This window comes from Trichosurus vulpecula, chromosome 8, assembly GCF_011100635.1.
Source record: "Trichosurus vulpecula isolate mTriVul1 chromosome 8, mTriVul1.pri, whole genome shotgun sequence".
Lineage (NCBI taxonomy): Eukaryota > Metazoa > Chordata > Mammalia > Diprotodontia > Phalangeridae > Trichosurus > Trichosurus vulpecula.
The window spans coordinates 74,076,793-74,213,653 of record NC_050580.1 but is presented as its reverse complement, the minus strand read 5'-3'; the positions used below and the strand labels follow the sequence as shown (position 1 = coordinate 74,213,653).

The 136,861-nt window shown below is 37.4% G+C and overlaps 1 protein-coding gene across 1 annotated transcript; it reads left to right on the top strand.

The window, feature by feature from the left end:
• The first annotated feature begins 16,210 nt into the window (after positions 1 to 16,210).
• Positions 16,211 to 129,197, top strand: ERCC6 (ERCC excision repair 6, chromatin remodeling factor). The gene is made up of 21 exons (XM_036736842.1): positions 16,211 to 16,329; positions 18,570 to 19,008; positions 28,787 to 28,907; positions 32,111 to 32,219; positions 44,858 to 45,578; positions 76,355 to 76,483; positions 80,748 to 80,906; positions 86,647 to 86,782; positions 98,865 to 99,035; positions 100,044 to 100,220; positions 102,644 to 102,760; positions 104,866 to 104,961; positions 109,716 to 109,934; positions 110,413 to 110,523; positions 110,672 to 110,791; positions 111,321 to 111,415; positions 122,057 to 122,202; positions 122,298 to 123,014; positions 124,887 to 125,091; positions 127,036 to 127,111; positions 128,145 to 129,197. The coding sequence occupies exons 2-21, from the start codon at positions 18,584 to 18,586 to the stop codon at positions 128,565 to 128,567; spliced, it is 4,473 nt and encodes a 1,490-aa protein (XP_036592737.1). The 5' UTR covers positions 16,211 to 16,329; positions 18,570 to 18,583; the 3' UTR covers positions 128,568 to 129,197.
• Positions 129,198 to 136,861: the final 7,664 nt, after the last annotated feature.

Genomic DNA, 136,861 nt, shown 5'->3' with positions numbered 1-136,861 from the left:
TGATTTGCAGCATTTGCCAGTCTCTGAGGTATAAGTGTTCACACTGAAAATGTTCCAGCACAGCCCTTCGGTCTGCCTGAAATTGTAGGCTAGCAGGAGCCCAGGGTAGACACTCCAAAGTTGAACAGGTTAAAGCCCCCAGGATGTGGTTTCTGGTCCAAGAGGCAAGGCTCCTGCTGAAGGTGTCATGAAGATGGAGGAGAAGTAGGGATGAGTTATGATTAAAATATCAATTATTCTTTTTTCCATCATGGTGAATATCATTAATACTAAAACGGAACTAGAAATGAACCAAATTTTCATAATCAATTGTCCACTAAATTTAATTGATTTATTGGTACTTATTGAACATGGTAAGACTTGGACCTGCTACAGATATTATAATCCATCTACCTTCTGGGATCCTAACTTTTAGAGCAAGAAAGATCCTTAGAGATAAACTAATCTAACCTTTGGATCCTGTCAATGGGAAAATGGAGGTCCAAGGATTATATAGATCATAGATTTGGAAGGGTCATTAGAGGTCCTCTAGTTAAGCACCCTTATTTTACAGATAAGGAAACTTTGACCCCATAATGTTAATGGGATAGGATGATCTTCCCTGTCCATTAATAGGCCTATGTGACCTGCTTTGAGCTCTGGCCCAGCTCATAGCTATGATACATCCTGTGAGTCACAGAGTGCATTGGAGGAGGAGTTTGCTTAGGGGAGGCTTGCTTGCAGGAAGGCTTCTACACCTTCTGGTACTAAGTTGATTAGGCACTGAATCATGAAGGTTGTGATGCTGTCTGGCTCTGAGAAATGTACATATACTCTGAGTTGGTGTTTTGCTTTGGGGATTCGCTTATGAGAAAGACTTTGTGATTCCCTGGTCAAGACTCTGAGTATGTTCAGACCCCCTGATTGCTCAGATGTAAAGCCTCTCTCGATCCAGTGGTGTATGTAAAGTGTATAGCAATGCTTTGATCAGGCATTCAGAGCCCTGTCTGTTGGTCTTTTTGCTAATTTCTCTGCTTGTATTTTCTCTGTTCGTATTTTCTCTGCTTGTGTTTTCTCTGATGTTCAGGCAGCTGACTTTTCCCCTTAACTAGTGAATGTAATTAAAGAAGATTGTTGACCCCTTTAAAGTTGCTTTCCTTTAAAAGCAGATTAAAGAACCTGTGCTAGCAGGCCATCCTGGGTATGCTAGGGTGCTTCCATCACAGACCCAAGGAAGTTAAATGATTAGCCCAAGGCTCATACAGATAGTGTCAATGAATTAAGAGGTTTGCCTGTTGTCACACCAAACCTAGAACAAGTGACTCCAAATTCAACATTCATCCTACTGTACTTCAGCTGCCTCTATGCAGGTATACATTTATTTATTGATTTATTCATTCAGCAAACATTTATTGAGCAGCTAATGAAATGGAGAAATCAGGCATGAGAAACAGTCTGAGGAAAAGCATGAGTGTGGAGAATATAAAAGAGACTCATGGCTTTGTTTAGAGCAAATCTAATGGAAAACATAAAACCAATGACATGGCAAATTATAGAAAACTGTAGAGTTTCTCTAACTCAAAGGTTTTTAACTTGAAATCAGTGAACTTTTTTTTTAACATTTCCATAAGTGTATTTCAATTTCATTGTTTTCTTTCACAATCCTATGTATTTTATTTTATGCATTTAAAAATATTCTTCTGAGATAGACTCCCTGGGGTTTGACATTCTGCCAGGAAGCGCTTCTTAAACTGTAGGTTGTGACCCCATGGGGTTGCGAAAATTTGGCAACAGTAAAAAGTTTCTGAACTTGCAATGACCAAAAATTAATTAAAAATCAGATGTGTAATGAATCTGAGGTGTTTCTGGCAGTGCTTGTCTGTGTTGCTTTGGGCAACTTCATTGTAGCCTTGGTTCTGAACACAAAGCATGCACCCTTTGCACTGAATGTGCCCTCAGGCCACACAACACCAAAAAATGAATCAGAAAAGAGGTCACAAGTGGAAAAAATTTAAGAAGCCTTATGCCAGAGGGGTCCATAAAGTAAAAAAGGTGAAGAACCCCTGGTCTAACTAGTCTCTAACTAGTTGACACAGCTAGTTAGTGGTGGTGCCAGGATTCTTCAGAGACGGTTGGGGTAGGGGTTGAGAACTTGTTCAGAGAGGTCTATGTGATCATCTTCAGGTATGTGAAAGGTTGTCCTGTGGAAGAGGCAACAAGATTTATCCTTGTCCTCCCAGCAGAAATGGGAAGACGCTACAAGGGGACAAATCTAGAGTCAGTGGAACTGAGTGCAAAATCTGACTTAATAACTGTGTGACTTTAAGTGAGTCAATTCATATTTTGGGGTTTAGTTTCATCTGTAAAATGAGGTGCTTACAGGATGTTGGCCTTTTAGAATTGGAAGGGATCCTTCATTTTCAGTTGTGTATCTGACTCCTCATAGCCCCTTTTGAAGTTTTCTTGGCAGAGATGCTGAAGTGGTTTGCCATTTCCCTTTCCACTTCATTTTACAGATGAGGGAAATGAGGCAAACAGGGTTAAGTGATTTGTCCAGGGTCACACAGCTAATAAGTGTCTGAGGCTAGATTTGAACTTGAGAAGATGAGTCTTCCTGACTCCAGGTGCTGCACTCTGGGCACTATGGCATCTTCTAGCTGCCCTAGAAGTGATCTAGATTGGACGCTTATTCTAGTCCAACTCATACTCCAAAAGAATCACCATGATAAGTGGTCATCCAGCCTCTATTTGAAGTGCTCTAATGAAGGAGGCTGACCTTTCTTCTGTGGCCAAACAGAACTAGCCTAATGCTTTTCACACAACAGCCTTTCAAATTCTTGAATACAGCTATTAGGTCCCCTCTGAGTCTTTTCTTTTCTGGGTTATAATATCCATTTTCTTCAACCAATCCTTCTATGGCATAGACCCCAAGGCTCTTCTTCATCCTGTGGCCCCCGCTATGCCTTATGCTCTCTAGTTTAAAAGTGACCTTAAATTGGTGTTCTCTGTTCTCTCTTATTTCTTTGGGCTCCAGGTTGGCCTTGTAAATGTTTGTTTCTTTTCTATGTAAGCAGTTATATAGTTGTAAAAGAAGAATTTCAGAACAGTAACAAGTATCTTCTTCAAGGCCCTCACACATTTACTGGGGAACTTCATGGAAAATACTATGTGTATCGTGCTGTGACAGACTTTGATGGGAGAATTACAGAGAAACACTACATGGTTTTTATTAGGCCCAATTTCTTTTGATGCTCTTTTGAGATTCTGGGCAAAATTTGGTCCCAGAATTGCTCATTCATTTGTAGAGGAGGACGTGTCTATACTCCCCAACTAGAACCAAAGGCAGGGGGGGAAGTCAGTTAATGCTGCCTCAAGGTCCAAGTGGACATTTGTCTTATTTTCAAATGACATAAAACTGGGAGGGATAGTTCGATGGCAGAGCCCAAAGTCAAGAAGATCTCCACAGGCTAGAATGGTGTGCAAAAACAAATATGATGAAATATAATATATGTATAATATATATATATGTATACATATATAAATGCAAATGCTGACAATTGGGTTCAAAAAATCAACTACACAAGTCCAGGATGAGAAAGGCCTGGTTACACATTTCTCATGAAAGAGACTTTGGGTTTTTGGCTCAAGATGAGCTAACAGTAACATGGGCTTCCAAAAAGGCGACTAATATCCACTATGTTCAGAATGAGAAAGCTGTTTTTTCTGCTGGTGAGATTACTAGCCTGATGGTCAGACTACATCTGGACTACTGCATCCAGTTCTAAGCACCAATTTCTAAGGATGCAGTTGTAAACTAGAGAGTGTTTAGAAGTGACCAAAATAAGGTAGAGCCCTCAAGGGCATGCCATATAAGAATTGGCTGAATGAATTGGGTATAATTAGTGTGAGGAAGAGAAGAGTTGGGGCATTGGGCAAGTTGTGATGTGATAACTGTCTCCAAACACTTAAAAGGTTCTCATATTAAGGAGGTTGATTAGACTTGTTCTGCTTGATCCCAGAGGGGAGAACTAGGAGCAGATGGAAATATCCCCAGTGGTTAGTGCAGTGCCTGACGCATAGTGGTTGAGATGCACTGTAGGTCTTTGACCCATAAATAGCCTTCAGGGCATCATAAAAGTGCTTTGAATTGTTACTATCAGTGTAAAACTGAATTTCATCTACCTTCTTACAGAGCCAAAAATCTTTCATCTCTCTAAGCTTTGCTTACACTTTACGTTTAATGGAGTTAAATAATGCTTTCTTAGAGTTGCATGAACTTTCCTGCTGGAGTTCTTATTTTTCATTTAGCAGCTTCTGAATTTCCCCATCATTTTTGTCAAACCAATCTTGATTTCTGCAAGTGTCCTGACCCAGATGAGTAAATGTGTGCCAAATTTTTGGAAGCTTCCCACTTCTTTTTTTTTTTTTTAAAAATTATTTTTTATTTTTAATTTACAACATTCAGTTACACAAGTTTTTGAGCTCCAAATTTATTTGAGCTCCAATTCCCCCTCCTTCTTCTCCATCCTCCCCCCCCAAGACGGCATATAATCCGATATAGGTTCTACATATACCTTCACATTAAACTTATTTTCACAATAGTCAAGTTGTAAAGAAGAATTATAACCAGTGGAATGAAACATGAGAAAGGAGAAACAAAATCAAAAAAGAAAAAAAAAAGGAAAAAAAGAGAGAGCAAATGGTTTGCCTCAATTTGCATTCAGACTCCATAATTCTTTCTCTGGATGTGGACAGCTTTTTTCCATCATGAGTCTTTTGGAGCTGTCTTAGAACCTTGCATTGTTGAGAAGAACCAAATCTATCAAAGTTAGTCATCACAGATACTGTGTGTCTGTAATAATGTATAATGTTCTCCTGGTTCTTCTCCCATCACTCAGCATCAGATCATATAAGTCTTTCCAGGTTATTACAAAGTCCACCTGCTCCTCATTTCTTATAGCACAGTAGTATTCCATTAGATTCATACACCACAACTTGTTCAGCCATTCCCCAATTGATGGCATCCCCTTGATTTCCAATGCTTTGCTACCACAAAAAGAGCTATTATAAATATTTTTGTACATATGGGTCCTTTTCCCACTTGTATGATCTCTTTGGGATACAGCCCTAGAAGTGGTATTGCTGGGTCAAAGAGTATGCATATTTTTATAGCCCTTTGGGCATAGTTCCAAATTGCTCTCCAGAATGGTTGGATCAGTTCACAACTCTACCAACAATGCAATAGTGTTCCAATTTTCCAACATCTTCTCCAGCATTTATCATTTTCCTGTTTTGCCATGCCCACTTCTTTTCTGCTCCACTGTTGCCAAGCATGTGTTGGCTCAGCTTTCCCTCCAAGTTAGCAACAGACTGTTCACATAGAGAAGCTTTCAATCTGTTGAGGTTAAGTCTTCTGGTAATGCTCTTGCCTTGGGGCTGCCTTTGTTGAATGCTAATGTTTAGTTTGGAGAGAATAAGTTTATGATCAGTCCAGCACTCTGCATCATACATCGCTTTTGTCACTCTCACATTCTATTTGTCTCTTCTCCTTACAATAACATAGTTTATTAAATGCCAATGTTTGCTGTGAGGATGCATCCAGAGAATTTTATTGTGTTTAGGTAAATAAAAGTGTTGATGATGAGACGCTGATGAGAAGCTCATGAGACGCACAAGTCTTTAGTAGTAAGTGACCATTGCTATTGTTGTTTCTGACGCCATTTCTCCCAAGGACTCCCTGCTACGTCTGATAGTCTGCGCCTGCTCTGACATTAAAGTTGCCCAAAGTTACAAGCTTGTCCTATTTTGGCGCATTGAGGATGAGGGTTGCCACATCTTTGTAAAATTTTTCTTTGACCTCATCATGGTTCATGATGTTGGGAGCATATCCACTTATCGTGGTGACATGGCGCTTTCCTGCAAGTGGCAATTGCATTGTCATGAGCCTGTTGTTCACTCCATACAAACTTGTTGATTAGATTAATTTTGATGGTGAAACCTACACCAACTTCCCAGCACTCCCCAACAGTGCAGCCACTCCAGAAAAACACGTATCCAGCTCTTGACTTCAGTAAGCTGACCTTCATTTGCCAGCCTTGTTTCCACTCAGGGCTGCTATATGGATATGATACCTGCCGAATTCTCTCACAACAAGAGATGTTCATCTTTCAGGTCTACTGGATTTCTTGTCCATAAGTGTGCACATATTCCATGAAAAGGTGAGTAGAATCATCTTTGCAAAAGGTTTTTATATATTTTTTTGTCTTTTGACCTCAGGGTGGGATTCCTGCCTGCCTCGGTAAGCAGTTCATGGTTAGGGTAGGTTGAAACAGATGAAAAGCAGGACTTTGAGGTAGGTAAAAATGGTAAAATGGTATGGGTGATGTCTTTTGACTCATGCATAAGTTGGATTTAAATGAGGTAGAGTTGCATGAAGTCATTGGCCTCACTCTCTTTTCCAGAGTCATTGAAGTCCAGTGACAAGACAAAAGTCAAAACAATGGTGATTGCCCAGGATGCAGTGGATGACCTTGTCATCTTTGTTGTCTAACCAAGCTCTAAGAGTTACATAGCATCTGCTTATGGTTTGTTGGAATAAATTGCTCACATCTGCCCATTCTGCCAGAGGAATCTTCATGTGAGGTTAGATGTCCCTTTAACTCACCAATGGGTATGAGGCTTGTTGGTTACCCTCAACTGGTTTAGCCCATCTGCTGAAATGGTTTACCAGCATGTGGCCACTGTGCATGCTCCAGGCTTCTTGGAGCCACAGGTGAGAGTTGGGTGGACACCAAAGGTGGAAGGTAGCCCTCACACCAGAGGTACTAGTCTTCCTTGAACACTCATACACTCCACTAGATAGTAGTTGTTCTAAAAAAGATCTGGGGGCTTTTGTGGCTTGTACAAAATCATGAATCAAAAGGGTGAGATGGCAGCCGGAAAGCTAATGCAACCTTAGGCTACAGTTAAAAAAAAATAAACATAGTTCCCCAAGACTTGGGAAGTGATAGTTTCACTGAAGTAACTCTGCTTTACTTATTTGACATCTGCAGTGTCAAATTTAGCTCCAGTACACTGATAAAATGGAGAGTGCCTAAAAGACACCAACCAGAATGTCATGGGGACAACAAAGCTCTTTTAATGACTCCAAATTTCCGTTAGAAACCAAGACCCATTGTTTCAATGCTGACATTCCATTGGTATTGTGCATGGGTGGCAAGACATGGAATCCAACAGTCTCTGAAGAACTAAAAAAATGAGTGACAAAGAATCGTTGGCATTCCATGCCAACCAAGGAATATTTAGCTTGGAGAAAAGAAAACTCAGGGGATGGAGGTACTTGAGAGCTACTTCAGTATTTGAAGGGCTTTCATGTGATAAGAGAGCTGACTCATTCTGTTTGGTCTCAGAAAGTAGAACTAGGAAAATGGGTGCAAGAGTCAGAGAAGAGGATTTCAGCTTAATGTAGGCAAAAACTTCCTACCTTATAAGAAAAGAATGGGCTGCCTTAAGAGGTAGGAAGTTCCCCATCCCTGAAAGTTTTTAATTCAACTAATAAGCAGTACCTGGCACAGTGACATATATTATAACCCATCCATGCCTATTCATCATACATGACTTTTGTCCCTGGTCTCCCATAAATTTACCACAGTTATCCACCCAATATCCCAGAGACCTCCCTTGATTTCTCCTGACATTGTAAGGGAGCACACCAGCTGCCCTTCTGTTATCTCTTGACATGTGACCAACTGTTGCAACAATTCGGCTAGCAGCTGTTGTGGGGGTGAAAAACCAACACGAGCCCAACAGCAAGAATGCTGCCAGCACAGGTTCTTTTGATCTGCTTTACTAAGGAAAGTAATATTAAGGCGTTAACATTCAACATACAAATATCATTCACTTAGTTCAGGGGAAAAAGCCAGCACCCTGAACTTCAGAGCAAATACAAACAAATTACAAAAATATATTATAAACAGACCAAATGCAATTCATAGTTACCAAGAAACCAACATCCAAGTTCAGGAGCTGTGGTGCTCATAACAAAGGCTGGTGCAGAGTCACTTGCCACTCCTCCTGTGGCTCAGAGCTCCAAGCAAATAGCTTTGTTCTCTCTTTCTGTACACTCTTTAGCCATCATCAGATGTTATCTGAGCGACCAGAACTTAGGCTCTTACTATTGGCTCTAGTCTTAGCAACTCCCCTTGGTACCCTGAGGGCTTCACACCCACATAGGCTTAGCACCTAGTAATTAGGGGTTTGGGCCTGGGGCTTTGCACCTCGTAAGGCTCAATCAAAGAGACTTAATTAATTTATCATTCTAAAACAGTAAAAAAGTCCCAACTTAATTGATATTACACCAACCCATATATTTAATTGATAATGTCCTTTGCCCCTGTTCTTCTTTGAAGCTCTTCTTTGGTTATAAGTTGTAGCTTGCTCACACCCAATATGCTCCATACTTTGTGCCATTCAGGAATCTCCAATATAATGTTGGCATTACAAGAATGGGTCTTTCTTTCCATGAGAAACTTGAAAATCTTAAAAGAACTCTGCAATTTTCTTTCCTTTTTAAAAAGAAAAGCAGACTACCTATTTTTTTTTTGAGGGATTCAGCAGTCTTGTTGTACAGATTACTCTCTCCATGGGTTTCAGAGTAGGTCTGGGGGAAGCACATATAGGTCAGAAGTGGGGTGGGAGTGTATAATCTTTCCATACATCATGGGACTGATTCCTCATTACCTTTCTGTGGATACTAAGTGCCAGCCTCCTTTCTTTTTCCTCTTCAACTCTGGGCCCAGCTTGTTGTACACATGTTTTGCCTGTCCCAGGTATACACATAAGTTCTTTAGATTTTCAATCCAAACGACATGATCTGGGCAACAGGCTTTCTCTATCCACTTTGTCTTTCCTGTGTAGATGAAGAGTGAGGCCAAGGTCTTTTGAAGGCTAACGGATGTCTTCCAGAAAGCTCTGTAGAGTTCCAGGGCTTGATTGAATGAATACAAGCTTATTTACAAATCTATAGAGAATTTCCCTTCCATGTGGACTCTGCCCTGCACCTCTGTAACCAAGGTGATAAAACCTTCAATAAACCTTTGATAAAATGCTTCTTCCTGCTTTATGCCTGGCCTGATGTTTATGTCATTGAACAGGGTTATTTCTGCTGTTATGTTCTTCAAGGAATCTCCAATGCCTTTGATGTACAGGTGGGAAACACTTTGTTGAAAAGAGACTTTCAGATGGTTTTTTGCTCTACTGAATCAAGTGATAAAGAATTGGAAAGCACTTTATACCAAGTAAAAAATGAAATAGAATCCATTTTAACATACAGGTAAATACTTGTAATTGATGTGAGAATTTTCCCTGAATTAGTTCTCTGTGCACAGTCAGAGCATTGATTTGTCAAGGCAAAGATCAAAAGAAGAAGAAAGAAAAAAAGATAAGGCATGAAATTTAAAATAATTCAATCCTGAACTATTTAAATCAGTAACCAACAATAAGAAGTGGGAAAATGGACATCAGCAATGACATCAACACTGATTACAATAATTTTATACAGAAATTTAACCACTAGAAATATATTGTCACAAAAAAACATCAAAGACCATAGAGCCCAAAAAGCCCCTTAGTTAGCAAACATTTGACTTACTTGCTAAGTAGAGAGAAACGATGGACAAAGGCAACATTGGTTCAGGATATAAAATTATTTGTAATTTCTTACAAAGAAGGATTGTGGATAATTATGAGCAAAATCACCTCATAAAGCAGAGAAAGACAATGGAGGATAAAGCCGGTTAATTTGTTTAAATTTTTAAAAAAAGATTAGCTGCTTTTTCCCCAACCTGGGTTAGTTCACCCCTCCTTAGTCAAACTGGTGTCTTTCTCCTAATTCTCTCCCCAGCCCACCCCACAGAGGATCACCATATTAATGCTGAACTTAATGTGGACCCCAAGCAGTTTAGCTCACTGGAGCTCAGAACTCCAGGGCTCAAGAGATCTAGTGTCTGCCTCTCAGCATCAGGGATCACAGGTGCGCACCACCATGCCTGTTGATAAGACCATTTAAATAAATCTTGGTAAGAGATCCAACTAAGTAAAGTCATCTCAAGGGTACTCAGGGATAAAAATAGAAAGAAGACACCAAGTAGAAGAAAAATGAAAAAGATCCAAAATGAATATGATAATGAATATTCATAATGAATATTTTTACTCTGATGGAACTACAACACTTAGATGCTAGAATCACAATCCTTGTTGTGCTTTTGATGGAGGAAGGAATGGTTGCAAGCAACAAAGTTGGGAAAAGCAGACAGGCTGGACCAAGTGTATAAAAAGATAGCCATGTTGGAAGAGACACAATTGTGAGGACATTGAGGAATCAATATGCAAGGTATATGAAGGAGAAGATACCAAAGACATGGAAAGACTCTCAGGCATTATTAATAACAAAAAAGTAAGCTGAGATATCAACAATCAGTGACGTATATTACATGCTTTCTTACCCACCTATATAAAATATTTATGTCCTCTCTACATGAACAGAGGGCATCCTCAGTGAGGGAATTAGCAGATGACAATTCATCAGTCAACAAGTATTTAATAAGCACTTACTATGGGCTAGGCACTGGGGGATACAAAGAAAGGCAAAAACATAATCTTTGCCTTCAAGGAGCTTACATTCTAATGGAGGAGACAACATTCAAACAATAATATACGTACACGATCAATACAGTGTAGAGGGAAAGTAATCCTGGAGGAAAGGCACCTGCAAGGGGGGAGGAGGAACTCATGGGGAAGGACTGGGAAAAGTCTCCTGAAGAAGGTGGGATTTGAGCTGAATCTTGAAGGAAGAGGGGAGATGGTGGTGAGGAGGTAGAGAATTCCAGGCATGAGGCAGCCAGAGAAAAGTCACTGAATCAGGAGGTGGGGCACTGTGAGAGAAGAGCAGCAAGTAAAGCCAGGATGGTTGGATGGATCCTTGAGGAGGGGAATAAAATGTTCGAGGATCAAAAAGGTAGGAAGGACCAGGTTGTGCAGGGCTTTAAATGACAAATAGGGAATTTTATATTTAGTCCTGGTGAGTAATAGTTTATTGAGGGGGGTAATGACATGGTCAGACCTATGCTTTAGGAAAATCACTTGGGCAGCTGAGAGGAGGACAAATAAAAGTGTGTGAAGACTTGGGGCAGGAAGACTAACCAGAAAACTATTGCTGTGGTCCGGATGTAAGGTGATGAGACCCTGTGCCAAGTAATGGGTTTCCCCCCATAATGTGGGTGGGATAGACTGAGAGAAAATAAATGTTTGTTAGTTGAAAAAGGTAATTTAAAATGAGCTTTTAAAAAAGAAGGGAGGGTGAGCAGGAAAGATAATGAGTTCTGTTTTGAACATGTTGAGTTTGAGATGCCTATAGGATGGCTACTTTGAGATGCCTATGGGACAGCCAGTTTGAGATGTCCCCAACGCAGGAGAATTGGGCCGAGGAGAGAGTACAGATCTGAGAATCATATAAATAGAAATGATGATTGAATTGATGAGGTCGCCTATCAAGAGAGTATAGAGGAGGAAAGAAGAGGAGTGGCCAGGCATGGAGGGGAAGAATCGGGAAATCAGTGTCCTGAAGACCGAGAGAGGAGAGGATTTCCAGAAGAGGGTGATCGACAGTGTCCAAAGTTGCCCAGATGTTAAAAAGAATAAGGTAGGAGAAAAGGCCATTGTTTGTCAAGAGATCTTTGTACTTTCTCCCCTCTCTAGGATACTGCTGTATGTTTTTTCCCCATAATCCAGGTATATTTGGGAACCTGGCCTCTCTGGGCTCCCTCTTAAAACCTCTGACCTCTGAGAGACATTGTGGAGGAGAATCTTTAAAATGACTGATGCCTTTGACTAAAACTAGGGGAAAGGGTAGAGGGGGGGAAGGAGGGAAAAAGAAAGAGCTCTGGGAGAGGAATCAGGGACAATTGGGAGAGGGAAGGAGAGATTTGGGGGAAAGAGGCAGGGAGTGTGGCAGAGTGGAGTGAGGTCAGCAGCCTTGGGCTCTGCCAACTTATTGGCTACCTCAGTTTCCTCATCCGTAAAGTGAAAGGATTAGAATAGATGATCTCTAGGTGCTTTACAGGTCTAATCAGGTTCCGTGAACAAAGGGGGAGCATTTTGGGGGAGGGTAGTGCAAGAGTAAACTACAGGAAGTGATGGGTAGCCAGGGTGGAGGCATCTATAGGGCAGGACCAGTTTGTATGTAAATGGTTGGAGGATAGGGAGGGGTGTTAGTGTTGGGTGATGCTTGATCCTCAATGGAGGCAAGCTTGGAGTGGATGGAGGTGGTGGTTACAGGAGTGGGAGATGGAGCCCTAGGAAAAAGTTGGATTAAATGCTGTGTTTTGGAGGGTTCCTATAAACACCCCTCTCATCTCCCAGTCATTCTTCCCACTTGGCTTAGAATCCCAGAAATGACATATTAGCTTCTCTGACAAGAGCTAGTTTTTTTTTCTCTTTTTTTTTTTTTTTGCAGGTTGGGAGGATTTTGAGGAGCATGCCATACCTCACTTCATGTCTCAGCTTCACTCCTGCACCAAGGAAGAAGTTCTGAGCTGAAAGCCATCTGAGAAGGAACAGGCATTGTGCTTGAAGGCCCTCTAGTCCTGCTTTCTCCTCACCACTTTCTTCCCCTCGGTGAGAGAGAGATGAAGAATGAAACCTTTCGGATTTGAATTCTGTTCACCTTGGGGAGGGGAGCAGACGTTGCAAAGACAGATGTTTCTTGGCTCTAGTCCTCATTCTTGCTCTCCTTGGGGAGCTAATATATGGGACACACTGGAGATCCTTTCATCTTAGAATGATCTGGGTAGGAGGCAGATGTGATGGGTGCTAGGTTGGTACTGGGAAACACCTGAAATGGCCCAATGACCTTCCTTCATTCTTTCCATTCCTAGAGCTCTAGCGGTCAGGACCCTAGCTATGTGATGAAAGCACTGAACATTACTCCTTCTACCGCCTTGGCAAGGAGAGTGAGTGGATTGAGGTTGAAGGTCTAGAGCTCCAAAAGTGGCTTCCCAGGGAATAAAGAGGTGTTTACTAACCCTAGCTATAGGCCTTGGGCCCCTTTAGGAATAGCTCAGCCACATCTTAGATCTGGTTGAAGGGGTGAGATATTATATCTCATTATTTTAATCAAAGAGTCAAATTGAGGCTGAGGAATACCTGCTCTTTGAGCATAGCAAGGCACACTCTTCCTTGACCAGTATCTGGCAATACAACCCGGAAATGGACTCTCCTCCCACGGATGACGTAAAGAAGCAGAGACTCTTGTCAAAGGAGCTGCTAGGTCCAATGATGATGCATAGTGACCACATGCTCCTGGGCCTGGCTGAGAAATCCTGCCTCCAACAGGACAGCTATATCTGGGACGAAGGAAGGGGCTACTCCCATCAGGGGAGCCTGAACCAGCTGTTCTCCTGTGTTACCCTCAAGTATCATTATATTGTAGCTTTCCTGAGATTTGGGTTATAGATGGCTCTCTGATCTGCATGTCGCAAGGGAGTGGCATGGTTCGTACATATTGTGTGCTGCTACAGGAACTTCATCTTTAACTGACCATGCTCCTCTCATCAGAACAATGACCACAACCTACCAAAGGGCAGAGAGCCTGCTCTACAAAATGACCCTAATTTACCTCTTTATAGTTGGCATCTTCTTGATGACCTTTATTATTTTATTCTGTGGTACACAGCAGGGCTGTCCAACCTTAGGTTTTTATTGAAACAATAAACAATATATTTTGATTTACCATTTTAGTGAGAGTTCTGTGGTAGCTGAGCTTCATTTACTAAAGCATTTATGTAAATTTCTATGCTTGTAGGCAGGCCGCATAAATCACACTGTGGGCCACATATATTTTGGACAGACCTAATATACAGCATACCTCACTCCTTTGGTGGCAGCTCGTAGGTGGGCAGTAACCTTGGGGTCCTTGCCATGACTACCTTCTGTTCCTGGGACTAAAAGTTGACCCCCTGTCCACAGCATGACAACATTAGGAGAAAGATGAAGTTCTCTGCTTCTACAAAAAAAAGTGTTGCTATAATGGGACTTACATGAACTGACAGGGTAGAAATAGGGGACCATGAATTTGGAATTCTCAGTATACTGTCAGAGGGGGCTGATCCGTGGGCTAGTTTTGCTGAACTGCTTTTTCTCTCTTTCAGAGTTCTTTGTTGCAAGTTTTGACTTGCTGGTCAGAGTTGGTGAGAGTGATGTACTCAGAAATGAAGGTAATATGAAAACAAAAGAGCAGTGAAAACAATAAAGGCAAATGGATCATCTACAGATATTTTTGTATACATTAAAAGAGCAAGAGAGATCATTGGTGACTTTGAAGAGAACAGTTTCAGTCAAATGATGAGGTCAGAAGCCAGACTGCTGAGGATTGAAAGAAGTTATAAGGCTCTGAGTATATAGATGCTTTCTCAAATTTAGCTGAGAAGGGAAGACAAGATATAGGATGACAGCTGCCAGGAGGGTTGGATCAATCCAAGGTTTTTTAAAGTACAGAAATTACATGGATGTGTTTGTAGGCAGCAGAAAAGGAGCTAATAGAGAGGGAGAGATTGAAGATGAGAGAGAGAGTGACAGAGGGAGAGACAGAGAGAGAGGAGAGGGAGAGAGGGGGGAGAGAGATGAAAGAGAGTGAGAGAGAGAGAGAGAGAGAGAAAGAGAATGATACAGACAACAATCTACAGATTTTCTCAAGCAATAGTCACTTGGGCAGCCAATAAGCATTTATTAAATACTATGCTCAGCGTTGGGGGGTAAAAAAAAGGCCTGCTCTTGAGGAGCTCATGTTCTTATTAGAGGGACAATACATAAATAACTATGTACATACAGATTTTATAAGATGAGAAGGTGATCTCAGAAGCTCTGAGGAGGTAAGTGGCATAGTGGATAGAGTTCAAGGCCTGGAGTTAGAAGGATCTGAGTTCAAATTTGACCTCGGACACTTACTAGCTGTGTGACCCTAAGCAAATCACTTAGCCGTTTGCCTCAGTTTCCTCAGCTGTAAAATAAGCTGGAGAAGGAAATGGTAAACTACTCCAGTATCTACGCCAAGAAAACCACAGACATGACTGACACAATTGAACAATCTCAGAAGGGCAGGCACTAGAAACATTGAAAGGACCTTAGGGGGCCATTCAGCTCAACTCCAATGAGGCAAGGAAGGCTCTGGAGGAAATTTCGTGTAGTGAAGTGTAACTTCTCAGGAAAAGACACATTTCCTACAGAACACTGTCAGACAGGAGGGTATTTATCTTCAGGTCTGAATGGGACAAGATGACCTCTAAAGGTCTGTGATTGTGGTGCAGTACATAAAGCTCTGAATATGAAGTCAGGAAAGATCTGAGTTCAAATCCAGCCTCCTATAGATACTTATTAGCTGTGAGACCCTGGGCAAATCACTTAACTGCTCTCTGCCTCAATTTCCTCATCTGTGAAATAGGGATAGCACCTATCTTCTAAGCCTCAGTGAGGATCACTGAGGTGGCACAATGGATGGTTCTGGAATTGGGAAGGCTGGAATTAAAGTGTGATTTCAGACCTTTACCCAGATGCGTGATCCTGGGCAAGTTAATTTACCTCTATTTGTCTCAGTTTCCTCAACCATAAAACGGGGATGATTTTAGAACCTCCCTCCCAGATTTGTTGTGAGGATCAAATGAGATAATAGTTGTAAAGCTTTGCACAAGGTGTCTAGCAGGTGTCTAATAAATAATTTTTAAAGAGATTGGCAAACCTAAAATCGCTATATATATATAAATTATAGTTATTTTGTTATGGTTTGTTAATAATAGCTAGTACTTATTTAGCACCTACGATGCGCCAGGCACTGTGCTAAATGCTTTACCAATATTATTTCATTCAGTCCTCACAACAACTCGGCAGGTGGGTGTTATTAATATCCCAGTTTACAGATGAGGAAACTGGGGCAGACAAGAGTGAATGGCTCAGGGTCACACAACAGACAAGTGTCTAAGGCTGCATTTGAACTCGTGTCCCCTGGCCCAGCGCTCCTATCCATTTGTCACGTTATTAATATTCTATGTCCCACCCCCGGGTGCGCGTCGTCACACACCCACGTGAAAATGAGTCAGTAACTTGCCAGGTGCTACCAGGTGCCACCGCGCATGCGTCGTCAGGAGAGGCTGATGCGCTTCCTTGCCACGGCACCCACGCATGCGCAGTAGTCCTTCCCCCGGCGTCCAGCGCTCTTCCTGAGGCACAGCTGCGAGCGGCGGCGACGGCGGCGACGGCGGCGACGGCGGCAGCGGCTCCTTCATCCGGGTCTCCGGGGCTCCCGTGAGTGTTCGCGCGGTCCAGAACTCCCCTCCCCCCGCAGCCCCACTCCTCCCGCGCCCTCCCCGTCTCCGCGCTGACCCAAGTGTGGGCTGTCGTCTTTGCCCGGGCAAGACCCCGGGAAGCCTGGACCGGCCGCAAACCTTTGTCCACCGCTGCCCCGGGCCCGGGCCCGAGGTTGCAGCGCCGGGGCGAGATTCCGGGCCTGCCGCCGCTGCCGGAGCCGGGCGCGGTCACTGACCCCCCAGTGGAAGCGACCCCGCGGGAGGGGGGCGGGGTTGGGGAGCCTCCACTCGAGGGTCGAGGCCAGCACCCCCGAAGCCCCCGGGCTTGGTGACCCTGCGGTGCCCGGGGCAGCCCTCTCAGGTCTGCACGAGTGGACACCAGCGTTGGTGGAGGGGCTCTTCCCCACCTGGAGACCCCGACGGCGATGAACTCGCCGGCCCGGGTGCCTTCTTCCCCGGCCTCCCCTCCCCCATCACCTGCTCTGAGTTTGTGGCTGTAAACATTTCGGACCAGCAGAGTTTGGTGGGTGGATGAAGTAAGACTCGGCTAATGAACGGCCGCCGAGCGGTTCGTGGGGTGCCTCCCTTCGGTGAAAGGGGCAGCTAGGACTCGGGGGGAGGTTCACCTCTGCCCAGCCCCCTGGCGCCCCTTCCCTGAATGATGTTTTTAAGTGCCCTAAATAAACTGCCTGCAATTACGAAGGATACCGGCCGTGTCGAAGTGCGCTTGTCAAACTCCGAAAGGCGAGCTGGCAGAACTTGGTGAAGCCCCCCGGGGCGCCCCCAGTGCGGGGCCAGGCCGCAGGGGCGCCCCGGTCCTGGAGTCACCGGAAACGTGCTTTTCCAGCGTTCCCACGAGCTTGTTGTGAGCGCACTAAGATGCAAACCTAGGAAATGGCATTTTGGATGGAGCTGCGCTTTTATGGATTAACTTCCCAGCCCACCCTCTGCCCTGCCCTTCAATAGGGATGACAGCGGTGCGATTGGCTTCGTCTTCAAACCCATTCATCTCAGGATCTTGTAGTTAGTTGCCAGGAATGATGTATGTTGAGGACTTTATAAATGGAAGGTGGTATTATTAGTGGAAGCTTGATTGAAAGGCGGGGCTTATGCAAATTAAAAGTAGGATACTTTCCGTGTGTCCAGGCTCACTTTATATTCCAGTTGTTCATCAGTAAAATGAGGTGATTAGGCTACATTATCCCCAAGAATCTTCCGCTTCTGTAATTTTATGAATTTATCATTTTCCGTGTATAAGGGAATTTGATAGTTTTGCTGCATTACTCAACTTTATTATTTCATAAAAATCACGTACTGACGATGGTGATAGACTTTTTTATCTATATTTTACGTTAAGCCGTCTCTGATAAGATTTCCCGACATTAGTTATTGAAATGGTATTGGTACTACAGCTTTGGAGAGCGCTTGAAATGAACCACTCTCAAATTCTCATGGTTCCTATCTTATTCCTCTTTTGTTTGTAGGATACAGCTTCTCTCATGGAGCTCCCTGTTTTTGCGGACATTGTCTTTTATGATCCTCATAACATGCTGTAAGGTAGTTGGGCCAGTATTATCATTGCTTCATTTTATAGATGAAAATAACCCAAGACATACAGAAGTCAAACAACTTGTCCAGGGGCCAACAAGCAGTAATTGGTAGAGTTAAGACTAGAACCCAGGTCTTTTGAATCCTCTTCTATGATGCTGCTTTTATATGCTGTTGCCTCTTCTGGCACTGTCTTCCCTCCCCCACCCCCCCACGTCTCTAATCAGTGGATGATCGGCATGGAGAGTCTTAGTGTTAGAACACTACTAGACTTTTTTCCCCTTTTTGGATTTAGATGTTGATTTTTAAAATCTAGAATGTTGCTTATCACACAGCACATAGTGAAGATGTAATTCGAGTGATTCAGATTGACCGCTTCTTTCTTGGTCAACTGAATGGGCTTGTAATTAAGAGTACAAACCATAACATAACTTAGTATTTTAGATAACCAGCTTTCAAAACTAGGTATCAGCTTTACCTGTGTTATTGTTGTATTCGTTTCAAGATCATAGCCCAATAAAGTTTTTAAAGAAAATCCATATGTATTTAAAATCCTGACTTTATAAAAGGGTAAATTACACAATTATTATTTGACCTTTCAGAAAAGTTGGTTTCTGCTTTCAATAACAAGAAAGATAAGATGTTCAAGTTTTGTTGGAACACAGATTTAGCTGACATTTCTTTTTTCAGATATTCTGCAGAGGATGCCAAACGAGACTACTCAACGCTTGGGTCAAACTGAAGAGAAAAATTATTTAAATGGCCAGTTTTTCAGCAATGCTGAAGAAACAGCCTTCGGTCCAGAAGATGGTGCAACTCTTGATAAAATGGAAGAAAATTTCACCTCTTCTGCTTGTGATGATAGGCCATCCACTTCTTCAGTGGCTGGTGTGTTTGAAGTCCCAAGGAAAGGACAGCCATTGTTGCATATAAACAGACAGCAAATTCAGTCTGTGGAGCACAGCGCTCAAGCAATTGAACTCAAAGGTTTGGGAGTTGATGTCTATGACCAAGACGTATTAGAGCAAGGAGTGCTTCGACAGGTAGATAATGCAATTAATGAAGCTAACAGGGCAGCTCAGCTAGCTGAAGCAGAAAAAGAATACCATTCAGTTTTAGATGATCTCCGGTAAGTGAATACAGTCTTTGACTCAGAGTTTGTGTTTAAGAAATGTGCGAAAAAATTTAAAGCCATAGAGTTTTAGAAGTTGGAGAAGGTTCAAGAATGTATTATTTAAAGTAGAATGTATTGTTTACTTTTAAGGTTTATTGAACTTTACCCTGAACAAGTTAAGTTGATGACAGATTAATTTTCTGCTGAACTTCTTATTTGTTTTCTGTGTTAAATATTTATTGGTCAATTAATAGGATCATAGACTCTGGCGGAAAGGGTCTTAGATCACTAGTCCAGTTTTGCAAGTGAGGAGACAACCCTAGCTCTTACCCTTAGTATGTAACTGAGCGGGGATTTGAACTTGGTGCCTTGTCTTGACATCAGATGTAATCCTCTTTGTACTTCCTTGCACTGCCTCTCAATAACCATCCTTGTCTTCATTTCCCTTCTGCATTGGCTGTTTCAGCTTTTTATCGGCATTATTGGTTTTTTTTAATTGGAGGAAAAGCACTTTGTACTTTCGAAGTTTAAGCTGGGGAAAATATCAGTGCATTCTGCCATCAGGTAGACCACAGGGTGTAGTGGAAAGCTTGCTGGATATGGAGCTAGAGGACCAACATCAGGAATTCTCATTTTGCCCTCGATCAGGGTGCCCTTGTGTAAGGAAATCCACTTAACTTCTCTGGTCCTGATTTTCTACTCTGGAAATTTAGGGGGTTGGACTATATGCTCTTGCAGGAATGATTTGGCTTTAAATCTATGACTTACTGATTATTTTTTCTTTGTATTGAAGTTGAGTAATTTAATAAGTTCATATATGTGCTAATGAGGTAGCTTATTTGTACCTAGCTGTCTGCCTGTTGTTTCCACTCTTAGACAGTGAACTCCATGAGAGAAGGGACTGGTTTTTTTCCCTTTGTATTTCCAGCAGTTAGCACAGAACTTAGCATATAGTAAGCACTTAATAAATGCTTGTTGACTGACTTGACTGATAGAATTAGCATCCTTGAATTTTAGAGTGGGAAGGGTCCTTAAAAAACATGGTCAAATCCCCTGGCTTTAAAGGCGAGGCACCTGAGGCCAGAAGGTCTAGAGTTGCCCAGTTAGTTAGTGGTTAGTTAGCAAGTTAGTGGTAAAGATAAGAAGAGACTAAAACCTGGGCTCTCGACTCTCTTTACACCCCCAGTTCCTTAAGCTCATAATCATTCTCATATAAGGAGAATTCAAAACAGGACAATTTTTTTTTCTATCTGATAAATTATTGGATTGTTTTAGTTTAAATGCATTTTCCATTTTAAATTCCATTTAAAATAAATGTATTTCAGTAAAAATACTTCCAACTTTTAGACTCTGTTATCCTAAGAGATAATTTCTCTTTCAGATGTTTTTTGAAAAATCTTTAGACAGGATATAAACACACGAAATTGTATAGGTGTCAGGTGGATAGAATTTTAATCTGCATTGTGAAAATTGAAACTTGTATTTTAGAAATAATGCTATGATGGCGGTTGACCATATATAGGGCAGCAAAATTCTTTCTCTTAAGGAGATTTAATAAAATTTATTTTTGTTATTGAAGAAAGTTATTAAAGTTTAATAGTTTAAAAACTGTCCAAGGACTTTATGACAATGTGTATGTATGTATGAATCATAAGGTCAAGCAATACCATAAAAACCCCTCAGTGCATATACTTGTTTGAACTGTTTTTGTTAATCATATGAAATGGCCTCATAATTTTAGCCCAGCATTCTCAGTGTCAGTAGCAGTTAAAGCAAATTCAATTTTCATCTCATAGCAAATGTGGATTTCAGTTCTGCTAGGTAAAGGACAGTGTTAGCTTTCTTATTTTATGATGACCATTTTGTCAGAGGCTCTGAAATAAGAGTATATTACATATAAGCATATATGTGTGTATATCTATATCTATATATATCTATATATATATTTATATATGGTTCAGCAGTTTGATCAATTACGATTAAATGCTATTTATACATTCTTTTTGTCATATCTATAACCTATACCATTAAAGTGTAAAAATATACAAGATCTTTGTAAAGGCTATTTATAAATTAAATTTTTTTTTGCTTTTTGAACAAAATTATGTGTAAAAAACTGGAAGTATAATGTCAAATGTGGTTTTAAAGTAATGAGTTGCTAATTAGTCACTTACAGAAATCAGCCTCACTACTTTAAAAATTACTCCTCAGATAAATTAAATCATTTAATCCTGGCTGGGCATGATGCTATGTACCTGTGACTGAAGCTGGTGGATCACTTGAGTTAGGGAGTTCTGAGCTGCATTAGGACTAAAGCTGATAGGGTGTGGGTACTAAGTCTGGCCCTAATATGATGAGCCCCTCAAATCAGGGTGCTATTAAGTTGCTTAAGTTGGGGCAAACTGGTCGTTTTCATTTTGGGATCTCTTTTAGGAGGTGACTGGTGGATTCTTTTGATTTCTATTTTACCCTCTGGATCTAAGATATCAGGGCAGTTTTCCTATATAATTTCTTGAAATATGCTTTCTGGGTTCTTTTTTTTGATCATAGATTTCAGCTAGTCCAATAATTCTTAAATTATCTCTTCAAGATCTATTTCCAGGTTAGTTGTTTTTCCAATGAACTATTTCACATTTTCTCCTATTTTTGTATTGTTTTGATTTTGTTTTATTATTTCTTGATGTGTTCTGGAGTCATTAACTTCCATTTGCCCAATTCTTGTTTTTAAGGAATTATTTTGTTCAGTGAGATTTTGTACCTATTTTTCCAATTCTGGTTTTAAGATGTTATTTTCTTCAATATTTTTTGTGCCTTTTTAAAAAACCAACTTGTTAATTCTGTTTTCATAATTTTTTTGCATCACTCTCATTTCTTTTCCCAGTTTTCCCTTTGCCACCTATCTCTTTCTTTACCTCTTCCAGGAATTCTTGTTGAGTTTGTGTTCAGTTAACATTTTTGAGGCTTTGGTTGTAGGGGTTTTTCACATTATGTTTAAGTTCTTTTTTTTTTTTTTAATTTTTTTTCAGCCTATTTCTTGACTTTGAACTTTATGTTAAAGTTGGGCTCTGTTCACTTGGGAGTGGAGGCACTGTCCCAAGCTTCAGGCTTTTTTATGCTGCTGTTTTCATAGCAAATTTTGGGAGTCTGCAATTTTTTGTGCTTCTGGGGTGGTGCTCTCCTTGTCTTTGTTCTGGACTTCACCCAGTAAGGGCTCCTGCTTTCGTGCAGGCACAGGTGCTGGTGCTTCTCTTTGCCTTGGAAGTATGACCAGGCTTCCTGCTCCCTTGTGACCAACCCCCCAGTGCTCTTCTCTGATCTGGAACTACGACCCAGATCTGCAGATGGCCAATAGATTTGCCAGTCAGTGCCAGCTGCACCCAGTAGTCAGCAAAGGGTCCTGTGTAATCTCTTTTTCACTAGTTGTCTGACCCCCTTACCTAAGAGCTCTCATTTTATTCAGCTCTTACAGCCCTCATTTGCATTTTTGTCATAAAGGCTTGGATTTTTAATGAATAATTGCATGGACTTGTAGAGCACAGAGTATTGCAGAATAATAAAGGACATGAATTATGAGATAATGCTTAATGTGAAGATATGAGTTTGACTCTTCCATTAGAAACTTTTCAGCTGTGGGATCTTGGGCAAGTCACTTAAGCGCTTAGCGTCAGTTTCATCATCTGTAAAATAAGAATAATCGTAGTTAAGTTGTTGGGAGGATCAAATAAGATAATGTGAGAGAGGTTCTCAAAAAGGAAGTTTCGATTGTACTTTCACAAATAATTCACATTATGGAGACATTTAGAGTCTTTGTATACAGGGAACTCTCTGAACTGTTATTTGAAAAGGATGTTTACAAATGGAAGTGTGAACATGGGAAGTGATAATCCGGAAGAATTTCTTGGACCTGTCTTAGGAAGGTTAATGCCCAGGAAGATCTGAAGCTTATAAGAAAATTTTAAACACCACAAAAATGGCTGTTTTGGGTTCCTTTGAAACAAGAACAGGGACAGAATGGGACCCATTCCTTGGGGCAGATGGTGTGCATTATTAACAGGATAAAGAATCAAGTCCAGTGACTCTTAATTATTTTATATCTCCTATGCCAAGATGAATGATAATTAGACTGCAAGGAAGTAAAACTTAAGATTGGTGAGGAGATAAGAGACCACCCAGCTGTTCGAAATGAGTTTAAGTCTCCCAGCTTGTATGAATTCTATCCCAAGGTACTGAGGTAATTTGTAGGTTAGATTTCTAGAGAAAGTGAAGCATAAGAGACATTTCCAGAGCTTGATATCTTGTTTTTTAAAGAGGGGAAGAGGTAGGTTCTGTAAAGAAATACTACCAGTGACTTTATTCTTAATTCCCAACAAAATTCTGGAACAAATTAGTAAGCATATGGTTTGTGAACACTTAGTAAGAAAAGCTGTGGGCTGTAGGAGCCAGGCTGGATGCATTAAAAACAAGTTACACAAAACTATCCTTTCATTTTGAGGGGAACATTACTAGCCTGATAGAGAGGAAAGTGGCTTTGGTTGTTGTTTAGTCATGTCTGACTCTTTGTGACCCTATTTGAGGTTTTCTTAGCAAAGACACTGGAAGGCTTTGCCATTTCCTACTCCAGCTCATTTTACATGTGAGGAAACTGAGGCAAATAGGGCTAAGTGATTTCCCCGGGGTCACCCAGCTAGTGAGTGTGTCTAGAAGTGGTAGATAGTTCAGTAAGGCATTCAAGTTTCTCTTGATATCCTTGTGGATGAGATAGAAAAATTTGGGTTTGGGCTAGATGAGTAAGGTGGATTCATAGTTGGTTAAACAACTGTATCCAGAATGTGCTAATTAATCATTTGTTACAAATGTGAAGGAGACCCTTTGTGGCATGCTGCAGAGCTCAATTCTTTGCCCTGTTAAATTCTTTTTTTTTTCTCTTACAAATGATTTGTATATCATGCTTATCAAATTTATAGGTGTTCCTAAACTGGGAGAGAGAGTTAATTTGTTTTATGACAAAACCAGGATCTAAAAGATCTTGTTAGATTGGAATGATGGTCCAAATATAATTATATAACATAAATATCAGATCCTCCTCAGGCGTATCTTATCTTCACTTATGTTCAAAAATCAATTTTGCAAATATTAAGAAGATTGGGAACTTCTTGGGGAATTTTAGTTGACTCCAAGCTCTTTATGAGTCATTAGTATAATTGACTAAAAAACAAACAAAAACCCAATCCTAATGTGATTGATAGCAGTATATTGACCAGAATAAGGGAAGCCAATAGTCCTTTTTTATTCTCTGCTCAGATCATGTCTCAGAAGATTCCAGGTCCACATTTTGTGTAGTCAGTTCATGTATTTTAACACCTTGCTATAGTGATTAGCTATTCTTAAGACTAGGGACAATATAGTAGCCCCTAAGGTCCATGTGGTTCCCTCCTCTGCTGCTTTAAGATTAGAAGTTTCTAGTAGCCAAAAAGTTGGAGGAGTATAACCACAATTGTTTGGAGCCATCAGTTAGGAAAGTTCCTAACATTTATACAGAAGTTTGGTTCTCTGATTTAATTTATAATGTATATCTATCTCTAGTTAATTCCTGGCAAGTTTGTAATTGAGACAAAGTTCAGGTTACTGGAAACATTTGGGTAAAGAAGCAGTAGAATATATCATAATGTCTTTTGATGGTGTCCTAGCAAGAGAAGCTGGGAAAATAGCAGACCTTTTCTTGCAACTAGTCTTGCTCTTTGAGGAAGTAGTGGTATTAGTTCTAAGTCTTCTTCTCTGAGGTCCCTGTTGGCCTGAAGGCCCTTCTTGGCATCTCCCTTCTCTCATATTGCTGAGGCTTTGTGTTGGTAAGCAAAATGGGCTCCTTAGCACTTAGTTTAACAAGCGCCCTTGAAGAGTTTGGCTTTTGTTTGCTTTGAGTAATTCAGTGTATTTTACTGAGTCTTACCAAGTGCTAAGCCCCAGGCTCTAACCCCTATTAGGTGTTAAACATACCTAGTGGGTGTGGATTGGTAACTAAGGTTGGGCCCAAGGTGGGGCTAACTCAGGGGAGGGCCTAGTTGACAAATGAGTTTGAGTGATAGGTTTGGGACATTAGAGGGTTTGTATGCTGAATTAAAGTAAGCTTGTCAACCCCTTCACCTTGCTTTCCTTAGTTAAGCAGATCAAAAGAACCTGTGCTGTTGGCAGCTTTCTTGGTGCTGGCTGTGGGTGGATCTTACACCCCCACAGAAGCTGCTAGCCAGATTGTTGAAACAGGATTACTTTCTTTCTACTTCTTTTAGCTGTCCCTGGGCTGCTGATTCTTCCTGGGTCAACTCTGAGTGTACTCACACTTTCTCTGTTGCCAGCCCCTCAAATACTGTCCTTTGCTAAATGCTGAAATCCTGAAGTATGTCCAGAAGAAAGCCACCAGTGGGGTGGATTTTTGTCATCTGGGGAAACAGCTGAATGAAGTGGGGGTAATTAGCTTGGAAAAGGTTAGATCTTAGGGAGACATAACTGTTTTAAGTTTCTGTGTAAAAGAAAGGGAAAACTTTACAAGAAAAATGAAATGAGCCACTGCCTAGGTGATATTGAGGTTGGTAAGTCAGTTAGCGTTGGTCATTCACTGTGATTATTTCGAGGCTGACTGGCTACTTATCAGAAATGTTAAAGTAGGCATTCATGTATTGAGGAGGTTTGTTGTAGTGGATGACCTTAAAGGTTCTTTCTAGTGCTTAGATTCTGAGTCTAAGTAAGAGCTAATAGCTTTTTAATACATCCGTTACAAATATTTAACAAGGATACAAACATAGCAAATTACATGAATCTGCATCATGAAAATTAAAATGTTATTTCCATTTATTTTAGAAATAATATTAGATGGCTATTTGTTATACATTGGTCAATGAATTTCTCTTCTCAAGGTGGAATAACAAAAATTTGAGGAAGCAATTAGTAAAATTGAGGGGATATTTCAAGTTTCTTTTTACTCATTTTTATTCAGATATTCTAGAGGAACAATAATAAAATCAGAGTTCTGTGATTTCCTTGGTAAGGGAATTCTTTCCACCAGTACAGGGCCCATATGTTGCTTACTAGGAAAGGATTAGGGAGTTATTTGAGGCTGAGAATACAGGCAGCTTGCTCATGGTCACACGTTTAGCAAAAATTGTGAGAGGCAGGATTTGACTCCAAGTGCGGCACTCTTTATTGGTTGTGCCTGTCAAACTCAAATAGAAACAGGGCCCTTGGGCAGCAGGTGACTTAGAAAACCACAAATTAACATTGCCTGTGTTCTGTTGTATTTTTATTTATTTCACTTAACATTTCGTAATTACATTTAAATCTGGTTTGGGCTACAAGTGAGTTTGACACCTCTGACTACACCATGCTGCCTCTGTTGTGCTACATTTAACCAGATGTAATACTAAAATAGTTGTTTTGCAGCAAGAGATAAAGAAATTCCATTTAAAATTACTTAGACTTTGTAAAATATTTGGGAATCCATCTGCCAAGACAAGCCCAGGAACTGTATGAACACAATTACAAAAAACTTTTTACATAAAGTCAGATCTAAATAATTGGAACAATATCAGTTGTTCATGGGTAGGCTGAACTAATATAATAAAAATGAAAATTCTGCTAAATTAATTTACTTATTTAGTGCCATACCAATCAAACTACCAAAAATTATTTTAACAAAAATCGTCTGGAGGAACAAAAGGTCCAGAATATCAAGGGAATTAATGAAGAGAAATGCAAGGAAAGGTGGCCTAGCCATACCAGATCTTAAATTGTATTATAAAGTAGCAATCATCAAAACTACTTGGTACTGGCTAAGAAATAGAGTGATGGATCAGTGGAATAGGTTAGGTACACAAGAGACAGTAGTCAATGACTATAGTAATCTACTGTTTGATAAACCCAGCTTCTGGGATAAGAGCTCACTATGTAACAAAAACTGCTGGGAAAACTGAAAAATAGTATGGCAGAAACTAGGCATAGACAAACACCATACACTGTATACCAAGATAAAGTCTAGATGGATGCACTATTTAGATATAAAGGCTGATACTATAAGCAATTTGGGAGAGCAAGAAGTAGTTTACCTGTCAGATTTATGGAGAACGGAAGGATTTATGACCAAACAAGATCTTGAGAACATTATGAAATGCAAAATGGATAATTTTGATTACATTAAATTGAAGTTTTTGCATAAACAGAGCCAATGCAACTAAGATTAGAAGGGAAGCAGAAAGCTGGGAAATAATTTTTACAACCAGCATCTCTGATAAAGGCCTCATTTCTAAAATATATGGAGAACTGAGTCAGATTTATAAGAATACCAGTCATTCCCCCATTGATAATTGGTCAAAGGATATGAAGAGGCAATTTTCAGAGGAAGAAATTAAAGCTACTTATAGTTATATGAAAAGTGCTCTAAATCACTATTGATTAGAGAAATGCGAATCAAAACAACTCTGAGGTGCTACATTACACCTATCAGATTGGCTAACATGACAAAACAGGAAAATGATAAATGTCGGAGAAGATGTGGGAAAATTGGAACATTGTTGGTGAAGTTGTGAACTGATCCAGCCATTCTGGACAGCAGTTTGGCTGTCCAGTTTGGAACTATGCCCAAAGGGCTATAAAACTGTGCATACCCTTTGACCCAGCAATACTACTTCTAGGTCTGTATCCCAAAGACATCATACAAATGGGAAGAGGACCCACGTGTACAAAAATATATGGCAGATTTTTTTGTGGTGGCCAAGAATTGGAAATTGAGGGGATGCCCATCAATTCAGGTGTGCCTGAATAAGTTGTTGTGGTATATGAATGTAATGGAATACTATTGTTCCATAAAAAATGATGACCATGCAGACTTCAGAAAAACCTGGAAAGACTTGCATAAACTGATGCTGAGTGAAGTGAGCAGAGCGAGGAGAACCTTGTGCACAGTAACAGCAACTCTGTATGATGACTAACTTTGATAGACTTGGCTTTTCTCAACAATTCAAGGATCTAAGGCAATTCTGAAAGGCTTATGACGGAAAATGCTATCTACATCTGGAAAAAGAACTATGGAGTCTGAATGCAGATTGAAGCATACTATTCGCTCTTTTTTTTCTTTGTTTCTTCTGTCTTGTGGTTTTTTTCCCCTTTTGTTCTGTTTCTTTGTTCACAACATGAGTAATGTGAAAATATGTTTAATATGAATGTATATGTAGAACCTGTATCAGACTTCAGTTTGAGGAGGGAGGGGAGAAGAGGGAGAAAATTTAGAATTCAAAATCTTAGGGAAGTGTGGAGTGTTGAAAACTAAAAATAAATTAAAAATCATCTCAAAAAAATACAAGTTCATTCTGTCCTAAAAAAAAAATAGTCGTTTTGGGCAGAAGAAAAATAAACAATTTTTTTTTCAGATAATAAATAGTGGTCATTTAAAAATTCAGAGAAAATTTCCAAATTTGGTAGTCTTCCACGATGAGTATTTAATACTTATGCTTGCTTTCTTTAGTGTTAATGGACAATTCTTTTATATGATAGCTTACAAATGGTAATGACTTAATGTTTTTTTAATGTGGGCTGTATTTAAAATAGGCATTGAGATAAAAATTACTAGGTTTGGGTCTGCGGTAATTCTTTCAATTATTTTTGTAGCTAACAGTAAGAATTCTAGCTTATTTATTTGTATCTACTTAATGTGCTATGGATTGTTATTAGTTCTTGACCTCTTCCTATTATTAAAACTGAAAAATACCTGCCTTAGAGTAGAAAATAATTTTTTTTTCTTATTTTTCAGGTCATGTACAACATCTCTAAAGCAAATTGATGCAATTATTGAGCATCTTAGTCCTCAAGCTCTCAACAACAAAGACATCAACAGAAAACTAGATTCTGTAAAGAGACAGAAATGTAACAAGGTGATTGGAGAAAAGTGTTCAGTGTTTTCTAGCATTAAAAATGATAGCATGTGGAGTGAATTGTTCATTTACAGAGCATTGTACAAAGTATATACGTATCTCAAAGGAAGTCAGTTTGTAGTTAGCGTAAAATTTTTTAAGTTCTGATATTTTAACTATCTCATCCATAACATTGCATTAATATGTTGGACATATACAGAAAACACAGAAATTTCTTCACTGAATTTATTTATACCATTTTGAGGTTTGTGTAGAATGAATAACCTGAGTTTAACCACTTACTTTTACTTGTATATTCTCTCTGACTCACCCATTTTCACATTCACATTCACCTTCCCCTGCACTCACTCAATTCGATGCAAACACTTTTGTCTCTTGCCTTCTTATGTCCTGTTTTCATGTCTTGTGTGTGAGCCATAGCATTCCTAGTTTCCTTCAAGACTTAATAGAACCTCTACCTTCTACATGAGGTCTTTTCTGATTCTCTACCATAGCTCCTCCCCTTTTCCTCCATTACCTTCTTTGTATTTTGTATCAAGTTATGTATCTATTTGTTTGTCTTCCCCCATAGAATGTAGATTCCTTGAGGGAAGGACTCTTTCACTTTATTCTATCTCTAGTGTCTAGCACAGTGGCTGGTACATAGTAAGTGCTTAATAAATACTTATTAATTCATGTGATGTGAAACACCTTTAGGTTTTCTGTTAGCTGTGCCTTCATAAAAATTCACTGCAGCATTTAGATCTAACTAAGCCTTTTTGTCATTTCAGTTCTTCCTTTATACTGAAAGGGGCTAATAGACATCATTGTTCTCAAAACAGATTTATTATTAGTGAATTAGATTCTTCTAATCTTTCGTTTTTGTTCTGTCAATGCAGACATAGACCTAGCATAACTTACCTGCCTCCCCACTTTCTGTCACTTAGAATTGGTCTTATTAATATGTCTCTCAGTTTTTATCACTCACCCAGCTTTCTTTTGATTTACTGTGGTGGCTAGAATATCTAGACACAATGGGCTATGAGGTTCTCAGAAGGTATTGTGGGATGAGGAGATGGGAAGGAATGGGGATTACAGAAATCAGAGAGATGGCTATTTGTCAGCTTACACAGCCAGTGTATGAAGAATCATATAGGGGTCAGAGATGATGGAGATGCTGACCATTTTGTTTTGGAGGAGATAGTGCAGCAATTAGAAATGATCAAGTGTATACTGGTTTAGATGTCTAGGTGGTCAACTAGGTAGGTGAAGGGAGACATACTAACTGGTCTGGGGGAGCGAGACAACTTCGTTCAGAGAGGAAGAGTCAGGATTAGAAGTATCGTTTGTGATAGTTGAAGTTAAGTAGCTGCATCAGGTGGTTTTAAAGGCAAACAAATGAAGGTAGAATGGGTCCCAACATCATTAGGTGTGAATAGTCCCTGAGAGAGGTAGAAGGAAAAAAAATATTGTTAGGTGAGAGAGTAGGAAGGGTGGGGGTACTTATCCCTGAACCAATTATTTCAGTAAGTGACAGTACAGCAGAATTATGAAAATTTTTTTACCCTTTATGAGTATAATTTACTGCTATTTCTCTGCTAAAATGGGTGGGGGGAGTTTTGTAGGCATGTTGGCCTGGAGCTACTTGCCATTCTTAGAAACCTTTTTTAGTCTTTAAAATTCTCACCTCTGCTTTCTAAAGAACAGTGATTCAAACAGAGTTATAGAATTTATTCAACTTAGTATCCTTGTATTTTTTCCTTTCAACAGTTTCTCTGTTTAGAATAACAAAATTGGGAGGGGGAGGAGGGGGGGAAGGAAGAGGAAAGGAAAGGAGAGAGAGAGGGAGGGAAGAGAGAGAGATAGTATAATCTAGAGAGGAAAATTATAAGTGATTGAAAGGTAATTAGATTCAGGATTGTCTTTCTTTTCAAGTTTTATTTAAGCTTATATCCCAAAGGTTCGGGGTAGGAAGACCCAAGAAATTATTTCATCCCTAGCTCTCTGCCTCTGTTAGCTCTTTACAGGGTTGGAGGTATATTGTGGGGCAACAGCCTTGTATTCTCAGTCTAGGGGAAGATAAATGGAGAGATGGGATAAAAAGGGAGATGTTAGGGAGAAGACTGTACTTTATTACTTCAAGTATTGGTTATTTATATTGATATGGGTACTCCATCCACCAATGCTGATTGCAGCCCTTCCTTCGATGATCTTTATGTATTGCTAAAAGATTCATCACCCAGCGGGACCACTAGTTGATAAATCTTGTGGTCCCCACATGACTGCTGTAAGATTCTGTGGTTAGTTCAGTACTTGAATTATCTCCAGGCTGATAGGACCTCCCAGAGCTTGGTCTTCACTGGCATAGTCTTTCTTTGAGAACCTGGAACTACCTCTATAGGAATCACTGAAATGGAATTTGAGTGGAGAGGGTGGAATGTTCTGTAGAAAAGAAATATATTTCTTGATATTTTTCTCAAAATATGAGAAAAATACAAGTAGAAATATAGTAGATAATCAAAGTTAGCTAAGCATTTTTACTATTTGAATGTTTCTATAGCATATCTTTTTATCCCTGTTTTAGTGAAAATCTCTCAAAAAGGTTTATTTACTCAATAGTGAAATAAGATAGAACTTGATAATTCGAATTCTAAGTTCCAGCTGGATAGATTTGTAATTCTGAAAAATGAAAAGTTGTGGTAGGGGACTTGTAACATAATGGTTTTGCAGATAGGGAAGTGAGCATAGCTTTAAGTAGAGAATATTTGTCTTTTATGTATCAAACTGTGCTTATGTATGTCTTATATAAATACTCCATTGTTAGATTACAACTACACATTTCATCATGTTAATCATTTACCACTGTCATACCAGTGTCTTAGAATAAGTGTGGATATGACACTTGAGAAGTAGAGGCTGGTAATGTGAAACTGTAGTTTTCAAGTCTGTTCTGTGCCAAGCTTGCTGAAGCTTCATATTGCCATATTTTACACATCAATTTGATGATTATAGCATGGGAATGATAGGATTGCATAAAAGTATTTTGAATATCAGTAGTTGATAAGACAATTAGTACTAATCTGAGGTTGAAAATATATGTGCATAAGGTTCTTCTTTTTCACTTTGACTTAGGTTTCAAAGTTTTATAGATAATAATACTAACCTTCTGAACTTAAAAGAAATTTCCGTAGTACTTTTTCTGAATTGGATATTTGTTATTCAAGGAAAAACAACTAAAGAAGATTAAAGCCAAACAAAAACGTCTTCAAGCCATCCTTGCTGGAACAGAGAGAAATATTGAAGCACATCTTGTGGATTTAGAAGAGGATGAAGGTGAGAAAACAAAAGTCTGTTTCTATGTGTTGTTATCATTTGTCTTCCTGCCTTTGTCATAGAAGGATAGTCAGGATAATTGAGTGGGAGAATCGGGGTTTTTGTCAGTGTGATTGAGTGATACAGTTATCATTAGATGTTTTGAGACTTGGTGAAGTTCATATGAGATAGACTAGTAAAGGCTCAAGTCATTACTTAAACACTTAGAGCATGGAGAGCGGATAGAAAGGAAGAGGGGTACAGAGAAGGGATGCAGCCAGGTCTCATGCACTGGAGGGGGAGATAACTCAATTGATTCTTGGCCACTTTGTGTGGCCTCTGGTGAGGAGAGATGTATTACTGTGCCTTGAGTCTAATGTAGTTTGATGATTGACCTTGGACTAGGCAAATCCAGGCTATGCCAAAGTTTCTGAAGCCTTTGTTATCTCATGTCCAACCTGATGATGTACCCTGGGTTTTATGGGGAACAGGTGAGGGTTTTGTTCAGCTATTTCTTAGCGAAACATGACTAGCCTAGTCCTTGGAAAGCTGGATCATTGTTAGAGATCTTCTAGTCCAACCACCTTACTTTGTAAATGAAGACACAGAGTCCTAGAGAGGCACGTCAATGTATTTGCTAGGGTCACACAGATAAAGTACTCAAGTTTCCTTTCACACTGCACCATGCCTGGTTTTCCCTTTCTGATGATAGGAAAGGGAGGCACCAGCAATTGATTAGGGGAAGCCTCTGATGTCCAGACATGGAACAGATACTTGCAGTAATTTCCAGAGAAAGACAAGAAGAGGGAGAATATCTAAAGCAGAAGCAGTTTGCTTTAAGGGAAGCTTGATTAAAAAAAAAAAAGAACTTTGGGGAAAACCCTATTGTCGAAATTAATTTAGAAAAATTCTCTAAACCTGTGAAGTCACATATATCTATTAAATTACACAGTTTTTAAAAGAGGGAAAGTAAGATTCTTGCTTAGTGCATTAGAAGCTGTGGATACACACTAATTATTGTGTTTAATAAAATAGTAATCTTAACACTTCACAAATAGTTTAATGAAGGTGACTTAATGTCTTAATTGAATTGTATAGTGTAAGCATAGCATCATCAACCCATACTTGGAATACTCTCTAATGATTTTATGGGAAGTAGGCCATACTCAACAAATGTCAGGTTTTATAAAAAAATGTATAACCACATATAAATTTTACTGTTATCTTAATTTTACATTTTATCATTATTAGCCCTTATTTATCTTGGAACTACGTAACTTTGCAATAATTTTTTTCTGATTTTAGTAGCCACTGTCATTTCCTATTTGAAATAGAAATTTACGATTCACAGCATTTGAAATCTCTGAGAGGAAATTGTTTTTATGGGTCTTTTGTTATTTAATCTATAATTTGGCAAAAATAATTGTTGATGTTTTCAAATAACACTTTAAAGAAGAGTTGGTTTAGTAGGTAGAAAAGTGTTTATTAAATATGCTCTTTTAAAACTCGAGATATCGCTCCATCAGGATCCTGTCCTATGCTTTCTTCTGTTTCGATATACTTTATTTCTAATTCTAAAATTTATGTGTTTTTATTTGTTCCTATAAGGTTCCAAAATGTGAGATTTTAAAAATTAATTGTATCATAAACATTTTATGGTTGTTTATTTTGGAATAGGTAGTGACTAAAATCTAAGTTTAAGGATGATTTTATTTTGATATGCTAATATTTTATTTTGATATACTAATAATTAGAACCATAATTAAGGCCCTGAATTTATATTAAATATAGAGATGCAACATAGTTAATATGAGAAAGATCTGTGGTTTTTCAGCTTAGGATATTCCTGGGGTATTAGCTCCGCCAATGTAGACTGCAACCTTGCTCAAACAGTAGATAAAAATCTTAGTTAGATGACTGAGGCACGTAGAGGTTGGGGGAGGGGAGAGGAAAGGTACCAGGGCAGGGAGTGGTGGTTGGGTTTGAGAGGGGGAGCACTTGCTGGAAAGAGAAGTCCAAAGAGTCGGAGATGGGGGTGAGGCTAGAGAAGAATGAAGGAGTGAACATGGCTGGCCAGTGCCCTTCTTTAAAATAGAAATTCCAGAAGGAACTGGCCAATCAGAAGAAGGGGCTGCAAAGGCAGAGGAATCTTCCATCTTGAGAAGGCTGCCAGAGCACGGTGGTAATGGTGTCCTTCAGGATGAGAAGGCTGTAATAGAATAGCAAGCAGTAGAAAACTTACTTAAAGAACCTTCATTGCTCATGGTGAATTGTTAATGGATGATTTTTATGGTGGTCTTAGATACTGAGCTAGAAGTGAATTCAGACACCATGTAGTTCAACATCTTCATTTATAGTTGATGAAACTTGATTTTTAGGGAGATTAAGTAGATCATGGTTAGATCACTAGTAAGTTTCACAAGAAATTACTGAACCTATCTCCTTTGACTCTCCAGTGGTGAAAGGAATGTCCATATTGATGAGATTATAGGTGCATCCAAATGTCTAAAGAGGCATAGAAGCCAACTGGCTATTGCTTAGGTCACAATTGACTCTATAGTTGGGGTGAAGGCCCTAGTCGTAGCTAAAGCAGCAGTGGGCTAAGATCGTCTTTGGTCATAAGGAACAACCTGGTTTCAAGCATATGTAGTTCAGCTAGGACTGTTTTTCATTCTGTTCTTCTTAGGTGATGTAGAATCCCTTTTGACATAAGCCCTTCTTAGTTAGAATTATTTGGTGTGCATTTAATAAATTTTTGCTTTAAAATTAGAAAGTAGACAAAGAAAAGGAGGTAATCTTTCTATGATTTTCAGTTTTCTTAGACCAAAATGGCTCAAATTTTTCAACTGCTAAATATCAGTGACCCACAAAGTATTTCTTGGTAGTCCATGCTAGATAAGACATTAGAGAGTTTTGAAGGCAAAAGAAATGTAGTCTTAATTACATATTCTATAAAGAGGAAGAATAAACTATCACCATCAACCTGCCTTATTTGAAAGGATGCATTTTGGTTATTCAATTTTTTTTTAGTTAAATTTTGAAAATTATTCCAAAAATTTCAGAGGTGTTGCTAGAGATTATGATGTTCTGGATAAGAAACAGAAAATCTTAGAAGCTAGAGGCAATTAGATTATGGAAGAAGTAGGTGGATTTTGGAAAGGAACTATTGGTTAATTATATAGTATCTAAAAATGGGAATTTGGGTTTCTGGACTGACTCAAAGTATAGGCACGATTGCCTCTTGGCCAGGGATGAGGTGTATTTTAAAAGGTTTCTAAAAGTGTGTAACAATAATGCTGCTTACAGCTGCTGTGGAGGCATAAGGCCAATAACACCAGCACAGTTTCTTTGATCTGCTTTTCTAAGGAAAGCAACTTGAAGGGGTTAACAGTCTCACTTTAATTATATATATCATTCACTTAGTTCAGGGGAAAAAGCCAACACCTTGAACTTCAGAGAGTGTACAAAGAGAAATTACAAGCATACATTATATAAACAGAGCAAGTAAACACAAACCAGTAGACAGGCTTCTAACCGTCTAACTATAGCAATACATACCGTTACCAGAGAGAGAAGCATCAACATCTGAGTTTTCAAAGCTGGGGGCTCCCTGACGGCTACCCAGAGTCTCGTCTGGTCAAATCAGTGAGTGAGAGCCCCAAAACAAAATACCAGCCTCAGATCTTATATACCCTTCTCAGGGTCAGAGGGTGTCACAACTATGTGATTCAAACCCATGTGAACTGTGCTTTCTTGTTTCTTAAGCAGGTCCTCAAAGACTCTTGATTGAGTCAAAGAAATGCAAGTCTCAGCAAAGGCACTAGATTACCTCATTGCTGAGAAGCACTCAAACAAAAAACAGCAAAAAGTCCCACTCTGCTAGCCATTACATTTGAAAGGGAAGACTCAAAGGTACTTAATTACCTTAGCATTTCAAAAGAGAAAACAGTAAAAAAGTCTTACCCTTCTTACCACTTACAAAGTGGTAACTTTAATAGTTCATGTCAGATTGGAAGGAGTTTCTTAGTGGAGTGCCCCAGAGATCTGCCCTTGACCCCGTGCTAATCAACATTTTTTAGTGATTTGATTGAAAGCGTAGATGACATATTTATATTTGCAGATGATTCAAAGCTGAGAAGGATAGCCAATAAGTTGACTAACAGAATCCAAGAGTCTTTTCAGGCTGAAGTGATGTCAAGAGGCAGTATGGTTGAAGGGAAAGTGTGCTGTCTTTGGAATCAAGGTCTGCATTTGAATTTCAGCTACCTGGGCCTCTTTGTGCCTCCTGTTCCTCAACTGTAAATTGAAGAGGGTGACTAAATTGCTTTTGAGGTCTCTTCCAGTTCTAGATCTGTGACTTTATAGCTGAATTTAATAAGATGAAATTTAATAAGGGTAACTGTAAAGTCTTACACTTTCAGTTAAAAAGTCTATTGCACAAGTACTGTAATCTTGATAAGAATCAGTGGTGTCTCATGGCAGACAAAAAACTTAATGTGTCATCTTAGACTGCATTAGAGAAGCCTAATGCTAACAATAAGGAAGGGAGTAGGCCTGCTGTAATCTGTGTCATGCTGGGGTATTGTATTCAATCTGAGTACCATGTTTTAGGACAGACATTTGGTAAATTAAAGCATGTCCTAGGTAGTGTAAGGAGATTGAAGACCTTGCCATAAATAATTGGTTGAGAGAATTGGAGATGTTTAACCTGGAGAAGAGAAAACTCAGTGTATATGAGGCAAGGAAGAGGAGAGATGAGAACTATGTTAAAATATTTGAAGGACCTTCAGATCAAAGAGTAATGAATTAGGCTTATGCTTAGCTGTAGAAAACAGAACCAAGGAGCAATGAGTGGGAGTTTCAGAGAAGCAGATTTTAGTTTGATGTTAGAAAAATTTCTTCCCAAAAGTTGAATCATTTGTTTGGGAAGTAGTAGATTTGCTATCATTGGAGTATTTGTGTGGAGTCTAGATTACCATTTTTGAAGGATTTTATAGAAGGACCCTCCTGTCTATGTTTGGGTTAGACCAGATGACCTCTGGGGTCCCTTCCAACCATGAAATTCTGAGAAATAAATGTCAGGATTGTTTTAGTAATGGATATTTTTCATGAAAACTAAAAATGATTTTTTTGTACAGGTCTCTTAAAGACCAACAATTACTATTTTTTGATTGGTAGATTGACTTGAAACCAAATGGGCTGGAAATTTGAGGACGAACTGCTAACATACTACATGCTAGATAATATCTTTCTCAGGTATCAAACTTTTAAGACTACTTTTAAAATATTGGAAAGGAGACATAAATTAGAAGAAAGTTTATTAAGTCCTTTGTAGTCTGTGGCAGAGGGCTGATTTCATTAAACTGCATCAAGAAATTATGGATTAAGAAAAATTTGCTATTCGTGTGTCTAAAGTTGTTTTTTTGAAGTTGATGTCTTTGGTCTTTCTGTAGTTTTTTGTTGGTATTATGTGACTTTTCCAAGCTTTGTTTTCTGTGTCTATAAAATATTTGCAAAGTTACAAGAATAATGTTAGTTCTCTTTAGGTTATGCTTGTAAATATGTAAAGATCTTTATATTAAAGATTGTTATATTATTATACCATAAGTTATTATCAGTAGAAAACGATTAGCACAGGCATGTGTATGTATGTATGTGTACACATACATTGTTTCCCAGTATAGCAAATATGTTTCACAGGTTTTTAGTCTCTGTAGTAAACTAAGTGATAAGAAATACAGAGAAACCTGTTTTCCAATGGTCTTAGGTAGTTGACTGTCTTTGATTTGACACAAGAATAGTTTTCTTGTAAGACTGTCTGATTTCTTATAACTGTATTTAAAAGAGCAAATTAACAAATTTTGGAATATCCATAAAGAAATAATTGCTGTTTGACTGTATCACTGTGGCTTTTCTTTTTATGAAGAAACTTGAAAACTACATAAATGAAGTAATAATATATATCATTAAAACATTTTAAAAATATTAAATAAACCACATTTATACCTGCAGTGCATTAGGAAGTATTATCTTAATTTCCCTCGAGAAGAAACTTAGGTAATATTGACCTGATTAAGGCCACAAGGGATGTCTTCACCAAAATTGGGATTAGAATGTAAGGATTCTTTATTCTAAGCAAATTCAATTTAAAAAAGAAAACACCCTTCAAATAATTATCAATTGTAATATACTTGTCAGTCAATCAACAAGCATTTCTTAGGTACCTACAATATATCAGGCACTGTATATACAAAGAATGAAACATTTTTGGTCATAATTTCTAAACAGTTGGATAAGAGATTTAGAAAGATACACAAAATTGTTATAGAAAACAAAGAGGCAAATTTGACTTCAGAGGTATCCCTGAGACATGGTGAGGCTAGACTAATGATTGAAATATGGCTCTGAAAAGCTATACCTTATTCAAAAGAAACAAGAGGGGTGGTGTATACGTATGTGTGGGTGAGTGTATGCTTGTGTGCATGTGCAATGAGTAACATTAAGAAGATAAACCAATGTGAGGAAGTTTAACCAGAGGAAGAAGGTATGGAGAGGTTTTGGGTCAAGGGGGCAGAACCAAAAACCATGCTGTTTTTGACGTATACACTAGACCAACATGATGTAGAGAGGAAATGGTGAAGAATTCCAGAAAAAAATCTTAAGCTTGACTGAGAGGTTTATATTGTAGTGATCTTGATAAATGTTAAAGCTCTTCTCCCAGAAGAAGAGTGATAAATAATTTCTTGATTTCCCTAAATAATAATTGGAAGAAATTTTCCTTCAAAAAATTGAGGAACCCACATGGAAAAATCCTGTTCTGGACCTGCTCACTAACAAAGGAACTGGTTTCTGGGGTAGAAATGATGATCTTAGGGAGTGGATAACTACTCTGTCTTCCTCATTGTCATAGAAAAGAAGAAAGCTAGGCATAGTTTGACAGGCACACTTGATTTTTGGAAAACAGTTCAAATGGTTCAGAATATGGATTGGTGGGATCCCATGGCACAAAATTCTGTAAGAGAAGTCAGCCCAGCAGAAATGAGGAAGCTTGCTGGAATGAAATTCTGGGATAGGCATAAAGGAAACAGTTCCAATGAAGGAGCAAAGAAGTCTAAATGACTTATGTGGCTGCTCAGGGAACTTAGCAACCAACTTAGATGTTTTTAAAGATGTGTAGAAAATAGAAGCAAAGGCAGGATGAATACAAAAGCACCACGCAGTCTGTAAAAATAGTGCCATAAGTGCTGAAGTTTAGGGTGAGATAAGGCTAGTAAGGAAAGCTGGGAGGTCAACAAGAAAGGTTTTTAAAAACTATAGCAGGAATATCACTCATACTCAGATTGAAAGAAACCATAATGTGCCATAGAAGATAAGCTGCTCAGTTCTTGTTTTGTTTCTGTTCTCTCAGCTAAGAGTGATCCACTTTCTCACTTCCTTTCATCAGAAGACCTTGCTTCATATTTCACTAAAGAAATTGAGGCTGTCAGGAGTTCCTTCTCCTCCCCAATTCCATACTTCAAATCATCTCAGCCCCAACACCATCCTCTTCTTTGCTCCAATCTCAGTGATAAGTCCATCCCATCTCTTTCAGCAGCTTGCCTCTTCAATCCTTCTGTCTCTATCCCTAATTTTCAACCCCTCATCTATTGTCTCCTTCCCTTGCCACCTTCAAATTTGCTTATATCTCCTCCTTTCACTCTTTTCCCTTTAACAGCCAAATTCCTAGAAAAAGCTATCTGTTGGTTGCCTTTAATTTCTCATTTGCGTCTGAACACTTTGCAGGCTAGCTTCCAGACTGAAATTGATCTCTTCAAGGACAATAATGATCTCCGTTATTAAATGCGATGGCATTTTCTTAGTCCATCCTTCTTTGCAAGTCTTAAAAATGTCTACCACCCGTTTCTTCTGGATAATCTCTTCTCAGGCTTCTGTGACACTGTTCTATCATGGTTTCCTTCCTATAGTATTGATTGTTGTCAGTCTCCTTTAGAGGCTCATCATCCAAACCCTGTGTCCCCCATGCATGATGAACCTTTCATCTCTGTCCTAACCTGTTTTGGTTTAGACTGGACTCATAGCAGTAGTTTAGGTATGATAGAATGAAATGAGATCCTTGTAGGCCATTCATTTAACAAACAGATTTACCTAGTCATAGTTTTACATAGTTTTACAGATTTACCATAGTCATAGCAGGGAAAGGATATTTGACAAGCATATGAAATGCAGATGCAGAAAATTGATTCAGCTTAGTTTAAAACTCCCCTATCTCTGAGTTGCCTGTGGTGGTCCACCAACCAAGCATCAGAGATTGGCTAGAACTTCTCCAGGCTGTTTGTAGTTAGGTGACTAGGAAGTCTTGAGCCTAAGCCTAGAGGCAATTAGATGGCATGGTGGATAGAACACAGGACGCAGAGTCACCCATGTACTCAAAGTGTCCTCATGTACTTGCTAGCTTTTTAATCCTGGGAAAGTAACTCAACCTCTGTCTGCTTCAATTAGTTGTAAATGGGGATTAGAATAGCACCTACCTCATAGTGTTATTGTGAGGATCAAATGGGATAACATTTTTAAATGCTTTGCGCAGTACCTGGCAGATAGTAGATGCTTAATAAATGCTTGTTCCTTCCTCTCCTTCTCCTCCCCCCAGCCATTTAATTCCTAAAGATAGTTCAATACCCTTTAAGGAAAAACTAGCCTAATCTGCAGGGTGGGTTGACTAATGTTTGGGTGTTGCTCCTGCCATGTGGCCCTGCTTCTCTTTTTTTCTCTATACTCTTTTTCTTGGTCATCACATTAATTCCCCTGAATTTAGTTACATTCTCTATACAGATAACTTTCAGATCTCCTTATCTGTCTCTCATCACTCTGGAGCTTTAGGCTCCTATTTCCAACTGTCAAATGGATACTTCCACCTGGATGTGTCATAAGCATCTCATTCAATATGTGGAAAGCAAAATTCATTATCTTTTCCCCTAAACTCATCTCTTCTCCTAATTTCCATATTTCTGTTAAGGCCACCATCATTCTTCCGGACACCCAGGTATACAACTTAAGATCTTTCCTTGATGTTGTACTCTTGCTCCCCCACCTTCCCTAATTGCCAAGTCTTGCTGACTTCATCTCCTCAGCAAGCCTTGAATTCATCTTCTCTCTCTTTATACCAAAACCATTCTAGGCTGGGCTCTCATTACTTCTTACTTGAACTATTGCAGTAGCCTCCTGATGGGTCTCTGCTTTTAGACTCTCCCTTTTCTAGATCATTCACACATCTGCCAAATTAATATTCCTTAAGTACAAGTCTGTCATTTCTATGCTCAAGATGTTTCAGTAACTCCCTCTTGCCTTTAAGGTGAAAAACAAAACTCTGGCATTCAAAGTCCTTCATAGTTTGGTACCAGCTTAATTTTTTTTTAACTTTTTATTTAATTTTTAATTTATGGAATAAAACAAGTTTCTGTAACATTGTATCATTAAAAAAAGATTGCATATGAAACTGCAAATCTGTTATGTACTACTTGCTATTCTTTTTAAATGTATAATAAAGTTTTCATGTAATTTTTTTTCCTTTTTCCTCCCTTGTCTCCCTCCCTCTGCCCTAGAGATGCCTACTATTAGAGGTGTGTGTGTGTGTATGTGTATAAATGTAAAACCATTCTATACATCTATCAGTACTTTCTCTGGATGCAGATAGTATCTTCCTTCATACGTCATTGGTAGTTAATTTGGGTATTTATGATAGTTAAAATGACTTATTTGTGCAAAATTGTTCTTAAAACAATATTGCTGTTACTGTACACAATGTTTTCTTGGCTCTGCTCATTTTACTTTTCATTATTTCATGCTAGTTTTTCCATGTTTTTCCAAGATCATTGTGCGCATCATTTTTTATCGCACAGAAATAGTCTATTACCCATCCCTCTTCATGTACTATGCTTTCTATCTAGATTGACCTTCTTGCTGTTCCCTGGAACCTCCCCACACTAAGCCCCTTCCTTTCAGGACTTACCTTAAGTGAAACTTTTTTCAAGAGGCCTTTCCTGTATTCTCCCAAGAGTTAGCATCTTTGCCTCCAAATCATAGTGTATTTATTTTGTACATATCCTGTATTTACTTATCTTTCAGCTTTGTATCTCATCTTTGAGGGCAGGGATAGTCTCACTCTTGTATTTGTATTTCCAGTGTCTAACCCAGTAATGCCTGGCATATAGTAGGCATTAAATACATGTTTATTATGTATTAGACTTGGAAAGGTAGAAAAGGATTTAAAAAGAGTTGCTACCTAAGGTAGGTAAGGAGAATGTACCTTTTTTAGTTCAAGTGACCAGATCCAGATGTACTGTATCTTTGATTTATTTTTGCTGAGTGATCTTTGAATCACTTTGGAAAACTAGAGAGACTGCTACAGGCTTAGAGAGTAATGAGTGTTGTCCTGATTTTCAAGAGAATGAAATGTGTGTAAACTCCAGACGATTGATTAGAGAAGGTGTTATTAAAGGATGGTAGTAAGCATCCAGAAGAGGAACCAGTGATCACAAAGTGTAAGCATGTCTCCTTGATCAAGAAGAATACATAATGCCCCTCTAATTTTGTTCACTTTTTTATTATAGGGTTGCTATACTAGTAGGCCACAGGAATTCTGTAGACACAGTGTACCTAGATTTTAGCAATGCATTTGACCAAATCTCTAATGCTTTCCTTGCAGAGAAAAAGGGAGAGGTGTGGATTAAGAAATAGTACAGCGAGGCAGGTTTGGAACTGGTTGAAAGTTTAGACCCAAAGATGTCATTAATTGTTTGATATCAACTTGGAATGAGTTGTCCCTCTAGAGTGCCGGAGTGATCTGAGCTTAGCCCAGTGAGGCTTATCATTTTTATCAGTGACTTTGATAAAGGCATAGATGATACACTTGGATCTACAGGTGATACAAAATTGGGAGGGATAGCTAAAATAATGAACAGAGTTGGAATCAAGAAGTTGATAGGCACTAGATCATTAGGCTAAGCTGAAGAAGATGAAAATGAATGGAAATGACCATAAAGTCTTATATTTGGGTTCAGAAAATCAACCTCACAGTTCCAAGATGGGAGGGGGTTGGGCAGGCATGAGTAGACACCAGTACCCCTGAAAAAGATTGGGCTGTTTCAGTGAACTGCAAGTGCGATATGAATCAACAGTGTGTTTTGACTTTCAGGGAAACGAATGCAAATTTGATATGAATTAAGATAGACACAGAGTATAGAACTAGAGAGACAATAGTCTTGTTGTACTTTGTTCTGATTAGACCATATCTGGAGTATTGTATTCATTCTGTGTCAAATTTTTGGAGAGAACATTGTTAATCTAAAGAGTAACCGGAGGAGGGCAGTTAGGTTGGTGTAAGGTCTTGAGATCGTGCAATGTGAGAATTGGTTGAAGGAAATAGTTATATTCCTCTGGAAGACGTGAAGATAGGGTAGCTGTCTTCAGGAATTTCAGAGTGTGTCGAGTAGCAGAAAGTAAACTTCTGCTTGGACTTAGAAAGCAGAATTAGGAGTAATGGGTGGAATTTCCAAGAGCCAAATTTAGGTTTAGGATAAGTAAAATCTTTCTAATAAGGTGGGCTCTCTGAAAGTAGAATGGGCAGCCTCTGGTAGTAGTGGATTTTCACTCATTAGATCTATTCAAACAAAAATAGAGGGGGTTCTTGTGGAGGTACAGCTTAGACAAGATGCCCCCTTGAGGTCACTTCTAGCTCTGGGATTCTGTAATTCTGTTTACCTTTCCACCTGATACATGAACCCCTTTTACAGCATGCCTGAGAAGTAGTCATGCAGCTTTCGTTTGACCTTTGTCAGTGATATTGAACTCAGTATTTCAACATGCAGGCCATTTCATTCTTGGACAGATCTAATTTTTTAGAATATTCTGTAAATTGAACTAAATTCTTTCTCCCTGTAACTTCTGCCATCTGCTCCCTATTCTGGCCTTAAATACTCTATAGAACAATTCTAATATTAGATTCTTCAACATGATCACCCTTTCATACATTTGAAGATAGCGGTCGGATCTCTTCTTGTCTAGAATGGACATTCCCAGTATTCATATGGCATTATTTCAGGTTCCTTCACCTTCTCCATTTGCTCTATGGAGAATTTCTAGCATGTCATTGTCCTTAATGTACGATACATGGACTTGAATATAGAGTTCCAGTTCTCATCTGACCAGCTCAGCGTGTAGTATAAGCTCTTCGTGTGATTTAGGAATTTATGATTTTGTCATTTCTTGGGAATTTGTCAGAGTATCATTATTGGAATAAAGTGTGTGTGCGTGTGTGTGTGTGTGTGTGTGTATGTATGTGTATTTTGAGGTATATGATAAGTTGGTGAGTTCAGAGTAACAACCTCATTTCGTTCCCAGTATTCAAGGTAACACTTAATATTTGGGCATTGGGAATAGGGATATTTTAATTTTGCACATAAAATACAAGAACATTAGTGAAGTTTTACTCTATACTTATATAAAAATATCAGTGCTTGGGAGAGTGTATTGATTTTTTGCCGTAAATGATAACTTTTATTTGTTTTAATTGTTTTCTGTTCTGGTCCAAGACACATACTAATAATAATTCAGACATGGGGCATTTTATGCTAGGCACAAATGAGTTTTCTCTAATCTTTCAGAGCCTGGGCCATCATCTCTTGGGAGTATGCTCATGCCAGTTCAGGAAACTGAATGGGAAGAGCTCATTCGGACTGGCCAGATGACCCCTTTTGGCACACGGATCCCTCAGAATCAAGAGAAAAAGCCTAGAAAATTAATGCTTAATGAAGCATCAGGCTTTGAAAAATATTTGGCAGATCAGGCAAAATTATCATTTGAAAGGAAGAAGCTATGCCTACAGAAAAAAAAGAAGAAAATTCAGACTTCAGTTGATTCAAATGTGATACCAACTTCAGATAAACAAGAAAAGAACAGGACCAATGGGAAGCAACTGAAAACAGATAAGCGTTTGAAAAAACATATCAAGAAACTTCAAAGGAGGGCTGTTCAGTTCCAGGGTAAAGTAGGATTTCTAAAGGAAAAGAAACCATTGGAACCAGAGAAGTCCAAGTATGATCAAGGAGATGAAAGTGAAGATTCAGAGTATATACCTGAAGATGAACTTCTCTACACTGAAGAGGAGGACGAAGAGGAAGAACTGGCACTCCATACTACAAATAAGCGTGATCATAAGCTGAAATCTTTATCTAAGCACAGGAAGCAGCAGAATAAAATTCCAACAGAGGAAATTGATGATGACTATCTTCCCAGCTCCGGAGAAGAAGAACCCATGGGAAGAAACGGCAAAATCAAGAGATGCCGAGATGATGGAGATGAAGATTGCTATAAACAACGGTTAAGGTTAGTCATTAAGTTGGACTAGAAGGAATCATTTAGGGGTTAAACAATGTTGAGTTGTACAGCCAGTTTTTTATTAATAATAACAGTAATGAGAGCTAACATTTTGATAACACTTTAAAGTTTGGAGAGTGCTTCATGTACATCATTTGAGCCTCACAACAACTCTGTCGAGTAGTTATTTACAGGTATTATCAGCTCCATTTTACAGGTGAGGAAACAGTCTCCGTGAAGTTAAGTGTTTTGCCCATTTTTATTGAAGTTAGTATTAGAGGCAGGATTTTTGAATCCTAGTCTTCCTGATTTCAAGTCACTGCCTCATAATACAAATGGTTTCTTTTTGTATTGCTGTACTTGAAAATTGAATGCTTCAAGTTTATGAAAAATTAAGAACTTCAGATACTACTTAGCTTATAGCAGAGTGTACTGGTTCTGTAATCAGAGGACCTTGAGTTCTGTCCTGGATCCTGGTTATTTACCAGCTACCTAACGATGAACAAGTTACTTAATATCTGTGCCCCAATTTCCTCATCTGTAAAGTGGGAACCATAATATTTGCATTCCTTTCCTGTCAAATTTCTGCAGTTACTATGCATTATTATTTGGAGGTTAGACCTCAGGCAGCATCCGTTATCCTGAACACATATGAAAAGTAGGATGTGGTGTCTGAGCCTCTAATCTAGTTGTTAGAGTAGTAGCATGCTAAAACTTCTCCACTTTATTTTGGTGGACTTCTGTGGGGTGGTTTGTTCTGAAAGAAGAAATGACATTTGGCAGCCTGACAGCAAGGAAAGAGAAAGCAAAATGACTGTTACATTTGATCATAGGGTCACAGACTTAGAACTCGAAGAATGCTTAAAGATCATCTTATCAGCCTCTTCATTTTCTAGTTGAGGAAAGTGATGGTAAGGACAAAAACCCTGAATTATCAAGAAAAAAGTTAAAGGAACATACTCATTTTGGAAAAAAAAATTATAAAAAACAGATAAAATACTGGTTATGGCACTTAAAGAGGTAGTAGGTTTCTGGTATCTGAGAAGTTCATTTATGTAGAGTTTCTCGTGTTCAAACAATTCCAAGTAAGTGAGGTATTGCTAGAGTTTAATTTTAAAGAAGTTACCTGTCGAATTATAAAGAACTATTAATTCTGGAAGTACTTAGAAAATACAGAAGATATGTAATGAATTTCTTTTTCTTTATAGTTTTGTTTTTGAGAAATGACTTTCTCTGATTTCAAAGTAGTTTGGTTAGTTCATATAGATAAGCTTAAATGGAACATTGATGTGCTTACTCTGTACTTGAAAGTTGCATGAAATCAGTGTTGCAAGTAAACATTCAGGAAAGGAATATTTACCTTTTCATTGGCCAGGCTAAATAATGATGATGATGATGATAATGGTAATAACCTAAATTTTATGTGAATAATAGCTTAAATTTTATGTGATACTTTATAGTTCACAAAATTATCTTAATTAGTTTGATGTTCCTGATCTGTCATTTAGAGATGCTAAAGACATGTGTCAAATTTAAATACTTATTTTATTGATACTTTAAAATAGGTGCAGTATAATTTTTTCAGTTATCTGAAAATGACCATTATAACGAATTGTGATATGAACTTTGAAGCCTATCTTACTGTCTTTTCTTTCTTGCTTCTAGTCTTTTTGCTTGTATCTTTGAACTATCCTATTTTTTCACCACTGAGACCCTACTATATCAGTAGTGCTCTTTCTCATTCAACTGTAGTGTCTCCGTAGTTATTAGATTCAGTTCAACAAGCATTTAAATGCCTACTGTGTATAGTAGATGCTATAGAAATCAATCATTAAACATTTATTAAGTACTTACTATGTGCCAGGTACTGTGCTGAGTGCTGGGGCAAATACAATCCCTGATCTCAAGAAGTTTACAATCTAATGAGGAATATACATACAAATATATACAATACATACAGTATATATAAAGCAAGCTATTTGCAGTGTAAATAGGAAATAATTAATAGAAGGAAGGCACTGGAATCAAGAGAGAATGGGGAAGGCTTCCTGTACAAGAAGATGGGGTTTTAGTTGAGACTTAAAAGAAGCCTGGGAAGTTGGTAGTTGGAGCAGAGGAAGGAAAGTGTTCCAGGCATGGAGGTTAGCCAAAGAAAATGCCTGGAGTCGAGAGATGGAGTGTCTTGTTTGTGGAACATCAGTGATGCCAGTGTCATAGGACTGAAGAATACACATTGGAGAGTGTAGAAGCCTGGAAAGGGGATTAGGTTATAAAGGGCTTTGAATGCCAGATAGATCATTTGGTATTTGCTCCTAGAAGGCAATATGAAGCTGAAATTTATTAAGTAGTGGGGGTGACATGATTGGACCTACACTTTAGGAAAATCACTTAGTGGCTGAATGGAGGTTGGATTGGAGTGTGGAGAACCTTGAAGCAGACAGACTCACCAGCAGGCTGTTGCAGTAGTCCAGGTGTGAGGTGATGAGGGCCTGTACCAGAGTGGTGGCAGTGTCAGGGGAGACAAAGGAGTTTATTTGAGAGATATTATAAAGGTGAAATTGACAGTCTTTGGGAAAAGATTGGGTGTGGTTATGAGAGAGGGTGGGGTGTTCTGGAAGACTATTTGGTTGTGAGCCTGATGGACTGGGAGGATGGTCTTGTCCTCTCTTATAATAGGGAGAGGTAACAGAGTGGGGAGGGCTTAGAGAGAGAGAGAGATAATGAGTTCTGTTTTGGACATATTGAGTTTCAGATGTCTACTGGTCATCCAGTTTGAGATGTCTGAAAGGCAATTGGAGATTCAGTATTGGCCTTCAGCAGAGATTAGGGCAGGAAAACTAGATTATAGAATCATCAACATAGAGATGGTAATTAAATCCGTGGCAGCTGATGGGATCACTAAGTGAAGTAGCATAGAGAGAGAAGAAAAGAGGACCCAGGACATAACTTTGAAGAACACCTACAGTTTGAGGGGCTTTGACTGAAGCCAGGGCCATGATGGGGGTGTTGCCTCCTTTGACCACATTGACGTGGTGTCTACCTGTGAGGACAATTGATGGTGATGGGGGACTGTGTAGATTCTAATTTTGCAGGTAGCATGATGGGGCAGCACATGGGATGGAGGATGGAATAGGTGTAGCATCTTCATATAGAAGCAGCAGCTTAGAGGGCTATTTGGTCTTTGATTCCAGAGAGGGCAGTGGTGTCAGCACTGAATCCTTTCTTCTTGGTGGTCATTGTTACCCATCTACCTGGGCCAGTGTTTTTCTTCCAACTAAACAGCTGAAGATGATATAAACTGTGGAACTGAATGCTGGTCTGCAGGCTATAGAATGGAAGGGGATCTAGGCCTTTCTTTGGACAAAGCACAAATTATCCCTGTCAGATGCTCCCTTTCAGCCTGAAGACATGTATAGGTCTATCCAAAATAAAACCTTTCCTTGACTGCCATCTGCTTAAGCTACTGTCCCCTCTTTCTCTTTCCCTTCACTTGCAGTTCTCTGTTAAAAGTTGTTTTTACTTAACTGCTTTCACTTCTTTTCATCCACTTTTTCCTCAACTTTTTGTAATATGGGTTCAATTAGCAAGGTCACTAATGATTTCCTTATCACTAATCCTAATGGCCTCTTATCTGTTCTCATCTTGATTTCTTTGAGGAATTTGACCCAGTGGATTACTCTACTTCTTGAGATCCTCAATTCCCATGGCTTCTGTGATACTATACTCTCATGATTCTTATTCTTTTCCTCTGATCACTCTTTTTGGGTTTCTTTTGGTGGTTCCCCAATTTCTTATGTATATTATATTTGACCCTTCTCTTCACCCAATCCAATCTAATTATTTGCCTTGTCCTATCCTTCCTACCACCGTATCCACCATGATTCAGCCTATTGTCATTTCTCACCCATATATTCCTAATAGCTTTTTCTTTCTCTTGTCTGTCTTCTATCATTCATTCATATTGGCATCTGAGAAATCTTCCCAAGAAATCTTCCTAGCATCTCTTTCCTATTCTAAAACCTTTGTTGACTTTCCATAGCTTTCTGGGTAGCCAGTGTTAGAGGGCTGGACTTTGAGTCAGGCGAGCCTGAGATGAAATCCTGTCTCAGACAGCTGTGTGTCCTAGGGCAGGCCTTTTAACCTTCCTCAGTCTCAGCTTTCTCATCTTATGGGAATGATAGTAACTGTTTCCCAGAGTGGTTGTGAAGTTCAAATGAGTTAACATGTAAACCTTAAAGCATTATATAAATGCTTACACAATAAAATCTATACTACTTATTCTCTCATTCAGAGCTGTTCTTAATCTGGTTTCAGTGTAACTTCTTCTATTCCTCTCCATGTGTTATATAGTCTAGTCAAGCATGACTGCTGTCTGCCTCTCTCCTTCAAGTCATACAGTCTCTCATCTCCATGCCTTTGTTCATGCCATGCCCCTTGCCTGCAACATCTCCCTTTCCTGCTTTGCCTTCCCCATCTGTTGACATTTTCTCCCTTCAAGGGCCCATTTCCTTCATGAAGTCTTCCCTGATACTAACCTCCTCTCCTTGATTGATTTCTTCTATTTTCAAATTTTACGTAGTACTTTGATTGGACCTCTCTTTTGCACTTATTTTCCTCCCCTCACATCATAGTTATTTATGTTTCTTTACTTCCTATTTAGATTGAGAGTAGTTTTATGTAATACTTGAGAGTGTAATATCTTTCTTTGTGGACCTAGTATCTACTACAGTCCCTTTTCATGTAGTAGCAGTTTTATAAATTACTATTCAGTGTATCTTGAATTGGGTTATAGACTTTGGAGAGAGTATAATTACCTTTTTGTACAATCATACTTTTGTGTCAAAAGGAAAGATCTGAAAATTTTGAACCATGTGACATAAAAAAGGACTATGCTGTACTAATAAGTCCTTCTTTAATAGAAGCATTTGTGGTTGAGTTATGGAATATTGCTCAGATATGAATGAGTAATGTAAACATTTGTGTATGGTATTAATGAAATTCTATTCTCCTTATTAAATTAATTTTTAAAAATTAGATCACTATTTTGGTTAAATCATTATTAAATTTCAATGTTTCAAGGATCTATGATTTCATCTATGTGGATATTCAAATGGTTTTGGCATTTTAGGACCTGCCAGAGCTTGCCCCTTGTTGCCATATGGCATAACCTTTGATAACTCAAAATCACTTTCATTCCATAATGAGGCAGCAGAGTAGGTCTTCTGTGAAGAAAACTTTTTAATATGCTTGCTTAAATTCAGTGAAGTAGATTTTGTTCTTAATGTTAGAATTATAAAACAGAATTGTCAAAGCCATATCCTAGACTTTTTTGTTAAAGTTATAGTAATATCTTAAATGAATTTCAGAAATGCCAGTAACTCTAATTGCCACCAAAACATTCCTTGTCTTAAATTTTTTCACAGCTATGATTATTATGGCCATTAAACTGTAGCTGTCCGTAGTGAAATGTTTACACTAACACCCTTAGACGCTTTTCAGTTTGGGAGATGCAATAAGAAAATAAAAATTTCAGAATTGAGAAGTCTATTAAGAACATTTTAGAGATATCATTCACTTTTATTTATGCTTTGTTCCATGTAATTTTTCAGCTTTTTATGTGAATAGCAGTTGAAATTATAGCTGTATTCCCTTAGGTAAGGAAAAAAACCTTTAGGATTACTTAACTTAGCAATGGTTTGGTGATAAATGATCAGTTATAAAGCCACACATTTTGAAACACAGAAAATTAGTTTTTTTCTTAAATAAAATTTAGAAAAACATATCCAAAAAAGCCGGTTTCATCAAGCTGGAGGGAAAATATTCTTATCGCCTTATTTGGTTATTGTGCCTAACAATATCCATTCTAAACTGCAAGGATTGAAAGTGGATGGCTCCTAAATATATTTTCACATTAGAGTGTCCTTTTTCTGACAAGTACCAAATCTTTTCCTAATAGGCTGTTTCTAACTACATGTCTTTTTATTTTCTGTCTTAAAACTTGATAGGCCATCCCTATAAATGTGGCAAGTGATCCTATCCTACCTGCCTCTTAAACTTGAGGTTCATCTAAGACAAATCTTTGGTGTCTCCTATGGTTAAACTTATTTCAAATATACATTTGTCATAATCAGCTGCTTTACATCTATATCATGGCTCCCAAGGCTTAGATCTCCACTTTCCTCTCTGGCCTACCAACTCATCTCATTTCTAGGACTTTATTATTTCATGGCTTTCTCAAATATATGACAGAACTTAACTTCTTTGTACTTAATTTCATAGCTTCCACCTGTAATTTGGAGTTCAAAGATTATCTTCTCTAGGAAGCTTTCCTTGATATCCATATGATAGCCACCCACTGATCAGAATCATTGCCAGAACCACTCCAATATGTTTTTATTTTTGATTTTTGTCCAGACTTGTGGTTTCATGGATGTATGAAACTCCACGTATGGAAATGCCTTTCATCATTGTATACCTGCAACTCACATATAATTTGTAGGTATAGAACCTTACCTGAGGTGCTGGCTAGGTAACTTGACCATGGTGACACAGCTTTATATGTTGGTGTGCAGAACTTCAACCTGCTTTTTTGACTCAACTCACCTACTATGCTGCCTATTTTTATAGGCAGTCATTTATATCTGACTTGTTTTCATTAGGTGAAAATTATTTTTGAGTCATTATTGTCTGCCAACAATCCCATTATTAATGTTTAGTACCCTTTGATAAATATATTGTTATGCTTTGAGAAAATAGAGGTCTAAGAGTTTTATCTTAGACCTCTAGGAACTTGATTCTAGATACCAAATACAATCTTGACAAAATACACACATTTGTTATTTGAGATGATATGTCTGCTGGAGTAGTTTAATGATATTATTTATCATAACAATGATATAAAATCAAGATTGCTTAGTGGACTTGAAGATCAGATACTCCATTTTGTTACTTCCATTTATATGTGAAGAAAAAATAAAAATGAACAGTTTTATTCCTTTTTCATTTCTTGTTATCTTAGGTATGCCATTTCTGTTCATTCCTCAGTTGATAAAGAAGGTCATATTGGTTCTTATTAATTTTCACCTTGACAGCATGAATGCATCTGTGTTAACAGGAGTAGTTTTTACAGTTCCTGGAAAACTCAGGTGAAGTCCTTGACATCAGAGGATTTAGATTTGGACATACATTCATATAATCCCTCACTTATAAACTTAAATGTTAAGATCAATTGTATTTGTCTCAAATATTGATCTTTTCATTGAGAGAAATAAATTGCTTATCCTGAGAGGTGCCTTGGTACATTAATTCCTTGGGCTTTCTGAAAATTCTGCCTTGGTGTTACTCTGTGATTCAATAGCTGCTGAGGGAAACATTTTTCCCTTTTTAAATCTGTTTTAGAGTATGTTTGCTACTTTGACATGGGTATAGGGTTTGAATAAGAACAATAGATAATCTACCTGTGAGTCTCTCACATTTATTCATTAACCCTGTGCATTATTCTGGAATCTTGCCATCCCACTACACCCAGCTGATTCTATCATAAATCCTGGAGATAGATTAATGGAACTAAAACTCTATGTGTATGTTTATTTAAAAAAAAAAAAAAGGAGTACTCATGCAACTAAAGATAGGTGATTTTCAGTAGTAACCCTGGGGCAGTTAAGTCAGTTTCAGTAGCTTCTGGCATATGAGACGTGTTGTGGTTGGGGCAGTTGGACTTTCATGGTCCCTGAGCACAACTTTCAGATGTTAAGGGACTTGTCTGTATTGCCCTGCCAGCTGGGACTGCTCATTTTCTCCCATCTCTCACCTCTCTCCTGCTTCCCCTTCACTAGGTTATCAGTGCTCTTCTGAGCAGGAAGAATTTTCATGGATCTCCTAGATTATGGGACTGAAAGAGCACAGTTTAGTTTTCTCTCATGAATAGGGTTACAGTTGTTATTTTTTAGTTCAATTTAAACATAAATCCCCAAACCTCAAATTTATGTTTGACTTTTATTTCAATATTCATTTCTCAGTTCAGCCTTTTAAATATAGGTTGCCTGCTTGCTTTTCTTTTGTGACTAAAATAAACTATGATATACACATTCATGTAACCCTTGCCTATCAAAGTGTCTGGTTTTTGAATACAAAGCTTGTACATCACAGTTGCCTTAATCCTTTTAATATTAAATGTTTACATATCACAAAACATGTGTGGTAGAAAGTCAGTTGAATGATGCATATAGAACAGAAGTTTCTTGAGAAAGTATGATGAATACATTCTTTAAATTTTTTTTTAGATTAACAAAAAATATTTTTCCCTTCCACTTTCCCTCCTCATTTAGAATAAAAAGAAACTCTTATAACAAAAATGTGTAGTAAAGCAAAACAAATTTTCTTATTGACTCTGCCAAAAAAAAGTTTGTTTTGAGACTGGGTCTCCTTATCTCACTAGATCTAAAGTTCACTGACCATTATGCTGACCCCATTGCTTATCAGCATGGACCTCTCTGTTTCTGATCTGGACTGGTTTGCCTTCTCCTCCCCATCTTAGGCAGTCTGGCATGTTCCCACTCCTGGGGGCTCACATATTCATGCCAGACTTAATGTGGGACATCTAATCTGTTTTAGCCCTACTCAGAGATCTCCCAGCCTCAGCCTCTCCAATAGTAGGGACTAGATGAGAATACCCCCAAACCTGAACCCAAAATGTATTGATGAATATATTTTTGGTCCATGGAAATGCACAAATGTTTGCATATGTAGTAGAATTAATTTTTGTTCCATATGTAATATAACAACGTAAAATTTTATTTTTATTTTTATAATGGTGGTGGAGGATGAATAGACTCTCCCATATCAAGCATTTACTGTGTGGTGTTGTTTAGTTTTGGATGTACTTCCCAGCAGTGACTATCTATCCTTGGAGTGATTGTAGAAGCAGAGAGTGGTGGAGATGAAATGATATCTATGGGTTGAGAGGAAAGAGGAATTGTAGGTTTTAAGAACTAATTATCTTTTTCAGACCCTGAGATTCTGGGCAAAGTGCAGTTTCCAGGTATAATCACAAGGTGGTGCAGTGATTCAGCACATCGCTGCTTCTCAGCATTCATGAGAGGAAAACAACTCATAAACTCTGTGTGTGTGTGTGTGTGTGTGTGTGTGATTTTTTTTGGCAGCACCTTGGTAATCTGAGAACATTGGCAAATCCAATGCTAGGACATAGAATTTGATTGTACATACAATATGTACATCTATGTAGGCTTTAGGGCACTACTGATCATAGAGGATTTTTCCTGATATCGCATATCGCAATATGTCATCTTTTAAGCTATTGTATATATTTGAGTTGGTGAGCATTGACAAGTGCTGCTTTCAGTAATTATTTATTGATTGCTTACTACGAGCAAACCATAATCAACGCTGTTTTGTTGTCCACAAAATTGTGTTGTCATTGATTACTTTGTTCTTGTAGGTAGAAGTTGGGGAACCTCCTGGTGGCCTGGTAGGGCTGGTGATTGGGTAGGAGTTATTATTGTTCGGTGATCAGAATGGATAGCAGGTAGGAGTAATTCCACAAGTTGGATTAGGTATTGTCTCTGGTAGAGAGCTCAGATCAGAGTCGGAGTTCAGGTGGATACAAAGCATGGAAGCAGAAATGATTTACATGCAAGAGCAGTTTGTGTAAAGCAATTACCTGGAGGCTGGTTTTCCCCAGACTCTGGGGCTCTTTGGGTAGTAGTTTAGGAATCACAGGATCATACTTTTAGAGCTGGGAGGGACTTTAGAGATCATTTAGTCCATCCCCTCCATTTTACAGATAAACTGAGTCCCAAAGAGCTTCAATGACATACTGAAGGTCACATAGCTCTGTCTGTATCCAGTGACCTGTCCCTGAGAAAAATCTTCAGGTGTTAAGTGGCTGCTCTGGCTTCACAGCAGGCTTTCATATTGTGTGTTTGTGTGTATCCTAATCAAGACTGAACCTCTTGAGAAGGACTGTCAGGGCTTCTTTAGGGGCTATGGGTAGAGGTGGGAGTTTGTAGAGTCTTAGAGCTGTTTCCTGCCTCCCAAGTCATTGATTTCTTTGACTTTAAATAGACATACACGCATACGCACATACATACATGCACATACATTTGTGAGTGTGTATGTGGTTATACTAGGCAGCATGATAATTACCTTATGAGAGGCACAAATTAAGTGTGATAGCAGTACAGAAGGTCAGTCACTCCCAGCCGGCTTGATGAGAATATCTTTGAGTTGAGTCTTGGAGGAAAGATAGGATTTCTGCAGATGAGAATGAGGAAAGGGACTTTCCCTGCAGAGGCATTGGCATGAGCAAAAGAAGAGAAAGTGCCGTGAGTATTCAGAGAACAATGACTGAATTTCAGAGGACTCATAAAGAAAAATCCTGGCCACCCCCAGACAGAGTGCAGATTGAAGCGGATTGTTACTCACTTTATTTTTCTTGCCTTTTGTGGGGGAGGGGTGCAACATGGCTAATACGGACATATGTTTTGGATGGCTTCATATGTATAATGGTATCATAGTGCTTGCCCTCTCAACAGATGGGGAAGGTTCTTGAGAGAGGGAGAAAATTTGGGACTCAAACATCAAATAAATGAATAATTTTAAAGAGCAGTGACTTAAGTCAGTCCAGTTTGGCTGGAGTGTGGGGTTCATGTCAGAGATGGAGTAGATTAGAACCTGCTTGTGGAGGACCTTGAATATCAGCTGAGGAATTTGGGCTTCATTCATTAGTGATAGGGAGCCAGTGAAGGGGTGTGTGTGTGTGTGTGTGTGTGTCTGACACACACACACACACACACACATATATATATATATATGTAAGGGTACTTGAGAGCTATTCCTACGACTTCATGTAGCTAGGTTACTTTAGAGAGGCAAGCAGAGCAGTTCACAGGTGTGACAGTTTGGAAGCACAATCTGAGAGTTGGAAAGGACTTTAGTGGCCAGTGCACGTGAAAGGAGTCCTCATTATTACATAACCTACAGAGCACTAGCTCACCCAGTCTCTGCTTGAAGACCTCCATGGCAATCCATACCACTTTTGGACAGCTGTGATTGGTGTGAAGTTTGTCCTGCCATCAGCCCTGAATCGGCCTCTTGGCAGCTTCTATCCATTGCTCTTCCATGTGACAGCCCTTTAAATCTTGAAAACAGCTATCATACTGCAGAAGTAAAGCTTGATAGGGCCCTGAATTATAGTGACTGGGGTAGAAAAGAACAGATTCAGAGATCGTCAAAGATCTGTTATAATGATGGTGACATAAAACTAAAAGTTTTTCTAACAGTAAAAAATAATAATAAATAATAAGTACTAGGGATAGCTAGGTGGCTCAGTGGATAGAGTCCCGGGCCTGGAGTCAGGAAGACTCATCTTCCTGAGTTCAAATCTGGCCTCAGACACTTAAAAGCTGTGTGACCCTGAGTAGGTCACTTTACTTGTTTGCCTCAGTTTCCTTATCTATAAAATGAGCTGGAGAAGGAAATGACAAACCACTCTGCCAAGAAAACCCTAAATGGGGTCACAAAGCATTGGACATGATTGAAATGACTCAGCCACAATAAGCACTTGGTTCCTACTCTATTACATTATTGTATCCAGGGTTCAAATGAAAAAATGAATGTGAAATGCTTTGCAGACCTTAAAGCACTATATAAATATGTATTATTAGAATTGTTTTTGTTATCCTGCAGTCACCAGGCCTCCAGTCTAGGGATGACTTCATTTCCTGAGCCTTCTACTATACTCCTGAGTTTAAGTAAGGTATATATAGCAATATAAGGACGACTATGCTGGTGAATGTTTAACAACAGACTAAGGGTATGGGAGTGGGGAGGGAAATGTACGCATATACTTTTAAGTTTAATTTGTATTATTAATTATTAATACACTTTCTTAAATGGAGACAGTCAATAACACAATAAATTAAATCCTGATTTGAAGTGATTGCTAATTTCTGAAGTGTAAGTACTCACACTGAAAATTAAAATTTTGTTGGACCTAGTTTTCATACAACCCTGATTGTATTCATAATGTTTTTAAGAGATTCTAATTGCCTAAATTAATCTTACATTAAGTCTGTAATTCTGCATTGACAAAAGGAAATTAAAATATGAACCCTACCAAGTTATTTTTTTAAACTCTAAGTAAAGTTTACAGAACCTTCAGTGGCAGCTCCTTTATGTAAACTTCATTTTGCTTTTGGAAACTACCTAATCTGCTTTTTAAGTTATCATTATTGATATTAATCATGAAGATTAATATCTGGTATTACATAATGATATGATTTTAATAAGATCTTTAAAATGCTTATTTCCAGCAGTCTTCATATGATGAGTGAATGTAATAGGATAATGAAGAAACAGTAGCCAACTTATATGAATTTAGGGGACTACTTTTGCCTCAGTTAACCTGATTATGTCTTTTTTAAATCAAAGACCCAATTTAATTTTGTAATTCCTGACTTCCCTACTAATTTTAAAACAAATAGCAAATTTTCTAAGATGGAATTTAGCCAAAAAGATACAAACAAATCAAAAAGGTGGTACTTGTCTGTGTCACCAGTTTTTGGTAAAATTCATTTTTGTCCAAAGAAATTCTATTACCTTAACATTTTTGTGCTTTTAAGGAAGTGTATTTTAAAGGTAGAAAAAAGGAGTCAGTTATTCCCTTACATTCCCTTAAGGATATTTTCTTAGAGAGCAGGTTGACTGTTCTTTTAAATGACAAAGCTAAGACACAAATGAAGACTGATACTGGTTCGCTCTATGAACACACCTTTCATTCTAAGCTCAAGTGCATAATTGTCTGCATCAGTCTTAATTTACTATGTAAGGTCTATGCTACTATCTGTGTGTATTTCATCTGCTAGTATGTACCAATTAAACCTACCCGGATAGATCATAAAAAGACAGATAAGAAAAATAAAACACTGAGTATCTCAATTTAGTAAATTAGAATCATCTTTAAGGGATTCTTAGCTGTCTGAAATAGAAAACATATTACACTACAGAAATTCAAACTATATTAAATACCCAGCTTGGTGCCTGAATATATTTTTAAAAAATCAAATTGTACTCATTACTGTGCTTCTTGTTGTAGGATTTCTTTCTTGGGTATTGCAATAAGTGGAAAATGAGCTTGCTATCTAAATGTAATACTATATTAAGAATGATTTAACTGCATGATATATTGCCTTTTTCATAACCAATGCAGATTTAAACTGCTCTTCGGTCAGTGATCCTTGACAACATAAAAGTAAAGCTATATAGTAGTAAGATCATCAAATAGCATGTTATATGAACTCATTGATTCTTTGAAGACTATATGTTCATTTTTCTTGATTTATTATTTAAGTATATTACTTGGTAATATTTTTGCACTATGGTTGATATATAAGAAAGTAGATGATTTTTCTGTGGGTTGTTATAAACAATTTTATGCATTGATTAATCTTATATTAGGTATCTTTTTAGTGAGTACATAGATAGTAGGCCCTTAATAGATGCTTTATGTGCCAGACACTTTGCTAATAATTGGGGATACAAATTTCAAGCAAGGCAGATAATGTCTGCCTTCAGAGAGCTTGCATTCTAATAGGGGAACACACTACATAAAGGGGAGGCTGGAAAGTGGGATGGTGTAGAAATGGTTGGGAAGAGGCATAGAGGACTGTTTCTAAGCAACACAAAATGAAGGCTTACCTATCAAGAACTTCGGATCCCAGTGGTGACGTCCAAGGATCTGATGGAGGTAGGGAAGAAGATTCTAAAACTAACCGTTTTTCCAGAAATGTTTAGTGAAGGTTTCTGGTGAAAGTTAAGTTGCAAACAAATATTTGAAGATGACCAAATCTAATTTGAGATTTTCAAAGTACTGTATTTTACAAAGATGGTATGCTTTGGCAATTAAAAGAGGTAGTTATCTTTTAAGCAGTGGAAAGTGGGTGGTTTGGGAATTTTAGAATTTGAAAAACACTTTAAAATTAATATTTGGTAAAACTGTTTATTGAGTCTAAAACTTAAATTTGTCAAATTCCCACACTTGGTACTGATCAAAATCATGTTAATTTTACTTGAAGAATTCCAAACGATTCTGAAAACTGAAGTAATTGGTGTAGCAACAAAAGCACTGGATTGGATTCAGAGAACTTCAGTTCGAATCTTAACTTTGCTACTTAATAATTATTAGACTGATCTGTTTTTTTCTCTTAAATTCTTTGTAATGTAGGACATCTCTCTGAAGTAGGGGAAGGCACAGCAGGAAATTTAGCTATGTTAAAAAAACAATAAAAATTTATTTGAAAAAGCAAAATAATATCAATTAAAATCTTTAATATCTTCCTGAGATATTCTTGAGGGTGCTAATTTTTTAAAATTAGATTTTTTATTTTTAATTTACAACACTCAGTTCTACATGTTCTTGAGTTTCAAATTTTCTTCCCTTCCCTCGCCTTCCTCCTCCCCCCCAAGACAGCGTGTAGACTGATACAGATTCTATATATACCTTCGCATTAACTTATTTACACAATAGTCAAGTTGTAAAGAAGAATTATGACCGATGGAATGAATCATGAGAAAGAAGAAACAACACCAAAAAAGAAGAGGAAAAAAAGAGAGCAAATAGTTTGCTTCAATCCGTATTCAGACTCCACAGTTCTTTCTCTGGATGTAGATAGCTTTTTTCCATCATGAGTCCTTTGGAGCTGTCTTGGAGCCTTGTATTGCTGAGGAGAGTCAAGTCTATCAGAGTTAGTCATCACAGAATCAGTATGTCTGTGGTTGTGTACAGTGTTCTCCTGGTGCTGCTCCTCTCAGTCCACATCAGATCATGTAGGTCTTTCCAGGTTATTATGAAGTCCGTATCTTGAGGAAGCTAATTTGTTGATGAATTCTGACCCATTAATCTTTTTTCTTGGCATGTATTTGAAGACTTCTTGCCAATCGTATTTATTTTAAATTTGCGTTTGAAACCTTTGAAAATTTTCAGAAAAGGGTGGAGGAGGAGATGGAACAAACATTTATTTATTGCCTACTATGAGCTAGACACTGCCCTGGGGGCTGTATAGATATTACCTCATTTGAGTAGTGTTTAATTCGTGGCTATAAAGCATCTCTTTTTTTTTTTTGGAGATTTTTATTTTTAGTTTACAACACTCAGTTCTACATAATTTTGAGTTCCAGATTCCCCCCCCCCCCCCCGCCCCGCCATGGCATGAAATCTGATATACCTTCTACCTATAACTTGGCATTGAACTTATTTACACAATAGTCAAGTTGTAAAGAAGAATTCTGACCAATGGAATGAATCATGAGAAAGAAGAAACAGAACCAAAAAAACCCCCAAAAACAAAAATAAAAAAGAGGGAAAAAAAAAAAAGATGAGCATAAGGTGTGCCACAATCTGCATTCAGACTCCATAGTTCTTTCTCTGGATGTAGACAGCATTCTCCATCATGAGTCCTTTGGAGTTGTCTTTGCACCTTGTATTGCTGAGAAGAGCAAAGTCTATTGGGGTTAGTCATCACAGAATCCATATATCTGTGATTGTGTATAATGTTCTCCTGGTTCTGTTCTGATCGCTTAGCATTATATCAGGTAGGTTTTTCTAGGTTATTATGAAGTCCGTATCATCCCCATTTCTTATAATAGCACAATAGTATTCCATTACCTTCCTATACCACAACTTGTTCAGCCATTCCCCAATTGATGGGCATCCCCTTGATTTCCAGTTCTTTGCTACTACAAAAAGAGCCGCTATAAATATTTTTGTACGTATGGGTCCTTTTCCCACTTGTGTGATCTCTTTGAGATACAACCCTAGAAGTGGTATTGCTGGGTCAAAGGGTATGAACATTCTTGTGGCCCTTTGGGCATAGTTCCAAATTGCTGTCCAGAATGGCTGGATCAGTTCACAACTCCACCAGCAACGTAACAATGTTCCAATTTTTCCATATCCTCTCCAGCATTTATCATTTTTCTGTTTTGTCATTTTAGCCAATCTAATAGGAGAGATGTGGTACCTATTCTTTTCTCTAATCAGTAGTGATTTAGAGCATTTTTTCATATGCCTATAGATAGCTTTAATTTCTTCCTCCGAAAACTGCCTGTTCAAAATCCTTTGACCATTTCTCAATCGGGGAATGGCTATTATTGCTGTAAATTTGGCTCAGTTCCCTGTATATTTTAGAAATGAGGCCTTTATCAGGGACACTGGTTGTAATGATTTTCTCCCAATTTTCTGCTTCCCTCCTAATCTTTGTTTCATTGGCTTTTTTTTTTTGTACAAAAACATTTCAATTTAACAATCAAAATTGTCCATTTTGCATTTTGTAATGCTCTTTATCTCTTGTTTTGTCATGAATTCTTTTCTTTTCCATAAATCTGATAGGTAAACTATTAAAGTATCTCTCTTGAGTAAGACATAATGACTTATCCAAAAATGGATAAATATAAATCATTTTACGTCTTTTGGCTTTACTTTCCTTTTCTGTATGATGAGGGAATTGGATTAGATGGACTCTAAAGTTCTTTTCACTTGAAAACCTATGCTCCCCATGATCCTTAAGATGCTTAAAACGTGTTTTTATGAAAATCATGTTAAGTTCAGATCAGATATTTGGAAAAATAACCTTATTTGTCAAGTAAATGTCAGAATGTTAATATTAGGAATAATGAAATAATCATTAGCCATGTATGACCTTTCCATTTTAATGATCTGTTGTTCTCAAAAAAGGTGAATTTTCTTTATAGTCCGATTAAGGTTTGTTTTTTTTTTTTTTTTTTCAGTGCTAAAGCAATCTACATGTTAATATATTACCAGCAGTTGTGAGGGCAATTGGCAGTTATTGTTTTTGGCTTTCATATGCATACACACAATAGAAGGAGCTATATTTCTTTCTAGGGGAGACTAAACTTTAATTACTCACTCTTTTTTTTTATTTTTTTTATTATTTATTTTTATTTTTAGTTTACAACAGACGGTTCTACATAATTTTTAGTTCCAGATTTTCTTCCCTCCCTCCCCCCTCCCTACACAAGACGGCATGGAATCTCATATAACTACCACGGATAACTTTGCATTGAATTAATTTATACACTAGTCAAGTTGTGGAGAATCATGACCAGTGGAATGAATCATGAGAAAGAAGAAACAGAACCAAAAAAAAACCCCAAAAACAAAAGAGAAGAGAAAAAGGCGAGCATGAAGTGTGCCTCAATCTGCATTCAAACTTCATAGTTCTTTCTCTGGATGTAGATAGCATTCTCCATCGTGAGTCCTTTGGAGTTGTCCTTGCACCTTGTGTTGCTGAGAAGAGCAAAGTCTGTCAGGGTTGGTCCTCACAGAATCCATATATCTGTGGTTGTGTGCAATGTTCTCCTGGCTCTGCTCCGCTCACTCAGCATTATGTCTTGTAGGATTTTCCAGGTTGTTACGAAGTCCGTATCATCCCCATTTCTTATGGCACAATAGTATTCCATTACCTTCATATACCACAGCTTGTTCAGCCATTCCCCAATTGATGGGCATCCCTTTGATTTCCAATTCTTGGCTACCACAAAAAGAGCCACTATAAATATTTTTGTATATATGGGTTCTTTTTCTGCTTGTGTGATTTCTTTGGGATACAACCCTAGAAGTGGTATTGCTGGGTCAAAGGGTATTCCTGTGGCCCTTTGGGCGTAGTTCCAAATTACTCTCCAAAATGGCTGGATCATCTCACAACTCCACCAGCAATGTAACAATGTTCCAGTTTTCCCACATCCTCTCCAGCATTTATCATTTTCCTGTTTTGTTATTTTAGCCAATCTGACAGGAGAGATGTGGTATCTAAGAGTTGTCTTGATTTGCATTTCTCTAATCAGTAGTGATTTAGAGCATTTTTTCATATGCCTATAGATAGCTTTAATTTCTTCCTCTGAAAACTGCCTGTTCATATCCTTTGACCATTTCTCAATTGGGGAATGGCTTGTATTCCTATATATTTGGCTCAGTTCCCTGTATATTTTAGAAATGAGGCCTTTATCAGAGATACTAGTTGCAAAGATTTTCTCCCAATTTTCTGCTTCCCTCCTAATTTTTGTTGCATTTGCTTTTTTTGTACAAAAACCTTTCAATTTAGCTTTTGTCATATGTAGGGTAAGATTAGACCTTGGTTTCTTATGTTAATAATTGTCCAGTTTGCCATTTACTTTTATGGATTAAAAGCTACTGAGCTTTGCTGTTTTTATGCATCTTTGGATTTTAAATGCTAGTATGAAAAAGTAGAATTATTTTCTTCTGAACTTAAAAAATAATATAAATTGAAAATGAATATTGCCAAATTACAAAGAACAAGCTTAGCACCAAAGAAGAGATGTAGAAGATATGAGAAGATACTTCCTCCCACTCCTTTGCAGAGGTGGGAGATGGATACACAGATGTGGAAGCTTGCATATATTGTCAGATTTTTTTTTATGCATTGATTGGCTGTTTTTTTTTTCTACTTAAAAAAATTCTTTATTACATATGACAACTCTGAGGCAGGAGACACTGTCCTCATTTTCAAAACAGGGAAGAAAACAGTCTGAGCATTTTAGGATAGTAGCGTGACTTTGATTGCTGGAAAAGGCCTATAATGGGCCATTACAGAGTTGGTTAGTTAACATGTGAAAGAGGAAATAGTTATTATAAAGAGCCAGAATTGATTGGTCAAGAATAAGTTGTATAAAATGGGGGGGGGGGTGAACAGGAGGAAAAAACAAGTAATGGATAATGTTGAATTTAATACAAAAAGAAACTTTATGTAATGGAGATGTGCAGTTTTATGTTGAACTCTTTTTCATATTCCACATTGTATCTGCAAATGTCTTCTTTGGTGTTTAAATACATGATAAAAAAATAACTAAAAGAACAGGTTATGTCAGACTTAACCTTATTTCCTTATTTTGGACAGGGCTATTAAACCAGTAGACAGGTGACTCAGTAGATAGAGTGCTGAGCCTTACCTTAGGAAGACCCGGGTTCAACTCCAATCCCAGATACTAACTGTATGACCTATGTTTGTCTTAATCCACTGTAGAGGAAAATGGCAAAGCATTCCAGTAGTCTTTGCCAAGAAAAACCCTATGGATAGTATTGGCGTCCACAGAGTCATGAAGAGTCAGACATGACTGAACAGCAACAGTTAGACCAGTAGATTAGGGAAATGCTATAGAAATAGTTTACCTAAATTTTAACGAACTGGTTGATAATGTACCTTATCCTATTCTTGTGAGAAAGAGGAAGAGAAATTGATTGTGTGATAATACAGTTAAATGAATCAATCTAGAACTGGAGGAGTGGTTAGACTCAGGAGTCAAGTGACTTTAAAAAAGTCCAATATTGTTACAGATGACATGAAGCCAGGAGGGATAGTTAATACACTAGATGACAGAGTTAGGAGCCCAAAAGATCTTGACAGGTTAATGTGCTGGGCTGAAACTAATTAGATAAAATTCAGTAAAATTCAAACAAAACCTTATATTTGGATTTTAAAAATCAGCTTCACAAGAACCTCTTTAATATGGAGTAGTTCACAGTTTGAAAAAAGTTTGGGCATTTTAATGGGCTACAAACTCAGTATGAATCATCACTGTAACATGGCAGCCAAAAACCTAATTAGTCTTGGGGGCTGCATTGAGAGGCAGGAATGTTTCCTTCCTCTTCCTCTCTTCTCTGCAGAGAGCTTCCAGGAATAAGGAGCTAAGAGTTCCTCTCTACTAGTCAGATCACATCTGGAGCTTTGGTTTTGGTTCTGGCACCTCTACCTAGGATGGGCGTTGACAGACAGGAGAGAATCCACAAGAAGAGAATCCACAGGAAGACAACCGGGATGGCAAAGGGTCTTGAATCCTTGCGGTATGAGGATTGGCTAAAGGAACTTGTTATGTTTCGATTCTGAAGAATAGAAGAGTCAAAGGGACATGACAGGCATTTTCAAGTGCTTGGGGATTTGACTCCAGAGAGCAGAACCAAGAGCAGTAGGTGGAAACTGAGGCACATTGAAGCATGATGTCAGGAAAAACTTCGTAACCATCAGAGTGTCCCAAATATAGAAGGGCTTCCTTGGCAGGACCTGGCTTCTTCCTTAGAACTCTTTAAGCAGAGGCTTGATGACCCTGTGAGTGTATCATGGTAGGGATTCCATTCAAGTATAAGATGGACTAGATGGCCACTTAGGTCCCATCTAGCTCCAACATTTTGTGCTTCTGTCATTTTTTTTAAAAGTTCTTTTAAAAATTGTACTTCACTACTTCAAAGGTCAATGTGAATATTCTTTTAACCCTCTTTAATTATTAATAAATCAATAATTAGAAAAACCCGTTAATCACCTGGCATGTGTAAGAATGAAACAGTTCCTGCCTTTGAGAAGCTTACAGTCTCTTCAGGGAAGATAAATAAGCAGGTCACAATTGATGTAAGCTGGCAGATTGTAAAATTCAATTTAGTGTGCATTATAAAAAGGCACTAGGTCCCATTTAATGCCAGCCAAAGTTCAGTTAATATGATATGTGTGAGCCATTTGAGGGTTTTCAACATTTGTCCGTTGCTGCACGTGGATGTATGTATTGTGCTGATGAGGATGCCGCAGCTAAATAGCCTTCCTAGTGTCTTGAAAAAAATAACAGAAGAAGGTAGATAATCTGACCAACACATTTTGATGTGGTTGAAAAAGACATTCTGGAAAAAGATGCCTTCCAGAGCTTGACATTTCTGAGAAAGACAGAATTCCACCTAGATTTAGAGTGTCCAGGTATCTCCTAACACTTCTATTGGAGGTGATGTAGAAGGGGATTTTAAATTAAAACCAGGGCTTGGTCATTGGTCTTAAAATCCTTGTGCTCTGAGAAGGTACAACCTTCTGTCTCTTCCAGTTCTTTGGCAGTCAGATAAGAAAGCATTTTGAAGACTGGGTTTCACGTTATTTTAGCTCAGCTTTTGGAAAATATTGCAAGGACAACAACAGTGCTTTTAAAGCCTTACTGATTTTAGGTGGTGTCCCCAGTCATCCAGCTACACTTGGTTCTATGTGCTGTGTGACGTGAGCGTGCAAATTGTGGATAAAGTTCTCTGCAGCAACTAGTGTACTTATGAAGATTTAAAGAAAGGAAAGACAGCTTAGTGTATGTTGCTAAAATATTTTAAACAACAATAATGATGCTTTTGTCATATCTTCATTTCAGTCTTGTCTTTCAGTACAATATTTAATTTAAATTTTTTTTAAAATTGTGCTTTCTATAACTACTTTGTGAATTTGTAATAACTTCAGTCTTAGCTTACCTGTATTTTTATAAAATATGTGGTAATGTATCTCATCCTATTCATGTGGGAAAAAGAGATAGAATAAAATAGTACAATTAGATAAATTGATCCAGAACTGGGGGAAGGGCTAGACTTATCCTTTTCTGTTATATTATGCACATAAACAGATAAGGACTTAGTTTTAAAATTTTTCTTTGCATATTTCCATTTGGCTGGAATTACCATATTTTAATATAACTGTAACTTCTAGTGCAAAATTGGATAATTTGATTACTTTTCGAGATTCATTATTTGCTTTAACTGTGGCCTCTTAGTATGTGCATGAAAATTAGGTCCAAGGCAATGTGACTGATGGCAAGCCTTCTGGTGATGCCTTTTTAGATTTAGCTAGAGAGGTCATTATTACATGAGAAACCTTTCTGGCTTGGTTGAATCTGTCAGAACTTGCTCTGGACTAGAATAGCCTTTGAGAAAAGTTACCTATACAGCACAATTCAATTGAGTTTTAATATTGTTGGTAGGACTGTGAACAGATATAACTATTTTGCAAAACAGTTTGGAATTGTGGGAGAAAAATGACTTAATTGCTCATCCTCTGATGCAATGATACTATTAAGGGCATATTCCCTAAGGTTGGTCAGAAAACAGAGAAGAGGATTCTAGCCAAGATGGCTACCTAATTGGAAGACAGATTGTCCAGTTCCCATATATCTTGCTCCAGCAAAATTTTGAAGTCTAGACCAGTAGCACTTTTTAAAGATTAACTTTCTCTTTAAAAAAAAAAATCCCTAATCAAACTTTTTTTTGTAATTGGGCAGGTCCAGTTTGTAGATGGGCTGTTCTTTTTCAATCAGCCCATTGTTGCATGAAATCTTAATGTAAAATGGTATACAGGTTGTATGGTTGTTTTTTTTTTTTTTTAACTAAAAGGCAGGTAGACTAGAAGTGAAATGGGTTAGCAGGCTGTCAATGTACATTTTATAAGTGATCTTTGAAAATGTTTGTACATTGTAGTTGGGACCACCAGTTATATTTCTTTGTCTTCTTTGTTTCTTTTTTTTCCCCTCTTGCTTGTGTATCTTCGAGCATGTACCAAATAGTGGAAAATTGGCTGCAACATGAAGCACCTAGCTTTTACTCCAGCCCTTTTAACTATCTGCACTGACAAAGTGTCTCACCACCGAACAACTGCAAGAGACTACTTGTGCAGTTAAACTATTTATGCCATATGCTGATTTTTTTGGTGTTAGTATTTTGTGTATTGATCAAAGTTACTTGTTCATGATGAACTGTTTTTGCAAAACCAGTGAGAGGCCTAGTATTTTTGGGAAACTAGGCAATGTGCTCACTGTTCATACCAAATTTTCTGTCTTGATCAGTATTTTAATTTTATTGCTAAGTTTCCTTGTAGAAGGATGCCAGTAGATTTGGAAGGTGGGCTGAATATGATAGTAGTCTGTGTAGTTAGAAAAGCTGCCAGGGAACAACATGCCTCCTTCATTTTATTTGGTTGCAGCTGTGACTATTATGTGATTTTTTTTTTAACGTGGGGGTGGAAAGATTTTTTAAAGTGTTTTTCCCCCTTAATTTAAAGAAAACATAACTGAGCCTGCTTAAATTACTGATTCTTTATGTTAGGTGCCCAGTTGTTTCTTGGATAAAGTAACTTAATTGAGACATTTCCTAATGCCATTTCCGCTTTTTTGGCTACTAGACAATCTGGATTCTGAGCCTGGCTTTAGTATTAGCTCCCTCTGTGCATGTAGACAACTTATTGAGCCACCCTGAGCCTGTTTCCTCCAATATAAAGATGCTTATACAGCTATGCATAATTCTACAGTGGTTTTATATATTTAGAAACTTGTTATTGTAGAATTTTTAAAATTAAGGTAATGATCTAGTTTGTATTACCCAGAGGGAGGAATCTTTACTGGTATAGTGGTGTTTTGGTATAATTCATAATTTATGGAATGGTGTTTTATGAATGAAGGAATGAATGAATAAAGCATTTATTAAGCACTTACTATGTTCAAAGTTCTGTGCTAAATGCTGAGATGTAAGAAAAGTGAGTCAGCCCCAGCTTTCAAGGAGCTTGCATTCAGATCAGAGAGACAAGTGACAGAAGGCTTTAGCTGCAAGTAGGATGCAAAAGTCCTATGGTCCCTAGAGTACAGTGGCAAATCAGATGGTAATGCTTCTTATTTAATATCATTTCCATTGATAAAATCATACCAGTTTCTGATGTTGAGCCGTTTGACAGTGCCGAGAATTTTGGTGATAAGAACTTTCTTTTCTGAGTTTTCAGTAGATATGGCTGTAGCTCTTGCAAGAAAAGAGCACTTCATTGCCAGGTTGCATCTTGACAGTTGGTTTCCTGGATGATGGTTGAAGACACTGTTTCTAAGACTTGTGTTAAGGGTCCTAGGCTGTCTGAAATAGTTTCTAGGAACCACATGGGAATTAAGGAGAAAAAATTAAAACCAGCTAGTAAATTTTTTTTTTGAGTTATGTACTAGATAACTCTGAAGGATATAAATATAAAGTCCCTTACTACAGTCTTCTTAGCATAGCAAGAAAAGTATGATAGCTAAGCCATGGGGCCTCATGTCTGAGGAGTTTAGTAACTTTATTGTTTGACTATTTCTTTTGAATACTGCTTATGCAGAAGCTGATGCTGTGTGAGGAAGTATACAGGACAGCTATGACCTTGTAATTACAAGATATTGTGGTTTTGGGATTCAGGTGGTTCCTCACTATCTTACACTTTGTATATTTAGATGTTGTTCTCCCTCCCTTGTGTGTATTTTCCCCAGGGCAGTTTTGTATGTCAGGCCATGCTGCTCAGCTACCAAGGTATGAGGCGCAGAAAACACTTGTAGGACATGACTATGATGAGTCTTTGTTTTTAATGTTTTATTATTGTTTTTCCATATCATATATATGTATATATGTATATCACTGTCACTTTTCCCCCAAATAGAGCTGTCCATTGTAGCAAAACAGGCAAAACAGACATGTTGACCTTGTCTCACACTGTATGTAGCAATCTTACCCATCATCTTTCAACTTTCTACTGAGAAAAGACAACTCTATTAGTCCTCTGTAATCAATATTAGTCATGAATTTGGCTATATATAATTTGAATTATAAGGTCACTATAGATGTTCTCATTTATTTTTATGGTCATTGTATCCTTTTGGTTCTGCTTTTCTGACTGCATCCGTTCATATAAGTCTACTCAAGTTTCTCTGAACTCATAGTCACTGTTTCTTGTGGTAGAATAATATTTCATTACATTAATTTACAATAGAGTTCTTCCGACTATTTTCCAGTCTATGGGCTTTAACTTTGATGTATTGTTTTCAAAATTATCCCTCTTATCTATACTTCCTCCTGAATTTCTTTCTAGACTCTTCTTTGTATTTTAAAAAATATTTTTATTTCATAAATATTTCCCAATTATGTGTACAAAATTTTTTTAGCATTCATTTTTGAAATTTTGAGGTCCAAATTCTCTGCCTTGTATCCTTCTCCTACCCATTGAGAAGGCAAGCAATATAATATTGATTATATATGTGAAGTCATGCAAAACATATTCCCATATTAGCCATGTTGCAAAAGAAAGCACACACACAAAACCAAGAAAAATAAAGTAAAAAAAGGTTGAAAAGGTTGCTCCAATCTGTACTCAGAGGTAATCAGTTCTGTCTCTGGAGGTGGATAGCATTTTTCATCATGGGTTCTTTGGAATTGTCTTGGATAATTATCTTGATCAGAGTAGCAAAGTCTTTCACAGTTGAAGATCCTTACAGTCTTGTCGTTAGTGTATAATGTTCTCCTGGTTCTGTTCACTTCATTTTCCATCCATTCATATAAATCTTCACAGATATGTCTTTTTAAAAAAGTTACAATGGCCCTTTTATTTTTAGCATCACTATTGCTAAACCCTACCCTCCTCAAGAAGGAAGGGGAAAAAAAACACCAGACATTATAGCAAATAAGCTTAGTCAAGCAAAGCAAATCCAGTCATCATGTCAAAAAGAATATTTTTCTACAGATTTTATCTATCACTTATCTGTCAGGAAGTGGGCTTCATCATATATCCTTTGGAAATGTTTCACTGTTACCATACTTGTATAAATTCTTCTATTCTGCTCACTTTGCATCAATTCATACAATGAAATTATCTTGTCATTTCTTACAACATTGAATTTATGTGCTACGGTTTGTTTAGACACTCACCAAATGTCTAAGAGACAGTCTAATCACCTTCCCTAGATTTTAGTTTTCCCTTTAGTTCTTTAGGTCAGTAAGTTGTTTTGCTTTTAACTTTTCCCTCTCAGTATTATAGGATGTTTCCTATCCCTGCTTGTTTCCCTGTTGAGTTTGATTTATTTCTGTACCAAACTGTTCAACCCTCCTTTGTCCATTTCAAATAAGGGAAAAGTTCATCTGATGGCCCCTCTACCATTTCCTCTAGGTTTATATGCTCTTCTTTTCACATACCCTAATATTGAGAAATATCAGGTTCCTACCCCTTCCTTCTATTCTGATGTATACCTTCTTTTGCTCTTTTCAAACTTTCAGAACAGAACTAGTCCACTTTCAGTCCATTTGTTTTTGTTATTTAACTCCCTCAGTACCCTTTGGTGACATTAAAGGTTCTGAAGGGACGCTTGTTTCTTCTCTTCATTACATCATCCCCATTATATAAACTCATTCCAGTTGTTCAAATAAAGTTACCTCTTGTTGCTCAGTACAGTACCTGGGACATAGCAGGCACCTAGTAAGTGTTTATTTATTGATTGATTGATCTTGAGTTTGTTTTTCAGAGTTCCTACTCAGCTCTGACTTTTTCATCAGAAATGCTTAAAAGTCTTCTATTCCATTAGAAGTACATTTTCACCCTGTTAGGATTGTCTTAATCTTTTTCAGTATAAGTTATTCTTATTTGTAAGGCTTTGTCTTTTGCCTATTGATTTCTATTTGATCTGTTATAGAATTCAGAAAGCCCATTTCTTGTGTAAAGACTACAACTTTCTCTTCTAAGCTACTTATTGTCATTTCAGTTCTTTTCCTCCATAGCTTTGATTTCATTCTTTTATTTCTTCTAGTTATTCATACAGTCCTTGTGGAAGATCCATCCCCCCTCCCGCCGCCCCCGCCCCCCCCCCCGGCTGAATCTCTACTTCCATTTGTTATGGAGTTACTTAAGTTTCTTCGGGGGTGGGGTGGATAGAAAGAGAATTGCTAGATTTGCAGTAATTTTTCATACTAACATGATATTTTCTTTGAATTACTCATTTTACTAGCTTTACTTTCTGAATTGGGACTGTGTACTAGGGCCAGGTTTTGCCCCCGTTGGTTTTTCGAGTGGAGTGGCCAGCCCTTCTTGGTCTCACCCTGGGTTTCTTTGCTGACCTCCAGCTCTTGAGTTCATGGCCCTCAGGATCTAGAAGTTTAGAAAGCTAGGTCTTCAGGGCCATCTCTGGCATTTTCAACAAAGAATGTTATGGACCTCAGACATTACCTCCAATTTACCCTATGTCTTGTATGTGTCTGCATCTTGTCTCCCTTGTTACAGTTTAAGAAGGACAGATCTTTCACCTTTTTTTGTATCCCCAGTACTTAGTACAATCCCTGGTATGTAGTACGCCTATAGTGATTAGTTTGTGTAGTTATTGTGAGATTCAAAGAGATAAAGTTTGCTAGTTGCTATATATTAATTTGTTATCACTAAGGCGATAGTGGTGGTAGGTGATGACTGTTGGTTTTAATCCACAAAGTTGAATAGATTATCAGTCTTACTTCAAGTGACTAAATAATCTTTCAGCCTCAGTGCCACATATGCACATGGTTAAAAGCAGGTATATTTTGTTTGTGAAATATGAATACAATTCTACTGGGGCAACCTGTTTCTACAGATTTCAAATGCTTGTATGCAGTAATAATTTTATTTACCACATCTAATGGTCATTTAGCCAGTACAAAAAAAATATGTAATTCTTTTCATCTCTCTTTAAGAGGTAGTAAACAGGGAAATACAATTATTTTTATAATCTTTATTTTATTAATTTTAATAATGTAATTTTTTGTGTTCTATGCCCAGGACTACAGAATTCTCTCACAGTTTAAGAGGTGAGGAGGGAAGAAACAGAAACCAAAACTGTAGGTTCAGTGTGATATGGAAATTTATCAGTCCCAAAGAGTTAACAGATAACTCCAAGGAAATATGCTTTCCTTAACAAAATCTAGTTAGGTGTTATCATTTTGTTGGAAAATATCTAATGACTTCCTTATTCTAAATTTGTAAGACCTTAGCATAACGGTATGTTACTTGTAGTTCTTATCTTTCTCTGATACTCTTATCTTGCAATTTAAGAAACTATCTTAATGGTTATTCAGAAATGAAGGTATCTTTAGGACCAGTATTGTAATAAAGAAATGAACGGTACATTTTGAAGACATATTTAAAAATTGCATTTTGCTCAGCATTTTTATATTAAAGATGGAAAGCCATTTAGAAAAGTTATTGTAATAAAAATGTTAGTATTGTATTTCTTTCTTTCTACATTTGTTAAATTGTGGAATCTTAGAATTAAATGGGATTTTCACTTCTCATATCCAGTTAGTTATATTCTGTAAATTTTACCTTCTCATATCTATCCCTTCCGTTATATTTCCACTGTCACCACTTTGTTATAGGCTGTCATCGCCACTCATTTGAGCTATTGCAATAACTTCCTAAACAATTTTCTGGTCTCTTTCCAGAACTCTCCAGTCTTCATACTATTGCAAGAATAATTTTTCTTATAAATAGATATAATCATTTCATTTCCTTTAAAAAAAAACCCACAAACTAATGGTTCCCTTTTGCTTACCTCCTTGGCATTCAAATCTCTCCATAGTATAGTGTCATTCTTCCTTTACAGAATTATCCCACATTTTTTTCTCTTCCCTCTGTGCTTTAGTCCAAATTGGACAATTCTCTGCTCCCCAAGTATGCCGTATACTAAAGTCCAATTGAAATGTTATTGCCATCAAGCATTCTTTGATTCCTTGTTTGGTAATAACCTTCCTTCCCAGATATCTTGTAACATTTTATTTTATATCTTTCTAATGCAGTTGTCATGTAATATTGTTTATTGTGGTTATCTAAGATTGGGTTTAGTCTCTGTGTGGTGAACACTGGCTGAATTGCAGACCTGGCTTTGGCATGTACTAGCTGATCATCTCAGACAAAGCAGTTAATTTAGCTGGGCATCTGTTTCCTTATCTCTAAAATGAAGGAGTTCTAGATAATCTGGAATGTCCTTTTGCACTCTAAAATCCTAAACGTCTTGGTGGACAGCAGTCAGTTCATCGTCGTGCTTTAGGTATGATCCTTAAGTTGCTAATTTATCCAGCAGTGCTATCGTCTAGTCCCACTGATTTATCCACAAGGTTAACATGAGTGACTGTCAAAAATTTTGGTCAAGTTGTAGTAACTGTGGCATTCTCTGATCTACCAGCCTCATAAAGTTATATCATCAAAAAGGAAATAATTGTTATTGTTGTTGTATTCTAGCACTAAATACATCCTTTTCTAAATGCTCCCAATGTATTTGAAAATCCATTCTATAATTTTACTGGTGCTAGCTTACAGACTTCTTACTCTGTAGTTATTAGAAACTACTTTTTTACTACATTTTGAAATAAATGTATATTGTTTGGCCTAATCTTTTTTTCCCTTTTGAAAACTGACATTTGGCCTAATCCATTCTATTGACATGTCTTCTTCTCTTCATGATTTTTCCAGAATTTAGCAACTGAACAATAATACCTAAAGACAGCGGTTAACTGATTGCTGTCCATATGGAAGAAGTGTAGAATTTTAGAGTGCAAAGGGATATTCCAGATAATCTAGAACTTCATTTTACACAGATAAGGAAATAGACACTCAGCTAAGTTAATAGCTTTGTCTGAGATGATCAGCCAGTACGTGTCAAAACCAGGTCTATAATTAAGCCAGTGTACACTACAGTACCTAGAACAGATACTAAAACTTATTAAATACAGAGAAATAGGAAACATGAGGGTATCTTTACCCTCATGGAACTTATGGTTTAGACCCAGTCTTAAATAGCCACAATGAATGATATTACATGATAACTACATTAGAAAGGTATAAAATAAAATGCTTGGCATATACCCCAAGGAAGTCAAAGATAGAAAAATTCCATATGCACCAAAATACTTTTAACAACACTTTTTGTAGTAGCAAAGAACTAGAAGTAGGTTCTGTCTAATTGGAGAATGGCTAAATAAATTGTGTCAAATTAATGGCATGGAATATTACTACTGTGAGAAATGACAAATAGGAAGACTGCAGGGAAGCAGGGGAAAATTGATATAAACAGATACCAAAGTGAGATAAGCAGAACCATGTACAGAAACAGTGTGCACAATGCCTACAACAATATAATTGAGAAAAACTAAAATAAAACAAAACTGAATGTTACAAGTTTAAAGACCAAGCTTACCCTAGAGAAGAGATGGAAAAATGTCCCTCTCTTCCTTCTTTGCAGAGGAATAGCATTTTTGGGGAGCATGGGGACTGGTGTTAATAACTTTAGAACATTTCCTATACTGTCAGGTCTGGTGGTTGTGGTAGTTAATTTTTCCAAACTGTTTTTCCCCCTTTTCTTTGTTACCAGGAATGGCCCTCTTGGAATAGATTGCAGGGAGAGGAGGTGTTAGTGAAGGGGTTATATTTGGAAATGAATTTGATATAGAAACAGAAGGTGTTAGTAGAATGTCTTTTAAAAATAAGACCTTATTCAAAGAACTTATTTTTATGTAAGTTCAATAGTTTTGTGTGTAAGCAGTGCTTCTAAATTAAGTAATTGTCCCCTCACTTGTTTTAACAGTAGATGAATCTAAGATGAATTTGTTTTTATTATATATTTACTTTATTGTACAAAGTAATATAATACTTAAATTTTTATAGTGTAAACCATATACAGAAATATGGATGGAGGGTAAATATAGTCTTTCGTTGCATTGTAATGTCATGTTGGCTATATTTTGGAAAGGCATGGTTACATAGATTTTTATGGCCATATTATTTGTAGGAGCACTTGACATTTTATAAAAATAATTATGTTCCCTAAGTTTATCTTGGGAACTATTACTGAAATTCTTTCTTTTGGTATTCCTTGAAATAAGAGGAAGTATTTTTCCCAGTGGAATGAGGTCTTATTTAAAATACTGCAGGTAGGAATTGGTTTGAGAGATGAAAGTCAGAGGTGTAAGGAGAGATTTGTTTTGTTTTGTCTTTTCCTCTGAATCCAGTGCTTTGGGTAATGATGGCCATCATGACATTTTGAAGCTCCTTCTTTTGTGGCTTCACTTCTTAGTTCTTGATATAGATATTGTATAAATGCGTCTGGCTTTAGATTCTCTTTGGTAACCACACTCATTGAAACATATTTTTCTCCGTATATGATAGGAGGTGGAACAAACGGAGATTGGAAGAGAGAGAGCAACATAGAAAGGCTGAAGAAGAATCTGAGGAAAGCGATGCTGAATTTGATGAAGGTTTTAGAGTGCCAGGTTTTTTGTTCAAAAAGCTTTTTAAGTATGTATTATATGCTTTTTTCTTTATATTGTACCATCAGATTATTATGTGCAAATAAATATTTAAAGAGTACTGTAGTAGCTACCTGTGGTCTCTAAAGGCGCTTATAGCAGTTTATTGCAAATACAAACACAGTCAAATCTAAATTTATGCCAAATACTGTTCATTAAAATTAGATGATAATAAATTGACTAAAGTGAATATTGGACTTGTTTGTTAGCTGATAAATCTTCACAGAAATGGTTCGGAGGCTAATGGCAGTATGAAACAGCCAACAGTGAAAAAATTTTTCTTCTTGGTAACTTAGTTTCAAGGAACAAAATCTTGAAGTTCTTAAATTGAATTTCTTTGTAGCCATAGCCTTTCAAAAAAGGCTTTAGTATTAAAATAAAATTTTTTTTAAAAATCGTTTTTCCGCATGTGAAACCATGGGTCTTATGCTTTGACGTACTCATGTTTATTTGAATACTTTCCTAATAGGAGAGCTGATACCTTTAGGATTAAGGTGGTGCCTGAAATTGCTTAAAATTTCTTTGACCAAAATTCGATTAATTGTGCTTCAAGGAACACAGGACACTTGGCTATGAGATGGTAATGACCCTTATCATCTAGCAACTGTGATTCTTAGATGATTCATGTAAATACTAAAGAACATTTTCACTACCATCACCCCTTTTTTATAGTGTATTTTATACGCTATATTATAGTGATTTTCTTGACAAGTTACTTTAGATAGCCTTTCTAGTTGTGCATAGAAAGTTGAAGCATTAAGTAGCTTCCTTATACTCATTTGTACCTTTAATTCCTGGACATTAATCTCTAGTAAAGGTTGGTTTTTCCAAGAAGAAACTCTCATTGAGACAGTTAAAAATTAATTCATTATGGAGACTTAGCTGACAGTCATTCTGTCGCGATGTCTACTTACTATTAATATGCATTAATATAGCTCCACCCTTTAGTAAAGATCTGTAATCATATCATCTATGTTATTTCCTCTTAATCGGAGTGATTGTTTTGGGGTGGGAGTGTGAGAAAAGAGAAGATGAGTGAGTTACCCTCATTCAACAAAAAGACCTACTAAAGTTGTTGGAGGAAGAAGTAGGACTAGAATTTTAAATGTGAGTGCAAGTATAGTACTCATTCAAAAGCTAATAATTTTTTGCTTTTGAGAGGTAATTGTGTTATGCATTGACCTCAAAATGTCAACTGTGGAAAGGCAAATGAATAACTTGTTGGCAACACTAGTCATCCCATCTAAAATGCTCACTTATTAAGAGGTTTAGCCTCAACAACAACAACAACAACAAAAAACCACGCAAAATGCAAATAAGTAGTACTAATAAAATTAGAACTTAAAAAGACAGGAAATTTGCCACCAACAGAAATGATAGTAACCTGACTAATGGAAAATAGCGTGTCTCTAGTTGTGTAATGTCCTCTGTCATGAAGTCCTAAATTGTCAGAGGAATCAAGTAATGATTATTTTGATTTAAATGTCAAGATTTTTTTTTTTTAACACAACATGGTTCATAGTTAATTGGAACAAAATTTTACTTTCTAAATAAATAGAATGTGACTCCTGTGGTAGTCAATATAAATATTTTCTAATTAGTTGAATTGCATAGTCCTTGAATCTGTTTTACTTCTGAAAATATGGAATTTTAAATATTTTATAAATATAATAAACTTTGTATATTTTTTTCTCTAGCATAGGAAGGGATTAATGAGGCTGATAAATTTCTCATTTCTCTTGTATAATTAAGTTTTAGCCAGGCTAATTGAATTTTAAACTGTAAGTATATTTTTACTATATTCAACTTTACTGTATTGGAATTAAATTAACAGAGGATAGTGCAATACACAGGGGAAAGCCATTTGGAATGTAGAATAAACCCTCCAATAAGTATTTCAGTAGTTAGTGTAGTAGAATAGTCAACAATTTCAATCATATATTTGAATTTTAAAGATTTTTGTTGAAAGTTTTCTCTGCAGTCATTTATTGATGTGACTCAACATTGAGGTCAAGCTTTCATATTCTAACTCTCCTCCTAGTTACAGTAAAATATATTATCTTATTTTAAAATTAAGTAATCTGTCCCAAGTTAGCATGAAAATATTATGATAATAATCTATAGTTGGCCTCCAATGATTGAAATTTGTGAAAGATTCCTGAACCTCGTTGTGATATAGTAGAATCTGCTACACATTCACAAAATTCACAAATTTAGGTATCTAATCAAGGATAAATATCAGAATAATCCTTTGGTACATTTGCAATATTATCTATAGTGTGGTGAACATCTTTCAGTTCTCCTTCAGTGGTTGTTGTTTCTCCATGGTATAAGGGGTATTAAAGTTTCACAATTATAATTAGAGGACCATTTCTGATGTGTAACTGAAATTACTATTATGTAATCTAAGTTTACTCCTGCAGTCAGAACTGCAGAACAGTTCCTCCACGTCATCTCTATAATATTCCTTCCTGTACATAAAGATGTGTGTTAAGGCCACAGTATGGTTGGTCAGTAAATGTTAAATCTTTTTTTAACCTTCATTTGTTCAAGCACAGTCAGTTCAATTTCTTTAGTTTTCCCAGGAAGATAAAAGGAAAATTTTTATAGGTAGAAATAGGTATTAGAGAGTCTGAACTCCATCATTCTAGATGAAGCTCGAGGAAATTAGGCGATATCTGAGTTTACATAGTGGCAGAGCCATGGTGGCATACAATGTTTGTGTGCTGTACCTTAGTTTTGACATGTGTTTTTAAGAAAAACTGGTCAGTCCATAATTGGCTTATGTAGATTGTTACAATTTTGATCTTTTTTTTTTTTTTTGCCTTGTAGGCAAGCAATCATACTTTAAATGAAATTTCTTTTTCCTTTTCTGAGGAGAATTTTTATATGTATTCTCTCCTATTTTATCTTTACTATTTTTATGGTGAAATCTAATAATGTTTATCAGGTTTCTTGCCACCCCATATAACTTAGTTTTATTAGCAAACTTAATGAGAAACAATTTTTCTAATTAAGGCTTTTCCTTATGTCACAGTCGGTCACAATGCTACTATCAGACTTTTGTCACTTACATCTAGAATAGAAGGGGAAATAAAGTTCATGGTAGTCTCTTTAGTGGGAAAATAACGCAAATTAAAACTGTAATTCAAACTTAAGTTTAGTGTCAGATTTCAGGTAGGTACAACAGTTGTGAGCAGCAAAAACTGGAAATTAGGAAATTCCTTTTGTAAGGAAATGTTCAATTATTTTTCTATTTGGTCTAGAAAAGCTTGACCTTTTTAATGGGTTTATTTTTAGATTTTTCACTTTAAACCTTTTCCAGTTTCCTCCTTTGTGTCTGACTTTTATATTATTTATTCAGTATTTACATAAGAAAAAAATTATATCTTACATCCTTTCACCAGAAGATGTATTTCTTTTTCCTATTACCTGTACCAACTCTAAAACAAGAGCCAGAATTTGTGATACTATTGCAGTCTGTGATCTGCTTAGTAAAATCTTTCTTTTAAGTTTAAAAGGCTTTTCACCAAATTAATCTTCAAGGCCTTGACTTCACACAGTCCTTACTTTTCATTTAAAATTGTTGCAGATCTTTAAATTATCTTCTCTGTTCCTTTCTCAGTCTGATAATGGTATCAGAATAAATTTACTTCTGCTAATTATTCACCACGTTCCATTTGTTGAAACCATATCTAATACTCATAATTGTCAATGATATTGAAAAATAATTTTCACTTAATTTTTCTTATTGAAAAATATAATTTCACTTAGCTGAATTTCTAGTTGGTTACATAGTAAGTAAATAAGCATTTTCAGCATACCCTATCTTTGTCTTTTATTAGACCGAGAGAAAATACGAATATTGTTTCCTCATTTATTATTTTTATGTAACTTTCCATATAAAGAAAAAATATTTAGAGGTTAGACAGTAACATAAGAAGCCTCATCTCTTAGCAGGCAGCTCACCAAGTTAAAAAAAAAATGAAAGTAGCTCCTAATTATCGTGTCTGTCAGTTTAATTAGAAATGTTTTAGTATTCTGTAAAGAACAAATTTGTGACATATTATGGCTAAGTACATCAATAATATATGACCTTATAAATACAGCACTCATGTAAAACACATCCAACATGTTTCTGTAACTGGTACTAGAATCTTGCCAAATGATTAATTCATGAGTACTTTCTGTTATGATCAGTATTATCAAACATTTGCCGTTTTCTTTTTTCTTGTTGGTGCATGTTGTTGTAGGTACCAGCAGACAGGTGTTAGGTGGCTGTGGGAATTGCACTGCCAGCAGGCAGGAGGAATTCTGGGAGATGAGATGGGATTGGGCAAGACCATCCAGATAATTGCCTTCTTGGCAGGTCTGAGCTACAGCAAGATCAGGACTCGTGGTTCAAATTACAGGCAAGTGCTCCTCTGCAGACTGTCAGTCTGTGGAGCTCAATTAATATTTCATCAGATGTATTGCTGGTGGAGGAGGGTCTTGTGAATTATTGATGACATTTCAATTACAATATTCCTTTAATTCTTTTAGTGGGGGACATCAAAGGAAAATTTTTACGAGACAATGGAGCTGTAGGGCAGGAGAAATTAAACATGTAACACTTTTAATGAATTCCAGGCATTGATGCTTCATTTTGCAGATGAGCCCCACTAGATATTTTGGGTCAATACAGTGTCTAAGGTTAGCTTCCACAAATGGATTGTTTACAAACTCAATTACATTAATATCAATAGTTTACACAATATGGAATTTTAAATTAGATATAATACCTTTAGTTCCATTTATTAAATTTTACATTAAAATATTTGTTCTGGCAAAACACCAGGTGTGCACTACAGGAAGTATAAAGTCTATTCATGGGGAAAGTTGGAGCTTTGGATTAGGAAATTGGAAGCAGCTATCCAGAATTTCTTTTATGACTAGCGTGCAATATAACAATATTTGTAGGTCTGTTTTCTTTGGAAAGCTGCTGTTAATCTGTTTATGTTTTACTTCCCCTCCTACTGCTATCTAAGTCTGCTCAATACATTCTAATAATAGAGAATATTCATATTTTTATTTTAAAGAATTGCATGGAAATTGACACTTTGAAAGCTCATCTCAAGAGGATCTGAAAATAGGTGATCATTATTATCTAAATGTGGAATTATGTTCATTTGGATAGGGTGCAGAAATCAAATAACTTTTTTATTATCCTACATACTGAAATAGACTACTTTTGTTATCTAATAAACAGGCCATGAAGAACTTGTTTTTAGAAAGCATAATTGAAAGACAGTTAATATAGACAAAAGTTATGATGGATTAAATAGCGATAAGACATTCTATCATGATACCAGGTAATCTAAGATGGCCTTTTGAGTAACTGGCTTCGCATAATGAGTAAAAAGGATATCTATATTTGACTGGTATAAAGTGGGTTTCCTTTGAACCTTAGACATAAATTTACATCTCATATAAAACCACATTGAAAAAAAATTATTTGAAAGGACTACTGAACTACTGAAACTTTGGTGTTTTGCACTTCCCTTTCCGTAACTGTCAATAGTGTAGCATCACGGAATTGTATGTTTTTTTTTTTTCAGAATTAGTCCCTCCATTGACTTATGTACTTCAGTGAGATTTTTTTTTTTGATGACTAAATCTCCTTAAACTATCCATATAATGATTTTTGGACTTTTCTTTTTTTCTTCCAACATTACAGAACTTGTATGGATCTTATGTTTTGAGCCTAGGAAACCTAAAGTCTTCCCTACAGTGCTGTTTGGATATAAAAATTAAAACATGTTCTCTCCTGAGTAGGAGCAATTCTATCAGTAGCTGAAGTCAGTACTAATAATGAGCAGCAGCTGTAATCAATTAACTATCAATGCTCATATCCTCTGTTCCATAATGAAATAGCATGGCATATTGGATTATAGCCCAGATCATCTTTATTAAAATAGTATCGGTGGAAATGGCTTCAGTGAATGTGGTTATATATCACCCAAACAACTGGGCTATTTATGAATGGAGATATACTCAGGAGCATAGTCCTCTTAAATGTGCCCATGTTGCCATGGAAAATTACAAAAGAAAATAATTTGTACCTACCCTTGTCCTCTGAAGCTGCATAACTACTTCATTTTCATGACCTAAAGGAAAAGAAACTGAGGATAGTGGTATTAGCAGGTAGCACATCATAAGATAGCAAAGAGCTGACGTATATTTTCACACACACATGCGCGCACACGTACACACACACTGGACTACAGGTATCTTAGACCCAATGAAATAGAAAAGGCTACATATGTCTCATGTTTAGTCATAACTTCAAATTCAGTGTCAAAAAGGAGAAACATGTTGCATATGGTAAAGCAAAAGAAAAAATCAAAAACATCTTTTCCAGTCAGCAGGCTCTTTTTTATTAATGAGTTTCATACTTTATTTTGGTTTCTGGAGTAGTAGTAATACAAAAATCTTAGACCCGAAGTTAATTACAGGTAGGGAATAAATAGTTCATTTCTCAAATTGGCATTAACTCTTTTAGGCCATTGGATATCGTTTAGTAAATTTTTGTTCCTAATAATTCCTAGTAATTTAGTTAATAATAATTACCTCAGAGAGTTGATGCATTTTCAAGTGATTTCTGGTAGGAGCATTTTACTATGATTTGAATACCTGACTGCCTCAAATTAATTTTGAAAGACTTGGCAAACTGCAGGCAGTGGACATCATTTCTGACATGTAGTCAGGCATAGATACAGTAGGCAATCAGTGATGGTAAAGATTAAATAATAGCCATTAAATCTGGTCAGAATCGCTGCTAGTCGCTAAAATGTATTGAGATAATTTCTGGTCTTTTAGCTTGTTGATGTTAGGAGTTGGAAATGGTGGCTTATTTTATAATGTGCGCTTATTAGTGGCCTCTCTTACTTTTCCAGGGTCCAGCCACTCCCAGGTTTTAACTTAATGGGGCTCAATTCTTTAACTAGAATTTTTTTAAATTGACATTTTAAAAGCTAAGAGATCATTCATAGTTGTCTAATTATAGAATCTAGAAAGAAAAAGATTGGTTTAAAGCATCAAAAATGTGCATGTGTTTATTTGAAAGTAGTTTTTAAATTGCAGGGAACTTTTGTTCAGATGCTTATCAAGCATTGTATTGACTTTAATTATGTTCCGTTTCATTGTATAGGGTAGGAGAACTGAACTGCATAATCTTTTGATGGAAATCCAATGTATGCATAGAAAGGTGGGCAGGGGAGGATAACTGTTCCAGAACAATTTAAAGATAACTATACACATCATTCTTATTGTACAGAAATAGATCTGTATCTTTCTGTCTATTGTTATCCCTGCCTGGAGACATATCTGAGGGTGCTGAGGGGCTTGCATCAAACATTTTTTTAAAAAGCTTATTATAAATATTGCTAGAATGTTCCCTACCTTCTCCATCTCATACCACTTTCAGATTGTTATATAGTATACAAAGGCGTGTGGCAGCGGCAGCGGCTGAGCAACCAACTTCAGTCGATCCGTTTAACTTGCAGCCATTTGTTAAATATTTACTGTGTGCAAGGAGAAGATTTCTCCTCTGAGTAAGGAAGGGCATATTTCTGTCACTTCTCTGGGACACGAATAGGAATAGCAGCATTATTTTTAAGTTGTAATTTACATGTATACTTTCTTTTTCTTTACAAAGACAAACATTGTTTTTTCCCTTAAATTTGACAAATTCTCAGTTTTAGTTATTGATGTAGGGGTTTTATGGTTTGTAATAATTTTATTTTTATTTAAAAATAAAAGCAATTTTAGAAGCTCCTTGCCTTTTGCCTCCAGTTTTTTGTGGAGTTAATCATAGGATCAAAAAGCTAGACGGGACCTTTGTGGATAACCTAGTCTAATCTTCTAATTTTACAAACAGGGCAACTTTGAATTACAACACTAGACTTTGAGTCATTAGGACTTGTGTTCAAATTCTACCTTAGTTACTTAAGAATTGATTATTACCGGAAAAGTCACTTAACCGTTCTTAGCCTTAGTTTCCTCATCAGTAAAATGGGAATACCAATAATACTGGCACATATGGTAGTGTCTCAGAGGAGCAGATGCAGTTGTATATGTACAGCATTTTGTGATCTTGAAGCGCTTTATACAGGTGAGAGAACGTGAGGTCAGCTTCTCCCCGTGCCCTGGACTGCATCCTTCCCTGTCTCCCCTCAGAACTGGCCCCCTCTTTTGTTCTCTCCCCTTCTCTCAGCTTCTCTTTGTCCACAGCTTTCTCCCACCCCCAGTTTTGAAAGCTTGGCTTGGCCTGGCTGTCCCCTCAGTCTGTCCTGTGTCTGCTCACATCCAAAGTACAGAGTCATAGATTGGGTGTCTGGTCCTGCTGGTGTTGCCTTGTCTGCCAGTAATTTCATGACTTCTTGCAAAGTCATAGCTAAATCTCACGGCTTTCTTTTTTTTAAGCTCTCATTCTACTCGAGCTCTCAATAGATTTTACCACTGTCAACCAAGTGTCCTGGACACTTTTTCCCTTGGCTTCTGTGATGCTACCCTACCCTGTCTTGGTTCTCTTTCCTTCTTTCAGTGTTCTTCTCCGTCTCTTATGCTGGTTTATCATTTCTCTGCCTTCCACAGATTGAGAGTGCTTCCCCAAAATGCTGACCTGGTCCCTCTTTTCTTTGCGGTCCGTGTTGCTGATCTCACCAGACCTCATAGGTTTATTGTCTCTAGGCAGATCACTCTCAAATCTCAGTTTCCAGCCTTAATGTCTCCTTTACTTGAGTCCTGCAGTGCCCACTGTACATCTGCACTTGCCTGTCTGATTGGCATCTTAAAGTCAACATGTTCAAAATTCATTGTATTTCCCCCTAAACTTTCTTGTTTCTGTCAAGAGCACAAGGAGAGTAGTAATCACCTAGTATCGCAGCCTTGCTGTCATCCTTGCCCTTTGCCTCTTCCTCATCCCACGCACCAGGAAATTGCTGTCTCTTGTCAGTTCTGCCTCCGGAAAACTCTCACGTCCATCCCCTTCTTTCCACTCACGTGACCGCTGTGCTGCTAATCCCTACCTTCGACGCTTCTTTGCTGGCTTTTTACTAGTTTACTTATTGGTCTCTCTCATTCTCTTCTGTGAATCCCGAGTGTCTAACAAGGTACGCTGCAGGTGATAAGTATTTAGTATTTCCTGAATTATTGTTGAAGGCGGTAAATTTCAGTCATCTGGAATATTCAGTTATTTAGAGCCTATCAGAGGCAGTGTCGTATAGAAAGACATACTGGATTTAGGGTCAGGAGAGATCTTGGTTTGAATCCATTCAGTCCCACCATCTGTGACCACTTTGCACTTTGAAGCTTCATTTTCTCACCCAGGGATATTATTGGGGGTACTCATACTAGTACCTTGCAGGGTTGATGCAAAGACCAAATGAAATCATGTGTATAAAAACACTGCGTGAGACTTAAAGTGTTTTATAAATGCGAGCTGTCATTTATGCAGCTAGGTGGAGCAGTGGATAGAGTTATGGCTTGCAGTCAGGAAGACTTATTTTTCTGAGTTCAAATCTGTCCTCAGGACACATCCTAGCACCGTGACCCTGGGCAAGTCACTTAACCCTATTTGCCTCAGTTTCCTCATCTGTAAAATGTGCCGGAGAAGGAAATGTCAAACATCTCCAGTATTCTTGCCAAGAAAACCCCAAATGGGGTTATGAAAAGTCAGAAACGACTGAGAAAATGACTGAATAACAGTTGTTCTGTGCAAAGCCACATGTATCTATATATTGAAATAAGAAAAAAAAGGTTTTTGTCAAGTATTTTTGTTTGGTTTTCTTTTTATTCATTATACTACCTTTTTGTGTCTAAATAAGAGACTTCTGTACCATAGAAACTTTTCAAGAAAAGTTTTATTCAATTTTGGTTTATATTGACACCTGCATCCATTAACTGCTCAGCAATGGGAACTGTAGGTATTTCCCTTTCATCATGTTTTAACCCAATAGATTTTTTTTTGTTGTTGTTAAAGAAAATGACAATCAGTTTCCATAGTCAGTATTTTTTTTTACTTACCCTGTTAGGTCTGTTTTTAATCAAACACCTAACCTCTACTATATTTATTTCACAGCAGTGTTTTCTAATTAAATATTTTTATTTTAGATTTGAGGGATTGGGTCCAACTGTAATTGTGTGTCCAACAACAGTAATGCATCAGTGGGTGAGAGAATTTCACACTTGGTGGCCTCCATTCAGAGTTGCAATTTTACATGAAACTGGATCATATGCAAACAAAAAGGTAATGTTGATATTAATATAAGGTTTCTTGTTTTCCCATTTTAAATCATTTGATTTTACTTATCTGACTTTTCTTTCATTTGTATGCTTCTGAAACAAATGTACATTTTATATTTTTATTATTGTAGTTTGTTTTTATATTATGATGCTTAGAGAAATTGATATTTTCAGGTTACTTTAAAATTATCCGTTATTGTCTCCAATACTTTTTTGGGATATTTTTAATATGTCTATTGTGTAGGTGAACAAACTGAGTAATAGAGTGACTGGCTTGGTTTAGAGTCATTCATTCATTCATTCAGCACTTATTAAGTGCCTACTTTGCTGAGTCATGGGCATACAAAGAAAGACAAAAGACAATCCCTGCTCTCCAGGAGCTCAAAATCTAATGGATTATGACAAATCCCAATGGAAGTTATCCTCTTTGATGACAGGGACTGCCTTGCTTTTTTTTATTTGCATCCCTAGAGCTTAGTACTTGGTGTATCTGGTATATAGTAGTAACTTAAATGCTTTATGATTCATTCTTCCATGGATTTTCATTATGTTGCACTCTTTTGGCTCTCCCTGTCTGAGTGTTCTTCTGTCTGCTTTGCTGTACTATCATCAGTCTTTCAGCCCTAAGTATGGTTTTACCCTCAAGGCTTTGTTCTGGAAAATCTTTTTTTTTTCCTTCCCTCTCTAGTCTTTTTCTCTTGGTTGTCTCATTATCTCCCTTGGGTTGAAGTATCGTTCTGGGAAGATTAATCCCAAATCAATGCAACACTCATGTCTCTTATTAGTTTCAATTCCATCTCAACTACCCAGTGGTTATTTCCACCTAAGTATTATAGAGAAAACTTGAGCTCAACATGTTAAAAACAAAACTTACTATCTTTTTCTTTAAACTTTCTCTCCTTCTACCTTCCTTATTAATCAGGAGAGGGCACCCCAGTCTTTTCAGTCACTCAGCTTTAACTTTTGTTGTTTCTTCCCTCTCTGCCATACCTCCCACCCCCATCCTCTATCTAATTGATTCTAATGTCTTATCAGTTCTCCTTCTACAATATCTCTCTCACCCATCCCCATCCTCATCCACATGACCAGCATTGTAGTTCAATCCCTCATCATCTTTTGTTTGAACAATTGTAAGTCTCCTATTTGGTCTTCCTGGTCCCAGTGTCTCCCTTCTCCTGTGCATCTTCCTCAGCACAGCCAAAATGATCTTCCTTAAAGCACAGGATGACCATGTAACTTTCTGATGTGACTCTTCAGTAGTTCCTTATTACCTATAGCATGAAAGACAAACTCTTTTGGTTGGCATTTGAAGTCCTTTGCCATCTTGCATTATCTTACCAGATTCCGTAATTACTTCACATAACTCCCCCTCAGCCTACTTGCTGATCTCTGTACATAGCATTCCATCTTCTCTGTGTCTTTGGACAGGTCGTCCTTCATGCCTGACCTTCACCTTTTCTAATTCCGGTCTTCCTTCAGGGGTTAGCTCAGTTGTCATCTCCTACTGGAACCTCCCATTGTAAGTGCTTCCTCATACCCCACTGAGATTTCTTTGTATTTACTTATCTATGTAGATGTATTATCCTCTTAGTAGGATATGAATTCCTTAAGTTTAGAAATGATTTCATTTTTACCTTTGTATACCCAGCACTTTGCACACAATAGGTGCATTAAAAATACTTATTGAATTATTAAATTCACTTCTACTGAAGAAGTGTAAACAAAATCTGGGCTCCAAAAATAGCAGTTGGATAAAATATGTATTTGTTGATTGAAATGTCTGTAATAAACACCTCTGTTCAGTTATTGAAGAAAATCAATATAATACATTGAGAATTGTGCTGATAGAGCATTGACTCCTTTATATTCTTGTTTTTCAATTGCTTTTTTATCCTTTGAAACCTGCACTGTCTAATCCTCTGGTGAGACTATACCCATTTATAGTTTTATTAATAGCTGTGTTATAAAAACTATTAGATTATAGATTAATTTAATAAATAGGTTTATAATTAAACAGTTTCAAGTAATATTTCTAGACTATATGCTCGTAGATATTTTCGCCACAAATACACCCATTTGAAATTGTAAATTCATTGGGAGGTGTCCAGTGAAATAATATTTTACCATGTTGAGAAACATACCAATGAAATCAAGTATTTTCACCAGGTTTTGCCAACTCTACTCATACCCGCCTTATTAACATTTAGTTTATAAATAGAACTTTAGTTTCAAAAAGAAATGAGATTTGTAAAAAAAAAAAAGTTCTTTTTTAAATTCATTTGAAAGTGTCCTGGACAATTTTTGTGTCTATGGGACTTCTCAGCTTCTTTTCCTAATCCAGGGGTGGGGAACCTGTGGCCTTCAGACAACGTATGGCCCTCTAGGTCCTCAAGTGCAGCCCTTTGACTGAATCCAGACTTCACAGAACAAATCATTTTATTAAAGGAATTTATTAAGGGGATCTGTTCTGTGAAATTTGGATTCAGTCAAAAGGCTGTACTTGAGGACCTAGAGGCCACATGTGGCCTGGAGGCTGCAAGTTTCCCACTGCTGCCCTAATCCTGCCTTCCCTTTTCTTTCTTCTAAAAACTAGACTTGGCATCTGCTTTGGATATGGTGGTTGTGTGTGTGTGTGTGTGTGTGTGTGTGTGTGTGTCGCACACACACAGTGAGAAGTCAGAAATGACACCGAGGTTGCAAGGATAGGCATCTTGGGTAGATGGTGGAATCCCTCAACAATAATGGGGAGATGAGGAAGAGGGAGAGTTGGGGGAAAAGATAAATTTCATTTTGAACATGTTGAGTTTAAAATGTCTATGGGACGTTCAGTGTGAAATGTCTGATAGGCAGTAGAATATAGGAGATTGGAGGATGGGAGAGAGATTAGGGCTAGACAAATAGTTCTGAGAATCATCTGCATAATTAAATTCATGAGAGCTAATGAGGTCACCAAACAAAATAGCATGGAGGAAGAAGAGAAATGGGGCCCAGGGCATAGCCTTGGCTATATTCTGTTTTAGGAGTTGTAGTCTGAAAACTTGGCATAGGAGACTGAGAAGGAGCAATCAAATAGGGTAAGAGGAGAGCCAGGAGGGAACAGTGTCACAAAAACCTGGAGAGAAGAGAAGTATCAAAGAGAAGAGGGTCATTAGCAGTATCAAAGGCCACAGATTAGTCAAGAAGGATGAGGATTGGGAAAAGTCCATTGAATTTGGTAGTTGGTAATTTTGGCAGATCATTGGTAATTTTGGAGAGAGCAGTTTCAGCTGAATGATGAGCTTGGAAGCCAAACTGCTGAGAGTTAAGATGAGAGTTAGAGGAAAGGAAATATAGGCATCAATTATAAATGATCTTTTCAGGGAGTTTAGCCACAGAAGGGAGGAGAGATATGGGACACTAGTTAGGATAGACAGATCAGGGGAGGGTTTTTTAGGGATGGGGGAGATACAGTCATGTTTATAAGAAGTAGAGAAGCAACCAGTGGACAGGGAGAGATTAAAGATTAGTGATAGAGTAGGAGTAATAGAGGGGGCAGTCTGCTGGAGAAGATGGAATGAAATGGCATCATTTGTGCATGTAGGCAGGGCTTACCTTGACAAAAAGAAGGGTCACCTCTTCCTGTGAGATGGATTGAGGAGGAGAGAGTGATGGAAGAGGAAGAGAGGATAAAAGGAGGCTCTCAGCAAATGGCCTCCACTGTTTTCATGAACTATGAGACAAGGTTTGCAGCTGAGAAAGTGTGAGGAGGTGGTGTCATGGGAGGGCTTGAGGAGGGGTAGAAAGGTTTGAATAATACCCAGTTAAGAGTTTGTAACATGAACTTGTAGTAGACCCTGTCAGCACTGTTTTATGGTGATTTTCTCCAGTCTTTTTCAGCAGCATGTATAATATGAGTGAAGGCAGCAGCTGGTTAGAGTAATCCAAGACTGAGGCTTGGCAGATCATGGGTGGCAGGATAAGGGGGCAAGGGATGACAGTGTAGAATTGAATTGTTCAGTTCACTAAGGGGTCAAGATAGGGAAGGGAGGAGAGTGTAGTCCAGAGGTGTCAAACACTTGGTCCACAGACAGCAACACTCTTGAGTACGATCCAAACCAAATTAAAATGTAAATGTGAAATATTTAGCAACAACAACAACAACAAATACAGTAAGACATAATGTTAATATGTTTTTTTAGGTCATTATGTGCTCACAGGGATCCTTATGAGTGGTTTAGTGGCCTCTCTTCTTGAATTTGACACCACTGGTGTGGCCATTTCAGGGCAGTGACCAGGGAAAGAATGAAAAGGTGGAGGGCGTGTGGAGGTTGTGGCAAGGACAGAAAATGGAGTTAGGAGTTGCAAAGTAGAGGGAGATGTGTAATGGCAATAGATTTTGTTCAGATAAGGCAATTTCAGAGTTCATGAGGATGGAAATGGAACTTTCACAGGGGATGGTAAGATCAAGACAGATTCTATTTTGGATATATTGGGTTTGAAATGCCTGTGGCACATCCATCCAGAGCTGACTGGCAGGCATTTGGAGATGGGAGATTAGAGCCAGGTGGTATGAAGGCTGGATGTGTAGATTTTGGAGTCATCTACATAGAGATAATAGTCGAATTCATGGGAGCTGATGATATTCTTAAGAGAGAGAGTATAGAGAGAGAAGAGGAGATGGGCTCAGGACCCAAATCTAAGGTACACCCATGAATGGGGGAAGGACTTGTATGGTGGTCTTGCAAAAGTGACCATCAGGGGTTGATTAGAGAAGGAGAATCACTATAGAACAGTTTCACAAAAAACCAGGGAGGAGAGAGAGAATATGCTGAATGGATACTGTAAGGATTTGTCATGTATATCTTTCTAACAATCCTAAACATAGCCATTTAAAAAACTTTCATTTTTCAGTTGGATTTACTCATTTTTCTTTTGCAATATCTCTTTGCCGTTGACTCTTCCAAAACATTGACTTAGCCTTTTGAATTGAACTGCTGATTATTTGCACATAAATGAGGCCTATTTATTCAAAGAACTGGAGCAGATCTATCTAGTATTTGCACATGTGAAAGCAGTGTTTCATAAATACACTCATACATGGCCTCTTTTAATACCAGTAGTATTGAAATCATGTCCTTTTGCTCATAATAAGTAACCTGTAACCCATTTAGAAATGCAGGAAGTTTCTAATTGTTTTCAACAGTTAGAGGCATGGACATAATGTTATTCTGTCCATTTCTTTTACTTGCATGTAAACCTCTTCTGCTTTGTTTATATAGATATGTCTCTACATATACGTATGTGTTTTTATAAATTTGCATGTACTTTACATGTAAAATTGATTTGTGTGCATATATTTTTCCTTTATAAACTATTATTGTACTTCATTTATTTCTAACTGCTGTGGGCTGCTGACCAAACCCATCACCGAGTGACTGCCTTCACCTGGTCACACTACTCACTTGAGCTTTCTATTTATTTTCTCATTTGTTCCAGCTTGACAATATATTTAGCCATTTGTGGCATATAGGACTGAGAAAGAAAGAAACTAAAGGAAAGTTCTCTATAAAGATTTCTTTTATGGAAAATTATTTGTTCTTTGTTACTAAGCAGATTATATTTCTTTTCTTAACCTAAATCGTTGCTGTCTTGTTCAGCATAAGAGTTTAAAAGAGATACTATGTAGTGGGCAAGTAACAGAGAAATAAGAAATATGTAAATCCACCCCCCCGTACTATTCCCCAAATTATCCATTAATTCCCAAATTGTTTTACTATTGTATTTCTGTTTTATATTATCTTCATTAATGTTTCCCTCTACTAACAGAACAATTGAATTGTGTATGTAACTGAAGTCATGTTAGAAAACAGATACCCTTTTTACCTCAGTAAAACAAAACTTAAGGTAACTTTCTGAAACTCTTTCCTTGAGTCTCCTTAATCTATAAATATGAGGTATTTTTGCATTTAGTGGGGAAATGAGATTATTTTTCCCTTTCAAATTAAATCTTATTTAATTCCTTTCCCAATACAGAAGCCTTAATTGATCCACAAATATTTATTGAGTACCTGCTATGCCTAAGACTTGATATGTTGGGTATAAGGAAGTATGAAGTGAAGTTTCTTCCCTTAAGGAGCCTACCATCTTAGCAAAATTTCAATACACATTAAAAGATTGGTAACAATACAATGTCTTATTTGAAAATCCATTATAACTTCCTATTTTTCCCTGTTAAGGTTACCCTTGTAATTTTGTAAAACTGTTTAGATAATTTTAAAGCTTTTGACCAATATTGAAACCATTAGACAAGTAGGAACAAAGGATGTCATAGTTTTAATTTAAAGATGACTCGGTTTTAATGGTTAATTGTGAGATAGCGAAAATATTGTTGAAGAAAGCAATTTTTGTTAAGAGAAATGGTCAAAATAAGATTTTTTAGTGCTTTGTGTGGACTAAAACGTCAAACATTCGTGAATAACAAATGTCATTGAAATCTATATCTGTAACTATTTGATCTTAAATATAAACAATGGTATATAGTCAACTGTTACTGTCTTAAGCTGTTAACAGTGCATTTGTTACCATTATGTTCAGGTTGAGATACTAGAATATAATGGCATGGCTTTTTAGAGCCTTATAAAGAAAGCAGGCTAAAAGTGAGCAAATCCACATCCAAAAGAGTCTCATTCCCTGAAATAGCCTAAGCATTAAAACAAAGCAAAACAAACGCGTTCCACGCCGACAGATGATGGTGTAGTGTTGCTTGTCTTATGTTACCTTAAATAAGAATAAATATACGTACACCTGATAGGGTAAGTGGGAAATAGTGTGCTTATATTTTTGAGAGTTATATTGTTAAAATTATATTACTGGAGACTTTTTTCTTCATTGTCAGCACAAATCCTTGTTTATTAAAGATTTAGCTTGAAGGAAATTTTAATTAATTATGGGTTCAGTAAATCCTGACTGGGAAGCTGCTGTGCCGTGTTTACAGTGAATGGCCTTCATGTGCCGATGTTTCACTCCTGTTCTCTCTGCTACCTGACAATGTGATTTATGGCTGTTGTTTTCTACCAGTCCACTGTTTGCCCTCTAGGAGGGATTGGTCTCCTGAGCCTCCATAATAACAGCAGTGCTTTCACAAGACATCTTTTAATGACAACGGCACTGCATTCAGTAAGTCAGGCTAATTGCAGACGTACCCTATTAATTGCAAAAACTAGGAGAGGTTACATATTTTACAAGCTTTTAATTTGAAATCGCCCGAGATGATTTGTCTTAAGTGTTTGGATAGAGATGTCTATGGCAATATACCATTGTTGAGACTCTAGTTCCATACTGTTGGAGAGTGCTGGTACTGAATCAGGTGAAGCTTGATGTGTTTCCACTCCAAAATGTGGTTAATGCCCTTAGTGATTGTGTTTTAACTGAAAGCAGTGTTTATGTAGCTTTTTAGGAGAGGCAAGAGAGGGAGGGCAAGGAAATGTCATTTTAGTTTTTCTGATTTGTTGGATTGCCTTGTGATTTTAATGGGGAAATATGTATTACTCAAAAGCCAACACTGAGGAATTTATTTTAAAGTCGTCATCTAGAGATGGATAAGAAAATGGTTGTGAACCTTTTGAGAGGCAATAGCATTTCCTGGTGTAACTTATATGTGTATGCCTGAATTCTGATTTAATCTTTGCCGTTATTTGAAGTATGAAAATAGCTTAAAAGATATTCATCTTTTTGTGGCTCTGTGTATACATACATTCCTATTTTGTCAGTTTGGAAGTGTACGGAAGTCCTCCATTTCCCTTCTTTTCATCTACCCAGCTGTCTACACCTGTCATAATGATTTATAAAAACCATTGTCACTCACCAAGTACCTTGGTAGGGATGGGAACCAGAAGAACATGAAAGTCTGGGTTGAGAAGCTAGAGCTGGTGAGCAACCTGGAGCATTGCTTTGCCTTCTAGTAATTTAAGAGCTTGCTGGATACACTGAAAGCAGGACTTTTCTAGCCTCTGTTGTGGGTTCTGTAGTGAAGGGGAAATGGTGATAACTGGGAATGACAGTGTGGGAATTTAAGAAAAGGAAGGTGGGAAGTTAAATCACATATTTCATCCACTTAGTATCAGAAGGTCAAGCTGTTCTCCCATGGTTTTATTTTATGATTTTAAATCAGTCTTAGAACTTAATTGCATCACTTTCCTCATCTGTAAACTGAAAGTAACAATTGTTATTGTGAACTGTCACTAATACGGCTAGATATCTAAAGTATAAGTCTGAAAAACTGGTGACTGGTAAAGGAATGGAGGGAGAGACTTGAAGGAGGGAGACCAAACAGAAGGCGATGAGATAGTCTGATTGAGAGGTAATAGAGGCCTGAACTAGGGTAGAGGCTGTAGTTGTAGAGAGAAGAGGAAGTCTAAAGGAGAGGTTGTGAAGGTAGAAAAGGCAAGATTTAATTCTGTCTCCACAGTATCTCTTGCATCCATTCCCTTTCTTTCCGCTCACATATCTGTCATCCCACTGTCACTCAGTGATTTTTATGCTGCGGTGATTTTCTAAAAGCACAGGTCTCACATGCTGTATCGCTTCTGTACTTAGTAAACTGCAGGGGTTCCATGTTACCTCAAGGATCTAATATCTATTTGGCATTTAAAGGCTTATCATAGAAACATAGAAAGACTTAACATGGACTGATGAAGAGCAAAGTAAGTAGAGCCAAAGAAACAAATATACAAGATAACCATAGCAATTTAATTGGAACAAACAACCACAAAATAATTGAAAGTAAATGTTAGACCATAGTAATCTAGTGTTTGATAAACCCAAAGATCCAGGCTTTTGGGGCAGGAATTCATTATTCAACAAAGGCTGCTGAGAAAACTGGAAAGCAGTCTGGCAGAAACCTGGCATATCTCAACCATACCAACATCTCATGCTTTGTACCATGATATAGTCAAAATGGGTACATAATTTAGACATAAAGGGTGATATTTTAAACATATTAGGGAAGCATGGAATAAATTATCTGTTAGATCTATGGGTAGGGGAAAATTTTATAACCAACAATAGATACAGAGGATCATGGAAAGTAAAATGGATAATTTTGATTACATGAAATTAAAATTTTTTTGCACAAACAAGACCATTGCAGCCAAAATTAGAGAAAAACAGGTTCCTCTGATAAGGGCTTTGCTTCTCAAATAAATAGGGATGTGAGCCAAATTTATAGAAATAAGAGCTTTTCTGTAATTAACAAGCGGTCAGAGGATATGAACAGGTAGTTTTCTGAAGAAGAAATCAAAGCTATTAATAGTTATATGAAAAAAATGTTCTAAATCATTAATAATCAGAGAAATGCAAATTAAAACAACTCTTGGGTACTACCTCACATCTATTAGAATGGCTAGCATGACAGAAAAGGAAAATGACACGTTGGAGGAAATGTGGGAAAACAGGGACACTAATGCACCATTGGTGGAGTTGTGAACTGGTCCAGCCATTCTGGAAAACAACTTGGAGCTAGGTTCAAAGGGCTTTCAAACTATATATTCCCTTTGGCCTAATAATACCACTTCTAGGTCTATGTCTCAAAGAGATCAAAGGAAAAGGAGGGAAAGGATCTGCCTGTATATTAAAAAATACTTATAGCAACTCTTTTTGTGGTGGCAAAGAGTTAAAAATTGAGATGTTTATCAGTTGAGGAATGGCTAAACAAGTTGTGGTATGATTGTGATGGAATACTACTGTGTTGCAAAAAATGATGAAGGGGATGAATTCAGAAAAACCTGAGAAGACTATGAATTGATGTAAAGTAAAGTGAGCAGAACCAGGAAATCATTGTAAACGATAACAGCAATATTGTGAATATGATGAACTGTGAGAGACTTAGCTACTTTGATCAAATGCAGTGGTTCAAGACAATTCCAGTGCTGCCTACCTCTAAAGAGGAAACTGTTGAACTCTGAGTGCATATTAAAGCATATTTATTTCACTTCATTTTCCTTGCATTTTAATTGGGGAGAGGTAGTGGTGGTACAACATGACTAATAGGGAAGTAAGTTTTGCACGACTAAACATATATTATAAAGGTATCATTGTTTTCCTTCTCAATGGGTGGGGGAGGGGTTTGAGGGAGGGAGAGAATTTTGAATTCAAAATAAAAAAAAGAATAGTAAAGGAAACAACAAAAAAAACCACTTGAATTTTAGAAAATTACAAAGAAAAAGCATGATCTCAAAGAAGAGATCTTAGAAGACACCTATTCCTTTTCAAAAAGAGGAAGGCCATGGAAATGCAACATGGCAGATATTTTCAGATTTTTTCAATGTTTTGATTAGTTTCCTGATTTTTTTTCCCCTCATCTTCCTCTTAATTTTTTTCCTTAAGAAAAATGTTACATAGGATCATATTTGGGAAGGGGAAGAAGAGTTCAGAGGAAGAAATTTAAGTGTTATGAAAATAAGATATTAATAAATTTTGTTTTCCTCAAAGCTCTTCATGACTTGACTCCTTCCTGTCCCCTCTTTAACGTTCTTACATTTTCCTGTCCTCCAAGAACTCTGCATTGGAACTTTACTGGACTACTTCCCATTCCTTTACCTTATACTTCTCCTCAGTCTCTTCCTTTGCACTGGCTCTCGCTTTTCTCCTTCACCTTTTAATTTCCCTGGCCAGCTTCTGACCTGCAAGAGGCCTTTCCCAATTGTGAGTTCCCCCTCCCAGAACTTGTCATCTCCCTTCCCCCCAGTTACCTTCATCTCTTTTGTGTATACTTCTGTGTGTACATGTTGTCTTCCCTGATAAATGTAAGTTACTTGAGTACAGGGGCTATTTAATTTTTGTCTTTATATTCCTGGCACATAGCAGGCATTTAATAAATGCTTGTTGATTGATTTGAGTATCTTCTGTGTTAATACACATCATTCTTTGCCACAGACAGATGAACCTGACTTTGAACTGTAAGTATGTATTTAGTAGGAGGAACATATCCAAAAGATCACTTGTCTGACCAGAATGTAGGGATCACAACTCTAAATGTATGCTATGCTTGTTGAGGAAGTATAAGGAAGTGTAAGTGTTATTGTGGGAGCTCTAGTAATGCTCAAGTAACTTGTACCTTCCACCTTTTACTCTCCAAAGTCAGGTGGGAGGTGGGGAGCGGGGCTGAGGGAGGACCGTGAAATAGAAAAGACAGGGCAAGTTATAGTGCTTGTCTGAGCCCATCTGATCGTCTCTTTCCCTTCCCTCCTCCTACTTTTAGGTTACAATGGTGGTGATTTCCCCAATTTTAGTAGACTAGGAAGATATGTTGTTCTCTGATGTCTAATACTAAAACTTAAATCTGACTCCACTAATTCAAAATTTATCAATTAGAAGTTGACACTAGTTAGTCCAATTCACTTTACCATATGTATCGTAAAGTATTAAAATTGTGATAAATTAAAGTTGGCGCATCCTATTTAGTCCAAATTAGTGATCCACTCTGTGTAACATTGACTTGAATAGCCCTGAGAGGTTAAGTATCATACAGAAACATTAAAATGCCATAGTTCACCATAGGAAAAGAAAGATCCTGATTATTTTGAGGCAAGAATTACGTCTTTTTTTTTTATCCAAATATCTTGCACATAATAAACACTTAATAAATGTTTCTTGAATTGAGGTGACTTGATACAGTTTACCTTCTTCAGGGCTTTTTGAATTCTTTCTGGAAACTTGCTGTTATCTTTTATTTATTATCTCTGCATTTATTTATTTATTAATTACCTTTCACCTGACATTGTGTCCTTAAGTCCAGTGAGGTTAAAAGCAAAGAACCAGTTCAAAGGGATGAAAACTGCTTTGTCACATGTGATAAGTTTTCTAGTCTTATCTTGAGGTTTTTATGGTTGTATTAATGTCATTTTAATTGTTGGGCTATGAGGCAATGTTGGTTCTATGTAATAAAGTAAGTACTGAGTAAAATTTCAGTTCTAATAAACACATAATTAGTATACTATATGTACATTCATGGTTTTGGGATCCTTTAGGATGAAAGATCAGTGCAGGATCATTCTTATTTAATATGGCTCCGCTAATAAATTTATAGGAACATTATATTGCTATTTTAGGTGAAACTCATCCGAGAAATTGCAAGATGTCATGGAATTTTGATCACTTCATATTCCTATATTCGATTGATGCAAGATAATATTAACAATCATGACTGGCATTATGTGATCTTGGATGAGGGACACAAAATCCGAAACCCAAATGCTGCAGTTACACTTGCTTGCAAACAGGTATAGCCCTTTAAAATGATATAAACGGTATTTCACATTTGTTTTTCATTGTTTCAGTTGTGTCCAACTCTTTGTGACCCCATTTGGGTTTTTTCGTAAAGATGCTAGAGTGGTTTGCTATTTCCTTCTCCAGCTTGTTTTACATATGAGGAAACTTAGGCAAAGAGGGTGAAGTGACTTGGCCACGTTCACACAGCTGGATTTGAACCCGGGAATGCATTATAGTTCATTCAAACAGCTCATCAACTTTGGCTGATGTTCTGCCAGATAGCAGAATTCTTCCTGTGCTTTTGTATTATACTTCAAACACTTCATTGGTTCTATAAATTATACATGTGGAATAGGTACTTTCTCCACTGGTGTAGATCGCAGTGTGCCCGGACCTTCTTATCCTTTGTGATTTCTAGCCGTAAATCCATGGTGTACGTACCCAAGCTCTGGAGGCTTTTCTCTGGTTTTAATATTTTGTGCAGCCAGTGAAATTCTTAGGCTATCTCTTATTTTTCACATTTGCTACAGTTACCTTGATATATCTATATCTGTATATCTCTATATATCACTTCTTTTGTAAGTCATCATTGGTGATAAGTTGGAACCTACTTATAACTCACTAAAGATTTTTCCATGTGTCTATGTATAATGATTAGGAAATGCTGGATATGTTTAACCTTTTTTATTGTCAGATCAGCACTATTTTTGCTCTTCACTTGTGGAATGAACAAATCTCACTTTCAATTTCATTTAGCTCAGATTACAGCCAAATTTAGCTAAAAATGAGAGCCTTATCCTTTTTATTTTCTGACCTTTGTGTTAACTTGGACATATTTAATTACAGTAGCAGAATTTTCATATTGAGAAAGACCGAAGTTGATATTCAGTGGTACAGATTTAATATGTGGGAATATTCTTTGGGAAATGATATGGGTATGTATTAAAACATAACTTGAGGAAAATGAAGTTATATTTTCTTTAATGCAACTATTTTTGTCTTTAAAAAAAAAAAACCAGTTCCGTACTCCTCATCGGATTATCTTGTCTGGATCTCCTATGCAAAATAACCTCAAAGAACTATGGTCTCTCTTTGACTTTGTCTTCCCGGGAAAACTGGGAACATTGCCAGTATTCATGGAACAATTTTCTGTTCCAATTACCATGGGAGGGTATTCAAATGCTTCCCCTGTACAGGTAAGTTATTCAGGTAACAAATATTTGTAGAGTTTATAACAACTAATTTAAAGAAGATAGTTTCTCTTGTTGACAAGAAGTATATATTCTAATTTGCTTTATTTTGGTACTTAATTTACAGTCTAAGATTTTAATATTGAAAATTAGGTTTTGCCACTTTAAGTCATCAGAGGGGTGATAAGATAAAAATTTAAGCCTTTGAATTGGCATTAGATAAAATAGTGGAAATGTTTTAGCATAATAGGTTTTTAAATTCAAAATGAGTATTTAAAACTTCATTTAAATATTAAGAAAAAGAAAAACTCCTAAAATAATTATTTGGAAACAGTTGAGGGATATGGTGAAATGGGGAGGGGGGGGCAGTGGATTTGTTACTTTGGCAAATATAGGAAAGTCTCAGTCCCCTATACTCCTATCATTGAGATCTACAACTCAGCTCTAAATTAAGAGTCTTAGAGAGTTGCCTGGGCAGCTGAACCCAGAATCAGTATGTGTCAAAGGCAGTACTTGACCCCAGGCCTTTTTGACTCTAGGGCTGCCCTATCCACTAGCACTGTCTCACTACTCAGTGTTGCCTTTCAGTATGGGGAACAAACAGATAGGGACTAGAACTATATTTCATTGGTATTAGGGAACTCTTGAAGAGGAGATTCCCTCTACAAATGCGGGTTGGTACCTTCTCTACTAAGGGCATTAAGATAGTAAATGGCTTTGTTCAAGGTCGTGTGGCCAGAATGTATCAGAGATGGGACTTGAACTCAGGGCTTCCTGACTCAGTGTTGCTTCTCTTTACTGTTCATCTCTTGGAGAATACCTACTTCTCCTTAATAGAAACTGAATTATCTTTAATGCTTTCATCAAATATCGGAGGGGAACAGAAGTGGGGGGAAGATTGTATGCCAAAAAAAGAAAAAGTGGAATGAAGATTTCTCTGTAGAGAGCTAGCAAAACTATTTGAATATTAAAAAAAAAATTCAGGTATTTTGAGGCCTAGTTTTTAAAATAAGTAGTTCATCTTTGAGAACTTGTTTTATGACCTCCTTATGCATCATCAGAAACTATTTAAAGAAGACACAGAATTGTAGAATTTTAGATCTAGAGAGGCCCCTACAAAGCATCTTATTCAGGCCCTCATTTGACAAATGAATGCATTTAGAGTTGAAGAGGCTTAATGATTTGTCCAAGGTCATGTGGAGTGGACTAGAACTGAGTAACAGCTATTTTTCAGTCTAGTGTTCTTAACATTACATCACACAGGAAATATAAATGAAATTATACTTATTTATGATTCATACTCTATATCTCTGGAGAAACTAAAGAGAAGAATTTACAGACGTCTTCCTTAGCATGACAGTGACGTATTATTAATTTCAGTAGCTAAGACAAATTGAGACTTATTTTTTAGCTTAAAATCCTCATCAATGAATAAATGATATATTGAATGAAGAGACATGAAAATACAGATTCCCCATTAGTTTGGAAACTTTGGCATTAGCGCTTTTCTCCCCAGTTAAAAAAATAGAACAGGTAGCAAAGGACTTGTATGAACTGTTCTTGGAATTACTTGTATGTATTTTCTTTTATGTGACTTTTCCAAGTTTACTTTGAAGTTCGTTATTATCTTGAATTGTAAAGCCAGGTTTCAGACACTTGAACTCTAGTTGAGGTTCTTCCTGCTTTATTGACTGGTAATTAACTAAACTAGAAAGCCAATTTAGATTTTCAAAAATATATCAATAATTTATTGAATTCCTTGCCTTTAAGTGAATTAAGAGTGGGTGGTTTTTTTTTCTGGGTTATGTGTTTTTTAAGCCATTATCTATATTTAATACCCATCTCATGTAGCTGTGATCCATTACAGAGCCATATGCTCCCTTTAAGGCCAGAATAGCCTTTTGTTTCTCTGATCACAGGGATTTTCTTGAACTTACTTTCATAGTCTCAGGTGGGCAGTCATCTTTGCTTATTGTCTGGTAGCTCCCCTGGCTGTAGCCTGCTACTAGAATTCGCTTTTGATCTTCAATCTTGTAGATTAACAGTTCTCTTTTAGCTTTTGGTCAATTATAAAATTATGTGCAGAGATTCATTTAAAAGGTGTTTTTTCCCTCTGGTACTTTACTAATAATCATATAAAACTTTGATTTTGGAGTCTTTTTGCAAAATGCAAAAATACAATAGTGTACAAATGATACCATTATGTCCATGCATTTTTCGTTAATTAAATAAATTCCTTCACATATATTAATTTGCACACTATCTTAAATTTGAGAAAGCTTGTTGGGGACCATTATGCCATTTTGTGATTATAGAACTTTTCTGGTATTGTTGACTTAATCATTTCTATTGAAAACAAATTTTGAGAGGTAGTGACAATGCTTACTATATTATACAGTAATGATTTTCCCCTTTTTTCTTTATTAAAGGTTAAAACTGCTTATAAATGTGCATGTGTTTTACGAGATACCATAAACCCATATCTACTGCGTAGAATGAAGTCAGATGTAAAAATGAGCCTTTCATTGCCAGATAAAAATGAACAGGTGTGTAAAACTGAACCTTGGGAAAAACATTCCCAAGTCAAATAGCATGTTTCATTCAACTCTAATTTGAGTACACATTACTACATAGTTTAGCCTGTGACCACTTTAAATAGCTCATTCACATATCTCAAATATATCTGGTGGAGTTCACTGTTTTCCAGATGCATCTTTATCTGTACAAAATCGAAAATAAACTCTGCTTTTTTAAAAAAACTATGTACTATTGAAAGCTGTTGCTGGGGGAAATTAGCAATTGATTCTAATTCAGTAAACTGTCTTTACCAAAGTAAGCAAACCAGGGATGAAAGGGATCGAAGTGACTTCAAGAAAAAAATAAAAGCAAGAGGGTGAAGGTAAAGGAGCAAGACCTTGTGGTACCTGGGGGAAGGCTGACAGGAAGTGAAGGCATATTCTTCAGTGGCTTGTGGCTTTTTCAGAATACACTCAGAGGCCGAGTAGAGAAAATGGTAAAGGAAAGGGATCAGATTCTTTTACCTTGAAAGGAGGTTTAGAATTAAAAAACCCCTAACTGAGCAAGAAAGCTGGGTTGTCCAAGAGACGCTTCTCTAAGAACAACAAATCCAGATGAAAAGCCAAGGAGGATCTAATAGAGAAGATATTTTAATAGAAGGATCTAATAGAGAAGATATTTTAAGATCAAATAAGCTTAGAGAAGAGAACACCTTTCTTTAGAGTCATGGACAGGGTTATAAAGCATGAAGGGATGACAGGGAGAATTTTTAAGAGAAAAATAGTGATATGTATCAGAGACTTTCTTTTTTGAAGTTTTAGGTTACAGAAAAGAGTATTATATTTTGTATATTTTAAAACTAGTTACATAAACTTTTGCTGTGGATAGCTCATTGCCTCTAGATTTGTCTGACTTCTTCCTTTTCTCTGTAGCCAGAAGAGTAATCTGGCAGCCACAACCACCTAGTAGCACTTGTTGGCCTCTCTTATACCTCTGCCCCAAAAGCTTCTGTTGACTTTCTGCCTCCTACAAAAATCCCATGAAAGAGGGAGCTTTAGGTCCAACAGAAGACCAGTTTCACTGTTCTAAAGCTTCTTCCCCCAAACTACTCTGCAGGATAAAAAGAGTGTAACGGTGAAGACAAGGTCACAGCTGGGCTCTTGAAACTGTGGCACTTTTCTCATAGAGACCGAATCCTGTAGTAGTATTTGTATAGTTACAAATGCACTTAAATATGCTTATGAAACTAGCAAGAACAGAATACTGTGAAAGAGCAAAAAAGGGGGTAGAGAATGTCAAGAAAAACTGCAAATAAAATAATAGTTGAGAAGAGTTGAGGAGGAAACAAGATGGGAGATACAGTAAGGAGGGACAAGGGCACTCAGATGTTCAGAAGAAAAAGGAGGAAGGATAAAAGAGAGAAATTAAAGTTAAAAGGAAAAGGAGAAAAAAGAAATGACTCTTGCCCTCAAAGATCTTAGAATCTAATTGGGCAAGTAATACACTTGGCATAATTGTAAAATAATTGAAGAGTGTATAATTGTTCTGCTCTGTGGTGGAGAAACATCCTATACATGTCTCAAGAAAGGTGAGATTGGTATGGATTGGGATAGTCAGGGAAAACAGTAAAGCTTGAATTGAGACTTGGAAGAAGGTCTAAGATGTCAAAAATCATTTAGATTACATTTGCATTAAAATATTGATTATGCTCTTTCTCAAAGTCTTTTGGAATAAGGGATTTGCAATTTTAAGAGACATTCCAATAGATTGTTAAAGTTGTCTGCCATCAGCTTTGTTTGTCAACTGTTTAAACATGATACAGCAGTTGCATTATTTGTGTTTTTTCCTTGTCTAAGTGTACAGTTGTGGCAGCCTGATTTTTAAAAAATTGTCTATTTCTTTTATCTAATTGAATGTAATTTTATGAAATTAATGAGATTAAAATCTTTAAGTTATTAAAATTTAAAGACATTTAGAAACATGCTTACATTTTGGAAATTGTTAGTGATATTTCTTTTAAAGTTGTCTTTTTTTTAAAATGTAAGCATTTTTACTTACCTCACTCAGATTTTTAATTTATGTTTTCCTTTTTGTAATTTGAAGGTTCTTATTTGTATTTATGGGTTTTTTTTAGGTCTTGTTTTGCCGTTTGACAGATGAGCAACGTAAAGTATATCAGAACTTCATAGATTCCAAAGAAGTCTACAGGATTCTTAATGGAGAAATGCAGGTTAGATGAAGAAATCACAACACTGAAGTTGTGAATGGCCCATGAGAAAAAGCACTGATTTATAGTATCCGATGGGAGCCCAAATTGTGCCCCGCATGTAAAAAGAATTTATTCATATTTGCTCTAGTCTTGCTATTATTAAGTCATTCTTCTCTCAACAGCAACACAAAATTCAGGACTCGGAGATTAACAGATATTCTCTTCTCAGGAGAGTCCTGTTATAAAAATGATATGAGGTAGAATGGAATTTGGTTTGCTCTAACACCTTTCATACTTCACGTAATCCCAAAGCACTTTAAATAGTAATGAGTTTGTAATAATAGCTTGACTGATACAATCATTATAAACTCAGCCAAAGCTAACACAGTGGGACTTGAGTATCAATTCTTATAGAAGGGAAATACTAGCCATTACAACAGGGATTTTGCCTTATTCTCTTTTCTGAATAAATTCAATGCTAGTTTCTACTTGAAACACCACCTGAAGTAAGTAAAGCAACAGTTAAAACTTTGTACCTTCCCTATGCTCGTACCCTAGTGGTTTTGGGTACTTTTGCTAGGGTGAATCCATGACAACTTGGCTTAGTGCAAGAACGTCACAATCTGAACCATTGTGTCACCTTCCAGTGATAAATAAATATTATAGCAGTTGGTAAAACAGATGCTTTTTATTAACAAGTAGCAAGGAAAACAGAGCTGTGAACCTCTAGTATTAGCACATATAAGGAATACTATTAAAAAAATAAACAACAACAGCATTTAAGCCCTTGATGATGTTCAATACTGTTATTTATCTTCTGTACATGAGTGTGCACGGCCATTCAATATGTACACGTGGGTGTAAGTTCTGGCCCTTGCTCAAACTCCTGTTAATACTTTAAAGATTTAGATAAATTAGTTTCTTTGGGCTTTAGCTTCCCAAAAAACCAAATTGTAATACTTACTTAATATCAGTAGCTTTCTAGAGCTAGAAGAAACTTGGAAATTATTTAATCTATGTGTTTCCCTTAGCTGTCTCAGATAGATTAGATCTTGAGAGGAGGACATTTTAAAAGATCTCTAGATACCACACTCTAGTGGTTGGTAGCCCTGAAGCCAAAGGGCTTGTCTTTCTGGGGTACTTTTTTGTTGCCAGTCCTCTTGTTTGGTTCTCAGTAGAGACAGAATCATTGTCTAGTAACCCTTAGAGTCAGTCACCTAGCATTTATTAACATGTGCCTGGTTGTATCTTATTGCTGAAGACAGAAAGGCCAAAAAAAAAAAAGTCCTTGCTCTCAAGGAGCTCCCAGTCTTACGGGGGAGACAACATGCAAACAATGATGTACAAACAAAATAAAGACAGGGTAAATTAGAGATTATCTTAGAGAGAAGGTGCTAAGATCAAGGAAGACTGGGAAAGGCTTTTTGCCATAGCTGGTAGCTGAGACTTGAAGGAAGCCAAGGAAGCCAGGAGGCAGAGAGGAGGCGCTCAGAAGATGAAGTGGGAGACAGAAAGGGGAATGGAAATGACAACTTCTGCCCTCAGTACCCCAAGTCTGCATTTCTTAAGTTTTAATGCTTTCATCTTTTCTTATAGTTCCTATCATAGTTTCTATTTAGTATGCCATTGGTTATAATAGAAAGATGTCTAAGTAATTTGCATATTCATTCATTTCTTTTCTGAAATGTCTACCATATTTTCCACTTCTTCCAAACTGTATGTTCTTATGTTGAACCCTAGTATTCTGAAGAAATTCTAATGAGTATATTGGGAAAATTCTTTAGAAATTCGTGATTTGTTAATGCTTCAGCCATTTATTAGTTAAATTCCATTATCAGAAGAGTATAATTATTTTAATTCAGACTTAGCTTAGGGTGTTCTACTGGATAGTATTTGATGCTATGATGAAGAATATGGTATCCTTTTATTTTGGTTATCTTAATTTAGGGAGTGTTTGGTCTCACATGGCATATAGGTGAGAAATCTTTTAAATTTAGGAATATCTGTAAAGTAAATTGAGACTTTATATGCTGCTCCTTCACAGTTGTAGTTAGAAATACTAGTAGACTTTTGGAGACAGAGTAGAGATGATTCATGTTTAGTCTGCTCAATAGCAGTTCTCTATGTTTTTATGCTGGCATTGGAGATGGAATTAATGAATTTTGAAGCTCAAGTATAATAAGTACAAGTTTTAAGTCCTTCGTGCTAATTGGTGTCTCCTTTTGAGACTTTAGCCATTCCTTGTATCATTCTCAAGTTAGTAAATTTTACATATGATTATTTTTGCATTGCAATAAAAGCCAAAATGTTTAGGGGAAATGGAACGTATAAGTCTAATTCCCATATTAAGTTAAGAGAGCTTCTGGTTAATTATAATGATAGATATCCAGAGTTAGAGGTATCTGACAAATCATCTGATGGTTTTGGTTTATCTTTTTAGCTGGTATTATAATCAGTGCATATTCAAAGAATGGATTGATTTTGCCAGTTTTATAACATATTAAATTCTTTTACCAACTATTTTTTTCTAATGAGGAAAAGAAAATCCATTATCAGACACTGAAAGTTATTTTTAAACATTGAGTCCTATAATTGTTTCTACCTATTCTTGGGATCATAGATTTAGAATTGAAAGGGACTTCAAAAGTCTTATATTCTAACCCCTTCATTTTAGAGAGGAAATGGATCCAGAGAGGAAAAACTGACTTGATCCAAAGCTGCCTAAGTAAGTGCCAGAAATAGGATGGAATTAGACCCTCTGACTCCAAACCCAGCTTTTCCGTCCACTCTTGCTGTGTTGCCTTTTTAATCTTAAAGAAGCACTGGATGGTAGTAGCAAAATTTGCTCTCCTTCCAATCTGACTTCCTGCAGTTGGTAGGGTAGTAACCAAAATGGATCTTGAGGACTTCTTGTCTTGGGGTAAAGAAAGTTCCACTTAATGATTATTTCCTTTCTCTTCTCAATACATCTTTAGGTAATGTTGTCTTCTACATTCAATAAAGATTATGAAATAAAGGTCACATCACTTAATGCATTTCTTTAATTATAAAGAATATTCTGGGGTGGGGGGGAATTGCAGTTTTGGTCATAGTTCCCCACCTAGGCTAAGTACCATAAATTAAGGTCCTTTATTTCAGATTTGGAAATGTGAATCAGACTCTCAACTCTTCCTTTCCATCTCTCCATTTTAATCTTTATGTAAATATAACTCTTATCTGTTGAAATCCTTCACAGTTTCTCAGTTAAGGCTTTCTTGGTACCCCTAGAAATTAATATCTACCTTCTTAAATTGCTGCTGTTACTTCACCTAGACCTTGCCCTTGCATTCTTATTTCCCTGTCCCTTGTATCACAGTTTTTCATGCACATCTTCTCCCCTCCTCCTCCCCTTTCCCCATTAGATTGTAAGATACTCGAAGATAGTTCTGGGTGTATCCCCAATTATAAAGGAGATTATTAGTAGTTCATTATAGACATAGTGGATGGTGTAAGCAAATTCATGGAAGTGAAAAAGGACAGAGTACGAACAGAACAGAGAGAAGTCCATTTTGGTTAGAACATAGAGGATGTTAAGGGAAGGAGTGTGAAACGACTGGAACCAGATAATACAGGGCCTCGAATGCCGGGATCAAGAAATTTAGGATTAACAGGTATCCTACAGGCAGAGCTCACTTTCATCTGCACTGGGTTTAAGGAGCAAACCTTCACATTACAAATGATTGTTCCCCCACAAAGTGTTACAGATATAACTGATAGCACATTATAAAATCAGAGATACAGTTTTTAAAAACACCTCTTACTCTTAAGCTATAAAATTATTCTCTCATCCCTATGTAATGATCATAAGAGTCTTGATTTAGAAAGGAATCTCAGAAGTTATCCAGCCCACCCTTGTTTCTATCTGTATAAGAGAAGACTGAGACCCAGAGAGAGAGAGATTTGCCCAGGCTCACACAGGGGGTGAGTGGGAAATGTGTTGTTTTTATATTAAGCCTTAATGTACTATTAGTTGTATGTGTATATATGTGTTTGTGAATAGCACATAAAGAATACAGCTTTGCTATGCTGTGTGACTAATTTGACTTAAAATTAATGTTAGCTACACACTAAACATAAAGTATAGAATTGTAGTCAGGAAGGACCTAGAGGTCATTTAGTCCAGCTCCCTTACTTTGTAGATGAAGTGACTTTCCCAGGGTCATGTAGTGAGCCAGTAGCAGAGTTGGGACCTCAGCCTAAGTCTTCTGATTCCTAGACTACTATTCTTTTTGCTGTACTATATTGCTTTGCCTATAATTTTTTTTTGGTGGGGGGAGTGATTTCTATGGCCCAGGTCTCTTAAATATATCCAAGGAATTCTGAACTTAATCCTTCTCTCCCCCCCGCCCCTTGATTAATTTCTCTTATAAGCAAAAGTGGTCAGAACCATTCTATTGTCTTTTACTACTGCCCTTTTAGAAAACAGAATGCAGTTTCTCTCCTTTGCCACTAGATAGCATGCTCAAGCATCAGTAAACTATGAAATAAATCAATAAAGGCACTACAGAAATAAAATGGAGCTCTAAGCAACATCAAACGAAATTTGACAAAATTTATAGCAAAAGGTAGGGATTGTCAATATAGAAAAAGAACATGAGTTGAGAAGAATGACTTTTGATGCTGAGAAATAATAGTATTTAATGTTTCCTACATATTAACATCTATTTTCTCCTGCTTCTTGTATAAATGCAAGTATGAGGAAATATGTTATTTTGAGAATTTTATTTCTTTTGTAGGTTTTTTCAGGACTTGTAGCATTACGAAAAATATGCAACCACCCTGATCTCTTCTCTGGAGGTCCCAAGATTATAAAAGGTATTCCAGATGATGAATTAGAGGAAGCTGACCAGTTTGGCTACTGGAAACGCTCTGGAAAAATGATAGTGGTTGAATCTTTGCTAAAAATATGGCACAAGCAGGGTCATCGAGTGTTACTGTTTTCTCAATCAAGACAGGTGAGCATACAAGCTCCATACCAGAAGCTCATGATTCCTAAAGATTAAGTTCTGTGAATACAACTTCAGAAGGGAGGATATAATCCAAACAAAATAAATGGCAGTTTTCTTAATTAAAACTAGGTAAAATAAAGAATTAATGAAAGAATGCCTTTGTTTTATATATCTGAGGCATAACAACCACCTCCCTTCTTTATAAAGGTAGAGGATTTATGGATATGGAGTGCTTTTTTTATTCGCTGTCATAAGGACTGGCTTACTGAGTAATAGAGGGGGGGAAGAGCATATTTGGAAGTGAAGGTGATATAAGAAATAAAAGTGCTAATAAAACATTTTTTGAAAGAAATAGTCCAGTAAGTCTCTCTTAACAGAGCAAAAGTTGTATTTGTCTACTTTGATGCTTCTGAATGGAAGAGATGAGATATTTATAGAGAGATACAAGCATTTATTATGTATTATTTCATTAAAACCTCTACAGATGCTACATCTACTTGAAGTATTTCTTAGAGCACGAGAATATTCCTACCTCAAAATGGATGGTACTACTACAATAGCTTCGAGACAGCCACTTATCACGAGATACAATGAGGTGAGATCTTATTAGTCACTAAAATAAAGCACAGCTACTACAGTACAGATTGCCACAATTCCACATACCGACAAGTATGCAAAAAATTATTAAACATCTGTGACCTACTTCAAATTTAAGTATTAAATGGTTTATATGTTGTCTACAGGATACTTCCATATTTGTATTTCTTCTTACCACTCGTGTGGGTGGTATAGGAGTCAACTTGACAGGCGCAAATAGAGTTATTATCTATGACCCTGACTGGAACCCCAGCACAGATACACAGGTTTGTTCCAATTAACATTTAAAAATCGGGAGTTTGTTTTTTTAATGTTCATTTTATAAGCAGCATGTCATGAGCTAAGTGCTTGTGCAGATTTCTGTATGTGTTTTTGTAATTATGCTTAAATCTATGCATTAAATAGGGTACTAGTAATTATGTTTGAGCTTTGAGGACAGCAATATTTCCTGAAATTTGGGGACTGTGTACAATTAATGTAACTTACCATTTGGGAAAATATTTTCTACCTGAATCATATAGTCAGGTAAATTTATCATTAATGTAATATTTCCATCTATTTGCTGTATTTTAAATAGTGGAATATGCTTGATAAAATTTTGAATTGCTGAACTGCATATGTTTCAGGTTATAATGTAACAGTTTTAGCTTTATAACTTGCCCATCTTTATTTGTGGTAATTAGGCCCTTTTATTTCTCTCAGATGTTGTTTTAACTTTAGGGTGGGAGGAAGGATACTACTTATTGTCTTTGAATTAAGCCTCAGTTAAGATTAAATGTTGTCTTTCTGTAATAGGCTCGAGAGCGTGCTTGGAGAATAGGCCAGAAGAAACAAGTGACTGTTTATAGGCTCCTTACTGCAGGTACCATTGAAGAAAAGATTTATCACAGGTCAGCAGAATCAACAATCATTTTCTTAATAATGTTATCTAACTTAATTGGTTACATTTAGAATCAAACCAAAAGTATATCTGCCAAGATTTTGAACCAGAATTTTTAAGAAGTCAATTGATATTTTTTGTCACATTAATTTTTGAATATATACCTCCCCCCACAAGCCTGCGCTTGCAACAAAGATTTTAAAAGAGAAAGGAAAAAAAAAAGAGCAGCAAAACTAACCATTATATTAACTGTGACTGTGTATATGTGGTATTCTATACTCATAGGTCTCCACCTCTACAATGAAGGGAAGGAGGTTTTTTTTTTTTTCCAGCTCTTCTCCAAGCCAGGCTTGGTCATTATAATTACACATTGTTCTGTTAATTTTATTCTTTCTATTTCCATTGCCATAGTAATTGTATGCATTTTTTCTTGGTTTTGTTCACTGTGAGAACAGTGTCTCTTGATTTCTTCCTCAAATTTTCACATTTATTTCTTATGACCCAGAAATATGCCATTGAATTCATGTAGTCCAGTTTGTTTAGCCGTTCCCTAATTTGTGGGAACTTATTTTGTTTGCCACCACGATTAGTAGTACAATAAATATTTTGGTATGTACAGGAATCAGATTCTGTCTTTAACCTCCTTGAGGTATATGCCTTTTAGTTATCTTCTAGGGTAATAAACATGGATATTTTAGCTACTTTTTCGTATTTCAGTTTTTATTTCAAATTGCTTTCCAATGGCTATGCCAATTCATGGCTTAGCCAGAATTTGAAAGGGGATGGGGAACAAGTTGTATTGTCCTAATGTCTTTGTAATTTTTTGAAACAGCTGTTAGGCCTTTAAAGTTTTAGGAAGTTTTATATGTATATATTTAAAAGATTAGAATTGAAGGACAATATACAGAGGAAAAATGGAAAAGATCTGCAAAAGTTTTCATACTAAATACTTTTTTTTGTTTACTGTTGAGGACGATAGAGCCACCACACTTGTAGTCTATCATCACAGAGTGAGGAGTGGCACTAAAGAAAACAAAAATGAGAAAAGCAGCTAAATTAGAACAAGTTGAACACAGAGGAGATTTGTGGTTTGAGGTGACACAGTTGTGAGGATAGTGAAGGAATAGTTCACAAAGTATCTTACAGAGGGGGAAGTTGTTACCAAAGGCCTGAAAAAAACCCTCATCTTAATAACAAAAAAAAAAAATGGCCAAGGAAGTTTTTATGAGAATTATCTACACATAAATTGAGAGCATCCCCAATGGTGGGTATGCTAGAGAACAGGCAAGTTTTTGCAAGTATTATTCTATAGTACATTATATCTTTTTAATTGGTATATTGACTGAAGCATGTAGAAAATACACACTCATCATATTTATTCTTTGTCGATTGTAAAAAATAATTTATTCAGTATAGCAAAATGCCACTTTAAAAGGTTCTCATCCTACAAAGGGGCTTTCATCCATACATCAAAATTATTTGTGATTTTTTGGGAAAATATAACAACAGAAATAATTTTGTTTGTTCTTCTGATCATATATATCAAGTGCAGCATAAATAGGTAGATGTAGGTACACTAAATAGTGAGATGGTGTTTTTTATCAACATGGAACAGATGAGGTTTGAAGTCCAACTTTAAGAAGAATTCTATATGGATTGTAAGTTCCTCCTGATAGTCCTGATTACATATCTCCTTGTACTGTTTGCATCAAACTCTGGAACATGGTAGACACACCTTGGAAGTATATAACCATTGCTAACCATCCAAATAGTCAAAATCAGGTGAATGAAAACTATTGTCCATTTTATGACAAGCAATTGGATGGAGAACATGTTGACCTTGTCCATCACATATGTTTATACTTTGACTAGATGGTAAAAATAGACAACAAGTTGAGAAAGAATTAATCTAGAGGAGGGTAGTAGGCTAAGTTGCCATTGGAAAATTATAAAACTTTTATTCTCCCCAAAACAAAGTCCCATCCATGGAAAGGCACAGCCTGTGAAGAACTAAAAATAAGTGTCAGGAGAGCACAATGAGGGATATGTGCAGGCTGCCACCTATCACAAGCAAGAAACTTGAAAGAAGAACTGGAGTAAACATTGTTAAGGGAAATTGTGATTTGAAAACAAAAAAAAAATTGGTATGGTCACATGAGATTGAGAGATAAACGATTGGACATCCTGAGATGTTAGGGAAAAGGAAAGGAAATCCTTTAGCATAGTGAGTGGTGAGTGGCCCCAGTATGGTGAATTTTTGGAAGTATATGGATAAATAACAAACATTTATTAAATACCTACTATGTGCCAAGCACTTTGTTAAGTACAAGGGATTCAGAAAAACCCAGAAATTGTCCCTTTTCTCAAGGAGTTCATTGCCTAATGGAAAAAACAACATGAAAACAACTATGACCAAACAAACTACATACAGGATAAATTGGGAGTAATCACAGAGGGAATTTGCTTAGCATTTAGTAGAATCAAGAAAGAAAGGCTTCTTTTGGAAAATGGGATTTTAGCTGGGACTTGAAGGAAGCCAGGAGGCTGGGAGGCAGAGAAGAAGAAGGAAGGAATTCCAGGCATGAGAGACAGCCAGTGAAAATGCCTGGAGTTGGGAAATGGTGTATCTTGTGTAGTAAATAGCAAGGAGACCTGTGCCGCAGGATCACAGAGTACATGGGGGCAAGGAGGAAAGTAAAGAGGTGGGAGGTAGGCCAGTTCTGAAATGCTTCAAAAGCCAAACAGATTCTATATTGATCCTGGAGCTGATAGGCAGCTGCTGGAATTTATTGAATGGGAGCAGGTGGGTTATGTAGTCAGACCTGAGCTTAAGGAAGGTCGTTTTGATAGCTGAGCGTGGAATAGACTGGAGTGATGAGAGACTAGTTAGAAGGTCTTTGCAGTAGTCCAGACATGGGACATTGATGTGAGGACAGCCTGTAACAGAGTGGTGGCTGCAAGGTCAGAGGAGAGAAGGGGGTGTATAAGATGGGTATTTTGAAGGTATAATAAACAGAGCTTGGGTGTGCAGAGGAGAACGATTCCTAGATGGCAGAGCTAGCTGACTGGGAGGATGCGGGTGCCTATGACTGTAATAGGAAAATTAAGAAAGGGAAAGATAATGACTTCATTTTTGGACTTGTTGAATCTAAAATGTCTACAGAATATCTAGTTTTAGATAAACAATAGGCAGTAGGAGATGCAAGACTGAAGGTTAGGAGAGAGGTTAGGGCTGGATGAGTAGATCTAGGAATTATCAGCATGAAAATATTTAAATTCATATGAGATGATGAAATCACCAAGCAAAATGGTGAAGAGGGAGACTAAAAGAGGGCTCAGGACAGAGCCAGAGCCTTCAGGGATACCCCTGGTTAACAGGTGCGACTTGGATAAAGATCCACAAAGGAGACTGAGAAAGGGCAGTTAGACAGGTAAAGAGAGAAACAGGGGAGAGCAGGGTCATGAAAACCTAGAGAAGAATGACCAAGGAGAAGAGGGTCATCAGCATTGTCAAAGGCTGCAGATAATCAGTCAATCAATAAACACTTATTTAGCCTTTTCTATGTACCAGGCAGTGTGCTGTGTACTGGGTATTACAGAAGAGGCAAAATATAGTCCTTGCCCTCAAGGAATTTACAGTTTAGTGGGGGAGATAACAAGCAAACAAATGTATGCCAAGCAAGCTATGTATAGGATAAATAGGAAATAATTAACAGAAGGAAGGCACTGAATTTAAAAGGGCTGGGGAAGGTTCTTACAGAAGATGAGATTTTAGTTGGAACTTAAAGGAAGCCCAGGAGGTCAGCAATCAGAAGAGGAGGATGGAGCATTCCAGGCATGGGACACAGCCAGAGAAAATAGGAGGAGCCAAGAGATGGAGCATCTTGTTCGGGCACAGCCTAGAGGCTGGTGTCACTTGATTGGAGAGTACATATTGGGGAGTAAGGTGGGAGAAGACTGGAAAGGTAAGAGGGGACTAGGTGGTGAAGGGCTTTGAATGCCGTGCAGAGCATTTGTATTTATTCTTAGAGGCAGTAGGGAGCCACTGGAGTTTATTGAAGAGGAGAGAAGTGACTGGATCTGCGCTTCAGGAAAATAATTTTGTGGTTTTTATCCATTGTTTTTGAAGACCAGTGTCATCACAGTGTTGGAGTCAGGGTATGGAATATTGAGCTGTGGCTGATCAGACCAGTATGAGTTCTGAAGGCCCTACTACAGATTGGGCACAAAGTAGTCTGTTAGAACATCTAGAGTGGAAGTGGCTCTAGATTTGCACAGCTCATGTTTCCTTTGTGCTTCAGTGATCTTGCTTTGCTTAGAAAGTACAGTGCCTTCTGTGATGGCAGGCATGCCATGCCGGACAGTCTTGTCCAGTGTTTCCCATGTCTCACAGTCAATATTAAAGTTCTTCAGAGGTACCTTGACAGTGTCCTTATTCCACTTCTTCTGATCACCATGTGAGCACTTACTACGTGTGAGTTCTGCGTAAAATAGTCTTTTGGGTAAGAGCATGTTGGCATTTGAACTATGTGGCTAGCCCGTTGGAGCTGTGCCTCTGCAATAGAGTTTGAATGCTTTGCACTTCAGCTCCATGAAGAAAAATTACTTTGGTGGCTGAATGGAGGGTGGATTGTAGTGGGGAGAGACTTGAGGCAGGCCGACCCTCCAGCAGCCTATTACGATATAGTCCGGACATGAGGTGGTGAGGGCCTGCACTAGAGGACAGTGTCAGAGGAGAAAAAGGGGGCATATTCAAGAGATGTTGCAAAGGTGAAATTGTCAGCCCTTGGGAACAGATTGGATAAAAGTCAAGAAGGATGAGAACTGAGAGAAGTCCATTGGATTTGGTAGTTGGTAACTTTGTCAGAACATTGGTAATTTTGGAGAGAGCAGTTTCAGCTGAATAATGAGCTTGGAAGCCAAACTGATGAGAGTTAGAGGAAAGGAAATGTAGGCATCCATTATAGATGATCTTTTCAGGGAGTTTAGCCACAGAAGGGAGGAGAGATATGGGACACTAGTGAGGATGGACAGATCAGGGGAGGGTTTTTCAGGAATGGGGGAGATACAGTCATGTTTATAAGAAGTAGAGAAGCAACCAGTGGACAGGGTGAGATTAAAGATTAGTGATAGAGTAGGAGTAATAGAGGGGGCAGTCTGCTGGAGAAGATGGAATGAAATGGCATCATTTGTGCATGTAGGCAGGGCTTACCTTGACAAAAAGAAGGGTCACCTCTTCCTGTGAGATGGATTGAGGAGGAGAGAGTGATGGAAGAGGAAGAGAGGATAAAAGGAGGCTCTCAGCAAATGGCCTCCACTGTTTTCATGAACTATGAAAAGGTTTGCAGCTGAGAAAGTGTGAGGAGGTGGTGTCATGGGAGGGCTTGAGGAGGGGTAGAAAGGTTTGAATAACACCCAGTTAAGAGTTTGTAACATGAACTTGTAGTAGACCCTGTCAGCACTGTTTTATGATGATTTTCTCCAGTCTTTTTCAGCAGCATGTATAATATGAGTGAAGGCAGCAGCTGGTTAGAGTAATCCAAGACTGAGGCTTGGCAGATCATGGGTGGCAGGATAAGGGGGCAAGGGATGACAGTGTAGAATTGAATTGATTCACTGAAGGGTCAAGATAGAGAAGAGAGGAGAGTGTAGCCAGTACCAGAATGATGGCCTGGGAAAAGAGTTGAGGGGTGGGGGGTTTGGAGGCCATGGTGAAGACAAAGAACAGGAGTAGGAGTTGACGAGGCAAAGGGAGAATGACAACATATTTTGTTCAAATAAGGGAATTTCAGAGTTCATAAATATAAAAATGGAACACTTTTAGGTGATAGCAAGATCAGGAATATGACTATTTCTTGTATACCTGTGGGGTGGAAGCTTAGGTTGTGGGAAATGACTAAGGTGAGGAACTGAAAGGTTGGAGTGTTTGAAGTAGCATCAAAATGTATATTGAAGTCCCTTTAGTATGGGGGCAAGTCTTGGGGAGGAAGGAGTGTGAGCCAGGCACTGAGTTTATTGAGAAAAGGAAAGAATACTGGAGGTCAGTAGGTAACAGTTACAAAATTTTAAATGGGCGGTATGGATTGAGTGAACCTCCAACAATGAGAGATCCTGAGTGTTGGATGTAGAGGTAAAGCCTGAAAGTGCCGATGGAAACAAGTGTTAAAACTCTCCCACCTCCACTGGCGAATCAGGAAGTGGAACCACTACTGGAAAGGGTGGCCAGGGAAGCTGTGTCAGCAGTAAGTGTGTGTTTTCTATGAATAAATGGTTTGAGGGAAAAAAACAAGTTTGTTACCTATGGAGTTGGTATTTCAAAGAACACAGTGGAAGAGATCGGTAGCTTGAAAGTGGGATGTTATAGAGCTTGAGTGGAGAGGTATGGGAATAAGTGGGTAGTCAGGGATTCTGGTGGGGTTCTGAAACACTGGGATAGGGAGCATATGATAGGGTGGGAGTTTGTTAATCACTGAGACATGAGTTCAGGTAGAGGTTATCAACATCATTAGGTAGCGGTGGATAGCTGAAAAAGTAGGGATGGGAGAAGCACTCATGCTTGTGTAGGCTTGGGCTGGAAGGTGTAGGGTGTTCTCTCCTTCCTGGCAGACCAGATAAGCAATTGGTGGAGAGGAGTAGAATGATGAGAGGTGCTGGGATAGAAATATAAAGAATGAAATGATGTGTTCTCTCAGTGGAGCTCATATTTGAATGGGGGAGATAACAAATGCATATATAATTATATATAGGATAAATATGAAGAAAATAAATGCAATGAAATACAAAATAGTTTGGTTAGATATATAAATCTGAGAGTCAGTATCATAGAGATAATTAATAACCCATGGAAAATAGTGTAAAAAGGAAAAGAGGCCCCAGGACAGACCCTTGAGGAACACTCACAGTTAGGGGTCGATTTATGGATGATGAGCCAGTAAAAGAGAAGTGTTAAGTAGTATGTCTAGGCATAAATAACTTACTTTCTCTGTCACTGGAGGGAATGTCTTCATCATGGAGATCATAACCTTTGGATGCTTTTAGGTGTTTGTGCTTTTTATTGACTTCGTATTTCCTCTCCCTCTTTGAAAGGATAGCCAAAATAACAAAATTCATCTGGAAGAACAAATGCTCCAGAATATCAAGGGAATTAATGAAAAGAAATGCTAAGGAAGGTGGCCTAGCCATACCAGATATTAAACTGTACTATAAAGCAGTAGTCATCAAAACTACTTGGTACTGGTTAAGAAACAGAGTGGTGGATCAGTGATAGGTTAAGTACACAAGACATAGTAGTCAATGACTATAGCAATCTACTCTTTGATAAACCCAAAGAATCTAGCTTCTGGGCTAAGAATTCACTATTTCACAAAAATTGCTGGGAAAATTGGAAAATGGTATGGCAGAAACTGGGCGTAGACCAATATCTTACACCGTATGCCAAAATAAAGTCAAAATGGGTTCATGACTTAGGAATAAAGGCTGATACTATAAGCATTTTGGGAGATCAAGGAATAGTTTACCTATCACATCTATGGGAAAGGGAAGAATTCATGACCCAGCAAGAGATAGAGAGCATTACCAAATGCAAAATGGATAATTTTGATTATGTTAAATTGAAAAGTTTTTATATAAACAAAGCCAATGCAACAAAGATTAGGAGGAAAGCAGAAAATTTTGAGAAAATCTTTACAACAAATGTATCTGATAAAGGCCTCATCTCTAAAATATACAGCGAACTGAGCCAAATTTATAGGAATACAAGTCATTCCCCAATTGAGAAATGGATATGAACAGGATATCAAAGGATATCATATCAAAGGATATGAGCAGGCAGTTTTCAGAGGAAATTGAAGATATCTATAGGCATATGAAAAAGCTCTCTAAATCACTTGATTAGAGAAATGCAAATCAAAACAACTCTTAGGTACCATATCTCTCCTATCAGATTGGCTAATATGACAAAACTGGAAAATGATAAATGCTGGAGAGGATGTGGGAAAATTGGAGCATTGTTACATTGTTGGTGGAGTTGTGAATGGATCCAGCCATTCTGGAGAGCAATTTGGAACTAGCCCAAAGGGCTATAAAAATGTGCATACCCTTTGACCCAGCAATACCACTTCTAGTGCTGTATCCCAAAGAGATCACAGAAGTAGGAAAGGGACCTGTATGTACAAAAATATTTATAGCAGCTCTTTTTGTGGTAGCAAAGAATTGGAAATCAAGGGGATGCCCACCAATTTGGAAATGGTGAAACAAGTTGTAGTGTATGAATGTAATGGAATACTGTTATGCTATAAGAAATGGGGAAGATACAGACTTCATAATAACCTGGAAAGACCTACATGATCTGATGCTGAGTGAGAGGACCAGAACCAAGAGAACATTGTACACAACCACAGACATATTGATTCTGTTATGACTAATTTCGATAGACTTGGCTCTCCTCAGCAATACAAGGCTCAAAGACAACTCCAAAGGACTCATGATGTAGAGAGCTGTCTACATCCAGAGAAAGAATTACCGAGCCTGAATGCAGATTGAGGCACACTGTTTGCTCTCTTTTTTTTTTCTCTCTCTTTTTTTTTGGGGGGGTGGTTTGTTTCTTCTCTCTCATGATTCATTCCATCGTTCATAATTCTTTACAACTTGACTATTATGTAAATAAGTTTAATGCGAAGGTATATGTAGAACATATATCGGATTTCATACTGTCTTGAGGGGGAGGAGGGAGGGGAAGAAAATTTGGAATTCAAAAACATGTGAAACCCAGTGTTGTAAATTAAAAATAAAAAATCTAATTTAAAAAAAAAAAAGGATAGCCAAAATGAGGCTTTTCTATCATTTTCACACATGCATGTGAAGTGGAAAATTTTTATGCCTTCTTAAACTTTATAAGTAGCAGCTCACATGTGAGCTTAAGATTAATTTGCATCCATTGACTGTGGATTTACTTTCTATGGAATGAGTCACCTCTTTAAGAAAGCAAGAAGTCCAGTAGCAAAAATATTGGGAATTGAAGGGGCTCCCCATCAATGGCTGAACAAGTTATGGTATATAATTATGATGGAATACTATTGTGCTATAAGAAATGATGAGGGGGGAACGGTTTCAGAAAAACTTGGGAAGCCATATGAACTGTTGCAGAGTGAAATGAATAGAACCAAGAGAATATTGTATGCAGTAAAAGCAATATTATAATGATGATCAACTGTCAAAAAACTTAGCTATTCTAATCAGTACAGTGATCCAAGAGAATTCCAAGGACTCATGATGAAAAAATGCTGTCTCCTTCCAGATACAGAACTCATGAACTCTTAAGTATGGATTGAAGAATATTGGTTTTTTTGCATTCTTTGTTTTTATTGTTTTTTTCCCCAACATGGCTAATATGGATATATGTTTTGCATGACTTCATATGAACAATGGGTATCATATTGCTTGCTTTCTCACTGGATGGGACAGGGTGGAGGGAAGGAGAGAATTTGGAACTCAAAATTTAAGAAAATGTGTAAATAAAGTATATTTTTTTAAAAAGAAAAAGGAAGCAAAAGTCTAAATGCCGAAATACTGGTATTTAAAGGGAACACTTGAGGATCCTTGTATATTTTGCCTGGACCTCTTCTAATGAGCATTGCTCTGAAGCTATATAAAGAAATATTTAGCAATAGACACCCCGTTGCCTCAGCTCATAATTATAGTGGCTCCTCATGTTTTGAAATTTTCCTTCTTAAAATTCAGAAATTCTTTTAATTTGAAAAACCTCTTTCATTATAGCTGAAACTGTTTTCTATTTAGAATCTAAATAATATGGAGTAGCAGTTACTCGTTATGTCAATGTAATTGGTGTTATACAAGAAATTCTTATAGTTAATTGACTAGTAACTTGGTGTAACATCTCTCCCACTACTTTAGAACTCTTTTAGATAAAATTATAGATTTCTATTGCACTTTAAGGATTACATACTGTTGTAACAATTCGGCTAGCAGCTGCTGTGGGGGTGAAAGACCAACACAAGCCCAACAAGAATGCTGCCAGGTTCTTTTGATCTGCTTTACTAAGGAAAGCAACATTAAGGGGTTAACAATCTTATTTCAATCCAATATACAAATATCATTCACTTAGTTCAGGGGAAAAAGCCAGCACCCTGAACTTCAGAGCAAATACAGATACAAACACACATTAGAAACAGACCAGATCACAATTCATAGTTACCAAAAAGCATCAGCATTCGAGTTCACCAGCCAGGGAGCTAAACAATGGCTGGCCCAGAGTAACGCGCCACTCCTCCTGTGGCTCAGAGCCTCAAGGGAGAACGCCAGCCTCTGGGTTTATATATCTTGTTCAAGGTCAAAGGTGAGCCACAGATGCGACTCATGTGACCTAAAAGCGTCACAAAAATGTGACTTAAACCCACGTGGTCTAAAAGCCTCTGATGTCACAAACATGTCACTCAAATCCATGTAAACTAGGCTTTCCCTTGAGGCAAGGAGGTCATCAAGGACTCCTAATTTAATCAAGGAAACAAAGGCCAAACTCTTCAAGGGCACTTGATTGAATAAGTGTTAAAAGCCCATCTTAATTACCAATACACATACTCAGGTGTAGCTAGCTATTATTTTATACCAATTGTACTTTTTTCCTATATTTTAGGCAAATCTTCAAGCAGTTTTTAACAAATAGAATCCTGAAAGATCCCAAACAAAGACGTTTTTTCAAGTCCAATGATCTCTACGAGCTGTTTACTCTCAGTAGTCCTGATGAATCTCAAGGCACTGAAACCAGTGCTATTTTTGCAGGTATTGCATGAAAAAATTACATTTAAAGGCATATACCCCTAATTCATGCAATATAATGAGCAATTTTTTTTTTCTTTTTTAAATCCATAAATTAGGAACTGGTTCAGATGTTCAAGCACCTAAACAGCATTTGAAAAGAAAATTTCATAGCTCCTCTCCTGTTGCTGACAGAGAAGGTGTGCACCAAGCAGATGTTTCTCCAGAATGCAGCACATTATCTGATGCCAACATTTCTGAAGCCATTGCTGGTTCATCTCAAGGAAAATATAAGGATAAAGGAACGGGTGTAAATTTAGGAACTTTTAACCAAAGTAGCCTTTCAATGGAGAGTGTTGAAGCTCATCTTAGAGAAGATAAGTGTGCACATATGAATACATTTTCCATGCCAGATGAACCATCAAAGACTATCATGACTTTAGGGAATGGGGAAAATTTAAACTCTTCACGTATCACTGAAAACTTCAAGACAACTGGTGGTGAAGGTTTAGATACAAAGCAAGACCTTCCTTGTGAGAAGAGAAGCTTACAGGCCAAACTGGATCACAGTCTTGGGAGTGAGCAGACTGAGAACCGCTTCTGTAAACACAAGTCAAAAACAAAGCATCACCTTGTGGAAGGAAAGGAGACTCGAAAGCACAAAGGGCAGAAGCAGAACTCTAATGCATCCAGACATTCCAAAGATGCCAAGTTTGAAGGAACACGCATCCCATACCTGGTTAAACAAAAACAGTACCAGAAGCATGATGATGAGAAAGAGGAAAATGAGCAAAAAAATGATGATTATGTTCTGGAAAAGCTTTTCAAAAGATCAGGTAATCTTTTTCAGTGAGTTTTCCATAGGAGTGCCAGAATCAGAAAATTCCCCTTTCTGTATTTTAGTTCTCTCTGTCTTTGAAAATAGTTGCTGTCTTCAAATTAAAAAAAAAAACAAAAACACAACACCCTTAATCCTTTCTAAAGACTTGAAGGAAATGGAAGTTTTTGAAAAATTAGATTTTACTTCAAAGCAATAAACTGAATGTTTACAGAGATAGCCAGTTCTTTGAATGATATGACACTGTATGAAAAACAGTAACAAGCTTATTTGCATGTTATACTTAATCTCAGATGTTAATTTTAAATGACTCAACTTTTGTTTTTAAAAAATTTTCAACCTACCAATGATTAAGATTTAGTTTAAGTTTTATTTTTGTTCTTTATTATTTTTATTTTTAATTTATTATTATTATTATTCATTACTTTTTCACTTATTTGCCAACTTTGGGTATCTAGAACATAGCTAAAATTCCAAATGTAAGTAAAATGGCCAGTAAGAGTCAAAACCAGTCCTTGGGACTTCACTCATAACCTATTTAACTTAAGACACTGTTTTATAACAAGTTTGATTCATTGATTTCCCTGTCCAAAGTAGATTAGAAACCGCTTTCCCAGTCTAAAACAGATTAGAAACAGAAAACTAGGAAGAGGGTTTGAGATAAAGGAGATGAATCTTGTCATTGTTGTAGGAGCTAGAAGTGATAGTGGATTTCCTGATTTTAAAGAGGAGAAGGAAAAACTGAAAACTCTAACTAAAAAACTCAAGTTTAATAGTACAAATAAGACTATATATTCTTCATTAGCCCCAGGCAACATCAGTGTTTTATGAGTTAGTAAAATAGTTTGTATTCATGGTGATGACACTGAAGCATAAGGAGAGTTACTAGAATAATCAAATTTGTATTCCTTGTATTCATTTTTCTCTCTACAGAAAATTTACCTTTACAGAAAATCTACCTTTTAATCTACATGCTACAATATAGAAACAGAAACATTTTCAAGGTCCTTGTTTTTTCTGTACTTAAAAATTCAAACATCTTGGGGAAAAAGGCATAATAAATTGATTACAACAGGTCAGGAACTGTGTTAGGAACCTAATCTGAGAGCATCCTTCAGAACTGTTCTCTATATCATTTAGAAATTACTAAACTTCACTATAATGAACTATGACTATAAAGAATACTGGATGTCATAAATCTTAAGTGTATGCAAAGTGTGCTAGAGCTCTCAACATTTGGTATTTTAAGTTTGCATTTTAAAAATAAAGTTTAGTTACAAAATTTTAAAAATTAAGTGTTTTAGTTTCCTTAATTTGATGAATAAAACTATTAAAAGGGACTAAGTATTCAGTAAATGTTCACCTTTAAATCAATTTCCCTAGAGGCATACCCTATTTAAATATGCTATAGACACTTATAACATATGAATGGATGCAAAATAAGTAAGAACCAGGAGAAAAAAATTACACAATGACTACAGCAACAAAAATGGGAAAAATAAATGTAAATGAAGTGTAATTATAATGGCCAAGCAGCCCTGAAGAATTATGGGATACTGCATATACTGTTGAACATATTTGATGTATTGGTTAGTTTTGCTGAATTTTTTTTCTCATTTTATTTTTATTTTTTGTTAAAAGAGATGGCTCTGTGCATGGGAGCAGGATGTATTGGAAAATAAGTGTTATGTAAAACAAGAGATTGAAAATTCATTTAAAAAAATTATTAAATAAAACTATCCAGTGGGAATAAAAAAATAATTCAAGCATAAGACCTTTACTTGTCCTTTGAAAATGGACAGTACTATAACTAGCAATTGTATAAGCATGGGCTCTTATTTCAATTTGCTGTTTTGATTTGTCTCACTAGTAGGCGTTCACAGTGTCATGAAACACGATGCTATTATGGAGGCTTCCAGTCCGGATTATGTGTTAGTGGAAGCAGAGGCAAATCGAGTAGCCCAGGATGCATTGAAAGCACTGAAGATGTCTCGTCAGCGGTGTTTGGGTGCTGTCTCTGGTGTGCCCACGTGGACAGGCAGTAATGGTCTGTCAGGTGCACCAGCTGGAGGAAAGTAAGAGATCATTACCACTTATAGGATATATCAGATCATAGATTAAGAGGCTTTCTAGTCCAACCCCTTCCCTTACCGATGAGAAAATAGACGCAAAGAGGTTCATTAAATGAGGAGGCAGGAATTTGAACCTGGGTCCTCTGACTTCTTTTCTAGTGCTTTTTCTTCCGTACCATGCTGCTTTTTCATTATCATGGCTCAGCCAACCAAACCTATCACACACTAGAAACAGTTCCAAACATTGTATTCTCATTGGACAGATAATTCTTAATCATCTCATGTCACTGTATGTGAACCCTAAATATGGAGATTGTTCCTCTTAAAATTATCTGTCTTCTAAACAGAGTTGCCCATCTGTGGTCTATTATTAGACTGAATTTGAGTGGTTTTGAGAAGTAGGGTTGTGAATACTCAATTTTCCCCCAACTCACACTTCAGGGTTGGAGCAGCTAGGATGCTTATTCCATTATATTGCTTATTTTCTTTCCCCAATGTAGGAACTAATAATATAAAAAGAACACTTCTTCATTAAAAAGGGATGACAGGAGTTAGAGCATAATTAATTAAAATTTTGTAAGAACATTAACCAATTTACAATCATCAGCTGTTCTAATGTAAACCAGACTTTCATTGCAGCCAGGCAATTCTAGTACTCCTCCCTAATTGATTCTCTGCCTCTGATGCCACTTCCTCCTCTCTCTGTCTCAGTTAAGGACTTTACCTCATTTCACTGAAAAAATTGAAGCAATATGCTGAGAGTTCCCTCCCTTACTCCTTATCTCGTGTTCCTTTGATGTCATCCCTCACTACCTTCTTCACTCAAGTCTCTGATAAAGAGGTGACCATTCTACTTGCAAAGACTAACCCTTCTACATATACCCTTGAGTCTGTTCCTTTCTATCTTTTCCAGCAGAGATTACCCCCATTCTGATTTTCAATCTCACACTGTTTACTAGTCCTTTACTTACTGTGTACAAACACACCAGTCTCTCCCAGCCTGGGTCCTGCCATGCCTCTTGGTTATTCTCATATCTTTCCTCTCTTTTCAGCTTAAACTCCTGGGGAGAAATCTACACTTCAGTGACTTTACTTCCTTTCCTCTCACTTTCTTCCAGACTCTTTGCAATTTAGTTTCTATAACTGTTCTCCGTAGGTATCAGTGATCTCTTCATAGCTAAGTAATCTAATGGCCTTTTCCTAGTCCTCATTCTCCTTGGTTTCTTTGTAGCATTTGACACCATTAACTGCTTTCTCCTAGATACCTCTCCTCTCAGGGTATTAGTGACTCTGCCCTGCCTTACCTCCTTCACATCTGACCACTCCGTAGTCTCCTCCAAAACTCCTCTGTGATTTGATCCATGCCCTGCCCAGTAACAGTGTCTCTCAAGGTTCTGTCCTAGGTCTTCTCCCCTTCCTTTTTCCCTATACTGTCTCAGTTTGTGACCTCAGCTCCCATGGATATAATTATAATTTTTGTGAAAAATGATTCCCAGGCCTGTAGATCTAACATTAGTCTCTCATATTCTTTGTATCATCTTGAACAGTGCCTGGCACATAGAAAGCCCTTAATAAATGCTTGTTGGTTAATTGGTGAGATTATGTACTCTGTTAGATGAGCATCCCTAAGCTAAAAAGTCAAAGCAGACATTGAATTTAGATGCTACCATGAATATAGATTTAATTAATAACCTCTTTGATTGTGAAAATAGTATGACAAAGCAGAAGAGTGATCTCTGAGCAGGGCCACGTGGCAATCGAGAGTGTTAGGATAGACATGGCATAGTGGGTCTCGTCTCCCTGCCTCTCTCCTCTTCCTTCTGTTGCCCCAAATCCCCAGGAAACTAAAAATTTCCTAAAGGAAATCTTGGCAGGGGTTGCGGGTAGGGGTGGGTGTTTGGATATTTTGGCTCCAAAATACTGAATGCAAATGTTTTTCTTGTTTAGGAGATTTGGGCAGAAAAGGAATCCTAGCTTGCTTGCTCCACAGTCTTCTTCAAAGTCGACGAAAGAGAGGTGTCAGGTAATGCACCCATTGTACTGGCTTGATGGGACATAAGTGAGAATGTTCCACTTGATCATTTTTGGGGCCAGTACATTCATATCATAGTATGTCTTACATCTGTGTGGTGTTTCATGGTTTTCAGAGTTTTTTCATATTGAGGATCAGAAATCACTTGATCTTTAAACCATTAATTAAATTTGTTACTGTTCTTAGACTGCTTTCACTCAAGTACTTCTCACTGTTCTACAGAAGGTAGGTTGGTACAAACATCTTCAGATTAATAATCTAAAAACTGAAGTTACCAAACCCCAAAGATAGCTCAGAAAATAGAGATTTATGTTCAATTTTTGTTCTTTCTCTGTATCCTCAACCACCTCAAATGAGGAATTGTCTTATTGGTCCACATGTAGACCACACTTTTTTCTAGACTCTTACTTACACAAAACCAAATGTGTTCTATTGTGTTTTTAGTCGTTATTTATCAGTGAACGAGTGTGTATTTTTTTCACTTAAATGACCTCATTTTAGGGGTGTAGCCTGTATCTGGAACAATACTGATGGAGAGCCTAAGTGTTTTGCATGATGATTATCATTGTAAAATATTGATTGTTCTTCAACTTCAGACAAGATGGCAGAAACTCCCCAAAGATTATTAAAAGTGATAAATTGAATATAATTAACAGTGAGGAGCTGGTCAAAGGCTTCCCAAAAGTAATGGCTTTTTTTTTTGTTTTTGATGATTTTCAAGCTTAATGGGCAGGCACTCCAGGTTCCAAAATTCAGTACTGAAGATAGCTATAGTTTGGGGATGTGATTGTTCTGTTGAACTAAATTTGAAGATTCCAATATCAGCTGGATTTGACTCCAATTTCGTGATCTCACTTAGGAACACAGACAGACTTTGGCTTGCTGTCTACTTAAACAACAAAATCAGTAATTTTGTTTTTCATTTGGCTTGCTTTTTGCATTTTGAATTAAACTTAAAATGTTGTGTAATAATTGATTCAATTGCTTTCAAGTTTTAACTTTATTTAAAAACCTCTCTCTTTAGAATGCTGATGTGAAGAAAGATGAAAAAAGTGCCACTGGAACACATTTTAGTGGGAAAATAGAAGATGGAGAATCTTCATCTGGTGCTTTAGCTTCATCATCACTGTTAGCTAAAATGAGAACTAGAAACCATCTTATTTTGCCACAGAGAACGGAAAATGAAAATACCAACTTTCAGCAGGCTTCTGCCCCACTGCCCACTGCAACAGAGCATGATGACCTTTTGGTAGAAATGAGGAACTTCATAGCCTTCCAGGCCCGTACTGATGGACAGGCAAGCACACAAGAGATACTGCAGGAATTTGAATCCAAGTTATCCACATCACAGTCTTGTGTATTCCGAGAACTGCTGAGAAATCTCTGCACGTTTCATCGAGGTTTGAATGGTGAAGGTGTATGGAAGCTGAAGCCTGAGTTCTGCTGACCAAGGCTTTCAATGGATCTCTTATTGAAATTTGTGGATGAGTTTTATTAACGTGTATGTTTGTATAGAGTTTGAGAAAATGATGTAAACACAGACCGCTTTATATTTACTTTATACTGAATCTACCTCATACCTGCAGCTTTAAGGAAGAAGAAATTCTTATCCAACTTTGAAACTGCTGTCATGATACTGACGAAAAGTCATGATGCTGACTAAAAATTATCTTTAAAAAATTGCAATAAGAGCTGTGTAGCAGAGAGGCAGCATGGCATAACTGAAATCAGGAAAAACTGGGGTCATACCCTGCCTCTGGCCTTTATTCACTGTCAGACCCAGGAGCAGTCACTTAACCTCCATGTTCCTCAGGTGACCACTTCCTAGCACTTCTCTACTAAGTTAAATCAAGATCTGCTGAGGTAAATTGGTGGAGGGACCTCTCATACCAGGATCTGATGCAGATCCTTTGCATATTTGGTAAGATCTGTGGATGTCTTCAGGGACCTAACACTTATCTCTTGAAGTTCCTTTGTTCTGTACATTTGGTGAGCATTCATGAAAGAATATCAGGGAAAACATCATTGTTTGTTATTATAAAACTCATGTAATAGGATCTCAAGAATATTAGGTTATTTGTATTGGTCCAAAAACTTTTTGTCACATTTGATCAGTCTTATTTCACAAATCAAATTACTAATATATGATAGTAATAATTATTTTGATATTCAGTTTTAAAGTGTTTTTTAAATTTACCATCAAGAAAAGTAAATTTCTTCCCAAACCATTTTATTACTAGTCTTGTGAATTGCTACTACTGTTTTTCCCTTAAATTATGAAGTATTTTAGTACTACAGAATGAAAGCTATAGATAATACATTGTAGTCTGTACAAAGAGCTAAAAGAAAGTTATCAAAAATTACATTTTGATGCACTTGCTTACCAAGTAGCTCTTAAAATAGGGTTGGAAAGCCCTAAACTTTTAACTGGTTAAGCCAGGGTCTAGGCCAGGGGTAGGGAACTTGTGGCCTGGAGACCACATGTGGCCCTCTAGGCCCTTGAGTGTGGTTCTTTGACTCCAAACTTCACAGAACATATATCCCCTTTAATAAAAGGATTTGTTTTGTGAAGTTTGGATTTAATCAAAGGGCCACACCCAAAGACCTAGAGGGCCACATGTGGCCCTGAGGTCACAGGTTCCCCACCCCTGGTCTAGGCAAACTTAATGTGAAGTGTATAAACCTTATCTACCTTGTACCTGGAATAGTTCTATAAAAACAGAAGTATTGAGGGCAAATGTAATAGCTATGGATGTTTTTTTTCCCCAAAAACCTGTTTACATGCATTGCAAATTGTCTTCTTAGGCTCATTGTGTGCACGGTTTTTGAAGAGTTTGGGCATTATGTCCAGTTATTGTCATTCCTGTTTTATGTAAAATCTGATCTTGTGGTAAACTTGAGAAGCTGTAGCCTTCTTCTCTAATCAGAAGTGTTGTCAAGTTTTTTTCATTGACTGGAAGATAAAGTTCTCATCTCTCTTCTGCTATTGATCCACAGCGACTTTGAGCAAGTCACTAAACTGTCTTCCTGAGTTTGGCTATCTATAAACATGGCAATAATGCCTCACAAATTAAAGGGCTTAATAAAGATGAAAGGTGCTGAATGTATATTTGTTACTATTGTTTCATAATAGAAAGTTTGTACTTTGGTGGAATCTCTTAATTTTTCTTTTTTCTTTTGAAAATCCTGCAATGAAATGTATATAGATTTTATTACAAGGTTTCTATCGTGTATTTTTACTCACTGTATTAAGCATGTTCAGTAATGGTGTTCAAATACTTTATTTTCTCCTTTCCCAGTCTTGACCCTGTAGCTAATAACTTCAACTTGACCCTGTCCTCTGTTCTCCAGTCCCTTGCTGCTGATGGCTTGTCAGACTTGAACCCTGAGTTGACCACCACCATCTCCTTTTTAGCCTCTGTTCACATGCTGGAAGAAATCTAGCAGGAGTGTAGACCAGATCCACTACGGATTTGTATTACCCATCTCAACTTGGCCCTCATGACCCAAGACATTCCCTAATTGACTCACTCTTGCTGTCTCCATGGCAGCTGTTTCTAACTTCTTCTTTCCTCAAGTCTATTACTACATCTCCTTTCCTTCCACCTTAAGGCAAGGACCTTACTTCATCATACCCTGCTGAGAAAAGAGGCTGTTTTCCTTGAGCTCCTCCTCTTTTCCTCTCTCAAAGTTCCTCCTCTTCTCTGATTTATGCTCTTACACTCCAAAGAAGATGCTCTTGTCCCTTGCCTCACCAAGGCCAGCCCCTCCACTTGTAACCTGGATCTCCTCTCCCATCTTCTCCACGGATTGCTCTCACAGTCACCCTTTCTCTCTAATCTTCATAGATTTAGAGCTGGAGGAATCAACAAGGCCATGTAGGCCAACCCTTTCATTTTACAGGAACCCAGAGATTTTAAGTGACTCACTTAAGGTCACACAGGTGGCTAAGTGACAAGCAGGATTTGTGCCTAGGTCATCTTATTCCAAAGACCGTGCCCTTTCCACTGTCTCCCCCAATCTCCTGGCTCCTTTCCTGCTACCTGCAGACACATCCAGGGCTTTCCACATCTTAAGAGGCTCCCATGTGGCCCTTAAGCTATCATTCCATGAACCTCTTCTCTCTCATAGCTAAAAGCTTAGAACAAGTCATCTCTTCCTCTCTCATTCTTTGCAGACTCTTTGCAGTTTGTCTTTTGACTAAATTACTCAACTGAAATTGTTCTCTCCTGGATTATTGTTGCTTTCTTAATTACCAAGTGGGATAGATGGCCCTTTTTCTTAGTCATCTGCTGCATTTGAATCTATTGAGTATTATTTCCCATTGGATTCTCTTTTCTCCTTGTTTTTATGATGCTGCCCTTGGTTTTCTTCCTACCTGTCTGATCTTTCTTAATCCCATTTGTGAATTCATCATCATCCATGTTCCACCCCTTCAGTGGGAGTGTACCCTTTGGCTCTGTTCTGGGTGTTTTTTTATCTCTTGGTGATCTCAGCACATTCAAAGCCATTTGTTGTCTTTCTGCCAAAACCAAGTTTTCCAACTTCCCTGTTTGTTTTGAAGGCATGACCATCCTTCTAGCCACCCAGATTCTCAGCTTCAGAGTCATTCTTGATTCCTCACTCTCCTTCACCCAATATACCCAGTCAGGTGCTAAGTTTTGTTGATTATTCTCTGTAATGTCTTTCATATCCATCCCCTTTTCACTCACAGGGTCAGAATGCTAGTTTGGACCCTTGTCACTTCTTGCCTAGAATACTGCAGTAGCCTCATAATACCTCACCCTTCCTCAAATCTGCTCCCTCTCTAATCCATCCTCATTATAGCTGTCACAGTGATAACCCTACAACAAAGTTCTGACCATGTCCATTCTCTTATCCAAAAGCTACCATGGCTCTTTATGGCCTTGATGATCAAGTACAAATTACTCTGGCAACTCAAGCCCTTGACAACCTGGCTCCTCTCTACCTTTCTACACTTCCTGCACATTCTTTACAGTGTGTAATCCAGCTGAATACTTCTTTGCTATTCCTCACACAATACATTCCGTCTCTTGGCTCTGCTTTTGCACAGGCTGACATCTATGCCTTGAATGCACTGCCTCTTTATCTCAGCCTCTTAGAATCTCTAACTTCCTTCTCAGCTGAAGCCAAGCACTGTCTCCTTCCTAAAGGAGGCCTTTCTTGAGCCTCCCTGCTGCTTGTGATTTCCTCTCCTGAAATTAGCTTGTATTTATGCTGTGTATGTTTTCTATTTGCTTATCAATGTATATGTTATTTCACCCTTAGAATGTAAGCTCCTTGAGGGCAAGGACTATTTCATTTTTTTTGTGTGTGTGTTCTAAACGCCTAGCATGGTGTCCAGCACATAATAGGTGTTTAATAAACGCTTATTGGTTTCTTGGGAAAATGCCTATAAAGGTATTCCTTTATTTTGTAATAGCTTAAAGCCATTAACACACATTTTCCATTTAAGTGTGAACTTATTTTCTACTTATAGCTTTGTCTTTTTCAGTTTTTCAGAAATTGGGTTTTTTCTCTCACTTCAGAATAGCCTCATCCTCCCCCAGTTCCCCTCCCCCACCTCCACTATGCAACTTTTCCTATGAAATAAATGGAAATTCAAGAGGGGGAGGGACAAATCAAGAAAAAAAAATCGGTGGTACATTCAGTGTTGTGATTGAGTAAACTGATGGGAGCTGAATATTTGTAAATGGTGGGAAAAGTTAGTCCAGAAGTATAGGAGTATATGTTTTAAGTCTAAAAGTAATAGTTCAGATTTAATTCTTTCAGAATTAAGTTTTATACAGAAGACAAAGATATGTCTTTTCCTAGTGAATGCTAATGGGATATAACCTTGAAATTGCATTTATTCAGGATAGTCCTTACTGATGAAATGTAAACAGCCACCAATTTCTAAATTGATGCCTGTTTGCTAAATAACTTATTGTTTCTTGTGTTTTGTTTTTTAATAACTAATAGTTTTCAATAGACCATTTAAATTATTGACTGTCAGTAATCTTTTTATGCCTCTGGAAAGCAGCAAGACAGAGGTGTGCTGATTTATCTTGGCTGCTGATTATTTAGCTTTTCTATGCTGTTAAGGGGAGAGTGAGGGTCCTTCATAGAGCAATTCCCACCCAAAACCAATAGGAGAGGCATCACAGGCTCTTAGTTTGAGTCACTTAACATATATTAAGCACCTACTATGCACTGAGAATACGAAGATGATAAGACAAAGGCCCTGTGCTCAGCTTAAAATGTGACAGCATTCACACAAAGGAATGATATATAGAAAGATTATTCTAACATTAAGATTGGCTAATCAACTTGCCATAACAGATGAAATCTCTCACAGAAAGAAACAGTACTCTCGACATCCGTGTGACCAACACAAACAGCCATATTCTATGGTGCCAAATATTTACATTAAATTCAGACTTCAGTGTGGAAGATACACGGGTGTGCATGTTTTATAACTAAACCCTAAACCCATTAGTTTTACAAATTGCCCTTTTGTATGTGCTGCTGACTGCAAGAGATAGAGAATAAAATTCTTTATTCGTGGATTTGGATGATTGTTGTTTATTTAGTAAACTCTTAACTCTGAAATAGTTTGGAGAAGTTGAGGCAAATGAAGGAGGAAAAATCCGTAACATCCTCTCCTGATTCCTCCAATATAAAATATTTAAATTTGTTATGACTTACTTGGAAGAGAGGAGATGGCTAGCTTTATCATAAGATTTGACTGTCATGACCATGCCTTACATTATCTCCAAATTCCTGTACAAAAGGAGCTTCACATATTTTAAAAGTAATCCTGAAATAACTGTATATGAATATAATACGGGGGAATATATTGTTCATCAAGAAAACCAGGTGAGAATTATAGATTTACTTAGCTCTCACTCTCCCTATTTTTAAAAACTTCATGAGATTTCCACTTCTGGGAGCCAAGATGGAGGAGTAAGACGTCAGTAGCTCTCACCCTCCCTTATTCACCTCTGAAAGCCCAGGAAATATGGCCCCAGGACAAACCCTGGAACAGCTGAGCCAGCAGAAAGATGGGGTGCAGCAGTCTTGTAGCCCAGGAAGCTTGGAGGATTAATGGGAAAGGCCCCTCTCACTTTGGGGGAGTGGGAGCAGTACAGGACAGGAGGTGTCATGGCAAGCCCTACCTCAGCAACCCAGGGGGAGATCCTGAGCCCCAGGGTGGTGGAACAGGCAAGTGCCAACACCAGGATCCCCAAGTGCCTCAGCACAGGCGGGGGAACCAGTAGACACCAGCTGGGAAAACCGCCACACATGGAGGTGTTCTCCAGCAGCCAAATTTTCCAGTGCCTCAGTACAACTCCAGGAGGCACAGCTCCAGGCTGGCAGACATCCTGAGGGGCCAGATTTCCCACCCACACCCTGAGAGCTCCAGTGTTGCTGATGCCAGCTCAGCATCCTGTAAGCTGCCAGATCCCTGCAGCCTCCAGCTGCCAGCGCTTGAGGCTGCAGCACACAAAGCCAGTAACCAGGTGCCAGGCTGCCAGCACAAGAAGCTTGGGTCAGTGCCCCCTGCACTCCATCAGGAGAGCTCAACTTTAAAAGTCAGGAAATAGGTGAACACAATGAGCAAAAGGCAGAAACAGACAGTGACCAGAGATTCTTATGGAGACAGGGAAGATCAAGGCACAAATTCAGAAGAGGACAACATTGTCAGTATGCCCACATCCAAAACCTTAAAGGGGAATATGAACTGGTCTCAAGCCCAAAAAGCCTTGGAAGAGCTCAAGGAGGATTTTAAAAGTCAAATAAGAGAGGTAGAAGAAATAGCTTGAAAAAGAAAGGACAAAAATTGATTGTAGAAAACAAGTCATTAAAAAATACAATTGAGGGGGGCGGAGCCAAGATGGTGGCTGGAAAGCAGGGACTAGTGTGAACTCCCCGCCAAGTCTCTCCAAAAACCTATAAAAAATGGCTCTGAACCAGTTCTAGAACTGCAGAACCCACAAAATAGCAGAGGGAAGCAGGGCTCCAGCCTAGGACAGCCTGGATGGTTGCTGGGTGAGGTCTTTCTCACACGGAGCTGGGAGTGGAGCAGAGCCCTGCGTGGGCGGCATGGACCAACCAGACCAGGAGCCGGGCGGAGCGTGCCCTAGTGCCCTGAATCAGTGAGCTGCAGCAGTTACCAGACTTCTCAACCCACAAACACCAAAGACAACAGAGAAGGTTAGTGGGAAAAGCTGCTGGGGACAGAGTGAAAGAAGGACTTCGCAGTTCGGCCACTGCCCCAGGGGCAGCGGAGGTGGGGCAGCTACAGAACTACAGCTGCAATTGCTTCTGGCCCCAGGCCCACCTGGTGGGAGGAATTAAGTGGCAGATCAGAGCAGGAGTGTAGAGCCTGCTGAAGATCTAAGTCCAGTCTGGGTTGGGGGTTCTTGGGGAAGGAGGAGTGCTGGTGTGGCAGAGGTGGCTGTAATAGCTCTGAAATCAAAAGCGCATCCCCCCAAGCTTGGAACATAGTACTCTTTGCTCTACAAGCAGTCATACCCCGCTGAAAAACTCAAGGGTCAAGTAAGTTGGCTGGGAACATGGCCAGGCAGCGAAAACGCACCCAGATTCAGTCTCAGACTCTGGAATCCTTCTTTGGTGACAAAGAAGACCAAAACATACAGCCAGAAGAAGTCAACAAAGTCATAGAGCCTACAACAAAAGCCTTCAAGAAAAAACATGAACTGGTCTCAGGCCACGAAAGAGCTCAAAAAGGATTTGGAAAAGCAAGTTAGAGAAGTAGAGGAAAAATTGGGAAGAGAAATGAGAAGGATGTGAGAAAACCGTGAAAAACAAGTTAATGACTTGCTAAAGGAGACCCAAAAAAATACTGAAAAATATACTGAAGAAAACAACACCTTAAAAAATAGACTAACTCAAATGGCAAAAGAGCTCCAAAAAGCCAATGAGGAGAAAAATGCCTTGAAAGGCAGAATTAGCCAAATGGAAAAGGAGGTCCAAAAGACCACTGAAGAAAATACTACCTTAAAAATTAGATTGGAGCAAGTGGAAGCTAGTGACTTTATGAGAAATCAAGATATTATAAAACAGAACCAAAGGAATGAAAAAGTGGAAGACAATGTCAAATATCTCGTTGGAAAAACCACTGACCTGGAAAATAGATCCAGGAGAGATAATTTAAAAATTAATGGACTACCTGAAAGCCAGATCAAAAAAAGAGCCTAGATACCATCTTTCAAGAAATTATCAAGGAGAACTACCCTGATATTCTAGAGCCACAGGGCAAAATAGAAACTGAAAGAATCCACCGATCACCTCCTCAAATAGATCCCAAAAAGAAATCTCCTAGGAATATTGTCGCCAAATTCCAGAGCTCCCAGATCAAGGAGAAAATACTGCAAGCATCCAGAAAGAAACAATTTGAGTATTGTGGAAACACAATCAGAATAATCCAAGATCTGGCAGCCTCTACATTAAGAGATCGAAGGGCTTGGAATACGATATTCTGGAGGTCAGTGGAGCTAGGATTAAAACCAAGAATCACCTACCCAGCAAAACTGAGTATCATGCTCCAAGGCAAAATATGGATTTTCAATAAAATAGAGGACTTTCACGCTTTCCCAGTGAAAAGACCAGAGCTGAATAGAAAATTTGACTTTGAAATGCAAGAATCAAGAGAAGCATGAAAAGGTAATCAAGAAAAAGAACAAGAAAAAGAAATTGCAAGGGACTTACTAAAGT

Bases quoted from the DNA above. Each gene is read 5' to 3' on its own strand.
- ERCC6 (XM_036736842.1), top strand. From the start codon at position 18,584: ATGCCAAACGAGACTACTCAACGCTTGGGTCAAACTGAAGAGAAAAAT. The intron at 86,783-98,864 runs GTAATGTTGATA...TTGCTATTTTAG, and splicing joins GATCATATGCAAACAAAAAG to GTGAAACTCATCCGAGAAAT. The intron at 110,524-110,671 runs GTGAGATCTTAT...TGTTGTCTACAG, and splicing joins TTATCACGAGATACAATGAG to GATACTTCCATATTTGTATT.